The sequence below is a fragment of the Lepisosteus platostomus genome, chromosome 4 (genome assembly GCF_059453375.1).
Source record: "Lepisosteus platostomus isolate fLepPlt1 chromosome 4, fLepPlt1.hap1, whole genome shotgun sequence".
NCBI classification, from domain to species: Eukaryota; Metazoa; Chordata; class Actinopteri; order Semionotiformes; family Lepisosteidae; genus Lepisosteus; species Lepisosteus platostomus.
In genome coordinates this window covers 7,072,191-7,212,171 of record NC_142614.1, presented here as the reverse complement: position 1 = coordinate 7,212,171, position 139,981 = coordinate 7,072,191, and the positions used below count along the sequence as shown (strand labels likewise).

Sequence of the window (139,981 nt, the reverse complement as noted above, 5' to 3'; positions counted from 1 at the left end):
GCGGTAGTCTATGCTATCAGATCACTTACCTCTAAGTCCTCTATGCTGATTGACTGCTGGACATTGAATACTCTTCTCCTGAAAGACAGCAACAACAGCAGAGTGTTTGTTTGGGCTAGAAGAAAGCCTGATTTGATCTAATGCTGCATTCTTCAACCATTTTCTCAGGAGATCGTTTAAGAGATATTACAAACTTTCAGCTGCATTTTACTCTCATTCGCCTTATTTTCCATCCAGCTCTGTTGTGGCTTAAACAACTGTGCTTAGCTATACTGCGGCAATAGTAGGTTTTATTACAGTAAGAGCCTGTCAAGTTTGTCCAATAACATTTTTAGAAATTGTAGACTAATTTTAAAATAACGGTCAATGATTATAATTTTGTGCTAGGGTGCCTAATAACACTTTGAATGGTTTATTAGCTGAAAAGTTAAAAAAACACACAAACCCTATCAGCTAGGGTAATCATTTAATTAACCCTGTGGATATTAAAGCCTATTGTGATGGAAATTAAAACAGAAGTCAGAAAAACAGCAACATACCAGGACTGTGTATTAGGTTATGATGGAGGTAAAAGTGGTTTTAAATTGAAAGGATGAGGGCTAAGATACAGTTTGAAAGTTTTGGATTAGCATTAGAATTCTTTACTGTGCTTAAATGAACCTCAGTACATAGCAGTGACACTGGCAGGGACACCACTGGATCACCAATAGGACCCCAAAAGTTTTCTCCTCTGTGTGCACAGGGACCAACCTGGAGTTACAGCTTCTCCTGTAGGCGATGACAGTGATCATCAGTAACGCCACGCAGGGGACCGCGGCAATGCCGGCCAGCACCAGCCACCCTCCCGTCACGTTCTCTTCATCCCCCAGGCGAGCCTCAACTGGGTAGGGAGAGACAGTGCATGTCATCATCAGATCTCAGTACCCATACAGACAGATAGAGCATGTCAGATCTCACTACCCATACAGACAGATAGAGCATGCCATTGTCAGATCTCACTACCCATACAGATGGATAGAGCACGCCATCGTCAGATCTCACTACCCATACAGATGGATAGAGCACACCATCGTCAGATCTCACTACCCATACAGATGGATAGAGCAGGACATCGTCAGATCTCACTACCCATACAGATGGATAGAGCACGCCATCGTCAGATCTCACTACCCATTAAGATGGATAGAGCACGCCATCGTCAGATCTCACTACCCATACAGATGGATAGAGCACGTCAGATCTCACTACCCATACAGACGGATAGAGCACGCCATCGTCAGATCTCACTACCCATACAGACAGATAGAGCACGCCATCGTCAGATCTCACTACCCATACAGACAGATAGAGCACGCCGTCGTCAGATCTCAGTACCCATAGAGACGGATAGAGCACGCCGTCGTCAGATCTCAGTACCCATACAGACAGATAGAGCACGCCATCGTCAGATCTCACTACCCATACAGATGGATAGAGCACGTCAGATCTCACTACCCATACAGACGGATAGAGCACACCATCGTCAGATCTCACTACCCATACAGACAGATAGAGCACGCCATCGTCAGATCTCAGTACCCATACAGACAGATAGAGCACGCCATCGTCAGATCTCACTACCCATACAGACAGATAGAGCACGCCATCGTCAGATCTCACTACCCATACAGACAGATAGAGCACGCCGTCGTCAGATCTCAGTACCCATAGAGACGGATAGAGCACGCCGTCGTCAGATCTCAGTACCCATACAGACAGATAGAGCACGCCGTCGTCAGATCTCACTACCCATACAGACAGATAGAGCACGCCATCGTCAGATCTCAGTACTCTCAGTGCTCTGAGAGACCCGCACTGAAGGATGTGTGCCTGTGAAGCATGTTCACAGGCACACACAGGGCTCGGTATACCACTGGGATCATCAAAGCTGTTATATTGTGTTTTTGTTGGTGCTTAACCCAAAATTAGGACAGGTCTATGATGGGAAATTAATGCCATCCTGCACAGGGCTCTCTCACCGCCTCTGATCGCGGCCCCTCTTTCCCACAATAACTATCTTGTGGCAGAGAAAACAGCTGAGCAAGAGATTTCTAGAGCCGATTGCCAGGAAACAGTCTTAACTGCTGGTTGGCGGGGACCAGGAATGTGGCATTGTGTGGTATTACACCACAGCGTGTGACAAGAGCAGCGGACTGCGGCATGTGCTTGCCAGTCACCTGTGAAACCTGTGGCCAGCCAATCGTGGTGCCATATCCCAGGACAAAAGACAACACTGGGGCAACAGACAGGGACACCTTTGTACAGGATGTCATTTTACCATCTAGGTTTTGACTCCAGAGTTGCTCCTTAGCAAATCTACTCTCACAAACAGTAGTGTCTCTCGCTGTCACTGTTTCAGAGACTCCGGTAAGCACAATTTTATTTCAGCTCTTCCAAAGCTTACAAGCCCGTAAGGTAAGGAAATGAGCCATTTTTTTAACAACATTGCCATACCACGCATAATATTCACAATTCACTTGTCAATGCTGGCAGCGTCAATGCTAAGTTCATTGCAATGCTTTGTGTTTGACACAGAAATTCCCCCACTGCAGAGAATTTACATGGTGCTCCCACATGTTTTCCAGAATTTATGTCATGTGTTCATGTTACAGTTTAGTTTGCTTTACTTTGCCATAGCTCCCTTTTAACCACAATTGTGCTGCAAAGCCTTGTACTTTCATAGAGCTTGAAAAATATGTCTTAAGCCGTGAAATGGACCAGCGAAGGTGATGGAAAGCTCTGGAAACAGAGGTCAAGCCTGTAAAAGAGCATTAGCGCTTTTAACATTTTTAGGATTAGAAAGAATTTGATAGGCAGAAGACAAAAACCGAATTGAAAGTCACCACATGAAACAAATCTGCCTCCCACTCCTGCCTCTCTTTCCCCCTTTGATCAAAATGGAAACTCAGTTTGACGTTGTTGGGGTAAGTCTCCGTGTGACCTTTGACCCCTGGCCTTTTCGTTACCGTGGTTTCATAACGGGAAGTTATGATGGGACAACAGACGTCCTGCTTCAGGGAACCCAGAGTCTACGGGTGAGGGAATCTGGAAGACAGAGGAGCTGAGGACCTGGCTGAAGTGGTACCTGTGGGCGTGGTGACGTCCAGGCACTGCTGCAGGCTGCCGGAGGGGAAGGTGATGAAGGTGCAGCAGTAGGTGTCGTTGGCATCCAGACGCCCCCCCTTCAGGACAAGTACGGAGCGTGTGGACGAGGGGCTGAAGAGCTCCAGGCTCGCTTGGTGCTCAGTGGGGATGTGAGTGCCAAGATTGATGTGGTACACCGCCAACTTGCTGTGATTGGCGCCTTGTACCCTCTCCCAGTTAACCTGGGACACCTTCTCATCCCCAGACAGGGCGCAGGTCACCGTCAGGTCAACCCCAGAACCCCTCTCCTGCCACATCGTGATTCGAGTGTTGGATGTTCCTGGCGAGATAGAAAACGAACGTGGTTATTTTTTTTACTTTGTTACCTATTTAACAGATTTTACTTAGAACTTCTTCCAAACTAAAAGAAAAGTTCAGCGTGTCTTTCCAGCCGTGTCCGTTGACCATCGATTGCGTCAACCTTTTTCACAGCAGGTGACTGAAGCACCGCGGTATTGGCCACGATATCGCTGATAGCACCTGCAGAGTGAAAAAAGCCCCAAACAGAGGTTCCCATTGATGGTTCTGCGTTCCCTTTGGCTTAGCAGCTTCAATGTGTTTCATGTGTGACATGTTAATCGTCAATCCTATCGGTCCACATATCCAGTAAAACCATCCTGTGATCATCACCATCACCACCGCTGGTCTTGGACAGAGGTGATTGTGTTTTCTTGTTAATGAATTTGGTCACTTTAAGGCAGCAAAGTCTGGCCTTGAACGGCTCCAGGTGCGGGAGTCTCGGGGGCCTCAGGAGCCTGCGGTCGGATCTGCTTTGCCACCATGCTCCTCATACCTCCCTGCAGGGCTCGGGAGTTGCCTTTGTGTTGGCGCGTCGCTCGGAGAGCCTGTGTATCGGGAAGAGACACCCTGTCCCGTGCCTGGCCTGCAGGGCCTGGGCTGTGCATGTCCAGCTCAAAAGAACCAAGCTTAAATACAAACCGATGAATCGATGAGATGCTGAATTTTCTTTCTTGTCTCTGTCACAGAAGTGGAAATTCACTGCTGATACGACTTCCTTGCCTCTCCCTCCTTCTCCTCCTCCTCCTCATTTTTCATATTGTAAGTTACTTAGTTTGTAATGGTTGATAAATGTGACGTGCTTTGGAAACAATTTTAGTTTCACTGATAGGCCTTGAGAAACAGAGATTTCCCGTGCCGATCATTTTGATTGAGGAAGCTGGTCTTTCTGTGTTTATTAGGGTGAAGCCCTTATGCTGCTGCTGCGTTTTCACAGTGACTGCCGCGTGTTGTGACGAGCACCTGATTAGCACGACACACCACGCCAGCTGTTGTTTCTCAGTCAGGACCGCCGTGGTGTACGGATTACACTGGGAAAGGCTGTTAAAGCCAGAGGGAAGGAGAGCGGTGGTAAGCTGCTGTAGAAGTGCGAAGACACTTGGATAACCTGGCCCTGTCACCCGCCCGGAAGACGATGACGTCGCTTTCGAGAGGTGCACCCCTCACTGCCGAGACCGTTACGCTAGGGCAACTGGCTGAGCTCTCCCCCACCTCCAGCAGACGTTTCAGAACCACAAATCAAAGTCGGACGATTTCCGTTTCGCGTCCCGTGCCGTACTATCCATTCGTGGAGCTTCTACAATGTAGTTAGGAAAATCGGGAGCGTATTTCGCCAGGAGCCAAGAAGCTCTGGGATACCCCTTCTTTGTGCTCGGGATCATAACAAACCCGGGTTGGTGGCCAAGGGTTTCTGGGATCAAGGAGTGGGGTCTGGAGTTAGGGAAGGGTTGGGGATTCAATTTTCACATTGAACCGGGCTTCACCTCCTGGGAAACCTTTCTCTTGGTCTTTACTTCAACTTAGCCCTGCATCACCTTCATCGAAGCCTTAACTGAACTAACATTTAACTCAAGCAGATGTTTTCTGAAAAATCTTTACTCATTAAGAGGTGTCAAACGTCAAGGTGACACGGGAATTTGTGGCTGTAACTGGAAAATTGCAACTTTTTGTCCTCTGGGAAGCGGGGGGAATTGCCACTTTCTCGGTTTTTCAGGAAGGGGAGAGGTGAGGGTGGAGGGGAAAAGGATAACTGAAAAAAAAATCTATTTAACCAATTAATGAGTTCAGTTAAGAGTTTGAGTTACCGGACTCTGTTGGAGCAAAAACCAGGACACAGTCAGCAGTAGCAAAACCTAGTGGTTCAAATCTCACGTGATATAAAGCATGAAGAAACAGCATCTGGAGTATAAGGAGGGTTAAAACATGGAAAATCTTCCAAATCACCCCGACACTTGACATGGTAAACCTTCATTAGAGAGCAATGGATGTGTCACAGGCTCAGATTGGGGGGTGAGATGGAAATTGGTCCTCCGATCTCAATACGAAAAGAAGCACTACTAGGCCCAGATACAGCAGGTCACCTTCTCTTTCCAATCTGGATGCTAAAAGTAGCAGTAGATGTAGTAATGAAAAATGAGCATCGGGTTGCTACAGCATTTTGGACAAAAACTTAGACATATTTTTGCAAATGTCCTTCAGTCCAGTTTCCTTTTCTCTGGCTGAAGATGACAGTGCAATGCTTCATTCATTTGTTTAATTTCCCATAAGTTGTTTTATGTGCAGCCGATCTGTTTGTAAACAGACCAGTGATTGTGCCTTATCAGCCCAGCAGCTACCACCTGGTCCACTCCATGGTCTGATCACAGACAGATCGGGTGAACTGTCAGAAGCCGTATAGTGGTCAACCTATCCAGAGCCCCCCCGAGCGCCCTCTGTTCATATCGCTCGTCCCAGGGATATGTCTAGCCCAGCCTCGGCGTGTGTACGCTCTTACCTGTCTGCAGGCAGGCCAGGATGAGCAGGAGACAGGCCAACTGTGTCCGCATCTTTCCCCTGCCAGGATGGCTCTGCGCTAGACAGGTTGTTTCACAAGAATGTTTCAGTCTCGCTTTCTCTTTGCCCCTCCCACTCATGCTCTGCCTCCTTCCCTCTCACGGTCTCTCTTTCTCACTTTCTCTCACTCCCCACTCTCTCTAGCCTATCTTTGCACTATCAGCCCCCCTCAATGCCTCTTCACTCCCTCTGCCTCTGTGTCTCTTTCCCTCAGTCTCTGCTGCTGTCCTTCACTCTCTGCGGTCTGCGTTTGCATGTCTGTCTGCACATTTTCAACCTTGAGCTACTTTCAGTGACTTCCATTGGTCCAATTTACCATCCTGATTCCTCTGATCAAAGATTAATTTATAAATCAGACTGGTGGTGCATCATGCTCTCTGTGTGTCTACATCAAAGCATTGCTGTTCGTCTGTCTCAGTGCAGTGTTTTCTGTCTTTATGTGTCTCTCCGATTGTATTACTCTCCTCCTTTGCTTTCTCACTCTCTCTTAGGCCCTCCCCCCCCCATATACAGTATCTTATTGTGAAATAAAGCAGCTGCAGGTTCTGCAGGAAGGAAATGAGAACAAAAGAGGTGCTGGCCTTTTGCTTGCGGTCCGCTCTCTGTGTGTCAGAGACGATTGTTTCCATTGCGATTCCGATCTTATCGGAAAACCGCGCAGTCACAGGCGAGCCACCGCACTCCCCCTTGACAGCAAGGGAGCGCAAATCACACATTTTCCCCAGCTTTCTGGTTCCCTTCAACCTCTTTCCAGGTTGAGAGTTTAGCTCTTCAGAAAACAAACAACAGTGTTCAGAAACCCTATGTTTATTCCAAACATAAGAAAGGTCACAAACAAGCTGAGATTGTTTGGCCCCGTCTAGTTTGTCTGGCTGACGATCACCAATGAATCTGAAGATTTCGCCCAGCCGTGTTTCACCCACCCTCCTGTCTTCAGTCGTTTTCAGCTCAGTTTCGCTGTGGATTCCGAAGACCATTAAGGTGACTCTGTCATTTTGGGTGCTCAGTACTTGAACAAGCTGCCTTTGTACAGTAGTTGTTTCAGGTTCAAAACTAAATTATTTTATCCCGTAGTCTTTAACCCCACTATGTATCTGGTTGCTCTTCTATATATTGATTCCTGAACAGCAATATCATTTTTGTAACATGCTGACCAAAATAGTATACTGTATTTAGCAAATAATGAGGTCTTAAATTAGGTCTTATTTGTGCATTTTTAACAAAGCATCCTTATATAAATCCTAACATTTTTGTTTGCCTTTTAAGTGATTCCCCACTGTGTCTAGAAAATATAAAGGATGTGTCAGCATACAGTATGTGCCTAATTCTTTTTCATAGGCAGGTTCTTCTTATTAAATCTATACATTATGTTCTTGCTACCTGAATGGAATACTCTGCAGGTGTCTACATTAAATGTCATTAGCCAGCTGCTTGCCCATTCTCTAATTGTGTCTAAATCTTTTTGAATTTCTTTTTCAGTTTCTGTAGCATTTTTCCTATTTTGTATTGTTAACGAGCCTGATTAAGTGTACTATAATTAGGAAGAGTGGCACTCCACTAAGGACATCACCCTAGTCTGAGTGCCTGACTTGACTTCTATTAGACCAAAGGATGTATGTTTGGACGTTGCATTACAATGACAGATGCCACTGCACTGTTTAGTGAATCTAGGTGAGGTAGGTGAGGACCACTAAGTAGGCTCCGCACTCCAGGTCAGCTACATGAAATTCGTTTTGCCCCAGTTCATCATCTCACTCCCCATGTTCTCTCTCTCTGTCTTTGTGATTGGGATACAATACTGTAAAAAACATGCCGTCCTTCAGATGAGATGTAAAACCGAGGCCCTGCATGTCTGTGGTCATAAACATTCGAAGGGTGTCTCTCAAAAAGAGTTGGGGTGTTACCCCAGTGTTCTGCTTGTCTCCTGTCTCTCCAGCTCTCTTCCTCTTTGTGCATTTGATTTTTCCGATGTTTATTCGATGGGAGGTACTTGCTATGGTGATACAGCAGCTGTGTAAATATGGACCAGAGTGGACCAGCTTTCAAGTACTGAAAGAGCTGGAGGTTAAACAAGGATGGACAGATGGTGTACATAATGACTCTGTGGTGGCTATACTGAATGAGGGTTTTCAGTGAAGGTTGTTTCAGTACTGTAGAGTTGATGTACTTTCTGCTGTTTGCTTAAAATGGTTGAAATTGCATCACTCTCACCCCATGTACACACCCCTCTATAAATTCAGTGACCTGTTTCCCTTTTCTTCTCTTCTCTTCTTATTTCTGTAATCAAAGGTCCCGTTCTACAATTTCAAACACTGCAATCATTGGCCCATTAGTTAGAAGAGGGCACAAAGTGTTTCTTTTCCCTTTCGTCTCTAACTGGAGACCTGCATGACCAGGGTCAATACTATATGTGTTATCCAGAGTTCCTGCTAGATGACACCTGTTCACAGCCATTCTTTTTTGGCAAAGAATGTTTGGGCAATTTGCTCAGAACACATTACGGTGGCCTAGTTATTGTCATGATACAAACCCACAAGCAGTATAGTATATTTAGCTACATTTGAACAACTTTAAACACTTTTAAGTCAAATCCACTTCCCAGCAACTATGATGCAGTAGTGTTTACTGCTGGACACTCAAATGGGGCACTAATAGCATTATATAAACTGGCTGGACTGTAAACTCTGTTCTCTTTGTGCATCTAAACTTAGCCTACATTTTGCAATTTCCCTGCCTATTGCTCTTTCCCAGAGGCAGGGATGGGTTATCTCTTACTGTTCCCTTTTCTCCTTCTCCCTGTGCTTCACACCCCCCATCCTCTGTATCCCCTCTCTTTCTCTGTCTCCCCAACTCCCTGAACCCTCTTACTTCTTCAGCTTGCCTTCCCCCTCCTCCAGTGTTCAATATTGTTGAGAGTATTTTCCATGTCTGTGACCTTTGGGATTGGGACCTGGGGGGAGGGGGGCTCATTTAAATCAGAATATTGACTCCTACACCAGTCGCCACAGGCAGGAAATCCATTTCAATTAACAGCCTCCCATCTTTAATAAACAAATGTCCCTAAGCTGGAGATGTACCGACCTCTGTCTGTGACGGCAGGCCCAGTCCTAGCTGCATTAGCCCCATAGCTGGCATCTGATGAGTGTTGAACTTTTCCAATCAATTTCTATTCTTAGATGGGAGCTATGGGGTTTTTCCAGCTTTCTTTTGTACTCTTGCTGTCTTAGTCTTATTTATTTAACTGGAAGAGTGTAACTCCACTGTCCACGTCTGGATAAGTTCTATAGCTACTGCACCTTGAATCAAATGAGAGCTCAAAATATTAGATCTGTTATGGTTAATTGGCACTGTAAGTCAATGACACTAACCATGGCTTTGCCAAGTATTAATTATACTTTTCCATGGTTTAACACTTTAGTTTATAGTGCATTAACCCTGATTACACTCTACTTGGCACTCCTGTTTCCACAATGATAGGCCATGACAGCCGATAGCCAGGAGTACACAATGCACCTGTGCCATTCTTTGGAGCAGCACACACAGCGCAGCGACACAGTGGCCAGGCTCCCACTGCACTGCGCTGACTGGTCTCCCACTCACTCTTTCCACACTCACCCCCTTTCTTCCTACAAAACAAGAGAGAGCTATAGACCTCACTAATCTGTTCACGCTTGCATCACTCTCTGTCCCTCTCCACCTCCCTTCCTGGAGACACAGGTGGAGTAAAGGAAGGCACGCATTTATCAGTTCTTTTCAACACAAGATGCCCAGCAACTTTCTTCATGTTGAATCCCTAGGAAGACTCAGGGATCAGATCCCTGGGGAGAAAAAACGCTTAGTGAGGAAATGCAAAGACCCATGCTAGGTGGGCCAGATGGACCTCCCTCCATTGTGACCTTCCTCCTGTTCTCCTGCTCTAATTCAGGACATACTCTGGGCGTCTGCTGTGAGAGGGGGGGTAGAAACAGGTGTGTGCCATCTTCCCCTTCACTTTCTGCCCGTCCTGTGCTAGTTCTGAAAAAGCACACAGAGCTTTTACACCAGCGATGAGGGTACCATTGCCGTTGTGAACCATAGACGTGTGAAACCACCCTAAAGAAGCCCTTGTTGTGGTGGATCATGGAAAGACATTGTCTGATGTAGTTCAGCACAGAGAAGGCATGAAGAAGGAAATTCATATCCAGAGACTGAACAGGTGCAATTGTCAGCAGCTTTTTGAAAGTGTTCTAAGAGATCACACCATTTTCTCCTGCTCTCTAGTGATACTTTGGTAGCCTGTTATAAATTTCTTCTCCTCCATTCTTCCTTCTCCCTGACTCTCCCCTTCTCTCTCTCAGCTTTGGGGTCCTTCAGGTGTAACCTGTATATGGCTCTTTCTTTGTCTCGTCTCCCAAAGTGCCTCCTTTATCTCCCTCTCTCCCGTGTCTATACATTCCAACTTGTCTTCCCACCCTCTTCCTCTCTCTGTCCTTCTTTCTTCATCTATAATGTAAGATTTCCCTCGTGGGTCACTCTCAGCCTTTTGTGTGCTTGTGCCTGTCTGCCTCCTGTCTGTGGTTCTTATTCCAGTGCTTGTGAGCCCTGAGCCTCCAGTGCAAAGAGGTGGGGCTGTCTGGGTAACACACTGAGGGGAGGTGTGAGTGTGGGGTAAGGAAAGGTGGGGAAAGTTATGTAAGATGCCTGCTGTCAGGTGCCAGTTTCTTCTCTGACAATGGATCCTCCGACATCTCAAGGGCACAGATATTTAGGAAAAAGGACCCGACACGTGCTGCTCCGTATGTGTTAAGCCTTGTGGGCAATTCGCCTAGCAGTCAAGTCACCATGAATCTGATGAAGCCACAGAAAAATGCCTTTGTGCTTTAAGAACAAATAAGGTGGAACTTTAAATATCACAGCAAAAAAAAATAATCTTTCCTTACTGGGTGCCAACAAGATATCATTAAAACATTAAATTGTTACTTTCAGTGTATATTTAAATATCTATCGTTCTGCAATAATAGGCCTAGATCTGACAGTCATGCATATCCCCTCTGACAAGGAGATGCCCTGGTTATCATCAGTAAAAAAATGAGAGATGCACAAAAGAACTTACTGACTTTCACCCAGGCTGTGCTTTAAGGAAGTGCGAGGTGTGTGACTGTCAGTCATCTCTAACTAACTATAACTGTCATCTCTTTCAGTCATTGCCGATTGTCCTTCCTGCTTTGAGCATAAGCCGGCAGTGGCTAATGTGGCACTACACGCGAGGGGCGTGTTCAGTGTGGAGGCGGAGCCCTGGAGGAAGGGCGACGCCCCGCCTTTGGAGTCACAGCTGCACACACTAATCAAAGATGAGCTGCAGCTGTGAGGGCTCTTTAAAAGCACACTGAGCACCCCCCCCCAAAAGAAGACAAGCAGGGCACACCCCCGGAAGGGGAGGATCGTACACTGGCAGTCCCGGAGGGGGTTGTATCCCAGTGTGAGGCCATTTTTCTTCTTTTTCTTTTCTTTTTCTTTTATCCTGTCCCGTCCTGTGTCTATACCGGGACAGGCTTACCTTTTCCCACAAGTTCAGTTTTTATTTTGGCCTCGTGCTCTCTATCTCGCGGGGTCCAGTCTGGTCCCTGCCACCAAGTGGGGTCCTTTTCCCCCGGGCTGGACCCTGTTAGATAGGGCAAGTCCAGCCTGGGTGCCACTCCACACGACGGCACAGCGCCACTGTACTCAACAGCACATTTTTGTATTTTTCCTTTTTGTCTGTTTCGTTTTCTTTCGTTTTTACGCTTCGACTTATACGCTCGCCGCGGCTTCTCCCACTGCCACGTTGTTACACTCGCATTCCTCTTCTTGTTTGCTTTGTCGTGATTCGCCGTAGAAACACAACTAGAAAGGAAAGGCGCGTCTCTACGTGAGGAGGGGGATGGAATGGGGGTTAAAGAACAATCAGAATGAATCGGACTGATGGCATCAGGAGAGAGGGATGGGAAGATAGGCTGACCCGAAAACAAGCTGTACGTACGCTTAAAATCACATCAAGAAGATGATCCAGAATATGTAAGGACATCAGAGATGGACAAGCAGCTGGGTAGAGGGACAGATGAGGTTAATGTATTTGCGTCATTTTATTCTTAAAGAGCTAAGAGTGTCAAAAAAAGACCCCAAACACAATCAGGACCACTCCCGGTATGGAATATGAAAGAATACTTTTTTAGATTTTGTTGATGGCATTGTTTTTTTTTTGTTGTTGATTTTTTTTTTTTTTTAGATTTTTTGCTTATTATTTATTTGGGAGGTGCAATACAGGGCACATTGGAAATAGTATCACTGCTATAACTAATTAATTCACAACACAAGATCAGCGCCTTGCTGAGACATTTTGAAGGCAGGATAGCGGCACAGACTACAACACAAAAACACACAATAACACACATGCACACAAGCACTACATACTAGCTAGGCCAGCTATGACAACACCATACAGTGCATATCCCAATGAGAGAGACGTCCATGATCCTGAAAGAACTAGGCATGGTTTAAGAATTAAATATGACACAATTTTTAGTGTCTAAGCTGATTAAGTACAAGGAATGCCAAACAGCTTTGAGCTTAGAGAATTTAAAACTGCTGAGTTTGCCAACATCCTCCGACAGCAATGCTCCGAGGATACAATCTCTTTACCATTATAGTTCATTAACTAATAAACTAATGACCATAGCTGTTTTGGGAGGGAAATGGGCATCACAAGCTGTTTGCATATAGGGGGATGATCTACACAAACCTTGAGCTTCAACTATATTTATTTTTTTACTCAGCACAAAAAAGGGGTGATTTTCAAATCCCACTCTTGTCAGCACAGGGGAATTAGGTTCTCTTTATCCTGATTAGGACCAGCATATCAGTGCCTAGTACTTAGCAGCCAGTCATCCCATTGAGCTTACTGACTATAAGCAGGACTGCAATGATGCTCTTCACTCTAGGGAGTCTGATCAGCCAATCAGTACTGTAAATTAATTCCAACGAGAGTGGTCAGCCTGTTCACTATAACTTTGACTGCCATTCAGCAGCACCAATATAAGCTGTAGATGTAATGGAGGGGATAGGCACTGAGGGCTGGTATAACCAAAAACAAACATCCATCTGAGATATCCTGGACTGAATGTCAAGCCCAGCAGCTACCCATGACATCCTAGGACTCTGCCTCATTCCAACTTCCTGGTTACTTTTTTTTTTCCACGTACGCTAAAGTTCTGCTGGTGTGGACAATAAAACACTTTTCCTCAATGAGCTGCTTCACAACCTCTATAATTTTACCTTCTAATAAGGTATTTGTATTTTGATAAAACAATTCCTATCCTGTTGATAGAATCTACTGGCAATGCTAGGTTAGTGTCACAGCTTTGAGACACTCATCTCCAGGTTTCCTGTGTGTCAAAAGCTCCCTGTGGACAGGCACGCTTCTGCATCTGGGCAACAGGACGTTACCACAAAGTGTCAAATAGGTGATGTGGGAGAGGCAGCGAGTTCACAAGTGTATGGAGCTGACTTACTGATGGGACCACAGTTAGTGGTCAGACATGACGCTGTTATGGCATAGTTGTGAATTAGGTCCACTACTGAAGGAGCTATGATTTTGCTAGCAGGCGCAGACACCACTCCAGCAATGTTTGCAGGCCCGAATGGATTTTTACATCAATTCCATCACCGTAACTCTGAAAACGTCATTTGGACTGGTTTGTGTAATCTTTTTACATTTTCTCAAAAACCAACACGCAGCTCTCACAATGCTTTCCAGCTCTTTTAAATATGACACTATTTTATACTTAGGCAAAAGTAACTAGGCTCACGACCTATATCATTCTTGGGTGGTGATCAAGAGCGTTCTGGGAATTTCTGGGAATTGTGCGTTTCTGAGATTTCCATAAGAAGTGATTGCAATGCACTGGAATTATTGAAAAATGTCCTGTACCAACCTCTGCAGTCCTCACAAACTGTATCCACAACACAACCGTATGTCTATATACAGTATCTATACGTGTTAAGTATCTGTTATGCTTCCAAAACCTTTCAACATTGAGAATTCAAATCTTTTCTGATCCTGTTGTTTTGGAGGAGTGAGAGTGAAGAGAGGATTTCAGGTTCACTTGTTTACAAGCCTCATGGTGTATCAAGGAAAATAAATATTTTTAGTACTTTGGAACAAGCCACATTTAGGATAGACAAGGGTGGAGAAGGGGCAGTAAAGGCTTCAGTGTACAGAGTTCAGTTATGGTAAGGGTGAGGGCAGGGAACATGGTGGGTTTTAGGGCAAGAGTGAAATCCTGGAATTAATTTTGGCTTGTTTGAGTTAGGGTTTGGTTAAAGAATGTAGGTTTTGGGCCAGATTCAGGTTTAGCACCAGATATAGATTTAGTATTAGTTTTAGAACTTAGGGTTTTGTTGTAGAGCTGGACCTGACGTTTGGAATTGTGAATTTCAGGATGAGCTGGGCATAGAGTTTAGAAAAAACCTGGGGCAGCATCAGGGGAAAAAGTGAGATTCACAGCTGAGCAGGATTTCTAGTTCTCTTTAAATTTCAGATGTTGTACATCTACCCGAGACATTAACTCCTGAGGTGTGGAGTGTGTCATTACTGGCCTGACCGACCACCTTAATAAAATATGATTTGGAGTTTGAGAGACTTGACCATAAATAATTCTTGAAAGATCAGCTGGAGAGAGAACGGTGTCCAGTGGCACCATTGGAAAAACCCGACAATTTCAAGTATGCCTTCACTACTAGTCTAATTGAAAACACTCCAGAAGCAAGCAAGACCTGCCTTTTTTTCTCATTTTGTCAGTTCCACAATAAGAACACAGCTGTGTCGATTGTTCTTTCCTCTAAGGATAAAGACCAGTAAAATATGGTGTCAAACTGGGATCTGTTCATTTGGATGCTGGGAGGCGCTGTCGGAGGGGTTGCAGGATAAATAGGTCTAAGTGGATAAATCTGGAGAGCTTTTCCACAGTCACAATGGAAACATTTCTACGGCATTTATCCGTCGGAACATATGAGTTGACCCCTCCAATTCTGTTTAAGTTCTTGTAGTTTTCTCTTTTGCTTTTTACTGGCACCCAACCACAATGAACCTCTGCATGATGGCCTCAGCTCAAAAGGATCGCATGCATTTTATCGACAGATTTCTCTTTTAACGACACCGACAAAAAACACAAACAAGGGATACAACTCAAAAAGCAAAGCAAAAATAAAGGCCTGAAAAAGACAAGGCGACGCGAGTCCGCAGTGCTGTTTCGACTCTTTGACATTATTTTTTTCTTGTTCACTGCTTTCCTGTCTCAAGACTACTACAGCACACATTGAGCGGGGCTTGTCTTCGAAACACTGCAGCAGCACGATCACCGACTTCAACAAGCTCTACAGTTCACAAACATTGGCTTTTACAATGCAACAGCTTCAACCTTTGCTAACAATTAGGTTTATATTCTATTTATGAAAGAACTAAATATGTATATAGAGAGATTTACACTAAATTACTTATCATTTCTATAGAGTGGTTCTCCTGTTAAAGCACACAAGTACAGTATTGTTACTATTGTTATTACAATGTTATGAAAATGCAAGCAAACAACGAATACCGGTTACTAATAGCGCCAACCCAAAAATAACAAACTAAAAAGTTATTTTATACAAGCTTTAAAATATATATTCATTGAATGGCTAGGTTTACAACGAATGTTTTATATTACTATTATTATAATTAGTTATATTTTTCACTAGACTTTTCTCTAACGTTCTCGTCAGTATCCTGAAAATTAATGAACCAGTGCCCCCATCCCTGTCTCCCATTCTGATGCAGCGTCGAAAGACTGCCTCCCCACCAGAAAAAACGAGGAGAATTAGTACAAAATCAAACGTTAAACGGTTTTTACTCGTTATTGTTGTCACGAGGCTCGTTGTAAACCTATCCTCCTGACACCAACCCTAACATTCACACCCCATTACTGTCACACAGTGCAAAAACCAAGAAACTCCCATAGACCTCTCGCGGTTTGTCATTTAAAAATCTTGTATTTAAAATAGTAATGCATCTTTTTTTTAAACATTGAACATAAAATCGGCGAATTCAAAGGCCCGAAAGGCGCTCTCCATCATAAGCGTCGTCGGTTTGCCCAGAGATTGTAAACAAACATTGCAAGAACTGGAAAATACACATCAAGGAACATTTTGAACACCGAATCATCCTTTTTTTCCCCCCATTTTCAGAGAAAAGATCCTATCACCCGCCTCGGTCTCTGGTGTGTTGATACTTTTTAGACAAATCTTTATTTCCAAGCGTTTGAAACAATCTTTTTCAAAAACTCTAAATCCTAACTGTAGTTAATGTAGACAGGAACCGGAAGTTTAAATGGTACCCTGCCCGCCAAATAGACAATGGACTGTTCCACTATTTCATTATCTTAAGGGGAGAACTACATGGAGACTAGTTGAACGCGAGTCATGATACCATTTCTTGAAAATTTGTGATCGATTTATAATAAACTAAGTCAGTATATGGAATGTCTCGTACTTTTAACCACTGTTAATGTTATATACCACTCATTCTTAGAATATGAACAATTATACATATCCCCCTTTTTTTCAGAATGGGTTTTGTCCTTCCTTTTGTGCTGGCAGGGGTATGTTTTCTGTGCTCTCCGATTTTCCTCACAAAATTAGTTTAATGGAGGAGTAATGGTGTCTGCCTTCAAACATAGAACTTTTGGATTAAACAATTTTACCTCCTCTACATGTTTTGCTATGAGAGCAATAAATGTGACATGAAAGCCGCAGCCCTTCAAATGACTTTTGAACGACCTCTACAATGATGGTATTTATATTATCCAATGTGCCATACTTTTTGGCCACTAGGTGGGGCAAATGAGAAAATTGAAGACTGGATATAGACGTATTGATTTCAGAAATAAAGAGGTGAAGGGTATTTTAACATCTGGCAACTGTCTTGATTTGAATGAACTATCGTGAGTGAGAGGGTGAGGACAGGTGAGCTCAGTAATTAAGAGCAGGATTTGCTTTCAAAAAACAGACAGCTGACAGACCGGCTAGCAAGAGGAATGTCCTTTCACGGCAAATCCACTCTGTTGTTACTAGATTTTGTTGTTTTAAAATGTTATTTTTTCAGATAATCTCGTCTGGAGTTCAAATCATCATGCAGGATTATAAACCTGCCGGATTAATGAAAGCATTGCCTTTGGCTTTCCCATTCTCAGACCTTGTGTGCAAGAACAAGTGAGGGGATTAACTGAGACCTGGATTTTTGCTTTTTTTGAGTTTGCAGAATTTTCTCAGAAACTTCCTGAAGTACACTTAGTGCAAGGCTGGTCATAATAAAGACAGTTCATTGCCAGCAACTACTGCTGCACGCTGTATTGTTGTGCATTTGATAAATAAACTTTGATTTGATTTGAGAAAATGCATGCATTCCACAGTGGGGTTAAATACCAACTGTGTGCAGTACATGTGGTCATTTGTATTTATAAGAGTACTGCACTATTTCAACTGCAGTGCAAAGGGGTGAATGTTTTAAAATAAAGATGATTCGGTGTGTCTTACATCCAAAAACCAGGAATGGCCACAGGCTCCCAAGACTGAAATAACAGTGCCCTCTGTTGGGTGTTCTCTATGTAGTACCTCCGCACATGACTCCAGAACACCTTTCTCTGGGGTCATGCTCTAAAATGTCATAATGGCACACAGCCATACAGCGGAGAGCTATGTGGATGGATTTTCAACTATGGGTGTGACTTCAGCACGTGATGTAAAATGTCTTTACCTAACATTTTGTAAAGTGCAAGTCTGTGTGGCATCAAGCCTCTCTCTAAACGCATTGATTTATGTAACTGTATGAGAGGCCTACACAGACCAGCTGCACTATGTATTGTATGCCCCAAAGAAAACTACTGTTGGATCCCTACTTGCGACTCTAAGAAGAACACCCAACAAGTCTCTCTCAGTGTGCAAACAACACATACCCCCTCCCCCCCACCCCTCCATTAATATTCAAGTTCATTGCTTACAGTTCAAACAGTGTTTTGCATTATGCAATAAGACCAATGAAAAGAGGAAAGCAGAAGAAGAGGAAAAAAAGCAAATGTTCTGAGCTCAGATTGTTTCGCTGGATCAGTGCATTATTCAGTCCGCTGCCACACGGTCTCTTCACTGCGCCTGCTCTTAAATTTCGAGAACAAATTCCTAGGTTTTTCTCCTCACACATTCAGAGATATGCCAGCTGCTACGTGGAAGCCAGAAAAAAAGATTTTGCAGTCTGGCTTTTGCGTTACTGCATGGGCCTACAGATTGAGATTACTTATAAATATGCTGTGCACGCGTGTGTGGTTCTGTGATTGGTCAGCATGTGGCTGGCGACAGTGACAGAGGGAAGAGAAGGCTAGCGTACCCTCTGCAATATTGAGATGGTTTAGGAATGTGTAGAACTTGGGTGCACAGCCTCTTGCATACTCCAGTTCAAAGTCTCGCCATCTATCCCTAATGAAATGAAAGGAGATTTCCCTCTGCGTTGCAGACAGTATAGTGACAGCTCAGATCCTTGCCACCCTTCACACTGAAGAGGACAGTGGTCCACCTTGCTGTTTTTTGTACTCTTCTTTCTTTTCTTCTATTCATTTTCACAGATGTGAGCCAGTTAGAAAAATATATATTATATAAAAACATTTGTATTGATCAGAGAACATGGCGGCAAAAATAATAGAATGACAGGGAAGGAGAACAAAAAAAAAGATTTAAATCTAAAATGTGACATTGTGTTATTAAACAATTATTTTTCTTTTCTGCTGGGGAAAGAAAAATCCCCAGACACTGGGATTTCAATTTCTGTACTAGTTTTTAAACAATTAGAGGGTACGTATTTTGCTTTCCGAAATTCTAGAAAAATAAGACTCTTTTCATTTGTTGTTCAACAGTAAGTTGCAATTCATTAGCTAAATCACCCTTCGATATGAGACAATAATTTGAAGCAAGAAAGATCTATGTTCTGTTGCTGGAATTGTCATATCTGTCCTAGTCTGGGGTTTTTGTTGTAAAAGCTGACTGTAAAGTGGTAAACCAGAATGAAAGGAATATACTCCTTTTTCCATTTTTGGTTCACATACTTTTGTGAGGTGCTTTCCTAAGCCAGCTGTTGGGGCTGATTATGTAGGAGGAACATTGGAAAATAAGGAGCCGTTACCAATAGATCCTCTTTCCTGTGTCCCCCAGGTGCTGTCCTCCTGAATGAATTGGTAATTGAATTGAGGCAGACTTACACTGCCTCTCAGGTAACAGGTCTCCCTGTGCTGACCCTTTGCCTTTGTTTCCATTACTAGGAGCGAAAGTGGAAAACTCACTCCCCTACTACCCCCGACAGAGAATCTCAGTTTACATGTACAACCTATTCAGAATCTCCCCAGTTAAATCCATACCATTGCTCCAATCATAAATTGCACTACAGCTGTTTGTCAGGATGACATTCCAGCCTTTTATATTTGCTCCCCTTTTATGTCTGCATAATATCCAGTTAAAAATCCTAAACCTAGGTCTGAGTAAAAATAAAGGAAATGTGTTCACACCCTATTTTTTCTTCTTTTTTAAGCATGGAATAAACCTTTACTTGTTACTTTGCAGTCTACTCATGCTTATGCAGCTACAAACTTGGACCATAAAGAAAATATGATTTATTTTTCTTTTGCTTCTCTAATGCTCTTGCCACATGATTCTTCCCAAATGTATTTAAAAACTGGCTGTCAGAAAAATGCACCTTGGACCAAATAATCATGGAAGAACCATGCTTCCTTTTCTCTGGTTATGTAGCTGCCTATTTGGTCTTTTTTCAAGATTTGGATCAAAGTTACAGCTTCCTTTTCAATCATTTGTCTCTAGTTGCACAGTGACTATTTCACTTTATTGTTCTTGAAGAGTGGTCATATTGATAGGCTGTTCACACCAATTGGAGGAGCTTAACTGCTCTCAGTGATGTCACTGCAAGCCTGCAGGTGCATAGCAGGCCACAGGAGGTGCTGTTGAGCTGCCTTTTAAAATAACCTTGACTATGGCATGTCTAATAACCCAGCCTTTGTGGCACTGACCATGTGACTATGATCATTTCCACTGTATTTCTTCCCTGCTGTTAGTTAGGTGATTGTCCTTGTAAAATGATGTGTAGATCTCAGCCTCGTCACTGACTTCAATTCACAATTGCACAGGTATGTAACAGCTGTGAGCAAAAGTAACAGAAATAGAGTATGTATCACTCAGGAGGCAACCGTGACATACTAAACCTATCTGGTTAGTTCTAGTCAGAACAGGGAAGGAAGTAAATATTTCCTTTCAGCAACAGCTTTTACATTAGCTTTTCCAAATGCTTGTATTCAAAATACAGCAGTTCCCAACAGGGAAAGCTACAATGCCACGGTTTAAATCCCAGGCTGTGACCAATGGCAAATGTCCAATTTAACATTTTCTGATCTCTCCCTGCTCACCACCTGCTCCTCCACCTCACATCTCTAATCAGAAGAAATGAAAAAAGATCCATCCTTCTTCTAAACTGTGGGTGGGTTGCAGATAGCCTGATTTCAGGGAAAGCAAGCCTGTGGAAACGGAAACAATTCAACTGGAAACAGACTCCCTTTATAGTAGTCAGTTTTCCATTTTTTTGTTTGAATAGATTGAATAGGTTGCTCGAAAGCAGCTCTATCAGAAATGGGCGATTGGACTGAGATTTGAAAGATGTTGTATGGAGAAAATATAGATGAGAGGGGGGGTTGAAATGATCAGGAATTATTTTGCCAGAGAAAATCAGAAACAAACCAAGTTACTAAAACAGAAAGAAATTCTATATATAATGTAGAACAGAACCCAACAAAAAAAAAGGGGAATGAGCATTTTTAGGATTTCAGTGTTAACAGTTCTGACAATCCCAGCATGTGAATGCCATGGGGGAGTTAAATTCAGTAGGTGGGTCTACTGTACCTGCAAAGTCGCAGCCATGCGGCTCTGCAGAATAGGAGATACATAACTGTAATTGTGAAGGTCACCAAGTGAAGGTCACCAAGTAATTCATTTTGTTGTTCCTTCCCAAAATATCCAGAACTCATTCCACCTTTACCTATGCCAAAACAGTGCAGTATGACCTCTTTGCAGTTTCCTGTTTCTAGCTGTGACTCCCTACAGACTCTATCCCCAGCTGCACCTCTGGCAAAAGTGGGAAAAGGCTTCACTTGTCTAACAATCCTCCCACAGTTTTATAAAGTGCTGCAGAGATACTCAAATACTCTGGTGAATAAAAGGGCACAGTAAGTTCACACAGGGACCCATTATTTCATGTCAAACTAGTCTACCTAGCCTTTACTGCCCTTTAATATGATATTACCATGTTTCCATTGTACTTGACCGCACTAGACCAAGCAAATACCACACTTTTCCATGTTAAACATCCAATAATTAACTATACCAGCATTACAAGCTACTACTAGGAAACTAGGACTACATTATTACTACATCATAGTGCAGTCAAACATGGGAAGTAATGGTAAAACCTTTGAAGAACAGTGACAGCCAGGTAAATAGTGTACATCACAGAGGAAATGTATGGTAAATGCAGAAAATCACCTTTCAAGTCTTACAGCGGCACAACCAGAAGGCATGACGCCATTAGATTGCTTCAACATTCTGTCATACGGTTTCATAGTGCCCTCAAAATGCAATTAAATAGAAAAATAAAAACACAAAAGGAGATTATTGATAGCAGTCCCAGCACATGTATATGAAGGATATCCATGTACACACACTGCACATATGAAAAATGTTTAAAAATATAGGTTTGTAGTTTCCTGGTGTGCTGAAGGGTTTCTGTTAGTGCCCTCAGTGCAGTGTGTGTAACTGGGATCGTAGTCTAAAACGATCAGAGCGTCTCTAGCAAAGGTCAGCAAAGACAGAGGGAATGGGAGAGAAGGAGCTTTTTTGATGAAAACACTGCTTGTAAGCCCTGTCTTATTCTTTAGTTTTGAGATACACAAAATTCAAACTTTGAATAGAAAGAAGTTGCCTTGGAAAACCTAAAAGCTAAATAATGAATGAAGACCTTTCTGAACAGGGCTAATATATGCCTGTGCAGGACGTCACAGGCAGTGTGAGGACATCTCTCCCTTTCTCTCTGTCAGTTTGCCTGTCTTATCTAAATGCCCTTCAGTTTATTCCTATTTAGTAGGGCTGTGCAATCTGGGTATCAATTAATCTATTGTATGAATATCTCACAGCATTCACAGTGCTCATCCAGATTTTGATATATACTAAGAGGCATTAAAGTGCAACAAAGTATTGGTTCCAATACTCATTTGTTGAGTTGTGACATTTGGCACTGGGTTTGGTGTTGGTCAGGATGAGATGGTGGCTTTGATCATAATGCCCTTCCATTCTCCCAGAGCTTGTAGCAAGCCCAGAAGAGCAGATCAAAGATCAGAAATAGGACAGGGAAACTGCTGTGTAGTACCTCTTCCAAAATATTCAGGGTGAGGGTTACGGATTCCAGCACTGTTGATTTAAAAGTCTAAAATATGAACTTGTCCATTGGAGAGTAAAGATGCAGTTCCACTGCCCACCTTTGGGGGGCAGCAGCTGTTGGCCACATTTGCATGGGATCACAAAGGCCTAGGGTGGGAGAGGCCCAGCCCAGCATAGTATAATATCCCATAACAGAAAATACGGGGGGGGGGGGGGGGGGGGTGGTGCTGGATATCTAGCAATTATAATTTAAACACAATGCAAATGACCTCTTTTGTTATGTTGTCACTTCCAATTTACCTTCTGAAATGCAAACCATGCAGCTCAGGATGCCAAACTCACTGTGACCAACTTGTGGCCTCAAATCCTATATCAGATTTCTGGGACACATCCACAAACACTGGGCTGTGATGTAGAAACCAGCTAAGGCTGTGCCAGGGGACTTGTGTCCGAATCCCAGGTTGCACTGCTGCAATACAGGAGCTGATCGGCAGGGCAGTGCAGCGGTGAAATGCAGGGCACAGTCTGGGATCCTTGAAGACCACCCACTGAAGAGCACAACCAACTAAACAATTCACCCATTGTATCTGGATCCTTGTCAGCAGTTTAGCAACCCAATGCAAGTGTTAACCCACAGTGCAGAGCCCCATGACCTGTTACTTTTATGCCCTAGAGGAAACTCATCTACAGCAGTTACTGCCACAGAGCAAAAGCCCAGGTAAGCTTCTGCATCAAAGCCCTTGTCTGTGTGTCATCTGATAAAACTTGTCTTCACTCACATTAATTGCTTGCTTTGGAGTGATGGATTTTGCGTTCCTCTCTGTTGGTAAAATGTCAGACAGCAGGGGGTTCAGATCTTGTTGTTCTTCAGAGATCCCTTTGTGGTTTCAGCAACTTGCTCAAGATGCCAGTAAGAGACTAGGCTGTAACTGGAGCGCACTTGCAACTTTGACAATAGGTTGACCAAAATGAAATGTCCCCTCTCCCTTGAGGTCCTGGATTGGAAGGGGGATGGGGTGGATTGGGTTTGGGATTTCAAATGGGTGGGGTTCTGCGGAAGGGTTAAAGTGCATTCTCAGAGTAGTAGTCTTCTTCCTAGCCATCAGCAGCAGCAGGACTAGGTCAATCTGTCCAGAATATGGAATGAAACCATGCTCTCCAAGCTCTTCTCTGGATCAAGCTCTTAGCTGATGTGAAATGGTGGTCCGTGTGTCTGGATCATTAGTGACGATAAACCAAGTGGACATATTTCCTCAGATGAGTGCATAACTTTAAGAACTTCTCTTGTGAGGTGGAGAAAAACACCAATTTAATATGTACAGTAAGGTTTTTTCAAAAGCATTGGTTGCCAGTTTACTGTAGTAAGTCAGTCTTTGTGTCAAGTAATTCTTTGTGTTACTGGATATTATGAACAGATGGTGTAGAATCTGAAATCTTGTGATTCACTCTTTCAGTCATTGGAAATGTGCTGTGAATTGTCTTAAAGTCAAACATTGCCAAAGGAGATTATAGATTTGGACATTTTACAAGTTTCTTCTCTTCCAGTAATTTCCAAAATATATGCATAAATTTATATTGTTTTCCCAGTTTTTAGATGTCACCAGTCTTTGCAAATACAGAAAAGGGAGAAACTTTGAGATTGCAGTTCTCGATATCCTTCCTTTGACTTTCACTGGGGGAGAGGTGTAGGCAAAAACTTCGTTCATATCCATTCAATCTTGACAAAAACACATGTGTCAAATTAAAAAAAAAGCTACATATTAGTCCTTTTGAAACAAAAAAATCCCAAAGTAAATGCTGAGTTTTCCTTTTCCTGTTCACACTGGCTGTGGTTGTCTCTCCCTTTCTTCCCGTTCACAGTGCGAACAGAGTTTTTTTCTGTAGGCGCATTGACTGAGGGAGTGGATGTGTTTTTATGTGTTAACATGGAGGCTGACGAATTTTTCAAATCGAGGGAGAGGAATTTGCTCGTTGCGGTATGGTTCACCATTAAGGAATCCCCCCTCCTGCTCAGTCACTTTCCTCCAGGTTCAACGTTTTAAATGTTCCCTTCCTGTCAGGAAACCAAGCCTCCCTAAAGTGCGGACCTCCACTGATACCTTTTTCAAAGTAACACCTGTCCAAAGCGTGAGACAATCTAGCTGTTTGGTTAAGTAATACTGGTAGCAGAGTGCTCACTGTTAGGAAATTAAAACATCGGATTCTTCCTTTGCTTTTTGAAGATTTTAAAAAAAACTAATCTGGCTCAGAAGTATGCCAATCACGAGTACTAAACTAAGGTTAGAAGAATATCATAGCATCTTGTCTTCCATCTCTATATGAGAATTGACCTCATGAGTATCAAAATTAAAAAAGTATTAATTTTTCCTCATTATTTGCATTACCATCACGCGGTGACGAAATTTAGCTTTGTACACACACACACACGAAAAAAGGCAAATTTGCACAAAATCATGTACTGGGATGTACATTGACTTTTCTGTACAGTATTGCATGTCCGCAATGCCTTTCACTGCTCGTATGTTTGTCTTCTTCCTGTGTAACACGCATCCCTATGGGTGCTCTGACGTGATGTCTATTCGTTTTCCTGCCATGCATCAGAAACTCTGACCTCATCTGTGGTCCCTGTGTCCTGCTGCTGTTCCGCTGTCTCCTGATCATTTATTTATTCTTTCTGCTGGAAATGAGACTTGCCTATTTGCCTGTCAGAACTTGATATGTGCCGAGCAGGCTTGATAGGGGTGTTTGAAAAGTATCTCGCAAGGTGAGTTTTTTTTTAACAGCAGCAAAATGGTCTTCTGTGCATTGAAATTAACATATTTTCAATGTACAAGTCAGAACAGTAGTGTACCAATTTCTGATGCCATGCCAGTCTGCCAGATGGTCAACATGTGACAGCGTCCTGTTATTTCTGGCAGCGAGTCTCCCTGTCTAGTTTTATGGGCCTATACACCCCAGAAACAGTTTTTAAACAGGGACTATTTCAGGGTTTAGATTGTTGTCATCCTGACTGCAAATATCCGTTACTATGTCATCTTTTTAATACCTATTAACGAATGGTTTAGAATTTAGCTTGCGGCTGTTGGTTTAAAATGCTGTTTGCTGATCCCCCCCAGGAAAAGCAAACTGAATCTCTTCACATTGGAATGCCACATAAATAAGTTTTAAAAAATTGAAATATTGGGGACAATAGCAAGTACTATTTAATTCTAAATAATAAATAAATTACGAGAAGATAATATATCTACAATATTCCAGCGTAGGGCACCGCCATTTTCTTTCCACATCTAAAAAATGCCACTTATATATTCCATATATAAATATAATTCTTCTTTAGAGCATGGTTCACTCATATATAAATAAGACAAACTCTGTAGTGCTACATGAAAGGGGTTTTCATAAAAGTAAATGAATTTGTTTCAAATTTTGAGTCTCTAATTAGGAATTGAATGCAAAACTGTAAATCACAGTAAAATAAATGTCTGTGTGAGTGCCAGGATAAGATTTTAGCATCTAAATCAGGCTAAATTGCACTCACATGACATCATACATAAAACCTGAATACTTAAAAGTTTTTGTACTGAAGGGAACAAGCTACTGTTCCAGTATTTTACTCTAGTATTATCCTTCCTGGGTGAAATAGCAGCTAACCACAGCAAACAATTTCAAATAAAATTAAGAGACTAGGAATTAGTCAAATTTCTCATGCCAATATAACTGTCTTTGTGACCCTCTGTGAGACCGACACCACAAAGCCCCCGCGTAGTCGATTGCTTTGCTCGATGGAGAACGAGAGGAAATGGGGTTGATGCATTAATTATTACTGTTAATACTGTACTGTACAACCTCAGAACGATTCTTGGAATGAAGAGTTAACGTCATTTTTTTATCTGGGCAGACACAAATACCTTATCATCTCCTGGCAAACCTTTCAGGGATTTTGGACATGTGCTCTGCAGAAAAACAGTTTCCGTTTGCTTGAAAACATTGCTGGGTTTTATGTGACACTGGTGCTGTAACCATTGGTGCCTGTTCTCTTAAGTGTATTTTTTCTATGTTGGGCAAAACCTCCTTCACTCCAGGTCCAGATCACAGGCTAGTGCTACCACCACCACCACCACGATGTGGCTTCCAGAATGACCATGCTGGGGCTCTGCAGATGATTACTTCTTCGGAAGAAACAGAAAAGTGTTTGCTGCCAGTCTGAAATACCATGGGTCTGGTGCCCAGGTCCCTTGTTTTTCAAGGGTTTAAACACTGAATCGGATAAATACGTAATAAATATGCGTACATGTGCAGATCCATCATAAGATATTAGCAATGCAATATACGTTCAGCATGGGTTTTGTGCTCAAATTTGTTAGTATCTCAGCACACTGGAAGTTTAGCTTGTGGGAACAATTTTCTTCTTTCATTTTTGATTACGTTTTTTCCTTTACCATTGTTATCCAGTGTTCCTTTGCTTGTTTTTTTTCCCTAACCCCCCTTTCATTTTTAATCTCCTGAGGTGGAGAACAGGGGCGGAAGGTGAGCTTGGAATATCTGTGATGATTGTTTCATCTTCGCTGCTGTTATTAATTGCTGTTGCTTTTTTTTTGTTTGCAGTGTTTCTTTTGCATTCTGCTTTTCGTTTCTTCACAGAGTGGGAATCGTGCTGTACTGTTTTTCCTCCTCTTTCTGTGTTTTCCGGGGTGGTGGGGGGAAGGTTGGGGGGTTAGGGGCACTGAATGGGCATCTCAGGCGAGGTCGGACTCCACCACACACTGCTCGGTGTACCCCTTCACCAGCTCCACTCTCAGCGTGTTGCGGCAGAAGTCGGCCAGGGGCTGCCACAGCGGCGGGTCGAGGAAGAGCTGGCACATGACGTGGCCCTGGAGGCTCTCCGTGTGGCGCCGCAGGTGGGCAAGGAACTGGCGCCGCACGGGCTCCAGGTCCTTCCCAAAAACGTCGATGTTGAGGTAGTACCAGTCCTCGCCGATGGGCACGCGGAAGGGGAAGGTACACAGGCTGGCAACGCTGGGCGACTCCGCGTCGTCCACCATCCAGTCGATGTCCTTCTTCAGCAGGATGGTCATGTTGCTGGCCAGGGGCTTGAAGGGCTGCCAGTCCTGGACGATGGTGGCATTGGGCAAGACATCCCGCGCCAGCCCGGCGCTCAGGAAGAGGTGCCGGGCCGCCAGGGGGTCCAGGCGCACGGGGGCCGCCGGCTGGGGGGTGTCGGGGGTGGCTTCGGGGTTCAGCGCCTCCAGCCCCAGCTCCTGCAGACACAGCTTGAGGTCCTCAGCTCGGAAGCGGACGAGGAGGATCCCCTAGTGAGAGGACAGAGAGAATAAAGGTATTGTCCAGGAAGAAGAAACTCATTGAGCCTGCATGGCTACATGGTTACCGTGACGTGCTCACAGTACCCTAGAGAAACACTGCAATTGCACCCATGACTTCCAGTTTTTCACGTCCTAAAAGTCTGATAAAATGCAATAAGGGTGTAGACCATCAAAGATATGATGAAGTTACCTTCCACACTTTGCTGTCTGAATTGTTTTACTCATGAAAGTGGGCCTCTTAAATTGCCCGGCCTTGGCATTCCTTGCCAAGGCTCACAATGAATCACCCTACAGCAACACTGATGTTTAATGGCAACGCTTGTAGAAAGAAGTAAATTGATCTTTCCATTGCCGGTGTTGGTCTTATTGTGTCAGCGCAGGCATTACTCTCATTGCGTCTCATTGTGTATCGATAGTGGCATTAGTGTTAGTATGTCAGTGTCAGTATTAGTCTTATTGTTGGAGTTCTAGTTTGTCAGTTTTAGTCTGGTTGTGTTAGTGGATTAGTCCGTTACAATGGACCAGTACGTGACTGTGCGTCTATACCTGCTTGGTGATGAGTCGGTACTTCTGAAAGTCTTTGGGTCCCAGCCTGTCGTCCCGGGTGAGGCGGGTGACCTTCACTTCAGGGTATTTGGCCTTCATCAGCTGTGAGCAGAACTTGAGCAGCACCCCGGCCACACCTTTGCCCCGCTCTGAGGGGGCAACACGCAGCCCCTCCACCAGCACGGTCTCCCCATCATCAATCACGCAGACTGACTCCAGGGCAATCTGGCAGGAGAGAGAGAGTGAGGAGGTGTGGTACAGACACACACGGGGCACCATGGTACCACTGGAACCGGCCAAGAAAAGAGGTCAAAAGTGGATTCTGCTCCATCGCTAGTCACGCATATTGACTCCCTGGCACTTTGCAGAGAGCGGGAGGGTTCGATATTAAGTTTGAGAGGGAATCATTACTGTCCATCGATTATCTGACACGTGCTGTTTCTATGACATACTGTATATCTGGTGAGAGAGGAAAATGATGCCATAATCAATAGGGTTTAAAACAGTAGCATTGGACACGCCAGTGTACTGTAACTACACTTAACCTTGGCACTCTGGGCACAGCACTGTGTTAATACTGGATTGAGTTTCAAGCACGAGGAGGGAATGAAGTGACGCCAATACAGTCTGCATGCCAAGGAGGGCAGACAATGGCGCACTGTTCTGGCCTCCTCCAGTTTATTCTAGGTCCCCAAGTACCACTGTGTCTGGGCAGCAAGCTGTGGTGCTGGGACCTGTCACTGAAGGCCCACGCCGTGTTGTCTTTGTGGGGGTGAATTTGCGGTGCTTGATGTGAGTGAATTCCAGCCTGTTCAGTGTGACAATGCCCTGGCATTTTGATACGTGCGCAGCAGAAAGGCCTGCTTTCCGTATGAGTTTGTGGTCAACATCACCGTGTTCACCCCGGCCTGTCTCAGAGTCATATACAAAGGTAGTGCTTGCTTTGCAACCCAAGATTTCGGAATAGTTTGGAACTGACTGACTAGTGCTGTAAAAGCCCACCTGCATGCCTGCTGGCTCAATATGTAGGCACATTTGTAACTGTATTCACTCTAAATTTGGCAGCAAAAATAATAATCAAGAGTCTTTGCTTCTTTATCCACCTACTTGAAAACAATTAGGGCAACTATTTGCAAATATTTATTTCTTACAGTGAAGGTAGTATGTCTATCATTTCCCTATGGACTGTTCCTCGTTGTTATCTACTTGTATAAAGGAGAGCTGAGTTCGTTTTTGTGTGTGTTACAGTAGTCATCTAACCCAGCTTAAGGGGCTGAGCTTAAGACATTCAAACGTGACCTATTTTTCATGCTCAACAGTAGCACGGTGTACAGATGTGTGATTCTCAACGGAGGCATTTTAAGGATAATTCAAGGGTGCTCCTGCAAATGTCCACTGTGGTCTCCCATGGCAAAAACACACTAAAGTGTGTAAGGAGTCTTTCGCACCAATCTTCGGGCAGGTTTGGCAAGGCAAAAACCTGGGAAAAGCACTGTGCAAGTCCACCATGCAGAAGTACCATGTGGATTTATTGACGTAACCAGATCTGAGAGGGGGCCCGGGTACTGTCCTTTAATCTTGGGTGAGAAGTGCAGCAAGCAACGTCAATGTCCTCGCAAGAGGAGCCCGGTAGGCACTCATACCACTTTGCCTTGCTTCCGTGCCAAGATGACGGTGCGGTTGGACTCCTGCAACCAGGCCTTGTAGCGTGTTGGCAGGTAGTCCAGCCCTCCGTAGATGTCTTGGCTCATGGCCATGATCTCTTCAAAATCCTCCTCCGTTGCCACCGCGAACTCCAGCTCAGTCTGGGGGTCGACTTCTGGGGCAGGGGAACGTGACAGGCCAGTCTCAATCTTCATCCTGGAGCTGAGAGGTTCGAAGGGACAGCATGGTTAAACAGAGCTGTGCAACTAGTCAAGCTCTACTCATCTATATAGCCTGAGCTGACAGGAGAGAAAGGGAGAGAGGAAGATGCAGACAAGATGGGTCACGTACTGCACACTCTAGGGAGCCAGAAGAGCAAGAGGGAGACAGGTAACAGAGATGGATCTGAGACGGGCAAACTAGCGCTTGCATGGTTACGTGGTGACATGGTTGCTGGCCATATGCTCAAAATTCTGGACATGCACAACTCATAGGCACTCTCAGACAGTTCCAGGCTGTCTGTACTGGGAAGGTGGGCATGGGACCAGAGCAGGGTTTGATCTCCTCTTGATTCCTGGCTGGTTCAGAGCCCTGCTTTGCAATGCGTGACTGGACAATGTGGATCAGCCTGGCACAACTGGGCGCCTGGCAAACCCCCAATTCCAATGGCTGGCCTCAGAAATTCTACCCAGGGGCAGCTCCCACAGACAAGCAGCCCTTTTCTGGGTGAGAAACTGAGAGTGGATGGTGGGGGGGTCAGTTTGGATGCCCACAGTCAGGAGATGTTTCATCTCTTTTTCTGCAAAAACATTGTATCAACCAGACTCACAGGCAGAGGTGCTGGAAGAGGGAGAGGGCTGTACGTGGTGTCTTAAATACGTTCTTTCACTTGAAATCCCAACTCGCTCCTGGTAGGAGGACTCTATGTTGCAATAGAAGCAATATTATTATCAAAATTGAATAGTTTAAAATGCTTATTAGACGTCATCTCTGAAAACATCAATTACAGAAAGCATTATTTCATAAGACAGGAAAGAAAATGGTTGTTGATTCTTGCATCTCTATAAGTTTGTAAGTCGGCAAGAAATTCACAGTGGAACAAAAGTTACTACAGATAGAAAACCACAGATAATTATACACACATACTCTGGCACTGTCCATTTGGAAAGATCAATATCTATTAATCAGTGGGATTCTAGAATCGACAATCTGTCTTTTCGGATGTCTGAGCACCATCAGTCACACGTCCAGAGCCTGGATTATATACAGAAGTATTTACAGACAAGCATGGCAGAAACAGAGAATCAAAAACCTAACTCTGTGGTAGACAGATTTAGCTCTTCAACTCCATTGCAAGGCTTTGTTCCAGATAGTCCTTAATAATCAAAGTAATCATTAGTACCTAGGCAAATTGAGAGATTGAGGCTCTGTTCAGATGTTAATATATTGTAAGAATCGAAGCCCTGTTTTGGCATGGAATGGAAGGTGCCAAAGTTATCTAGTCCCAGCCTAGAGCATCACTGTTTGCAGGCAATCTACACACCATAGATATGCTGGAACAACAGGTAATCCACCACAGTAGGGAGTGACTTTGGAAACGTTCAAAACTACAGTACCTTCTGGTTCTGGACAAACTATCTGGTCAAAGAAGAATCAGGACCCAGGTGTGTATTTTAGTTGCTTGATGATGAAGTTGGACACATAATTATACTTTGTTTTGTGTCCTCAAATTCTGAAGTGGGGATATTCATTAATTGTCGGTAAAATGTAAAAAACGTTTAGTTTGCTGAAGCTCACATAGGCGTAAAACTTGAGAGATGATGGTTCTCTGCTTCACAGCTACTGTACAATATATGACCTTGTCCTATATCTGCTGCTGAAGTTTTCATGTGGCATATCTTATCTCCTGGCAGCTAGTGTAACACTCATCCCATCTCTTCTTTTCTTGATATGTTTCTCTGAAACTCCTTTAGGGCTCTTAAAACCCACGTGTTGCTAGCACTGATACAGAGACACACACACAAGTATGAGACGGCCACACTCCTATATTCAGTCAGACATGACTCTGACACAATCCTGGGTGTGCTGAAAGCCCCAACCTTGAATGCAATGTATTTTAAGGACAGATGGAGGGTTTAATCCAGGATGCACACAAACACAACCAAATTTAAGGTTAATCCTCCAGATGGAGTCATTGGTCGTGATGATGAAGATTGTTGTGGCTGTTGTTGTTAGTTTCATTGTGATTATTAGATCTATCCCTAGATGAGAAACTGTAGCTATACTGCATGCATTTCGGAGAAAAAGAGGTGAGGAGGCAAATATCGTTATATAATCAAGGATTGCATTGTGACAGATGTGCAATTGCCTCTCGTCTCTGAAGAACAGACTTAAAAAGCTTTTGAATGGTTTACACTTAAAACAAACGAAAACCAGTGACTGTTGCAGAGCAAGAAAAACACAGCAGGTCTCATCTTCTGGTGTGGTGATGGTCAGTATCACTTGTTTTCCTGAAACTGCGCAGTCTATGTTCACCGTAGTGTGGTCATACTGGCAGGGTTGTGCATATGGCTCCGATAGTTTACCAAGGTACAATCTCATAGTCTAGATGGTGAAATTGAAAATATTACAGAAAAGGTATGCAACACCCACCATGGTTTATTTTAGTATACTAGGGGGAAAACTCTAGTACGGGTGTCTTGAGCTCCCGGATAAGCTATTTTCTTCTGTTTTCTTTTGGTCCGACCTCCATACTAAATTAAATAACCCACTTACTTTGTTAGATATATAGCATTTTTCTTGAGGTCTTTCACAGTTTTTTGTTAACCAAGTGTGATTGTACGAGCATGTGTGGTTACACAGGCACATCTCTTTGTTCGTTTCTCTCTTGGCTCACCAGGGGCTCTGGAATAAAACCCTAGCGTTTGCCTCTTGTGGTTTAAGTGAGACCTTGACGGTCTGGAAGGTGCTCAAAAGAAGGTTGGGATACCTGTATGTCCCCGTCAGTTTTACCCTACATCATCCTGCCTCACTTGCCTCACCTGCCTCCCTGCTCCTGGGTTCCTCAGTGCAGTGGAACAGGAGTGTCCTCCCATTTCCTAGCATTCATTGGCCCTAACCCTGTCACAGCTTACAAGAGGGTGTGTGTAGCGGTCAGCGGATGTGTTCCTGACACTAGACTACTGCAGTCTCTCTCTCTCTCCCTTATCAGCACCTTTCTCCCACCCTCCCTCACCCCGCTCTCTTTCCCTCTCCTTGCTGTCAGCACGCGGTGAAGGGTTTCCTCCAGCCAGGAGAAGGGGCTGTGTTTACTTTAGATGTGCTGCGGCACAGGCTCCATCTGCCACTTGTTTTTAGAGGTGAACAAGGATGATATTGTCCTGGTTAATAAATGTTCCCATCCTTTCACAGGAACTGTGTCTCACAGAGCCCCCCTCTTTCCCTCCCTCTCAGCCATGTGTTTATATAACTCCTTTGCTGGTGAAATCCCATGATGGCAGTCTGAGCTTTTTAAGCTGAGCTTTTTTTATCCTAATTTATTCAGTTCATTTATGCCTTTCTTAGCCTTTCTTCAAAGCTTTAATGTGTCTTTTTCCCAGTTGAGCACACTCCTTTAACCACACTGTGGTTGGGTGGAAAGGAGGGTTTTTTTCCCTATAGTTTATGAAACGAAAGATGCATCTGAGCCCACGGAAAGGATCAGCTTCTGTTCACCCTCCCAGGCTGAATCTCAGCCTCCCGATTAAAGAACACGAGCACAAAACTGAAGCCAAAGGTAGCTTAGCTTGATGTTCAGGTTGTGTGTATTCGTTGTTCATCATCTGTTTCAAATCAGCTGCATGGACTGTACACTGCCAATGTAACAGATGAGCATCATCAACACTGCCTCCTCAGCCCCCTTTGGTGGATCTCAGGTGATGCGGGCTGCAAGTTGGGCGCAGCGCATAGAAATAACGTAGAATCCCCGTGGAAACATTTTCTAGGCATCGCTTCAACATGCTCCACCAGTGTTGAGCAAAATCATCACCCTATTAGAAAACGAGTTTAAAAGTTCCAAATGTCTTTGGGAATTCACCATAAAGTTTGTTGTGTAAATGCAGATTCCTCTAGAAGTAAAGATTGTGGCCGTAGGTCTGTGAATTTACAGATATGTATTTTAACATACAGTCATGCATAGTCATGCGCATCACAGTAAGAATGTGGAACCAGGGATCTTTTCAAATCATAAAATATTTAACCCCCAGTCTCTCATATTTACTTAAATATTTAAGTCCCTGGTTTCACGTTCTTACTGTGACATAACAAAAGCGCATTGGTGATATAATCACGTATTTACTAAATTCATAGTTTCCCATTTAAAGTGGATCCAAGCTTTGATCCCCGAGTCTGCATTGCCCACTAAAAAGTGAAGAACATGAAAGCTACATACCTTCAGTACTTCAGCACTGCACATATTTAATTGATTTAATTAGTTATTTAATTTGAAGTAAGTGCATTATCCATACAATGAAAAACGTATATCATTTACTAGTTTTTTCATTATGTAAAACTGCCACCCCCTGATCTAAGGGAAACCCATTCTCACTGCTGTAAATATTCCATTATTGCATTACTTCAGCCCATTATTGCTGTTACTTCTGTTACAGGCCACACCTCCATTCATACTGCATACAGTAACTTTCCTCTGCCCGACAATAGCAGCAGCCGACATAAACATGGTATTGAAGAACTTCACCAAACTGATAGAGCTGTATGACTGGAACTAGATTTGCTTTTATTTAAGGTTAGCCTAGCAACATAAGGAAGCTGAGAACAGAGCTGGTTGATTAAAGTGATTTTGCATCACTGTATTATACCCTATCGATTTCTTTCATTACGTAACATTTCAAAGATTCTCACTGAAGCTTCCCTCTTCCTGGTTTTCTAGTTTTCAGCTCTTTCTTTCTTATATGCTCTTTTCCTTCTCTCTATCTTTTGTCTTCCTTTCTTTGGGCCTCTCCAGCTGCTCCTTCCTCCTCTCCTTTGTCTTTCTCCATTTGTTGTCAGTCCTATCCCCTCCTCCTTCTGTTTCTTCTGCTATTAAAATGCCTGCCCTTCATCAGCAGCCTGTTTTCTCTTTCTCACAGAGTACCTGGGATGCCTGACCCAGTTTCATTGGAGACTTCTGCTGGTACACACACGCTCGTGCATAGGCACATGCCTGCAAACACACACACAGACACAAGGAAACACACAAGTTCACACTCATCATTATGTGTGAACATCAAGGCACTTTCTTGTTCTTAAAACTTCACGATCATACTCATCGTCTGTCAGATACATTTCTCCTCTCTTCTCTGTTCAATCCCTCACTGCTCCCTCCCTTTCCTCCCCTCCCTCTCTCTTGTTATGTTATGTAAGACAGTCATTAAAAAATGGATTACAGACATTAACCCTGACAGATTCCTAGCTCAATGAAGAGTTTGTCTGTGGGGCTGGAGGGGAGAGCTCTCAATTCTGTTTGCCATACAAACACACACTCCCACCCAACGTAGGTGATTTCTTATCAACGTCTGCCCCTTCCCTAAGCAATACCAGAGCAGTGGTTGCTGGTCCCAGTTAAAGCCCATCCTTGGTGTGGCTGGTGCTGGCTGGCAGTGGGAGGTTTTGCCCCTCTCATGGTTTGGACACACAGGTTGAGCAGTAGTCACGTTGCTTTTGTGCTCTGCCTGGGTTTCTTCTTTACTCCCTTCCTTGTTAATTTTAGGTCTCAGTAGGAATGACAACGACCAAGATGAAAGCGTCATGAAAGGATTATGGAGCGAAATTGTGGCTTAACCCGCTTGCCTGAGGGCCCACCTCCCAGCCAGAGGACAAGGAAGCCAGGACCCCCTTGCGGGGTGACAAGGGGTAGCTGCAGAGGTGGAGATGGGGTGTAGGTGGGATGCAAGAGACATGCAAGAGAGAGAGATAGGGATTCATGGCGTTTTGGGAGAAGAATGGATGTCAGGAGAAATTGCTAATTACTGACGGCTGAGGCTGATCGAACTTGGTTGTTATCATCCCTCCTGAACCTTCATTATAAACTCTATTAAATAGCTTCACTAGACTGAGGGGCTCATACTCTAGATCCTTTGTCTCCAGCTGGTGTCCTGGAGAGCCTCCATCCCAGAGCTTTTGTGGAGAATCCTTACTTCGTCACATTCCAAAGGCATGGAACCATTTAATTGTGATCAGTTTACAGTGACTGTTTTTTTACATCAAGTAATCTGGCAATCATTTGTAACAAATTGTCCGCGTTCAAAAACCACAGTTTCCTTTCAGATTGTTTGGAATCGGGTGACCCTACCTGGGCTATTGGACTGGGCAGATCCCTCCTCTGAAAGTTGACTCCGGGACAACTGACCACAGTACATTGCATGGCACATTGTCTCCCCATAAGTCATCTGCCTGCCACCTACTAATGCCCTATCTTTCTCCTGTGCCCATAATCCTTTCTCCTTCCTTTTCCCCATCTTTCTTTTTGTCCTCCATCTATCACTTCTCCTCCATCTTCTGACTCCACTTCCCCATATCCCTGTACCCTAATCTCTTCTTGCCCTTTCTGTCTCCCCCTGCACTCACATGCATGCGGGCAGTCTGTCATTATTTGCCCTGGTGCTTGCATGAATCGCCCCCTCAGTTGTGGCAGACGGTGAGCAGGCAAGCAGGTCACAGGGCTCATACCAGGTGCTTTTGCTGTGGTCAGAAGGGGGATGCTGTACAATGGCAGCACATGATAATAGCTATTAATTACAGCAGCTAGGAAGATAGACGTGTCTGTGATGGCGCAGTACATAAGGTTTGTTGATTAAGGGCAGCAGAGAATCCCAGAAGCACACATGTGCATAGACTTGGTTACAGGATGCACACACTCACACACAGACTGTCTCTCTTTCTCTTACACACATCCGTGTGTATGAGACAAAGCAGAGGCAGCTGTGTGCAGAAAAATACAAGTGCATCTCTCAAAGCAATCTGTCATTATTAATAATAATGAGGAACTGACTGATGTGCAAAATACATACGGATAACAACTTAAGGCAAATAGAACCCTCAGGTGAGACTCAAATTAAAAATCCCTCAGAGAGGGACAGATGATAGCACTCTGCAGTGATTTTTTTCATGGCACAGTAAAGCTGACTATATAGGTCATCACCACGTGCTTTTCTAGGACAGAGGTCTGTCACCCAGCAGCCAAACAGATCCCACTGCAACTCCGCACTGAACAGCTGATTCTTGTCTGGTTCTGGCTTCATCCAAACACAGTATGGATTGTGTTGTTTGCTGCTTTTTTCAAATAGACTCTTTCCCACCACAGGATACACAATTGTCTTTATTTTACTGAACTGTTCCTGCTTCTGTTTGAATTGTGAGTGCACCTGCCAGGTTACAAGATGTGTTTCATGTGGTGCTTTTTAAGCTGCGTTCTTGCACCATCTGAATGTCACGATCATAATCCCTCCCCATAAGGGCGCTCCGGCTCTTTCCCGTTTTAGTTGATTTTGTGCACCTGCCTCCTATCCAGCCTAAAAGCTGTTCTTCTGTTTCTACAGTACTATGGCGTATAATGCATTATATATATTCTTATGGCAATCTTCTGAAACATTAATAAGAAACTACGTATATTCTCATAGTCCAAAAGGATAAAGCTGACATAACCCAGAGAAGTGCTCTAGATTCTTATAGTCCATGTGTACAGCGACACAGGCCAGTCATAGGACAGTAGACTCTTACAGTCCATGTAATAATAATAGTAATAATTTATCACACTAATATAGTGCTATTCTGGGGAGTACAGTAGAGTCCAGTACACTGACACAGCCCAGTCACAGGGCTCTAGGCTCTTACAGTCCCTGTGGAGTCCAGCACACTGACACAGCCCAGTCACAGGGCTCTAGACTCTTACAGTCCCTGTGGAGTCCAGTACACTGACACAGCCCAGTCACAGGGCTCTAGACTCTTACAGTCCCTGTGGAGTCCAGCACACTGACACAGCCCAGTCACAGGGCTCTAGACTCTTACAGTCCCTGTGGAGTCCAGTACACTGACACAGCCCAGTCACAGGGCTCTAGACTCTTACAGTCCCTGTGGAGTCCAGCACACTGACACAGCCCAGTCACAGGGCTCTAGACTCTTACAGTCCCTGTGGAGTCCAGCACACTGACACAGCCCAGTCACAGGGCTCTAGGCTCTTACAGTCCCTGTGGAGTCCAGTACACTGACACAGCCCAGTCACAGGGCTCTAGACTCTTACAGTCCCTGTGGAGTCCAGCACACTGACACAGCCCAGTCACAGGGCTCTAGACTCTTACAGTCCCTGTGGAGTCCAGCACACTGACACAGCCCAGTCACAGGGCTCTAGACTCTTACAGTCCCTGTGGAGTCCAGTACACTGACACAGCCCAGTCACAGGGCTCTAGACTCTTACAGTCCCTGTGGAGTCCAGCACACTGACACAGCCCAGTCACAGGGCTCTAGACTCTTACAGTCCCTGTGGAGTCCAGTACACTGACACAGCCCAGTCACAAGGCTCTAGACTCTTACAGTCCCTGTGGAGTCCAGCACACTGACACAGCCCAGTCACAGGGCTCTAGACTCTTACAGTCCCTGTGGAGTCCAGCACACTGACACAGCCCAGTCACAGGGCTCTAGACTCTTACAGTCCCTTTGGAGTCCAGCACACTGACACAGCCCAGTCACAGGGCTCTAGACTCTTACAGTCCCTGTGGAGTCCAGCACACTGACACAGCCCAGTCACAGGGCTCTAGACTCTTACAGTCCCTGTGGAGTCCAGCACACTGACACAGCCCAGTCACAGGGCTCTAGACTCTTACAGTCCCTGTGGAGTCCAGCACACTGACACAGCCCAGTCACAGGGCTCTAGACTCTTACAGTCCCTGTGGAGTCCAGCACACTGACACAGCCCAGTCACAGGGCTCTAGACTCTTACAGTCCCTGTGGAGTCCACCACACTGACACAGCCCAGTCACAGGGCTCTAGACTCTTACAGTCCGTGTGGAGTTCAGTACACTCCCCCATATTCATTCAGCAATTGTTTTAGAGTGATTCATGTTGCCCTTGCCCAAACCTGCACCCACAGGACAGCCTTTATAACCACCCAGCTACAATATTGGAATGCATCTGCTGTAGCATTAACAGAACCACTCACACATTACCACCATACCATTGTTGGGGCAGACTCTTGTGCAGATAGTCCACTACTGGGCTAGAGATTAGTGTCATGAGAAGTGGATTCATTCCTTTTCACACTATCTCCTCACTTTCTGTGTGAGGCCTCTCCTGTCTCCTCACCTGTAAGCTGCAGTCTTCTTCTATTATTTGTGTCAGATCTCTGCTGTCTCCTCTACCAACAGAGCGGTGTTTTCTGCTCTGTTGCTGTTAGAACCCTACTGCCCCCTCACCTTGACATCTCACCTGTCTCCCTCGGGTCTGGTGTCTCTTTGCACCCTGTGTCTTCATCTCTCTGTTAGCATTGCACTACGTGAGCTGGTCATGTACTCCATTTGTATTGTCTTCAATGCTTTAAAACATTTTTTTTCTGCTGTGACAGGGCTGAAACCATTTTGTAAATTCATCAAACTGTAGTTAAATGGGTAAGTAGATAAAGGGTGGATTTAGGCTAGAATTTGTCTTTGCTGCTGAAAAATAATGTATATTGAAAGAGGAAAAGATGGAACTGCAAGAATGGCTATCTGACTTTTATGTCTCTCTTTTCTTTTAAATTGGCATGTGTTCCTTTCTCCCTAACATCCTCCTCAATGCTTTCAGTCATGTGTAAATAAAACAGTTCTACTTGCTTCCAGTCTGAAATTCCAAACTGCCACTGGGAATCAGATCACAGCCATCCTCACACACACTCGCACTTGAACACACGGACATGTGCTCTTGCACACAAACTTAAAAAAAGAACTCGATAGCATATCACACAAACGACACCTGCATAGCTCCCGATAGAACAGTGTCCGAACTGTAGCAAAACCTATCGTTTTAAACACGTTGCCACAGTGGGAACACTTGTGAAATGATAGTTAGGGCTGGTTGTTAAATCCGAGCGTTAAAGTGTTAATCTGGACTCCTATTACTGGTTCACCTGTTTCAGATTTTAGATTTAGAATAGACCTTGGATTGAGAAACTTGGATTAATTTTAAACAAGCATTAAATATAGACAGTGATTTAAACTTTGGTGATTAAAAAGAAACAATCTTTGATTTTAAACTGGTTTAATGGGTTGCCCGTATTGGAGGCTTGAGCGTCTATAGCGTATACGATTAGAGTATAACGAACCGAGTAATGTTTTGTAAGTGTGAGAAACAACTACGATAACCTGTCATTGTTTTTTTTTTATTAGAAAGTACAATATGTTGAGATTCTGAACACCAAACGGCATTTAAAACACTTTGTTATGCTTACAAAAAATTCGAATTGTAGGAATTTTTCCGATGTATTTAAGGGAAATATTCTTGAAATCCTGCAGTTTTTTTTATTTGATTTTAAGGGGGGGGAGGGGGATGATGCATCACTCCGTTTTGCCCGTTTTTTTCCGTTTTTTCTCTCTTCAAAAGGGAAGATAAATCTAACACGACGCGTTATCTTGCACCGTAGAAAGCTCCAGTGTGCATTAATCGTTGAACTTTGAAGATACAGTTGGGATTTTGATTTACTAGATCTCGCAATTACCTACAGCTGATCTGCTGAGCGCTCCCGAGCACAAGGTGTGAGGAAGCTCGTGACTCCGGCGCGCGGGCTGGCGCTTTGAATTGAGATGATCAGACAGGTCCGCTCCGTACAGTAACAGAAGGCACCACTGCGCAGTGCTTTTTGACAAAGTCTCTTTCAAGGTCTTTGCTTGTACTTTTTTTTTTTAATGAACTTGAAGTCTAACAGCTTCTTAACGTTGAAACTGGCATTATTAGTCTTGCTTTTCGACGGACGTTTCCAGATATTTGACGATCTTGCATGGTGTACGTACTGAACTGTAAACCATAAATGCACGACTGTAGTTTTTCGCAGTAGGTGCTGTTACGACATTGCCCCAATCCCCCACAGAGACAACCACACACACACATTCGTCCGCACACAACCACACACACACACATTCAGTCCTTGGAACCTACACACGCATCGATTTTTCATCAAGGGGACAGAATCAAAAGGATAAATATGACAAAACGCGTCAGGGAAAAATGAAACAAATAATAATAATTTGCCCTTTAGTCATAGAAGGTATTTTCTCTTCTGCCGTAACAATATTATCAAAAGCTTTCAGAAGCGCCACACATTTGTATTTATAAGCGTGTATGGTCCTGTTCCTAATTCATTTCTCTTTGAAATACAATAGAATTCTCTATGATTTTCGTATTCTTTTCATTGTAATGTATGAAGCCTGTGTAATATCCATACACATAAAGACTGTGGTTCACAGTCATTGCAAACATACAGTAACACGCATATACAGAATCCCGAACCCGTCTCTGGACAGCAGGACGGGCTCCGACGGAGGCCAACTGTCCGGCATCCATCGCTCGACCTCCGCTAAGAAGATGTGAGCAATAATTCCCGAAAGCGACGGCTTACATTCACAAAGCAGCTGGAGCACTAAAAAAAAAAAAAAAAAAGATAAACGTATCTGCACCTCCCTGTAATCAATTCTTTAATTCGGGCCAGACAAAATGGCCGATAGGCATAAAATAAAGGGGAACGGGGATAATGAGAAGAGGGAGAGCAGACGGATCCGGCGGGGGTAGCTGGACAGAGAAATATGCTAAATGCTCAGAAACCCTCGGCCGCCTGACACGTCTGAGCGGCGGCACAATGGCTTCAACCTGCACTTGCCCCCAGCATCACTCTGCCAAAATGGCTCAGCCGCAGTATAGCGGTATAACGCCGGATAAAATCATTTTCCCCGTTGCGAATTCGCTCGGCTAGTGAAGGAGGCAGGTGCGTTTACCGTTCGCGGCCGGTCGGCTCTGGCACTGCGTGGCGGAGGCGTGCGCGGGGCGTCTGGGATGCGGATGCGGGGATGCGGCGCTGTTTTTTCCCGAAGCCGGTGTATTCTGTCGCCGGGCGGACTCGCTTCTTCCCCATATAAAGGGCTACCGCGTGGCCCCTCCCCCAGCCTTGCAATGCGCCCCCCCTCCAACCCCCCTCGCCACTTCACAGGGCGAGCAGAGCCGCCGATCCGAGGGACAGTGCCGATACACCCTTTCAGCACGCCAGCCTGTTCCACCGCCGGTCTTCAGCGCCGAGCGCCTGACACCGGCGCGACGCGTTCTTCCATCAAAAGACATACATAAACGCGAACTGTTAAGTGTGAGAAGTGTTAAACCATTTGTGTTATGTAACAACGTAATTATACATGTACATTTTAGTGTTAGTTAAATGATGTACGGATATCAGGATTGGATATTAAACTGTACCACAAGGTCACCGTTCCCTGCTTAAAAATGGTTCAATAGGATGTGCCAAAATCACAATAACATTTCGCACAGCATGCGTACTGTGCTGGCGATTGTAGCTCTATTGATTCATCATGGAATTTGCCCAGTCCGATCAGATCGCCGATCAGATCGCCCTGTTACCCTCACTTGCCCTGCCTTCCAACCAAGAATGTGCGCTTAACCCGTCTCCTTCAGCACTGCGCTGCGTGCGCAGCTCCCGAGCCCGGAGCGCGGACCTGCGGGAGAAGGAACATGCACCAGTACCCCGCGTTGGACTCTGAAAGGGGAACCCATCGCGCGATGATTACAGGGTCCCCTCTGAGATGAGCAAGCCGGACGGGGGGGTCGGAGAGGAGAGAGAGGGAGGGGCGCCTACTAACCTCATACACTCGCATACTGCACTTTGCGTTACAGGACTGTCAATAATACCATGATTTACCACACCCACCGTTTATCAGAGTCCTACAAGGCCAAATCCCAGATTTACTGCGCAGCGATGACCGCCGAGAAGGCGTTGAATTAGTGGTAAGAAAGAGAGCCTTGCGGAGCTGAATCCTGAGACTCCGGACTGGCGATATACCTGCCGTGGTAAACGTGTCAGGGTGACGCCGGGTTCGGGCTGAATTCAACGCTCTAACATAAAACCAGCAGAGCTCTCGCTCGGCAGAAGGCATCTACCTGACCTGCTCAGATCATCACTTGAAAGTCATTATTCACGTTAATTGGTTATTCCTGCGTTTCCTTCATAGGAATAGCTTGTGAAGTGGCTTTGGCTCAGTAATGTCATCTACAGTACAAACTTTACTCTGCTTTGCCCGTTTTTCAACATGATTCTCCACACTTTACTGCGTTTTTACTATGCTCTCGTGGTACTTTACCGTACTTTACTGGGCCTATCCTCTGCTGCACATTACTGGGCTTTAAGGGCGAACCTTTTTAAGCTTTAACCGAAGATGCTGTCCAGAATACTAACTAAAACAAGCAAGTGCCCTTTTTAGAACAGTAACCTGAAAAACCCCTCACAGGTGTAATGCTTTCTCCAAGTCACAAAGCTAGCCAAAGCGAAGGCTGAAAGTGAAGATAGTACAGGCACCCTGTCACACTCCTTGATAAAATGTTGTGAGAAAATGTCAGTCAGGACGCCGTGGAGAAAGGCAGTGCAGTTATACAGTAGTTCCTCGTCAGTTTCTTATGTGAAGCAATTTACGTCCGCTCTCTACAACAGGATTCTCACTAGGATAAAACTCAGGTTTTATGGATTGTGCAAATAACACAGTATTAACATCCCGTACACAGCCGTGGTCCATTTCAGAAACCCAAATGCATTTATCTTTTGTAGTGTCCATGTGGTCAGGAGACGGTGGATTGCGCAATACAGAAGCTGCAAAGTTGTTGTCAATAAGACCGTGCGGGCGTAGTTAACATTGCTAGTGATAAACTCCAGCAGCATGACCAAGGGGAGTTCAGAAAGAAAGCAGAAGCTGTTACATGTCCGCAAAGGAAAAGCAGACGATGCTTGGTTGATTAGGATAAGAACCTTGCTAATACAATTCAGTGTTCAGCTCTAAAGTCTGCCAGGTTACTGCTACAGATAGATCATACACAGAGACAGAGATAGCTGATAGCAGGGTGGGAGAGGTGTGGTAGCCATTGAGATTTTTGATGTCATTGCTGATTTTTACTTGCTCTGAATTCTCTAGGTCTCTAGTTTGCATTTGAACTGAAGTTGCATTGGAACCGAAGAGGGAGGGAAAGGTGGGAGTGACGCAGAGGGCACTAAGGGAATGCAGAGATTTAGAAAGAGGGGGACAAGCAGGCGGGGCTGTGATTGGAGATGACGTGGAGACAGAGTAAGAACATTACCTGCACGGTCATTGATCCATCAAAGAGTCAAACGATTGATTTAAATTACGAGAGCAGGATTGTTCCAGTCCTGTACATCAATACCGAATCTATCAGGGTATGCTGTTTTTTATTTTAGTTTAAGATTAAAACTCCTTTAGTTTTATTACAAATTAGTTATATTAATTACTTTCAGTTTCGGGATTTGTTCCGTCTTGATCCTATTCTGTCATACTGAAGCCTGGGGAATAGACAGATCTGCTCCCTATACTATGGACGGGTGAAGTCACTTGCCTTTAGATGAACTCTTCTTAAGCGCTGTGGCAGCGAATCCCCGGTTCAGATCCCAAGTCGGGCAATCGAGTTATTTACTGGCGTTAGTCTTAAGGCTCATACAAGGCACAGTGTACTCATTTTGGAAGGTACAGTATGGGATCAGGTACCAGACCAGGAGAAGTGGACTGAAAGCAAACGCAAGGTTCACTGATAGATTTCCATTTCGAAGGTGATAATGTGACAATAATAACTGAGTTTCTTTTCTTTTCTTCTTATTCTGGATCTCAAGCGGATACGTCAACGTCTCTGTGGCGCAATCGGTTAGCGCGTTCGGCTGTTAACCGAAAGGTTGGTGGTTCGAGCCCACCCAGGGACGATGCATTCCTGTTTGCTCCTTTGTTTGTTTTCCATATTTGAAGAAAAAGAATCCCCCAATTTAAAAATAAGTGTCACAGACGCACGCAGCACTGCACTTAATGAAGATTAATAGAAATTAACGAGTACTATAATTAATACTTTTCCAAATATTCCACATAGGTGATTAATATTCGTCATTTCATAACGTTATTACTGTCCTTGAAGACACCCACAGAAGGCAAAACGTTCGTTATTTTTTCCTACATATTTATGAGCTAGCCGAAATGAATGCATAGAAGGTAACATTCGGTACCTGCAGTGTAGAGGGGATGAAAGGCGCCAGATGTATAGTTAACGGAACGAGCTTTTTAAAAGCAACGTTTGTAATCGATGTATGATAATTAGTCGTGATATATTTCAAATTTTCCACTCCGATGTAAAAAAGTCACTTTTTGCAGACATGTATTTCAATAATGAGATACAGAAGCAGAGCACAGGGAAGACCTTCAGTAGACAAAGAACAGAAACAAAATACATAAAACATGATATCACATTTCCAACACTAATGGTGTACTCTTGCCACCCACTTCGAACTGCCAAACACAGAAAAGACCGTCTCCTACCCTCTCATTCCCTCCCCCCATATAAAAGACCTAAAGAATGTTACACATCAGGCAAAAAGGGGAAATTGCAAAAATGTCTTGAAGAATGACACATTAAAATAGACGACGCACTGAATTACTATCCGCGGGTAAAAAAACACTCAAGCTGGCGCTAGTGGGCGGACAGGAACTCCGCTCGACTAAACCGGAGGGAGGCTGGCGTGAGGACGCCTACAGGAGGAGAGGCGTGTATCTCCGGTTGACGGTTGTTGTCATGAGATCGTAGAGAAGGTTTTGGGCGACATATGATTGTGGGTGTCGAGTTTACAAATTCGGCAAAGAGCTGCAGTTTGCGAGCTTTAAATAAAGTTATGAAATCTAGTGAGCAGGGGACTTGAGACATTACCTACTCGCTTAGAATATAACGCCTTACCACGAACACATCCAGTTTTTCTTATTTAGTGATGTTTTTCACCATCACTTAAACCAGGCACGGACGTCTGTACGTAATTTCACTCTCAGTAGCTCAAGATAAGGACGTAACACTGGTTGATTTGGCAGACATCTGTGGATAGACAATGTTGGGTCTGTGTTCCCAATGGGTCAATGGTCTGTTTGATTCGACACGGGAGCCTTTTTACTGACATTACTGGGAGGTGGAACTAACAACACAGCAGCGTGATTCTTTTCAGCATTTCTCAGGTCCAGACTCTTGCATACAAACCAGAAAAAAAAAAGTATGTTAGAGATTTCAGGCCTGGTAACTTAGGCGTGAGCACAGGCAGTCCTATACAGTCAATAAGATTGACCAACATGTTTCTGTGCTTTGAAATATTGAAAACGAGGACAGTTACACCATGAGAGGAATCACTTTGCTTTCTCTAGACCATTGGGTAGTCAGTAACTTGTCCAAGGACCTTGTTCTTGAAGGAAGCCTGGGGTATCAGCTTCAGCAAGACCACTGGGCCTGTAGTCCATTGTTCACACAACCTTGAGGTTAAAGAAATGCCTCCTGTTCTCAGTTTTAAATGTGCTTCCATGCAGTTTCCACTTGTGACCTTGGGTTTGTGTTTCACTGTTCATTCGGAACAAGTCTGCTGGGTTGATTTTGTCAGCACTTTTGCCAGTGTTGCGTACTTGTATCAGGTCCCCCTGGAATCCCTGTAAGGCCTAAAAAAGTTTGGTTTCATCAGCCTACCAATGTAGGACATTGCCTTAAGCACTAATGTGTATCTGGTTGCTTCATTCTGGACTTATTCCAGAGCAGCAATATGCTTTTTTTATGTAGAATATGTAAATGATGTTTTTCAAAGAACTCCATGAACCTAGTTAGGGAAGATGTACCTTTTCTGTGTTTCACATTTTTCATCTTACAGAGCTTGAAATGGATTTAACTTGTGGGCATTCAGGACTTTGCCAGATTCGCTGAAATAGCAAAAAGAAAATGTGAGAATAAACATTTCTTATTTTAGACTGCAAGAGTATGTTTTTCTCTGCTGAAGCCTATCACTGGAGTATCTCACGTAATACCTATTAGAATTCCAGAGAGACAGAAGAATCGTTTATCATGATCACTTGCATAACCAACCTGATTTCCTTTACTGAGCTAGCCTCATTGTTTGATCAACTGGGTAAATGTACTGATTTGCTGCTGGTCCACAGATCTTCAAATTTATTGTTATCTAATATTATTTGCATGTTTTAAGCAGTCATCTCAGGGGAGATGAACGAAAGGTAGACGTGTTTGTCAGAGTAATCATTTGAGAAAGTAGTTGAGATCTCGTGTTGCATGTTAAGCGACTTTTAAGGTAATGTGCCACACTGGCAGTGGAGTCTGAGAACGCTGATCTAGCCATACGGCACAGTGCTGGTCTGTACCCATGTGGTACTGCACAGTGAAGCCTAGGGTGTCTCTCAGAAGTACTGGTCCTGGCCCTGGCTAAATAATCAGCAGCTGTACTGAGGCCAAATTCACATTCTGTGTTGGACTGACTGGAGCATTTAAGCCCTGGCTAAATGATCAGCAGCTGTACTGAGGCCAAATTCACATTCTGTGTTGGACTGACTGGAGCGCTTTAGACAGAATAATAATAATAACAACATCACTTTATTAACCCTATACAATTACTTGCATTAGGAATTTGTCTTTTCACATACCCCAGCTTGCTCTCCATGAGACACACAGACAGAGAGAGAGAGCCTGGGGTCAGAGCACAGGGTCAGCCATTGTATAGCGCCCCTGGAGCAGTTGGGGTTAAAAGCCTTGCTCAGGGGCCCAACAGCATAGGATTCCTCTACCAGCTAGGGGATTTGAACCAGCAACCTTCCAGCTACAGGTGCAGATCCTTAGCCACAGAGCCACCACTCCACCCAATGACAGACATGCAGAATAAGTTTTGTCCACATCCACTCTGAGGGGTCCTGCGTCCTTTCCTGCCAGGGGAACGTGAGGGTGACCCTTTCTCTGGGCTTGCCACCTCTCTTGAGTCTTTCAAATTGAAAGAGCTTTATTAGAATGGGTGATGCATCAAAGTGTCACCAAAGCAATACCTTACTCTTCCATTCTTTGGATCTCCTCCTCCCTCTGACACCGTCCCCTTGTCCCTCTCCACGTCTCTCTGCTTTTCTCTCCTCTTCTGTCCCTGCGTTTGATTTTCTCTCCGGAAGACCTCTATGCTGCAAGGTAGCTGGGCTCCCTCTTGGAGAGCGAGAGATGGAGACAGGTAGAGAAAGTCATGAAAGGTCAGTAATAGATCTGTGGCGCCCTGGTCAGGAGAGCTCTGTGCTGATTGAATTACTGAAGGAGGGCAGCTTTTTCCTGGCAGCTCAGATGTATTAGAGAAACACAGTGGCATTTCTTTCCATGTGCCCGGTTTTCATTGCTAATTCATTATGTGTGTGGCTGCATGAGTTCTGTGAGTTCATCCTGCTGCCTGTTGCATAGTGTGGTGCACAGAGAACCTAGCATGCTGAAGTGAGCAGGAGACAGGAGCCTGTTGTGAGTGGTCGATTTCCTTCCAGGTTGGTGATTTCTGGATGAGGATTCGGATGACCCTGGCAGAGGTGATTGCATTTGTAATGGAAGAGCAATTGAACTTAGCCTGTCATTTCAGGATTTACAATATGGGTTTGCTGTGCTAACACACAGTAATCTTTTTCTCAGTGAAAACTCTCACACGCTCATACCTCCCCCCCCCCACCCAATCTGCAGAAGCTGCGAGTCGTGGTGATTGGCGCTATGGCAGCAGGGTGTCTGCTGGCACACACCAGGACACCTTCACACTCCCCAGTGATGTATGACTTGAAGGAGCATGTTAGCGGCATCTGGATCTATGAGGATCATGCCAGCATCTAGAACAAAGGGCTTGCCAGTGCACAGTAGCTTTTATAGACACTTTAACAGTGCAGTAACACTGGACTGACCAGAGAGAAAACTCATCTGTACACAGGTATACTGATAGGATGCAGACTTCACATGCTATCTGCATGCATCTGGGCATTGGTACAATAATAGAATTAATTCGCCTGTGCACAGGTGTTTTTGGTTGACTTACGGTATCTACACTTTGAGCCTCTATGCCACTGTACCACACATAAATGTACACTGAAAGAAAATGCCATGTATATCAAATAAAAGGAAAAAGACAGGTTAAAGCCCATCTGCAACAGCCTGACAATTATAGTCTGAGTGTCGTTTGTGTGTGTCCCTCTATGATCGCCCTCTCTCTGTCTGTAAGACCAACCTGCGAAGGAAGTGATGATGTTCTCTGACTTCCCCTTTGACCAACCTGCCCTTCGCTACATAGAGAGGTACATAAAGAGGTGCTGCAGTGTTAGAGAGTGAGCTACTGCAATACTCCACACATTGGGGTACACTGACCCTGCATGACCCTGATACTGTTACTCCAGCCAGCGCACAAGTGCTAACAAGATGGAAGAGCTTGTCTGTCACAGTTATGGAACAGGTTTTTTTATTCCAGGGTAAAGATTACAGAGTAAATTTGTCATACTTTGCACTGCTGAAGCAACAGACAGTTCTGTGTAACGAAACAGTTCTTTCCAGACCCTATGCGGACGACACAATCCAGGGTGGAGTGAGGAAACACTAGGGAAAAGTCAGGCAGGAATCGGGAATGAATACGGGGGGGGGGGGGCGTGTCCAAACTGCGCAGGTGTCCAGGAGGTCATCCAAACAGGGAATCCAAAAACAAGCATAAATCCATGGCCAGGCGATCCATCCAGGAGATTAAAATCGGGAACCGGGTCTGGACCGGTGGGGGGAACAGGAACAGAAAGTTAAAAACATAACGGAGCCAGGCGATTACAGGTCCCGGGCTCGCACGATATGGGAATCAGTGCAGAGCCCTGAACTGAGAGGGTGTCTGGCTTTTAAGGGGGACAGGAAGGAGGCTGGAACAAGGGGCAGGTGCACAAAATCAGGTCCGAAGTGAAAGAGCCCTTAAGGAGGAGGGACTACAATCATGACATTCTGGCTGGTGCAATGTATAAAGGACACTGGTTTTCTTGGTTTTCAACAATGAACTGTGCGCCAGCGAGGGTCAAGGGCTTGAATCTAAGACACATCTGAAACAACCTGGTCTCAGTTTCATTTTATGACAGGGGGTTCACGTGTACATTTTAAACCATGTGGCCCTGCTTTGTTCTGAAACGTCTAAGCTTTTTTTTCACTCTTCCTCACAAAGACGTCTGGTTTAATTTTAGACCGACTGGGGAGGGCAGTGGGGGGGGGCTTAGGTCTAAAAATAGCCGGTGGAGTGGTGTGCGGAATCTATTACATGTGCAGAAGCAGTGGAGTTTGATGGGCTTATCAGCACACAGACACCTTGCCCAGAGCTGACCTTGGGGAGGTCGGGGCACTGATGGCCCACACTGCCCACTCTAAAATCTCCAGCCCTGCTAGGCCTTTCCAGGACTCCAACAGAGGCTGCTTGAGCATGATTTCCCAATCATTCCGGCTGAATTTAAGATTATTTTTCACTGCTCACATTTCAACAGTTTTTGAAACTTAGGTCCCGGACTTCCACTGAACTCACTCTGCAGTCTTGGGACCAATCAGGCTCACAGGAGCGAGACAGGCAGGGTGCCTGACATCGGTCTAGAGAATCACCCTCAGACCTTGGTGCAACTGGAATGCCTTTTGTTTGCTGGACAGGCAGACAATGACATGATTGCATATAATGGTATACACTGGTACACACTGACTGACACAGACTGACAGAACTAGAGTAGCACACTGAATGACACTGACTGACACACTCCCCGACACACTGACTGGCAGATCTACTGACTGACACACTCCCCGACACACTGACTGGCAGATCTACTGACTGACACACTCCCTGACACACTGACTGGCAGAACTACTGACTGACACACTCCCCGACACACTGACTGGCAGATCTACTGACTGACACACTCACTGACACACTGACTGGCAGAACTACTGACTGACACACTCACTGACACACTGACTGGCAGAACTACTGACTGACATACTCCCTGACACACTGACTGGCAGAACTACTGACTGACACACTCCCTGACACACTGACTGGCAGATCTACTGACTGACACACTCCCTGACACACTGACTGGCAGAACTACTGACTGACACACTCCCCGACACACTGACTGGCAGATCTACTGACTGACACACTCACTGACACACTGACTGGCAGAACTACTGACTGACACACTCACTGACACACTGACTGGCAGAACTACTGACTGACATACTCCCTGACACACTGACTGGCAGAACTACTGACTGACACACTCCCTGACACACTGACTGACAGAACTACTGACTGACACACTCCCTGACACACTGACTGGCAGATCTACTGACTGACACACTCCCCGACACACTGACTGGCAGATCTACTGATTGACACACTCCCTGACACACTGACTGGCAGATCTACTGACTGACACACTCCCTGACACACTGACTGGCAGATCTACTGACTGACACACTCCCTGACACAAATCCACAGCTCATTCACTCTGGTTCACACCCCTGCCTCTGAGATCTGCTGCCCCCTCCTGGTCCATCTGTGACACTGCCCCTGGCTCCGTCTCCGTCTCCTCTCATCTTCTGTCAAACCCCAGCTTTGCGATTTTGAGCCATTGTTTTAAGTTCATTTGTTAAAAGGCAAATTTAGGAATTATAAAGTCTGCCCTAAACCTTTTTCATTTAAAATCGACCTTTCCTATTCTCTATTAATAACTGAAGTATGGCTTTTGCAGTTGATCAGTGATCTGGCTACATTACCCTCTCATCTTGTACAATTTGGCCTGCGTCACAAACCTGGTGAAGAAATTGCTCACTTCCAGCCCCGATTTTTATTGCAGTGGGCCTTGCAGTGTGTCACCCATGGGTGCGCTCCACGGCAGGGGTGAGTAACGACGAGTATTGCCGTAGGTAAATGTAAGCAGTTAACATATGTAATTATTACGATTTATCGAAAAAAAAATTTAAAAAAATTTCGCGTCCCTGGGTGGGCTCGAACCACCAACCTTTCGGTTAACAGCCGAACGCGCTAACCGATTGCGCCACAGAGACCGCCGTGCTCAGGGTGATAGAAATTACCGTTTTAAGGTGTTTAAATTAGATTTCAATTTACAGATTTAATTTAATTTTAATTAGATTTCCATTTCGATCTTTACACATACGGGGATGTTATCACTGTAAGAAAGTTAAGAAATTTTAAAACAAGCATTCAAATGTTTGACCTCTGGCTCCACACCGAAGAGAACAATAAAATCGATACCGGAAACTACAAGTTAGAATTTAGCTGGTTTGATAGAGGCTGTCTCTCTCAAAAGCATAACTGTACAATCAGAGTCTTTCTCCGATCTGTCGGCTCTCTCTGTCTCAATGCCAGAGTGAATCACGTCTCTCGCTGCTGTATGGGCACAGAGTTCAGCGCTGGTGCCATACGGCGGCGCCGTGGCTTAGTTGGTTAAAGCGCCTGTCTAGTAAACAGGAGATCCTGGGTTCGAATCCCAGCGGTGCCTTTTGTGTCGCGTGTTCTTGATTTTACTAGCTAGGTTGTTGAATTATATTTCTTATTATCCTCGCCATCGTGTCCTCAATGACGAGGGTGTTTAAATCGGCTGATATAACACGGCTGTTTGTCTGATATTATCTTGGAGCTAATTTGAATAAAGAGTGTTTTAAGCCTTACATTTTGCCTCGGTCAGGAGTTTTGGATGGGGTGGTAAGTGGCCTTTTTTGGGAAATGCATATGCTGTAGTTCGGAAACAACGAATTTAGACATTTCTCGAGGCTTATCGAACATGGAATTAGAGTTTCGCGCACAATGTTCTTTGATTCGGACGCCGAGTAGCCGCACTAATCGGAACCAACACTACAATGTCCTCGCAAAAAAACAGTTGTTCAGCGGTGTAATGAACAGTATTTCAAGTGAACGAACATGGCGCAAATGAGACCAGCTCAAAGCACGAAAAACGAGGCGATGACAATGAGATAGTGATATTTAGCGTCACAGGGAGAGCGAAACCCATTTGTAGTGCTATTTTGCTGTTCGTCCTTTGGATTAACCCAATTATTCGGTAAACTACAATAGACAATAAGGAAGCCTGGGTATATCGTGTGGTAGCGTGGCCGAGCGGTCTAAGGCGCTGGATTAAGGCTCCAGTCTCTTCGGAGGCGTGGGTTCGAATCCCACCGCTGCCAGGATATTCTTTTTTAACCTTGTAATGATAAATCATATTTTCTAAATCTAAGAATGCCTCTTGGTTTCTAAAATCAATCCTTTGTTTAACCTCTCTGATTCTGTATTGCTGCTACTCAGACTTCCAGGACGTCATGCGACGGCTGGATCTCATTAGCACACGAAAAGCGCGTTTGTTTCTGCGCCGTTCGTACGCAGTGTCTCCAAGTTTGGTCTCTATTACGACCCGTAGGGAGAGGGAAGTGTATCTTTCTAGTAGGTAGTTGGAGTTTTTCTGAGCAGTAGCGCTTGACGCTTTAAAGGTGAGTTGTTATTTTTGTCGTTTCAGCTCAGGAGTCGAGTTTGTTGTTGACTTTACACAAACACTGCAAAAAACAAACAAGAAAACAGCCGTGGTAAACCACCTAGCAAAGCAAAAGAGACTGCCAGTTGTCCTTACCGGCTGCAGTATTACCTAATTAGATGTGCTCGACTGCCGCATGAACGTTATATATCTTACCAGAAACGCATTTAATTAAAAAACTCAGAAAGGAGGAAAAAGGCGGGAATAAATAAGCGCATAGGCAGAAATACAGTCGGGAAAAAAAGCTGTATTGAGGTTTGATATTCTTACACAAATGCGTAAGATACCCTTATACGTTATCATGTTATATACAGTATATTGCTCATGGAGACGAGAAGTCCATTTCTTCACGATTTATCTTTGATTTACGTCGTGTAATTGTGATCGTGAAAGGGATTCTGGGAGCCATTTTAGGATATTGTGTGGAAACCGAGCAATTTGTCTCTTAAATCGTCCCGCTTCTTTATTCCACTTTTTTTCCAGGAATTCCTTGGTATTTGGTTTCGCTAGTCTGCAAAAAGGTTATTATATACACTAAATGCATGTATAAACTGAATTCGCTCACTTTGTCTGGATAATAAAAGCGTTGGCACTACTTTTGAATGTAATGGTGCCAGTAAAAGATTATTATAAAAGAAAGGAGATTTGACAACAGAGCTGCAGGACTTTCTATCCCTTTCCCTTGCAGAGCCAGAACAGATATGACATAACCATCAGGTTTTGGAAAAGCTGGTCACTGAACACGGGATTTTGAAGTCGCTCTGTGATTGAAATACCACAATAACCAGAAACTAAACATAATCACAGCCACAACCAATACCTGCTTTTAATGTTTGCACACCTCGTTTTTCTTTTCTGTCTGTTTATGTAAAAAAATTGCGGGAAAAGCAACCTAGCTATGTTGTTGAAGTCGATAGACTGGATTCATTAAGGAAACAGCAGGCACGGATACTCAGATCAGTTACCTGCTAACTGCCAGTAGGCTGAATGTGTTGATAGTCCTCCTGTTGTTTTTGTCCTCGGTGTTGTTATTAATACAATTACATCCAGTGCTCATATGTCACTGTTCTGTGCCAGAAGACATCAGAGCAGGATGATCTGATGTCGCTGACTTGTTAGGGAGTATTTAATCTGGAGATTCAGTACAACAGAGGGCTGTAAATTACTGTTTATCACATAACAGACAGCGTATAAACAGTTGCAGCTGAAGGCATATTATTTAACAATACTGTTTAGTTTTTGTTTAAATTTTGTAAAACGGAGAGTGTGATGACAATTGATTTACAATATTCTGTAAAACTGTTATGCTTAAGCAGGGAGCTGCGTCAGCGTGCTTAGGCTGCAAAGGAACAAGTAAAGGTTTATTCCAGGCCGAAAAGAGACACACGTTTTGGCTGTGGAGCCTTCTTCGGGTCTCTTTTCTTTCCAGCGAAATAAACCTTTACTTGATCCTTTGCCACTATAAGGTTTCTTTCACTAGTTGATCGTATTCAGCCTCAGAGCGAAATAGCAGAAATTCTAGTACCTTTATTCGCATACCTGAACACATTCATTGGCTGTGGTAGGGTTTTCCTCTCTCTCCTGCACCGGCACGGTTTGCCAGATGGAGCCGTCAGTCAGAGGGTGGGATAATAATAATAATAATAATAATAATAATAATAATAATAATAATTGCTTACACTTATATAGCGCTTTTCTGGACACTCCACTCAAAGCGCTTTACAGGTAATGGGGACTCCCCTCCACCACCACCAATGTGCAGCATCCACCTGGATGATGTGACAGCAGCCATAGTGCACCAGAACGCTCACCACACACCAGCTCTCAGTGGGGAGGAGAGCAGAGTGATGTAGCCAATTCAGAGAGGGGGATTATTAGGAGGCCATGATTGGTAAGGGCCAATGGGAAATTTGGCCAGGACACCAGGGTTACACCCCTACTCTTTTCGAGAGATCCTTGGCGCTTCTTGATGCTCTCTCTGTTCTCCGCCCTCCTCAGGGGAGCCATGAAGCCGCCATCCCGCCGCCGCGCTGCCCCCGTGCGCTACAGCACCAGCGAGGAACACAAGGCGCCGCCGCCGCGGGTGACCTGGGCGGCGTGGAGCATGCCAGAGCGGCGCCGCCTGCTGGCCGCGCTGAGGCAGCAGAGCCGCTGCCCGGCGATCGACCTCCCGGCTCTGCAGTCCAGGGTGCCCGGCCGCAGCGCGCAGGAGGTAAGGCCAGGGCGGGTCAGGGCTGACAGAAACGCCCAAGACGAAGAAGAACGGATCTGTGTTTTGGGTGATCGCTTTGGAAGGGTGGGCGTGGGTTTTGGTGGAATCAGGACTTCGGCTCAAACCGGATGCTCTCCCAGACGGGGGAGCTCGGTGGATTCAGACTGTGGAACTGTCTCCACCTACTCGGACCTCTGAGAAGAAGTCCTGTTTGTTTTATGTTTATGACTCTTTTGTTCAGTCAGTAGACAAAGGAACACTTTGGATGGTTCACTGATTTGCAGCTATATGACTTCATAATTATATTGATTGTTATTGTATCATAATAACAATAATAATAATTCCCTTATACTTATAGAGCGCTTTTCTGGACACTCCCCTCAAAGCACTTTACATGAAATGGGGGTCCCCTCCACCACCACCAGTGTGCAGCCCCACCAGGGTGATGCGACAGCAGCCATAGTGCACCAGTATGCTCACCACACACCAGCTCTCAGTGGGGAGGAGAGCAGAGTGAAGAAGCCAGTTCAGAGAGGGGGATTAGTAAGAGGCCATGATTGGTAAAGGCCAATGGGAAACTCTTTTCGAGAACCACCCTGGGATTTTTAATGACCACAGAGAGTCAGGACCTCGGATTTACCTTTCATTCGAAGGGCTGCATCTGTTTTACAGTATAGTGTCCCCGTCACTATACAGGGGCATTAGGACCCACACAGACCGCAGGGTGAGCGCCCCTTGCCGGCCCCACTAACACCTCTTCTAGCAGCAACCTTATCTTTCCCAGGAGGTCTCCCATCCAGGTACGGGCCAGGCTCAACCCTGTTGAGCTCCAGTGGGCTGCCAGCTGTGAGCTGTGAGCTGCAGGGTGATATGGCTGCTGTCTTTTAAACGATCTCGACTGCTTGTTAATACTGTAGAGGAAGCCAAAAAAAGTGTCTCATGCGCAAGGGTGTAAGGAAGGTGGCAAACGGGCAGAGTCATTTGCAATTACACAGCAGTGGATAAGAGTGTCTTGCACCCCTCCTCCCCACACAGATCCTGGACTTCCTGCAGTTCCTGAAGGGCCGTGTGAACACGCAGGTGACGCAGACGCTGACCCAGCAGCGGCAGGAGCAGCAGAAGAACAAGGTGCCCGTGGAGCTGTGGGCGGACCTGGCGCAGGACATGGCCGGGCAGCTGGAGGCGCCCATCACGGCCGCTTTCTCGCAGGTGCGCCGGCGCCGACCCTGACCCTCTGCGTCTCGCTAAGGGCTGTGTCCCACGCCCCCCCTGTGGTAGCTTGCAATAAGCACACGTTAATGAACTTCAACACACTTTACTGTCATTTAACGAACAGCTCGCAGCAGCTCCTCAAGCGGCAGCACAGTCTGTTTGCTTACACTCACTTCACTAGCACAGAAAGCGGACAACCAACAGATCCGGTTCCGAGGTCAAAGAGCCTTTGACCTTTGGGTTACGATAACCTTCAACAACTATAATGTGTATGTATACTTCAGTCTGTATTCATTTCTGTCCATATAAATACAATTGTGACAGGTTTTGTTTTTGCAGGCAATTACACATATGTAGGGTGACCATATAGCTCTGTGGTCACTGAGACAGATACAATATAACCCAAAGCAGCATGAATGTGGGTGGCTCGGATTTGTATATTAAACTGTGAAGTGTACAGATTACTGAGTCAATTATTGTGAAAGTATTCTGGTATTGCTGTTCCTGCCTATACCAGTGTGCCTTAGTGCTGGCAAACTGTTGTGCACCATGTTGTGTAATGAGGTATACAATAGTAACATACAACAACAGAAGCACACGTGTGCAGTATGGTCAGTTCCTCCCTTGTCATGTGGACTAGAAGAAACTGTCTCATTTCCTCGGTAACGTGTCTCTAACAGTCCTGTCTGAAAATGTCTGTGTTGTAGATGTTGGTGATTGCTGCCACAGAGCCTAGTAGTCTCTTCCATTCTTATCCTCCTCGATCTGTGCAACAAGTGGACCGAATCATCCAGGTACCCAAACGCCTACGGCACCAAGGCCCGTTCAAAGAGTTCCAGAACGTTGGGTCCTCCACCAGTCGGAATCCCAGTGTGCCAATTCGTCTGTCCGTTTCTGCTAATCGGAGCCCAGGAACCCCATCCTGCAGCAGTCAGAAGCCGACGCCCCCATTGTCTTCTCCAGTGAGAGCCAATCAGACCCAAGGACATCAAACGTCAGCCAACAGCAGCCCAGCTGCAAGCACATCGACCCCTCCCAGTCTGCCAACACCTTCCTCTGGCCCACAGTCCTCTAGTCAAATCTCCGCCAGGCCTGGCTGCCTGCTGGCCTCCTCCACCTCTGTTTCCAGCCGGAAAGAGGCCCCTGCCCCCACGCCACTGATCCCGTCCAGTGCTGACCAGTCCACCGTGCGCCACCCCACACAGACTCAAGGGTCTGGACTGCCGCTGTACGTGAATTTTGAAAAGCTGTACCGCTACTTCAACCCTTTGTCCCATAAAAAGAAGGAGCCCAAGCTCACCGCTCTGGGTGAGTGCTGGCAGATGCTGTTTCTTCCATTCAGAACCTCCTTTGGGATACAACCTTTGCATCTCCACACCTATTTTGGGAACCTGTCTCCATTTTCTGATTAGTTTTTGGATAGTCTTTAACAACTAAATGCTCAGTTTGTATCTCATTTGGTGACTAGATCCTCTGATTAAATTGCTTTTCTGTTGAGTTTCCAGAGTTCTGTAAGTGAATGTGATATCAACCAAAATGGTGCTTTTTGCCAGAGCAGATTGAGGCCTGTTGGCCAGGCATTATTGGGTAGAATTGTAAAATTCTGTCACTTTTACTCTTAACCCTCATTCTTTCTGTATTTTCCTCAACCTCTCCTTTCTCTGCAATTTTTCTCCTTTTCTACCCCATTGTCACCCTACCCCTGCCCCCACCTCTTGCACTCTGCTTTCTTTCCTCTCCCCGTCTCAGAGAGCGCAGTAATGCTGGACCTCCTGCTGTCTCTTCCGGAGGAGCTCCCCCTGCTGGATGGCCGCGAGCTGCAGCACCACCTGCGCCAGGTCCACAGCCGGCTCAGCTCTCCTGCCGAGCCCCGCCCCCTCGCAAGTCGCAAGCGCAATTCATCCCCCGGGGCCAGCGAGGCTGCGGGGGCCGACTGCAAGCTGCCGGACGAGGTGGGAGAACCCAGCTCCGCCGACAGTCGGGCTGGGGACATTCCCTGTCCTGGGAGTAATGATTCTGGAGCTGGGATGGGTGCCAGGTTGACCAGTGGCATAGAAAACAGACCCACGGCCTCCAGTGGCATGGCAAACGCTGATGGCTCTTCCGGCATGCCAGCCAACATGCCTGACAAGGAAAAGCCCGATGAAAGAGAGGTTATCAGGCTGTCCCTTATGAATGACAATAACAATGCAGACACAATGGAATCGGTCACCAGTCAAAGAGGGGTTTGCTCAGCAGCCATAGTGTCCACCAATCAAGAGAGAAGAACTGCAAGCTCATCCGGTCCAGAGGGAGGTACTTCATTACCCCTCAGTGAGCAGCCAGAACCAACGGCAATTCCATCTGATGAAGATCCCTCCCACTTGCGGAGCTCAGATGGAGCCAGACCCCAGCCAGGTGCCAACAGAGCCAAGCCGGACTTTGCAAAAGCAGGGTTGTGCCCGTTGAACCCTTTCATGATCCCGCTGAAGCTTCTTGTGAGGTCAGAATCAAGACAGAGAGTCGGGTGAAGTCTTACATTATGTCATGGTGCAAGTCCACTAGGAGTGACTCTACTGTGTGAATAAGTTATATTTTAAGTCCTGCATGTTACATGTACCGGGGCAGTGTTAATTTGCCAGAAATTAAAATGATTCCCAGTTTAAGGTCAATGGTGTAAAATCAGGATTACACTGTTAATAGTGCGCCAGAAAGTGTTATGGTATAACTAGTAGTCCTTCTGTTCTTAATTGACTTTTTTGTATATCACTCAGTTCAGTTGTTCATCTGCAGTTTTATTTTTTTAAATAATAAAATGTAAAGTTTATCTCTTTGTGCTGCTAGAACGGTGTTTCTGAGATTGGGGTTCTGGATCCCTGGTGGTCTTTGGAGAGGTCTGGTCATGGTTATGCAATCTGTATTCGAGGCTTAAAATCTAGATCCAGTCATTCAGATCCAAGGTTGATTAAAAACTACAGAGAAGGAGCTGTACACACACACAGTGTGTTTCACAAAGCAACGTGCTGTGAGTGAACTGCCCATCCCAAGAAGGGCACTATTAATCTAAAGTTTCTTTTAATTGTTTTATAAGCCTGTTGAAATTTCCAGTGGAACAGGTGACCACACATCATGATGCTAATTCATTTGAAGCTGTTGCTTAATTGTTGCCCCCACAGTAAAATGTCCCTATTTTTATAAACTCCAAATGTTAAAAAGGAGGAAGCCATAGACAGTCCTGGTCAACAGAGGCATTTATTGTTTTGTTGTTGCATTTAGTTCATAGCTTAGCCTTTTTAGCATGTCATCCTATGCTCACCTGGTTAGAACATCTATGTTCTTACCTGCACTCACTAGCTAAATATTAGGAGCCCCCAGTGAATAATGTGTTCATGCCTCTGCAAGCAGCAAGAACAGCGTTTGGGTTTTGAGATCTCTGCAGTCTGCTCCCAGTCTTCCAGCAGGATCATCTTCGTTTGCAGTTGTCATGAGGGGCGGTGGTTCATGAGAGAGTGACCTGCACGTTCCACTGATTTCCCAAAGGATTGGGAATGGTTCTGTTTGTAGAAGATGGGGAAAGTCCTGTGTCCTGCTATTGAAGCCAGCTCTCAGAGTTCTGCCACTGAGGGGGTTTGCCTGTTGGACTGGGAGAGGGGGTTCATTGCTCTGAACAGAAGCATACAGCACACCCTCTCCATACACGCACACACCTGTCACTGATCCAGCATCATTCAGCCTCCATCACAAATGACCAGCATTGTGTTTTCAAGATGCCTTTATTTCCTTTAAGAAAACAGAGCAAAATCGGGTTTGTACATTCAGTCCTAACTTGCTAATATTATAGCGAACCTCCAGTGTAGTCAAATGTTAACATTTTTACAAATTCCAGGTCAAGACATTGTCGGCTCTCTTAGAACAATAATAGAAAATACACAATATTAAAAATAGTATAGAAAACAGGACACAAGTATAAATTACTTGAAAATAAATTTAAATATTTCTTTACGCTTAGGAATGTGGGAGTATGGAGTATTAGCCCTTGGCTAATTTCAAGAAAGGAACGAATGAGTTCCTCCAATCAATTAGCTGCCAAGCAGGTTAGAGTGGCCAAATGACCTCCTCTCATTTGTATATTTCTTATGTTTTCTAATTAAATAATTGAATAATCTAGCTACCTAACTATAGTGATTTAAATGTCAATTTCAAGTCAATTCAGGCTGTTGATCTAACTATAGTGATTTCAATGTCAATTTCAAGTCAGTTCAGGAAGTCAATGATTAAAACTCAATGCCTACCAGACGGCAGCACATGAGTGTAAGGTGCTATGATGTACTGTGCAAAGAGGCAGGAGGAGTTGAAGACCTAAGCTTTAAAACACCAGCGACTGGACTATGACATCTGGCTAATAGGGCTCAAACTTTACTTTGAATATGTGCCCAATCCATGATGTATGGACATTGGCCACGTCAGGCTACGTCACTGCCCAGTTGTGACCACATTCACCCAGGTGTCACTTGCTGTACAGCTTCCACTGGGATTGAGTGGGCTTCAGTCAGCTGCTGCATCCACCAGACATCTCTGTAACCTTCCAGATGACAGTGAGACAAGCTCTGGGGCAAAAGTTCTGTCAATGAATTCCAGTCCCTTAGCAAGATTAGTGCCAAGAGCTGCAGTATGAGTCATACTTTGGATGAGACCTTTTTGCCAAGGTTCTGAGGACGTGGTCATTAGATTTGCCATGGCGATGTGTGCAGAAGTAATGCCTGGGCCATATTCCGCTCTGGGCTTTTAAACAATCTGATCAACCTCCTCCTTCAAAAATGTGCAAAGAAAAAAGTTTGTCATTTCCAACCATCGTGGATGTGTGGAATCCCAGTGATAATAATAATAATAATAATTGCTTACACTTATATAGCGCTTTTTCTGGACACTCCACTCAAAGCGCTTTACAGGTAATGGGGACTCCCCTCCACCACCACCAATGTGCAGCATCCACCTGGATGATGCGACGGCAGCCATAGTGCGCCAGAACGCTCACCACACATCAGCTATCAGTGGGGAGGAGAGCAGAGTAATGAAGCCAATTCACAGAGGGGGATTGTTAGGAGGCCATGATTGATAACAGCCGATGGGGAAATTTGGCCAGGATGCCGGGGTTACACCCCGGCATCCTGGGGTGTAACCGAAGTGATGGGGACTACACGAAGTGATGTCTTCGTGTAGTCTTGTGCCCACACTTTATTCCTCCTTTTCATCCGTGTGGCACTTCTTGCTTTATCCCAGATTTGTGCAGAGCGTGTGGAACCATTAGGTCTCTCCTGGAGCCTCAGAGGCCACAAAGAGGTCACTGGATCTCCGGATCTGGGGCCGGCTGATTCTCACCTGCAGAGACAGACAGATTAACAAGTAGTCACTAACCTGCTCACTTTCAAAGTATCCTTCAGATAACTGAGCAGAGAGAGAAAACCCTCTGCTGTAGGCACTGGGAGTTCACTAGGGAAAAAAACACCACCCAGGGATTGAATGCTTGGTATACTTGGTGTGGAAAGTGTAATTTAACCTGCTTGTCTAATGGGTAGCCTGCTGGCCACAGGATGAGGTGGTTTGAACCCCAGTCCGACTGAGTGAACCAGGAACAGCTACAAGGTGGAGATGGGGGAATAAAGCAGAGGAGGGATGCTCAAGACGAATGAGAAGGGAGGTGTTTGAGTTCAGTTCATGTAGCTGGTTTGGTGGTGATCATGATTAGGTGCAGCTGTGTTAAATAACTTGTCGTTGTTACCCCTCCCAAACTTCAGTCAATAACTTCCATTAAGTAAAGTACGATAAGAGCCACACCAACTCAGTGTGACCACCATTTGTTTCTGCCATAGTTGTGATCAGCACTTATTGTCCTTATCCATGTGTTCCCATTTGTATGTGGACAAAATTGAATGGCCTCGTGGTTTTCTTTTTCACCAGATTTTTTTGTCCAGGCCAGTTATTTTTTTCTAAGCACCACCTATATTCATATCATTTATCAGCCTGTGAAGCACAGAGTACTTGTTATCAGCGCTGGCTTACCGGGATCTGCTCGTTCTCCAGAGAGATGAAGTACTGGTTGAGCCAACCTGGGTGCCCGCTTTGGAGACCAGCTGGTGCCATCTGGTAAGGAGAGCTGCAGCCCGCACTGTTCGCAGAGCTCTGGTCACTGCCCAAGCTGGTACTTCTTTTTGCTCTGGTGTTACGGTGGGTGTTCTCCTCATACACGTCATCGTAGGGCACGCCGGCCACGTTGTCTTCAAAGAGTAGGTGAAATGTAAGCAAAGAAAAGAACATACGTACAGTAATATCCTCCAACCCCAACACTGCTTGAGTAAGGAGAAAAGCTTGTTTGGAAAAGGAGTTTTGAGTGGAGTGTCCAGAAAATGGCTTTATAAGTGTTAAGACATTTAAAGAGAAAGAAGGAGCTGCCACTTTCTGGAGATGGATTATTTCCTCATGAAAGAGAAAAGAAAAGACATAATACAGGGAAAAGGGAAAAAAATGGTGTCATTACTGCTGGAATGAACTGGTAGTTGTAGAGACAGAAGAGGGAGAGGAAGACACAAAAATTGAATTATAGAAGCCGAAAGTGAAAAGGAATGTACAGAACGGCAAGAGAAATAAGGTAGATAGAGGAGGGGCGCAGGGGAAGGCTACAGGAAGGAGGAGAGAAGGTTAGTGGGAGGCAGTTACCTGCACCAGCTCTTCTCTGACTGTCAGCTGACGGCCACTCAATCTCATCCTCCATCCACTGGTTCACCAGGTCATCCCTGATGTCTCTCTCCCTGGGAAAAGCAGCTCCGTCAGAGAGCAAGATCATGACAGGAGCCACGGCCCTTTCATTTTGTCATTCTTCACCGGATGACACAATTTGAAAACAGCAGCCTTTCACACACACAGACATGTGGCGAACCTCCAGGCTCAAAGTCCCAATCTCCCGCTGTGCCGGGCTTAAGTCCTTTCACCTCCCTCTCTTTCTCCCTTCTGTCTCCCCACCTCTCCCAGTTCCTTAACGTCAAAATACTACAGCATCCACCTTCCCTTTCTCTGTCTCCCCCACTTGTTCACTTTCTCACCCAACCTTTCCTCTTGCTCAGTTACTCCTCCTTTCTCTCCCAGTCTCCCCTGCTCCCCTGGGACGTCTTTCTCCCAGTCTGTCCTCTCTCCCAGTCCATCTCTTTTCATTCCAGATGCTGGAAAACTAACCTCTTCATCTGCTTTCTCTTCCACACCAGGTAGGTGGCCAGACCCACAGTAATCCCCAGTAAGGCCACAGCTAGGACACCGATGGCACCAAACACACCGTCTTTGCTGATGGGCCCAGAGCAGTCGCTGCCCAGGTACCACAGAGAGTCTGTGTGATGGCAGCTGTGAACACGGGCATAGAAGAGAGGAGTCAAAGCAATATTTTGATACTGTGACAGTGCAGGAGGGGGCGGAGCCGCGGTGAACACTGGTAGAACATGGAGGAAAGTCGGCAAAGGAGGTAGAAGTCAGGCCCCGTCTGAGGGGGCGGTGGCACCGTTGTGAGGTTAGCAAAAACCCCCAAAAACACAAAAAGGGAAAAAGAAAAATGCTGGACTGTCCCTATTTAGCAGGGTCCAACCTGGGGAAAATGAACTGCTTGGGACTGCGGTATCCAGACTGGACCTTCACTCTTTAATGGGGTCCAGTCTGGGAGAAAGGGAGCATGACCAAAACAATAAAAAAAGAACTCATCCTGCCCGGTGGGAGATACACAGCAGGACAGGAGAAAAGACAAAGAAAAAACAACAAAGGAAAAAAATGGCGGCCTTATGCTCGTTTGTCAGAGTCAGGGAGTGTGATGTCACAGTCAGGGACTGCGGGACTGTCAGTGGAATGGTCTCCCCTTGCGGGGGTTTGCTCGTCCCTCTTGGGAAGTGCTCAGTGTGTTCCTAGGCTTGTCCTAATTAGCCAGGACAGCCGTGGTTGTGGCTTCCTCAAATCCCTTTAGGAAGTGTCACTCTTATTCCGGACTGGCGAGCTAAGGGCTATACAAGGTGTAGCACTCCAAATCCATTAGTGTCGTTAGTAATGGTGTTTGGAGTGGTCGCTAGGACAATGAATGAAAGCCCGGTATTTGCTTAGATACGAGAATATATTTTTAGCAACTGAGATTCTCAGCTGTCCGTTTTGTGATTAAGAACTAGTAATCAAAGAACTAGTTCCTGTTGTTCACCAACAGCCTATGGAGTGCTCACTCTCAAAGTGAAAGTGCTATAGAAAATACGGCGGATGACTCATCATCCTTTTGTGCCCTATTTCAAAAAGAACTGCCTGTTGGCTTTAGTATTGATCCGAGATCTCTGTCAGAAAAGACCATTTTACTGATTATACAGTATCAGCAGTGATACAGGAGCATCTTACAAGCAGGTGGGTCCAGCTCTGGTGACCTGACAAATGCCCAGGTTGCAGGTTTTCCTTTCTTTGTGTCTAGCGTCACACTGGGAAATGCAGGATATTCCCGAGTTATTTGTGTAAGCAGTGAAGTACTGCCTGAAATCTTCTGGGATTAGTGTGTTGCACACAGCTGTGGAAGGAACACAAAGTTACACAGTGCACAATGAGAGAGATAGTCTTGTATCCCCAAGGAGCAATTTGTTTTACAGTAGCAGACAATATGAAGAAAACACATCCAAACATACAGCACACATATAACATGACATCATATGTTATATGTGCATGCAGAAGAGGATCATCTGCCGAGCAGGGTTATGACCATAAGTATAAATGAGACTTTAAACCTGTTTGATTTTAGATGGGGAAATCTATATCTGCATTCTGAGAGGAGTAATTGGAATTCATGAAACAAAGAGTGTGAAGGGGTGAAATATCCTTTACGCAAGACTTACAACTGATAGATGTGGGTTAGGGCTGAAAGATCAGCACCAATGACTTTTTGACATGCTGTAGTTTGACAATACTTCCCAGTACGTTCTTACTCTCCAGATTCAGATTCCCCTTGCAAATCATTGCAAAAGATAAGGCAGATTCAACAAAAGACATGATATAAAACATGATCTGCAACAAACTACCAACCTTAAAATTTTTAATCTTCCTTACTGTAGGAAAAACAGGCTCTGTTGCCCTTTTTTGAAAATATGCTTGACATTGGCCTCAAACTTTTACTTGCAGTCGAGAACAGTGTGCAGATATATTTAGCTACTGTACCATTTCGACTGATTACATGAAACTATATGGTAACCCAACTCTATCTCCAAGTCCGACCTCTCCCACTCTCTTCTCCAGGCCCTCACTCCTAGCCTCAGTACTCACCACTTTCGTTAAATGTGTTAGTGTCGTTGCTGACTGTGACATTCGTGATTGCAAAATTTGGGCAATTTTCTTGATCTGAAAGAAGGAAACAGAATCGCTGTTACAGTCAGGGTCTTTGATTTTTTTATTTCATTGCCAGGTTAATAATAAAGGCTTATTATCTAAGAAGAAAACAGTAATAAATAAGTCATTAAAAATTAAATTAGCAGAGTGCCATTAAAATGCTCTGTGAGGAACAGTAACCAGAGTGTCTGTAGTGTTGTGACATCACATAGTACACTCGTAGTAACCACAGTGTTAGCATAGTGCTGCAGTGTTACCTAGTGCTGGTACCATGACCACATGATCAGGGAACCGGTGTAATCCCACCATGTACAGGTGTAGTAACCCCAGTACAAAACTGGTGAATTTATTTATACACCAGACACAAGCTATGTCTTAGTTCAGGGTTCAATATTTCCCAGTACTGGTGACATATATTACCTGTTGTCTCAGTGTCACACTTAATTGCATTGTCCAGAGCCTTTTCCACTTGGTTGAGCGCTTCCTCATACTCCACTGCTGGCGTCTTCTCATTCTTTATGTTCAGAATTACCTCATGGTCTACAATGATGCTGCCCTTTCTGTGGGAGCAAACAGGGAGAACTGAGCTAGTGGGTTAGTCCCTTCTCATGTCTTCCTTGAAACCTCCTGGGGGTACTCTTTCATGTGTTCTTGAGCAATTTCCTGTTTCCTTCTAAAAACAAGTAGAGGGGCTGGTTTTCCTAAGTTAAATCACACAAAAACAAGTGAACTTCAGTTTTGACTCTCCTGTCAAGTCACAGCTCTGACAGCATGCCCACGCAAACCTTATGAAAGCCTTAAGAAATAATGCATGAACTTTAAGGTCCCAACATACAGAATCCTGGATCTCGTCTCCTGTATATTGAAGAAGTGCAATGAGAGATGTGCAAAAAACGTATCCCATTATTGGTTTCTCAATCTTTAAAATACAAATTCATTTTAATTCAATTTTTGAATAAATCATAAAACATCATCACTGAGACCATAAATGTGTCTGACAGGGTACTCTGAAAGAGTTGAGAAAAAATCAATTTGAGAGAACTCATCACAGGCTGCCATCAGAGCACAACTGATTGTGCCTTGAGCAAAAACCCATTCCGTTGTCTTAAGTTACTCTAACGTAAGTAGATTCATTTCCTCTGGAGCCTCTTGCTACCTTTCTTGTGTTCTGGAGGGTGTGGGACTTTTTTACCAGTTAGCAGAGTATGGGAACACAGTACCTGATTTTCAGTATCTTCACTCCTTTGTAACTGGGAATATTCCTATACACTTTCGCCATCTGCAGGAGAAACAATAATGTTGACAAGCATGAAACAGAAGTACAAAAAACATCGCCAATCCTGGGGTTGGTTTTGGAATCAAGGTATAGTGGTGGGTTAGGCTCACTGACTCACCTGGTTTTTGCTAACCAAACAACTTGGGCTTCATTCACATTTATTGTTCACAAGCAGAACAAAATTAAAGAAATTAGTTGATGAATATAAAGAGATAGTGAATTTAATACTTTGGCGTTAACTCGCCTGGCTGAGTAATTGACAGCGCTGCCCCCACCCCTCTCTAATGAGGAATGAACCAGGGAGGCAGCTGTAAGTGGATGTGTAAGATTAGAATTTGACCGACTCCTGAACTTGTTGCATAACATCATTTTGTTTCACCTGATCCATGAAGTTCTTTGCAAATTCTTTGTATGCTGGTGACGATGTGTTGCTCAGGTCCTCTGTGTAACTTTTTTCGATCTTCACTGTGATGTTTGCTGTCCTTTCATAGGTATCTGTAACAAATGTGTGAAAAGAAGCCTTCTTACTCAGTCTTCACAATACGCAGCTACACGGGACTAATATTCCACAGTCAGGAATAGCTCTACATACAAGTACAGGACTCCCACTTCTAATTTAAGTCAAAATCTGCAAAATTGATCAGCGTTTTTCTAGATATGAAAGGTCATCTTTAATAGCGTTTATCTTCGAGAAAGGATGTTATTTAAGGACATCTTAATGTAAAAAGCTGAAACAATGGGAAGATTAACTCAGAATGTTTTTTTACTCATAGGGAAACATTCTTACAAACTTCAAAATATCAGGCCTGTCGTGTTCTTGCGTAAGCATTTTCAATTTCATATGCAAAATATCCCTAACTGAAACTTATGATGCAGGAATGTTTTACCTGTGGACCATTTTTACAGTCCACACTGCTTTACACCAGCCAAAAGAGTTGTGCCATTCCTGTACAATGCTGTACTGTACACTATATGCCAAAACACTACAGTGCTTTTCTAGTGCCTTAGTTCTGAGTCCATATTGAAATATGGCTCAATTTAAGTAATTTTAGTACAAAACACCAGGAATAAGTGATAGTGTTATGCATCATATAATAGTTGTCCCAGGTGTTTGAGTATAATTGCTATAGTCAGTGTATAGTAAAAACGTGTAGTTCTTGCCAGTCACAATGAGCAGTATTGCCAGCTTTCCAAATGTAACAGTCTCTAGATCAACCTCAGTCTGTTGCTTCTCTAATGCAAAGGACACCAGAGTAAATAAATAGTTCTGAATTATGGCACTGGTTATCTTTTGCATATGCAGCAATGCAAGGCCTGCAAGCCTAATCAATACTGAATGATGGCAATGCAGTGTCATATCACCCATCATAATTATTACTATTTTTAATTTATTTGACTTGCAGTTTTATTCAGAATTTACTGATTCAAATAACTGAGCATTTCTCTGACACAGGCAAACTACTTGCTCAAAGTAAGGCTGAATAATTCAGTGAAGCTGAATTTCATAGTGGCCAAATTCAGGATTAAAACCCACCACCTTCCAGGTCTGAGCCTAAATCTCTAACCCCTACTCCTTAATTAAATTGAGCTACTGCTTTTTCCTCCTTCATGTCCCTTCCAGGTTTGTGGAGCCCAACCATCACATCTGTTGTCACATGTATTACATGTGAATTAATTCTTGTTCCATTAAATATTGAAAATTGGTAATAACAGTTTCAGGATGAAAAGGTGTGATGGTGGAAATAATGACAATAATATTATCTGTAATTGCATTACATTAAATATGATTGTATCCAGTGTATCTACATCTCTCCTGACTATCATTCAAATCGTTAGATTTGTAGCTGGTTGTTTTTTCATGAAGTTGTTGCTAAATGTCTCTTCAACTCTTTGGATTGAGCAACAAATTGGATAAGCCGGCAACACTGACAAAAGGGAAACATACCACAATAGGGTGTGCAATCGTGTGATGGCCTTGCACATGAAACACTATTTCACTTTAAGCGAAAATATCCAACTTGTGCTCACTCTCGGAGCATGTTGAAGTATACAGAGCCGTAATACTGACATCCTTTTAAATGAGGATTGAAGAAATCAACCACAATGGAGCTAATCAATGTGGAAGTAAAGAGCATCATTAACTCACCAACTGGAATAGATCCCAACAAAATGTCACAGAAAGTGCCGTCGAAATTGGGAGGACAGCTGCATACACCATTCTCATATGTGCCTCCATTTTTACAGATGTTGGCAGTTGTGCTTTCTTCAGGCTTTCCAGTGGTGGGTGATTTCTCTGTCGTAGGTGTGACAGTAATGGATATGACAGGAGTAGTGGTGTCACCAGGGGAAGAGACACTAGGGGATATGACAGGAGTTGTTGTGTCACCAGGGGAAGAGACACTAGGGGATATGACAGGAGTAGTGGTGTTACCAGGGGAAGAGACACTAGTGGATATGACAGGAGTAGTTTTGTCACCAGGGGAAGAGACACTAGGGGATATGACAGGAGTAGTGGTGTTACCAGGGGAAGAGACACTAGGGGATATGACAGGAGTAGTGGTGTTACCAGGGGAAGAGACACTAGGGGATATAACAGGAGTTGTTGTGTCACCAGGGGAAGAGACACTAGGGGATATGACAGGAGTTGTTGGGTCACCAGGGGAAGAGACACTAGGGGATATGACAGGAGTAGTGGTGTTACCAGGGGAAGAGACACTAGGGGATATGACAGGAGTAGTGGTGTTACCAGGGGAAGAGACACTAGTGGATATAACAGGAGTTGTTGTGTCACCAGGGGAAGAGACACTAGGGGATATGACAGGAGTAGTGGTGTCACCAGGGGAAGAGACACTAGTGAATATAACAGGAGTAGTTTTGTCACCAGGGGAAGAGACACTAGGGGATATGACAGGAGTAGTGGTGTCACCAGGGGAAGAGACACTAGTGGATATAACAGGAGTAGTTTTGTCACCAGGGGAAGAGACACTAGGGGATTTGACAGGAGTAGTGGTGTCACCAGGGGAAGAGACACTAGGGGATATGACAGGAGTAGTGGTGTTACCAGGGGAAGAGACACTAGTGGATATAACAGGAGTTGTTGTGTCACCAGGGGAAGAGACACTAGGGGATATGACAGGAGAAGTGGTGTCACCAGGGGAAGAGACACTAGTGAATATAACAGGAGTAGTTTTGTCACCAGGGGAAGAGACACTAGGGGATATGACAGGAGTAGTGGTGTCACCAGGGGAAGAGACACTAGTGGATATAACAGGAGTAGTTTTGTCACCAGGGGAAGAGACACTAGGGGATATGACAGGAGTAGTGGTGTTACCAGGGGAAGAGACACTAGGGGATATGACAGGAGTAGTGGTGTTACCAGGGGAAGAGACACTAGGGGATATGACAGGGGTAGTGGTGTTACCAGGGGAAGAGACACTAGTGGATATAACAGGAGTAGTTTTGTCACCAGGGGAAGAGACACTAGGGGATATGACAGGAGTAGTGGTGTTACCAGGGGAAGAGACACTAGGGGATATGACAGGAGTAGTGGTGTTACCAGGGGAAGAGACACTAGTGGATATAACAGGAGTTGTTGTGTCACCAGGGGAAGAGACACTAGGGGATATGACAGGAGTTGTTGTGTCACCAGGGGAAGAGACACTAGGGGATATGACAGGAGTAGTGGTGTTACCAGGGGAAGAGACACTAGTGGATATAACAGGAGTTGTTGTGTCACCAGGGGAAGAGACATTAGAGGATATGACAGGAGTAGTGGTGTCACCAGGGGAAGAGACACTAGTGGATATAACAGGAGTAGTTTTGTCACCAGGGGAAGAGACACTAGGGGATATGACAGGAGTAGTGGTGTTACCAGGGGAAGAGACACTAGGGGATATGACAGGGGTAGTGGTGTTACCAGGGGAAGAGACACTAGTGGATATAACAGGAGTTGTTGTGTCACCAGGGGAAGAGACACTAGGGGATATGACAGGAGTTGTTGTGTCACCAGGGGAAGAGACACTAGGGGATATGACAGGAGTAGTGGTGTTACCAGGGGAAGAGACACTAGTGGATATAACAGCAGTTGTTGTGTCACCAGGGGAAGAGACACTAGAGGATATGACAGGAGTAGTGGTGTCACCAGGGGCAGAGACACTAGTGGATATAACAGGAGTAGTTTTGTCACCAGGGGAAGAGACACTAGGGGATATGACAGGAGTAGTGGTGTTACCAGGGGAAGAGACACTAGGGGATATGACAGGGGTAGTGGTGTTACCAGGGGAAGAGACACTAGTGGATATAACAGGAGTTGTTGTGTCACCAGGGGAAGAGACACTAGGGGATATGACAGGAGTAGTGGTGTTACCAGGGGAAGAGACACTAGTGGATATAACAGGAGTAGTGGTGTTACCAGGGGAAGAGACACTAGGGGATATGACAGGAGTAGTGGTGTTACCAGGGGAAGAGACACTAGTGGATATAACAGGAGTTGTTGTGTCACCAGGGGACGAGACACTAGGGGATATGACAGGAGTAGTGGTGTTACCAGGGGAAGAGACACTAGTGGATATAACAGGAGTTGTTGTGTCACCAGGGGAAGAGACACTAGGGGATATGACAGGAGTTGTTGTGTCACCAGGGGAAGAGACACTAGGGGATATGACAGGAGTAGTGGTGTTACCAGGGGAAGAGACACTAGTGGATATAACAGGAGTTGTTGTGTCACCAGGGGAAGAGACACTAGGGGATATGACAGGAGTAGTGGTGTCACCAGGGGAAGAGACACTAGTGGATATAACAGGAGTAGTTTTGTCACCAGGGGAAGAGACACTAGGGGATATGACAGGAGTAGTGGTGTTACCAGGGGAAGAGACACTAGGGGATATGACAGGAGTAGTGGTGTTACCAGGGGAAGAGACACTAGTGGATATAACAGGAGTTGTTGTGTCACCAGGGGAAGAGACACTAGGGGATATGACAGGAGTAGTGGTGTTACCAGGGGAAGAGACACTAGGGGATATGACAGGAGTAGTGGTGTCACCAGGGGAAGAGACACTAGTGAATATAACAGGAGAAGTTTTGTCACCAGGGGAAGAGACACTAGGGGATATGACAGGAGTAGTGGTGTCACCAGGGGAAGAGACACTAGGGGATATGACAGGAGTAGTGGTGGTACCAGGGGAAGAGACACCAGAGGATATAACAGGAGTAGTTTTGTCACCAGGGGAAGAGACACTAGGGGATATAACAGGAGTAGTTTTGTCACCAGGGGAAGAGACACTAGTGGATATAACAGGAGTTGTTGTGTCACCAGGGGAAGAGACACTAGGGGATATGACAGGAGAAGTGGTGTTACCAGGGGAAGAGACACTAGGGGATATGACAGGAGTAGTGGTGTTACCAGGGGAAGAGACACTAGTGGATATAACAGGAGTTGTTGTGTCACCAGGGGACGAGACACTAGGGGATATGACAGGAGTAGTGGTGTTACCAGGGGAAGAGACACTAGGGGATATGACAGGAGTAGTGGTCTTACCAGGGGAAGAGACACTAGGGGATATGACAGGAGTAGTGGTGTTACCAGGGGAAGAGACACTAGTGGATATAACAGGAGTTGTTGTGTCACCAGGGGAAGAGACACTAGGGGATATGACAGGAGTTGTTGTGTCACCAGGGGAAGAGACACTAGGGGATATGACAGGAGTAGTGGTGTTACCAGGGGAAGAGACACTAGTGGATATAACAGGAGTTGTTGTGTCACCAGGGGAAGAGACACTAGGGGATATGACAGGAGTAGTGGTGTCACCAGGGGAAGAGACACTAGTGGATATAACAGGAGTAGTTTTGTCACCAGGGGAAGAGACACTAGGGGATATGACAGGAGTAGTGGTGTTACCAGGGGAAGAGACACTAGGGGATATGACAGGAGTAGTGGTGTTACCAGGGGAAGAGACACTAGTGGATATAACAGGAGTTGTTGTGTCACCAGGGGAAGAGACACTAGGGGATATGACAGGAGTAGTGGTGTCACCAGGGGAAGAGACAATAGTGGATATAACAGGAGTAGTTTTGTCACCAGGGGAAGAGACACTAGGGAATATAACAGGAGTAGTTTTGTCACCAGGGGAAGAGACACTAGTGGATATAACAGGAGTTGTTGTGTCACCAGGGGAAGAGACACTAGGGGATATGACAGGAGTAGTGGTGTCACCAGGGGAAGAGACACTAGTGAATATAACAGGAGTAGTTTTGTCACCAGGGGAAGAGACACTAGGGGATATGACAGGAGTAGTGGTGTCACCAGGGGAAGAGACACTAGTGAATATAACAGGAGTAGTTTTGTCACCAGGGGAAGAGACACTAGGGGATATGACAGGAGTAGTGGTGTTACCAGGGGAAGAGACACTAGTGGATATAACAGGAGTTGTTGTGTCACCAGGGGAAGAGACACTAGGGGATATGACAGGAGTAGTGGTGTTACCAGGGGAAGAGACACTAGTGGATATAACAGGAGTTGTTGTGTCACCAGGGGATGAAATACTGGTGGGTTTAAATGGAGTATATGTGCTTGAAATTGTAGTGACAGTAACATTACTGGGAGTATTAGAAAAGGAAGTGAAAGTGACTGTAGTGCTTGAGAGATCAGCTGATGTTACAATTTCTGAAGTTCTTGGTAGCTGAGATGTAGTTGTTATTTGAGGGACTGTAGTTCTTGACATTTCACCTGAACTTGATGGAATATCAGATGTAGCTGTTGCATTTTCAGTGACTGAAGTTATTTCAGTCAATGCACTAATTGTCATCATGTCACCCAATGTGGTTGTGGATGGCTCAGCTGAAGTTCTCGTCATGTCAGCTGCTGTAGTAGTCGGTGGCACAACTGTACTGGTCGTCATGTTAACCACAGTAGTTGAGGGTAGCTCAACTGGAATTGTCGTTATGTCACCCATTGGAGATGTTGAAGACTCAGATGTAGTTGTTTTCATTTCACCTGAAGTAGATGTTGTTGGCTCAGAATGAGATGTCATTATGACACCCTTGGAAGTTGACGGTGACTCAGCTGCAGTTGTTGTAATGTCACCCACAGGAGCTGACTCTGGCCAAGCAGCAGTTGTGGTCGTGTCAGACACTGTGCTGGTTGTCAGTACAGCCACAGATATCGTTGTGTCAGCCGCCGAGCTGGTTGTCAGTGTAGCCACAGGTGTGGTCGTATCAGCCGCTGTGCTGGATGTCAGTGCTGACGCAGGTGTGGTCGTGTCAGCCGCCGTGCTGGTTGTCGGTCCGTTCGTAGTTGTGGTCATGTCAGCCACCATGCTGGTTGTCAGTGTAGCTGCAGGTGTGGTCGTGTCAGCCGCCGTGCTGGATGTCAGTACTGACGCAGGTGTGGTCGTGTCAGCCGCCGTGTTGGATGTCAATGCAACCGAATTTGTGGTCGTGTCAGCCACCGTGTTGGTTGTTGGTCCGTTCGCAGTAGTGGTCGTGTCAGCCACCGTGCTGGTTGTCGGTCCGTTTGCAGTTGTCGTCGTGTAAGCTGCCGTGCTGGGTGTGAGACCTGGCGGAGTTCTGGTCGTGTCAGCCACCATACTGGTTGTCACTGCGGCCGCAGTTGTGATCATGTCTACTGTCAAACTGGTTGTCCGTCCATCTGCAGTTGTCGTCGTGACAGCCGGCGTACTGGTTGTCAGTGTACCTGCAGTTTTGGCCGTGTCAGTGGCCGTGCTGGTTATCGGTCCGTTCATAGTTGTGGTCGTGTCAGCCGCCGTAATGGATGTCAGTGCAGCTGCAGTTGTGGTCGTGTCAGACGCCGTGCTGGATGTCAGTGCTGACGCAGGTGTGGTTGTGTCAGCCGCCGTGCTGGTTCTTGGTCCGTTCGCAGTTGTGGTCGTGTCAGCCACCGTGCTGGTTGTCAGTGTAGCCGCAGGTGTGGTCGTGTCAGCCGCCGTGCTGGATGTCAGTGCGGCCGAAGTTGTGTTCGTGTCAGCCACCGTGCTGGTTGACGGTCCGTTCGTAGTTGTGGTCGTGTCAGCCACCGTGCTGGTTGTCAGTGTAGCTGCAGGTGTAGTCGTGTCAGCCGCCGTGCTGGTTATCAGTGTAGCCGATGTTGTGATTGTGTCAGCAACCGTGCTGGTTGTCGGTCCGTTCGTAGTTGTGATCGTGTCAGCCACCCTGCTAGTTGTCAGTGTAGCCGATGTTGTGGTCGTGTCAGCCACCGTGGTGGATGTCAGTGCGGCTGCAGTTGTGGTTGTGTCAGGTGCCGTGCTGGTTGTCAGTGTAGCCGATGTTGTGATTGTGTCAGCAACCGTGCTGGTTGACGGTCCGTTCGTTGTTGTGGTCTTGTCAGCCACCGTGCTGGTTGTCAGTGTAGCTGCAGGTGTGGTCGTGTCAGCCACCGTGCTGGTTGTCGGTCTGTTCGTAGTTCTGGTCGTGTCAGCCGCCGTGTTGGTTGTTGGTCCGTTCGTGGTTGTGGTCGTGTCAGCCACCGTGCTGGTTGTCGGTCCGTTCATAGCTGTGGTTGTGTCAGCCACCGTGCTGGTTGTCAGTGTAGCTGCAGTTGTGGTCGTGTCAGCCACCGTACTGGTTGTCGGTCCGTTCGTAGTTGTGGTCGTGTCAGCCACCGTGCTGGATATCAGTGCGGCCGAAGTTGTGGTCGTGTCAGCCACCGTGCTGGTTGTCAGTGTAGCCGATGTTGTAATTGTGTCAGCAACCGTGCTGGTTGTCGGTCCGTTCGTAGTTGTCGTCGTGTCAGCCGCCGTGCTGGTTGTCGGTCCGTTCGTAGTTGTGGTCGTGTCAGCCACCGTGCTGGTTGTCAGTGTAGCTGCAGTTGTGGTCGTGTCAGCCGCCGTGCTGGATGTCAGTGTAGCAGCAGGTGTGGTCGTGTCAGCCGCCGTGCTGGATATCAGTGCGGCCGAAGTTGTGGTCGTGGCAGCCACCGTGCTGGTTGTCGGTCCGTTCGTAGTTGTGATTGTGTCAGCCACAGTGATAGTTGTCAGTGTAGCCGATGTTGTGGTCGTGTCAGCCACCGTGGTGGATGTCAGTGCGGCTGCAGTTGTGGTTGTGTGAGGTGCCGTGCTGGTTGTCAGTGTAGCCGATGTTGTGATTGTGTCAGCAACCGTGCTGGTTGACGGTCCGTTCGTTGTTGTGGTCTTGTCAGCCGCCGTGCTGGTTGTCGGTCCGTTCGAAGTTGTGGTCGTGTCAGCCACCGTGGTGGATGTCAGTGCGGCTGCAGATGTGGTTGTGTGAGGTGCCGTGCTGGTTGTCAGTGTAGCCGATGTTGTGATTGTGTCAGCAACCGTGCTGGTTGACGGTCCGTTCGTTGTTGTGGTCTTGTCAGCCACCGTGCTGGTTGTCAGTGTAGCCGCAGGTGTGGTCGTGTCAGCCGCTGTGCTGGATGTCAGTGCAGCTGCAGTTGTGGTCGTGTCAGCCGCCGTGCTGGTTGTCAGTGTAGCCGATGTTGTGATTGTGTCAGCAACCGTGCTGGTTGACGGTCCGTTCGTTGTTGTGGTCTTGTCAGCCACCGTGCTGGTTGTCAGTGTAGCTGCAGGTGTGGTTGTGTCAGCCGCCGTGCTGGTTGTCAGTGCAGCTGCAGTTGTGGTTGTGTCAGCCGCCGTGTTGGTTGTTGGTCCGTTCGTAGTTGTGGTCGTGTCAACCGCCGTGCTGGTTGTCGGTCCGTTCGTAGTTGTGGTCGTGTGAGCCACCGTGCTGGTTGTCAGTGTAGCCGCAGGTGTGGTTGTGTCAGCCGCCGTACTGGATGTCAGTAGGGCTGCAGTTGTGGTCGTGTCAGCCACCGTGCTGGTTGTCAGTGTAGCCGCAGGTGTGGTTGTGTCAGCCTCCGTACTGGATGTTAGTAGGGCTGCTGTTGTGGTCGTGTCAGCCGCCGTGCTGGTTGTCGGTCCGTTCGTAGTTGTGGTCGTGTCAGCCGCCGTACTGGATGTCAGTGCAGCTGCAGTTGTGGTTGTGTCAGCCGCCGTGTTGGTTGTTGGTCCGTTCGTGGTTGTGGTCGTGTCAGCCACCGTGCTGGTTGTCGGTCCGTTCATAGTTGTGGTCGTGTCAGCCACCGTGCTGGTAGTCAGTGTTGCTGCAGTTGTGGTCGTGTCAGCCACCGTACTGGTTGTCGGTCCGTTCGTAGTTGTGGTCGTGTCAGCCACCGTGCTGGAAGTCAGTGCGGCCGAAGTTGTGGTCGTGTCAGCCACCGTGCTGGTTGTCAGTGTAGCTGCAGGTGTAGTCGTGTCAGGCGCCGTGCTGGTTGTCAGTGTAGCCGATGTTGTGATTGTGTCAGCAACCGTGCTGGTTGTCGGTCCGTTCGTAGTTGTGGTCGTGTCAGCCACCGTGCTGGTTGTCAGTGTAGCTGCAGTTGTGGTCGTGTCAGCCGCCGTGCTGGTTGTCGGTCCGTTCGTAGTTGTGGTCGTGTCAGCCGCCGTGCTGGATGTCAATGCTGACGCAGGTGTGGTCGTGTCAGCCGCCGTACTGGATGTCAGTGCAGCTGCAGTTGTGGTCGTGTCAGACGCCGTGCTGGATGTCAGTGCTGACGCAGGTGTGGTTGTGTCAGCCGCCGTGTTGGTTGTTGATCCGTTCGTGGTTGTGGTCGTGTCAGCCACCTTGCTGGTTGTCGGTCCGTTCATAGTTGTGGTCGTGTCAGCCACCGTGCTGGTTGTCAGTGTTGCTGCAATTGTGGTCGTGTCAGCCACCGTACTGGTTGTCGGTCCGTTCGTAGTTGTGGTCGTGTCAGCCACCGTGCTGGATGTCAGTGCGGCCGAAGTTGTGGTCGTGTCAGCCACCGTGCTGGTTGTCAGTGTTTCTGCAGGTGTAGTCGTGTCAGCCGCCGTGCTGGTTGTCAGTGTAGCCGATGTTGTGATTGTGTCAGCAACCGTGCTGGTTGTCGGTCCGTTCGTAGTTGTCGTCGTGTCAGCCGCCGTGCTGGTTGTCGGTCCGTTCGTAGTTGTGGTCGTGTCAGCCACCGTGCTGGTTGTCAGTGTAGCTGCAGTTGTGGTCGTGTCAGCCACCGTGCTGGTTGTCAGTGTAGCCGCAGGTGTGGTCATGTCAGCCGCCGTGCTGGATGTCAGTGCAGCTGCAGTTGTGGTCGTGTCAGCCACCGTGCTGTTTGTCGGTCCGTTCGTAGTTGTGGTCGTGTCAGCCACCGTGCTGGTTGTCGGTCCGTTCGTAGTTGTGGTCGTATCAGCCACCGTGCTGGTTGTAAGTGTAGCTGCAGTTGTGGTCGTGTCAGCCGCAGTGCTGGATGTCAGTGCAGCTGCAGTTGTGGTCGTGTCAGCCGCCGTGCTGGTTGTCGGTCCGTTTGTAGTTGTGGTCGTGTCAGCCGCCGTGCTGGTTGTCGGTCCGTTTGTAGTTGTGGTCGTGTCAGCCGCCGTGCTGGTTGTCGGTCCGTTCGTAGTTGTGGTTGTGTCAGCCGCCGTGCTGGATGTCAGTGCAGCTGCAGTTGTGGTCGTGTCAGCCGCCGTGCTGGTTGTCGGTCCGTTCGTAGTTGTGGTCGTGTCAGCCGCCGTACTGGATGTCAGTGCGGCCGAAGTTGTGGTCGTGGCAGCCACCGTGCTGGTTGTCGGTCCGTTCGTAGTTGTGGTCATGTAAGCCGCCGTGCTGGATGTCAGTGTAGCAGCAGGTGTGGTCGTGTCAGCCGCCGTGCTGGATATCAGTGCGGCCGAAGTTGTGGTCGTGTCAGCCACCGTGCTGGTTGTCAGTGTAGCCGCAGGTGTGGTCGTGTCAGCCGCCGTGCTGGATGTCAGTGCAGCTGCAGTTGTGGTCGTGTCAGCCACCGTGCTGGTTGTCGGTCCGTTCGTAGTTGTCGTCGTGTCAGCCACCGTGCTGGTTGACGGTCCGTTCGTAGTTGTGGTCGTGTCAGCCACCGTGCTGGTTGTCGGTCCGTTCGTAGTTGTGGTCGTGTCAGCCACCGTGCTGTTTGTCAGTGTAGCTGCAGTTGTGGTCGTGTCAGCCGCCGTGCTCGATGTCAGTGCAGCTGCAGGTGTAGTCGTGTCAGCCGCCGTGCTGGTTGTCAGTGTAGCCGATGTTGTGATTGTGTCAGCAACCGTGCTGGTTCTCGGTCCGTTCGTAGTTGTGGTCGTGTCAGCCACCGTGCTGGTTGTCGGTCCGTTCGTAGTTGTGGTCGTGTCAGCCACCGTGCTGGTTGTCGGTCCGTTCGTAGTTGTGGTCGTCTCAGCCACCATGCTGGTTGTCAGTGTAGCTGCAGTTGTGGTTGTGTCAGCCGCCGTGTTGGTTGTTGGTCCGTTCGAAGTTGTGGTCGTGTCAGCCGTCGTGCTGATTGTCGGTCCGTTCGTAGTTGTGGTCGTGTCAGCCGCTGTGCTGGTTGTCGGTCCGTTCGTAGTTGTGGTCGTGTCAGCCACCGTGCTGGTTGTCAGTGTAGCCGCAGGTGTGGTTGTGTCAGCCGCCGTGCTGGATGTCAGTGCAGCTGCAGTTGTGGTCGTGTCAGCCACCATGCTGGTTGTCGGTCCGTTTGTAGTTATGGTCGTGTCAGCCACCGTGCTGGTTGTCGGTCCGCTCGTAGTTGTGGTCGTGTCAGCCACCGTGCTGGATGTCAGTGCAGCTGCAGTTGTGGTCGTGTCAGCCGCCGTGCTGGATGTCAGTGCAGCTGCAGTTGTGGTCGTGTCAGCCGCCGTGCTGGTTGTCGGTCCGTTCGTAGTTGTGGTCGTGTCAGCCGCCGTGCTGGTTGTCGGTCCGTTCGTAGTTGTGGTCGTGTCAGCCGCTGTGCTGGTTGTCGGTCCGTTCGTAGTTGTGGTCGTGTCAGCCACCGTGCTGGTTGTCAGTGTAGCCGCAGGTGTGGTTGTGTCAGCCGCCGTACTGGATGTCAGTAGGGTTGCAGTTGTGGTCGTGTCAGCCGCCGTGCTGGTTGTCGGTCCGTTCGTAGTTGTGGTCGTGTCAGCCGCCGTGCTGGATGTCAGTGCAGCTGCAGTTGTGGTTGTGTCAGCCGCCGTGCTGGATGTCAGTGCTGACGCAGGTGTAGTTGTGTCAGCCGCCGTGTTGGTTGTTGGTCCGTTCGTGGTTATGGTCGTGTCAGCCACCGTGCTGGTTGTCAGTGTAGCTGCAGGTGTGGTTGTGTCAGCCGCCGTGCTGGTTGTCGGTCCGTTCGAAGTTGTGGTCGTGTCAGCCACAGTGCTGGTTGTCAGTGTAGCTGCAGGTGTGGTCGTGTCAGCCGCCGTGCTGGTTGTCAGTGTAGCCGATGTTGTGATTGTGTCAGCAACCGTGCTGGTTGTCGGTCCATTCGTAGTTGTGGTCGTGTCAGCCGCCGTGCTGGATGTCAGTGCAGCTGCAGTTGTGGTCGTGTCAGCCGCCGTGCTGGTTGTCGGTCCGTTCGTAGTTGTGGTCGTGTCAGCCGCCGTGCTGGATGTCAATGCTGACGCAGGTGTAGTTGTGTCAGCCGCCGTGTTGGTTGTTGGTCCGTTCGTGGTTATGGTCGTGTCAGCCACCGTGCTGGTTGTCGGTCCGTTCATAGTTGTGGTCGTGTCAGCCACCGTGCTGGTTGTCAGTGTTGCTGCAGTTGTGGTCGTGTCAGCCACCGTACTGGTTGTCGGTCCGTTCGTAGTTGTGGTCGTGTCAGCCACCTTGCTTGTTGTCGGTCCGTTCGTAGTTGTGGTCGTGTCAGCCACCGTGCTGGTTGTCAGTGTAGCTGCAGGTGTGGTCCTGTCAGCCGTCGTGCTGGTTGTCGGTCCGTTCGTAGTTGTGGTCGTGTCAGCCGCTGTGCTGGTTGTCGGTCCGTTCGTATTTGTGGTCGTGTCAGCCACCGTGCTGGTTGTCAGTGTAGCCGCAGGTGTGGTTGTGTCAGCCGCCGTACTGGATGTCAGTAGGGCTGCAGTTGTGGTCGTGTCAGCCGCCGTGCTGGTTGTCGGTCCGTTCGTAGTTGTGGTCGTGTCAGCCGCCGTGCTGGATGTCAATGCTGACGCAGGTGTGGTCGTGTCAGCCGCCGTACTGGATGTCAGTGCAGCTGCAGTTGTGGTCGTGTCAGACGCCGTGCTGGATGTCAGTGCTGACGCAGGTGTGGTTGTGTCAGCCGCCGTGTTGGTTGTTGATCCGTTCGTGGTTGTGGTCGTGTCAGCCACCTTGCTGGTTGTCGGTCCGTTCATAGTTGTGGTCGTGTCAGCCACCGTGCTGGTTGTCAGTGTTGCTGCAATTGTGGTCGTGTCAGCCACCGTACTGGTTGTCGGTCCGTTCGTAGTTGTGGTCGTGTCAGCCACCGTGCTGGATGTCAGTGCGGCCGAAGTTGTGGTCGTGTCAGCCACCGTGCTGGTTGTCAGTGTTTCTGCAGGTGTAGTCGTGTCAGCCGCCGTGCTGGTTGTCAGTGTAGCCGATGTTGTGATTGTGTCAGCAACCGTGCTGGTTGTCGGTCCGTTCGTAGTTGTCGTCGTGTCAGCCGCCGTGCTGGTTGTCGGTCCGTTCGTAGTTGTGGTCGTGTCAGCCACCGTGCTGGTTGTCAGTGTAGCTGCAGTTGTGGTCGTGTCAGCCACCGTGCTGGTTGTCAGTGTAGCCGCAGGTGTGGTCATGTCAGCCGCCGTGCTGGATGTCAGTGCAGCTGCAGTTGTGGTCGTGTCAGCCACCGTGCTGTTTGTCGGTCCGTTCGTAGTTGTGGTCGTGTCAGCCACCGTGCTGGTTGTCGGTCCGTTCGTAGTTGTGGTCGTATCAGCCACCGTGCTGGTTGTAAGTGTAGCTGCAGTTGTGGTCGTGTCAGCCGCAGTGCTGGATGTCAGTGCAGCTGCAGTTGTGGTCGTGTCAGCCGCCGTGCTGGTTGTCGGTCCGTTTGTAGTTGTGGTCGTGTCAGCCGCCGTGCTGGTTGTCGGTCCGTTTGTAGTTGTGGTCGTGTCAGCCGCCGTGCTGGTTGTCGGTCCGTTCGTAGTTGTGGTTGTGTCAGCCGCCGTGCTGGATGTCAGTGCAGCTGCAGTTGTGGTCGTGTCAGCCGCCGTGCTGGTTGTCGGTCCGTTCGTAGTTGTGGTCGTGTCAGCCGCCGTACTGGATGTCAGTGCGGCCGAAGTTGTGGTCGTGGCAGCCACCGTGCTGGTTGTCGGTCCGTTCGTAGTTGTGGTCATGTAAGCCGCCGTGCTGGATGTCAGTGTAGCAGCAGGTGTGGTCGTGTCAGCCGCCGTGCTGGATATCAGTGCGGCCGAAGTTGTGGTCGTGTCAGCCACCGTGCTGGTTGTCAGTGTAGCCGCAGGTGTGGTCGTGTCAGCCGCCGTGCTGGATGTCAGTGCAGCTGCAGTTGTGGTCGTGTCAGCCACCGTGCTGGTTGTCGGTCCGTTCGTAGTTGTCGTCGTGTCAGCCACCGTGCTGGTTGTCGGTCCGTTCGTAGTTGTGGTCGTATCAGCCACCGTGCTGGTTGTAAGTGTAGCTGCAGGTGTGGTCGTGTCAGCCGCAGTGCTGGATGTCAGTGCAGCTGCAGTTGTGGTCGTGTCAGCCGCCGTGCTGGTTGTCGGTCCGTTTGTAGTTGTGGTCGTGTCAGCCGCCGTGCTGGTTGTCGGTCCGTTCGTAGTTGTGGTCGTGTCAGCCGCCGTGCTGGATGTCAGTGCAGCTGCAGTTGTGGTCGTGTCAGCCGCCGTGCTGGTTGTCGGTCCGTTCGTAGTTGTGGTCGTGTCAGCCGCCGTGCTGGATGTCAGTGCGGCCGAAGTTGTGGTCGTGGCAGCCACCGTGCTGGTTGTCGGTCCGTTCGTAGTTGTGGTCATGTCAGCCGCCGTGCTGGATGTCAGTGCGGCCGAAGTTATGGTTGTGTCAGCCACCGTGCTGGTTGTCGGTCCGTTTGTAGTTGTGGTCTTGTCAGCCACCGTGCTGGTTGTCAGTGTAGCCGCAGGTGTGGTCATGTCAGCCGCCGTGCTGGTTGTCAGTACTGACGCATGTGTGGTTGTGTCAGCCGCAGTGTTGGTTGTTGGTCCGTTCGTAGTTGTGGTCGTGTCAGCCGTCGTGCTGGTTGTCGGTCCGTTCGTAGTTGTGGTCGTGTCAGCCACCGTGCTGGTTGTCAGTGTAGCCGCAGGTGTGGTTGTGTCAGCCGCCGTACTGGATGTCAGTAGGGCTACAGTTGTGGTCGTGTCAGCCGCCGTGCTGGTTGTCGGTCCGTTCGTAGTTGTGGTCGTGTCAGCCGCCGTGCTGGATGTCAATACTGACGCAGGTGTGGTTGTGTCAGCCGCCGTGTTGGTTGTTGGTCCGTTCGTGGTTGTGGTCGTGTCAGCCACCGTGCTGGTTGTCGGTCCGTTCATAGTTGTGGTCGTGTCAGCCACCGTGCTGGTTGTCAGTGTTGCTGCAGTTGTGGTCGTGTCAGCCACCGTACTGGTTGTCGGTCCGTTCGTAGTTGTGGTCGTGTCAGCCACCGTGCTGGATGTCAGTGCGGCCGAAGTTGTGGTCGTGTCAGCCACCGTGCTGGTTGTCAGTGTAGCTGCAGGCGTAGTCGTGTCAGCCGCCGTGCTGGTTGTTAGTGTAGCCGATGTTGTGATTGTGTCAGCAACCGTGCTGGTTGTCGGTCCATTCGTAGTTGTCGTCGTGTCAGCCGCCGTGCTGGTTGTTGGTCCGTTCGTAGTTGTGGTTGTCTCAGCCACCATGCTGGTTGTCAGTGTAGCTGCAGGTGTGGTCGTGTCAGCCACCGTGCTGGTTGTCGGTCCGTTCGTAGTTGTGGTCGTGTCAGCCACCGTGCTGGTTGTCAGTGTAGCTGCAGTTGTGGTCGTGTCAGCCGCCGTGCTGGATGTCAGTGTAGCAGCAGGTGTGTTCGTGTCAGCCGCCGTGCTGGATATCAGTGCGGCCGAAGTTGTGGTCGTGTCAGCCACCGTGCTGGTTGTCGGTCCGTTCGTAGTTGTGGTCGTATCAGCCACCGTGCTGGTTGTAAGTGTAGCTGCAGTTGTGGTCGTGTCAGCCGCCGTGCTGGTTGTCGGTCCGTTTGTAGTTGTGGTCGTGTCAGCCGCCGTGCTGGTTGTCGGTCCGTTCGTAGTTGTGGTCGTGTCAGCCGCCGTGCTGGATGTCAGTGCGGCCGAAGTTGTGGTCGTGTCAGCCGCCGTGCTGGTTGTCGGTCCGTTCATAGTTGTGGTCGTGTCAGCCGCCGTGCTGGATGTCAGTGCAGCTGCAGTTGTGGTTGTGTCAGCCACCGTGCTGGTTGTAAGTGTAGCTGCAGTTGTGGTCGTGTCAGCCGCCGTGCTGGTTGTCGGTCCGTTTGTAGTTGTGGTCGTGTCAGCCGCCGTGCTGGTTGTCGGTCCGTTTGTAGTTGTGGTCGTGTCAGCCGCCGTGCTGGTTGTCGGTCCGTTCGTAGTTGTTGTCGTGTCAGCCACCGTGCTGGATGTCAGTGCGGCCGAAGTTGTGGTCGTGTCAGCCACCGTGCTGGTTGTCAGTGTAGCCGCAGGTGTGGTCGTGTCAGCCGCCGTGCTGGATGTCAGTGCAGCTGCAGTTGTGGTCGTGTCAGCCGCAGTGCTGGATGTCAGTGCAGCTGCAGTTGTGGTCGTGTCAGCCGCCGTGCTGGTTGTCGGTCCGTTTGTAGTTGTGGTCGTGTCAGCCGCCGTGCTAGTTGTCGGTCCGTTCGTAGTTGTGGTCGTGTCAGCCACCGTGCTAGTTGTCGGTCCGTTCGTAGTTGTGGTCGTATCAGCCACCGTGCTGGTTGTAAGTGTAGCTGCAGGTGTGGTCGTGTCAGCCGCAGTGCTGGATGTCAGTGCAGCTGCAGTTGTGGTCGTGTCAGCCGCCGTGCTGGTTGTCGGTCCGTTTGTAGTTGTGGTCGTGTCAGCCGCCGTGCTGGTTGTCGGTCCGTTCGTAGTTGTGGTCGTGTCAGCCGCCGTGCTGGATGTCAGTGCAGCTGCAGTTGTGGTCGTGGCAGCCACCGTGCTGGTTGTCGGTCCGTTCGTAGTTGTGGTCATGTCAGCCGCCGTGCTGGATGTCAGTGCGGCCGAAGTTATGGTTGTGTCAGCCACCGTGCTGGTTGTCGGTCCGTTTGTAGTTGTGGTCTTGTCAGCCACCGTGCTGGTTGTCAGTGTAGCCGCAGGTGTGGTCATGTCAGCCGCCGTGCTGGTTGTAAGTGTAGCTGCAGTTGTGGTCGTGTCAGCCGCCGTGCTGGTTGTCGGTCCGTTTGTAGTTGTGGTCGTGTCAGCCGCCGTGCTGGTTGTCGGTCCGTTTGTAGTTGTGGTCGTGTCAGCCGCCGTGCTGGTTGTCGTTCCGTTCGTAGTTGTGGTCGTGTCAGCCACCGTGCTGGATGTCAGTGCAGCTGCAGTTGTGGTCGTGTCAGCCGCCGTGCTGGTTGTCGGTCCGTTTGTAGTTGTGGTCGTGTCAGCCGCCGTGCTAGTTGTCGGTCCGTTCGTAGTTGTGGTCGTGTCAGCCACCGTGCTGGTTGTCGGTCCGTTCGTAGTTGTGGTCGTATCAGCCACCATGCTGGTTGTAAGTGTAGCTGCAGGTGTGGTCGTGTCAGCCGCAGTGCTGGATGTCAGTGCAGCTGCAGTTGTGGTCGTGTCAGCCGCCGTGCTGGTTGTCGGTCCGTTTGTAGTTGTGGTCGTGTCAGCCGCCGTGCTGGTTGTCGGTCCGTTCGTAGTTGTGGTCGTGTCAGCCGCCGTGCTGGATGTCAGTGCAGCTGCAGTTGTGGTCGTGGCAGCCACCGTGCTGGTTGTCGGTCCGTTCGTAATTGTGGTCATGTCAGCCGCCGTGCTGGATGTCACTGCGGCCGAAGTTATGGTTGTGTCAGCCACCGTGCTGGTTGTCGGTCCGTTTGTAGTTGTGGTCGTGTCAGCCGCCGTGCTGGTTGTCGGTCCGTTCGTAGTTGTGGTCGTGTCAGCCACCGTGCTGGTTGTCAGTGTAGCCGCAGGTGTGGTCGTGTCAGCCGCCGTGCTGGATGTCAGTGCGGCCGAAGTTGTGGTCGTGTCAGCCACCGTGCTGGTTGTCAGTGTTTCTGCAGGTGTAGTCGTGTCGGCCGCCGTGCTGGTTGTCAGTGTAGCCGATGTTGTGATTGTGTCAGCAACCGTGCTGGTTGTCGGTCCGTTCGTAGTTGTGGTCGTGTCAGCCATCGTGCTTGTTGTCGGTCCGTTCGTAGTTGTGGTCGTGTCAGCCACCGTGCTGGTTGTCAGTGTAGCTGCAGTTGTGGTCATGTCAGCCACCGTGCTGGTTGTCAGTGTAGCTGCAGTTGTGGTCATGTCAGCCACCGTGCTGGTTGTCAGTGTAGCTGCAGGTGTGGTTGTGTCAGCCGCCGTGCTGGTTGTCGGTCCGTTCGAAGTTGTGGTCGTGTCAGCCACAGTGCTGGATGTCAGTGTAGCTGCAGGTGTGGTCGTGTCAGCCGCCGTGCTGGTTGTCAGTGTAGCCGATGTTGTGATTGTGTCAGCAACCGTGCTGGTTGTCGGTCCATTCGTAGTTGTGGTCGTGTCAGCCAACGTGCTGGATGTCAGTGCGGCCGAAGTTGTGGTCGTGTCAGCCCCTGTGCTGGTTGTCAGTGTAGCTGCAGTTGTGGTTGCGTCAGCCGCCGTGTTGGTTGTTGGTCCGTTCGTAGTTGTGGTCGTGTCAGCCGCTGTGCTGGTTGTCGGTCCGTTCGTAGTTGTGGTCGTGTCAGCCACCGTGCTGGATGTCAGTGCGGCCGAAGTTGTGGTCGTGTCAGCCACCGTGCTGGTTGTCAGTGTTTCTGCAGGTGTAGTCGTGTCAGCCGCCGTGCTGGTTGTCAGTGTAGCCGATGTTGTGATTGTGTCAGCCGCCGTGCTGGTTGTCGGTCCGTTCGTAGTTGTGGTCGTGTCAGCCACCGTGCTGGTTGTCAGTGTAGCTGCAGGTGTGGTCGTGTCAGCCGCCGTGCTGGATGTCAGTGCGGCCGAAGTTGTGGTCGTGGCAGCCACCGTGCTGGTTGTCGGTCCGTTTGTAGTTGTGGTCTTGTCAGCCACCGTGCTGGTTGTCAGTGTAGCCGCAGGTGTGGTCATGTCAGCCGCCGTGCTGGTTGTCAGTACTGACGCATGTGTGGTTGTGTCAGCCGCAGTGTTGGTTGTTGGTCCGTTCGTAGTTGTGGTCTTCTCAGCCACCATGCTGGTTGTCAGTGTAGCTGCAGTTGTGGTTGTGTCAGCCGCCGTGTTGGTTGTTGGTCCGTTCGTAGTTGTGGTCGTGTCAGCCGTCGTGCTGGTTGTCGGTCCGTTCGTAGTTGTGGTCGTGTCAGCCACCGTGCTGGTTGTCAGTGTAGCCGCAGGTGTGGTTGTGTCAGCCGCCGTACTGGATGTCAGTAGGGCTACAGTTGTGGTCGTGTCAGCCGCCGTGCTGGTTGTCGGTCCGTTCGTGGTTGTGGTCGTTGTTGCCACCGTGCTGGTTGTCGGTCCGTTCATAGTTGTGGTCGTGTCAGCCACCGTGCTGGTTGTCAGTGTTGCTGCAGTTGTGGTCGTGTCAGCCACCGTACTGGTTGTCGGTCCGTTCGTAGTTGTGGTCGTGTCAGCCACCGTGCTGGATGTCAGTGCGGCCGAAGTTGTGGTCGTGTCAGCCACCGTGCTGGTTGTCAGTGTAGCTGCAGGCGTAGTCGTGTCAGCCGCCGTGCTGGTTGTTAGTGTAGCCGATGTTGTGATTGTGTCAGCAACCGTGCTGGTTGTCGGTCCGTTCGTATTTGTGGTCGTGTCAGCCACCGTGCTGGTTGTTGGTCTGTTCGTAGTTGTGGTCGTGTCAGCCACCGTGCTGGTTGTCAGTGTAGCTGCAGGTGTGGTCGTGTCAGCCGCCGTGCTGGATGTCAGTGCAGCTGCAGTTGTGGTTGTGTCAGCCACCGTGCTGGTTGTCGGTCCGTTTGTAGTTGTGGTCGTGTCAGCCGCCGTGCTGGTTGTCGGTCCGTTCGTAGTTGTTGTCGTGTCAGCCACCGTGCTGGTTGTCGGTCCATTTGTAGTTGTGGTCTTGTCAGCCACCGTGCTGGTTGTCAGTGTAGCTGCAGGTGTGGTCATGTCAGCCGCCGTGCTGGTTGTCAGTACTGACGCATGTGTGGTTGTGTCAGCCGCCGTGTTGGTTGTTGGTCCGTTCGTAGTTGTGGTCGTCTCAGCCACCATGCTGGTTGTCAGTGTAGCTGCAGGTGTGGTCGTGTCAGCCACCATGCTGGTTGTCGGTGTAGCCGCAGGTGTGGTCGTTTCAGCCGCCGTGCTGGTTGTCGGTCCGTTCGTAGTTGTGGTCGTGTCAGCCGCCGTGCTGGTTGTCAGTGTAGCTGCAGTTGTGGTCGTGTCAGCCGCCGTGCTGGTTGTCGGTCCGTTCGTAGTTGTGGTCGTGTCAGCCGCCGTGCTGGATGTCAGTGCGGCCGAAGTTGTGGTCATGTCAGCCGCCGTGCTGGTTGTCAGTACTGACGCATGTGTGGTTGTGTCAGCCGCCGTGTTGGTTGTTGGTCCGTTCGTAGTTGTGGTCGTATCAGCCGCCGTGCTGGTTGTCGGTCCGTTCGTAGTTGTGGTCGTGTCAGCCACCGTGCTGGTTGTCGGTCCGTTCGTAGTTGTGGTCGTGTCAGCCACCGTGCTGGTTGTCAGTGTAGCCGCAGGTGTGGTCGTGTCAGCCGCCGTGCTGGATGTCAGTGCAGCTGCAGTTGTGGTCGTGTCAGCCGCCGTGCTGGTTGTCGGTCCGTTTGTAGTTGTGGTCGTGTCAGCCGCCGTGCTGGTTGTCGGTCCGTTCGTAGTTGTGGTCGTGTCAGCCACCGTGCTGGTTGTCAGTGTAGCTGCAGTTGTGGTCGTGTCAGCCGCCGTGCTGGTTGTCAGTGTAGCTGCAGTTGTGGTCGTGTCAGCCGCTGTGCTGGATGTCAGTGCGGCCGAAGTTGTGGTCGTGTCAGCCACCGTGCTGGTTGTCAGTGTAGCTGCAGGTGTGGTCGTCTCAGCCACCATGCTGGTTGTCAGTGTAGCTGCAGGTGTGGTCTTGTCAGCCGCCGTGCTGGTTGTCGGTCCGTTCGAAGTTGTGGTCGTGTCAGCCACCGTGCTGGTTGTCGGTCCGTTCGTAGTTGTGGTCGTGTCATCCGCCGTGCTGGTTGTCGGTCCGTTCGTAGTTGTGGTCGTGTCAGCCACCGTGCTGGTTGTCAGTGTAGCTGCAGGTGTGGTCTTGTCAGCCGCCGTGCTGGTTGTCGGTCCGTTCGTAGTTGTGGTCGTGTCAGCCACCGTGCTGGTTGTCGGTCCGTTCGTAGTTGTGGTCGTGTCAGCCACCGTGCTGGTTGTCGGTCCGTTCGTAGTTGTGGTCGTGTCAGCCACCGTGCTGGTTGTCAGTGTAGCTGCAGGTGTGGTCTTGTCAGCCGCCGTGCTGGTTGTCGGTCCGTTCGAAGTTGTGGTCGTGTCAGCCACCGTGCTGGTTGTTGGTCCGTTCGTAGTTGTGGTCGTGTCAGCCACCGTGCTGGTTGTCGGTCCGTTCGTAGTTGTGGTCGTGTCAGCCACCGTGCTGGTTGTCGGTCCGTTCGTAGTTGTGGTCGTGTCAGCCACCGTGCTGGTTGTCGGTCCGTTCGTAGTTGTGGTCGTGTCAGCCACCGTGCTGGATGTCAGTGCGGCCGAAGTTGTGGTCGTGTCAGCCACCGTGCTGGTTGTCGGTCCGTTCGTAGTTGTGGTCGTGTCAGCCGCCGTGCTGGTTGTCAGTGTCGCCGATGTTGTGGTCGTGTCAGCCGCCGTGCTGGTTGTCGGTCCGTTCGTAGTTGTGGTTGTGTCAGCCGCCGTGCTGGTTGTCAGTGTAGCCGCAGGTGTGGTCGTGTCAGCTGCCGTGCTGGATGTCTGTCCGTTCGTAGTTGTGGTCGTGTCAGCCACCGTGCTGGTTGTCGGTCCGTTCGTAGTTGTGGTCGTGTCATCCACCGTGCTGGTTGTCGGTCCGTTCGTAGTTGTGGTCGTGTCAGCCGCCGTGCTGGTTGTCGGTCCGTTCGTAGTTGTGGTTGTGTCAGCCGCCGTGCTGGTTGTCAGTGTAGCCGCAGGTGTGGTCGTGTCAGCCGCCGTGCTGGATGTCAGTGCAGCTGCAGTTGTGGTCGTGTCAGCCACTGTGCTTGATGTGGGTCCGTTCGTAGTTGTGGTCGTGTCAGCCACCGTGCTGGTTATCAGTGCAGCTGCAGTTGTGGTCGTGTCAGCCGCCGTGCTGGTTGTCAGTGTAGCCGCAGGTGTGGTTGTGTCAGCCGCCGTACTGGATGTCAGTAGGGTTGCAGTTGTGGTCGTGTCAGCCGCCGTGCTGGTTGTCGGTCCGTTCGTAGTTGTGGTCGTGTCAGCCACCGTGCTGGTTGTCAGTGTAGCTGCAGGTGTGGTCGTGTCAGCCGCCGTGCTGGTTGTCAGTGTAGCTGCAGGTGTGGTCGTGTCAGCCACCGTGCTGGATGTCAGTGCGGCCGAAGTTGTGGTCGTGTCAGCCACCGTGCTGGTTGTCGGTCCGTTCGTAGTTGTGGTCGTGTCAGCCACCGTGCTGGTTGTCGGTCCGTTTGTAGTTGTGGTCGTGTCAGCCACCGTGCTGGTTGTCGGTCCGTTTGTAGTTGTGGTCGTGTCAGCCGCCGTGCTGGTTGTCGGTCCGTTCGTAGTTGTGGTCGTGTCAGCCACCGTGCTGGATGTCAGTGCGGCCGAAGTTGTGGTCGTGTCAGCCGCCGTGCTGGTTGTCAGTGTAGCTGCAGTTGTGGTCGTGTCAGCCGCTGTGCTGGATGTCAGTGCGGCCGAAGTTGTGGTCGTGTCAGCCACCGTGCTGGTTGTTGGTCCGTTCGTAGTTGTGGTTGTCTCAGCCACCATGCTGGTTGTCAGTGTAGCTGCAGGTGTGGTCGTGTCAGCCACCGTGCTGGTTGTCGGTCCGTTCGTAGTTGTGGTCGTGTCAGCCACCGTGCTGGTTGTCAGTGTAGCTGCAGGTGTGGTCGTGTCAGCCGCCGTGCTGGATGTCAGTGCGGCCGAAGTTGTGGTCGTGTCAGCCACCGTGCTGGTTGTCGGTCCGTTCGTAGTTGTGGTCGTGTCAGCCACCGTGCTGGTTGTCGGTCCGTTCGTAGTTGTGGTCGTGTCAGCCACCGTGCTGGTTGTCAGTGTAGCTGCAGGTGTGGTCTTGTCAGCCGCCGTGCTGGTTGTCGGTCCGTTCGAAGTTGTGGTCGTGTCAGCCACCGTGCTGGTTGTCGGTCCGTTCGTAGTTGTGGTCGTGTCAGCCACCGTGCTGGTTGTCGGTCCGTTCGTAGTTGTGGTCGTGTCAGCCACCGTGCTGGTTGTCGGTCCGTTCGTAGTTGTGGTCGTGTCAGCCACCGTGCTGGTTGTCGGTCCGTTCGTAGTTGTGGTCGTGTCAGCCACCGTGCTGGTTGTCGGTCCGTTCGTAGTTGTGGTCGTGTCAGCCACCGTGCTGGTTGTCGGTCCGTTCGTAGTTGTGGTCGTGTCAGCCGCCGTGCTGGTTGTCAGTGTAGCCGCAGGTGTGGTCGTGTCAGCCGCCGTGCTGGATGTCGGTCCGTTCGTAGTTGTGGTCGTGTCAGCCGCTGTGCTGGATGTCAGTGCGGCCGAAGTTGTGGTCGTGTCAGCCACCGTGCTGGTTGTCAGTGTAGCTGCAGGTGTGGTTGTCTCAGCCACCATGCTGGTTGTCAGTGTAGCTGCAGGTGTGGTCTTGTCAGCCGCCGTGCTGGTTGTCGGTCCGTTCGAAGTTGTGGTCGTGTCAGCCACCGTGCTGGTTGTCGGTCCGTTCGTAGTTGTGGTCGTGTCAGCCACCGTGCTGGTTGTCGGTCCGTTCGTAGTTGTGGTCGTGTCAGCCACCGTGCTGGTTGTCGGTCCGTTCGTAGTTGTGGTCGTGTCAGCCACCGTGCTGGTTGTCAGTGTAGCTGCAGGTGTGGTCTTGTCAGCCGCCGTGCTGGTTGTCGGTCCGTTCGAAGTTGTGGTCGTGTCAGCCACCGTGCTGGTTGTCCGTCCGTTCGTAGTTGTGGTCGTGTCAGCCGCCGTGCTGGTTGTCAGTGTAGCCGCAGGTGTGGTCGTGTCAGCCGCCGTGCTGGATGTCGGTCTGTTCGTAGTTGTGGTCGTGTCAGCCGCTGTGCTGGATGTCAGTGCGGCCGAAGTTGTGGTCGTGTCAGCCACCGTGCTGGTTGTCAGTGTAGCTGCAGGTGTGGTCGTCTCAGCCACCATGCTGGTTGTCAGTGTAGCTGCAGGTGTGGTCTTGTCAGCAGCCGTGCTGGTTGTCGGTCCGTTCGAAGTTGTGGTCGTGTCAGCCACCGTGCTGGTTGTCGGTCCGTTCGTAGTTGTGGTCGTGTCAGCCACCGTGCTGGTTGTCGGTCCGTTCGTAGTTGTGGTCGTGTCAGCCACCGTGCTGGTTGTCGGTCCGTTCGTAGTTGTGGTCGTGTCAGCCACCGTGCTGGTTGTCAGTGTAGCTGCAGGTGTGGTCTTGTCAGCCGCCGTGCTGGTTGTCGGTCCGTTCGAAGTTGTGGTCGTGTCAGCCACCGTGCTGGTTGTTGGTCCGTTCGTAGTTGTGGTCGTGTCAGCCACCGTGCTGGTTGTCGGTCCGTTCGTAGTTGTGGTCGTGTCAGCCACCGTGCTGGTTGTCGGTCCGTTCGTAGTTGTGGTCGTGTCAGCCACCGTGCTGGTTGTCGGTCCGTTCGTAGTTGTGGTCGTGTCAGCCGCCGTGCTGGTTGTCAGTGTCGCCGATGTTGTGGTCGTGTCAGCCGCCGTGCTGGTTGTCGGTCCGTTCGTAGTTGTGGTTGTGTCAGCCGCCGTGCTGGTTGTCAGTGTAGCCGCAGGTGTGGTCGTGTCAGCCGCCGTGCTGGATGTCGGTCCGTTCGTAGTTGTGGTCGTGTCAGCCACCGTGCTGGTTGTCGGTCCGTTCGTAGTTGTGGTCGTGTCATCCACCGTGCTGGTTGTCGGTCCGTTCGTAGTTGTGGTCGTGTCAGCCGCCGTGCTGGTTGTCGGTCCGTTCGTAGTTGTGGTTGTGTCAGCCGCCGTGCTGGTTGTCAGTGTAGCCGCAGGTGTGGTCGTGTCAGCCGCCGTGCTGGATGTCAGTGCAGCTGCAGTTGTGGTCGTGTCAGCCACTGTGCTTGATGTGGGTCCGTTCGTAGTTGTGGTCGTGTCAGCCACCGTGCTGGTTATCAGTGCAGCTGCAGTTGTGGTCGTGTCAGCCGCCGTGCTGGTTGTCAGTGTAGCCGTAGGTGTGGTTGTGTCAGCCGCCGTACTGGATGTCAGTAGGGCTGCAGTTGTGGTCGTTTCAGCCACCGTGCTGGTTGTCGGTCCGTTCGTAGTTGTGGTCGTGTCAGCCACCGTGCTGGTTGTCAGTGTAGCCGTAGGTGTGGTTGTGTCAGCCGCCGTACTGGATGTCAGTAGGGTTGCAGTTGTGGTCGTGTCAGCCGCCGTGCTGGTTGTCGGTCCGTTCGTAGTTGTGGTCGTGTCAGCCACCGTGCTGGTTGTCAGTGTAGCTGCAGGTGTGGTCGTGTCAGCCGCCGTGCTGGTTGTCGGTCCATTCGAAGTTGTGGTCGTGTCAGCCACCGTGCTGGATGTCAGTGCGGCCGAAGTTGTGGTCGTGTCAGCCACCGTGCTGGTTGTCGGTCCGTTCGTAGTTGTGGTCGTGTCAGCCACCGTGCTGGTTGTCGGTCCGTTTGTAGTTGTGGTCGTGTCAGCCACCGTGCTGGTTGTCGGTCCGTTTGTAGTTGTGGTCGTGTCAGCCGCCGTGCTGGTTGTCGGTCCGTTCGTAGTTGTGGTCGTGTCAGCCACCGTGCTGGATGTCAGTGCGGCCGAAGTTGTGGTCGTGTCAGCCGCCGTGCTGGTTGTCAGTGTAGCTGCAGTTGTGGTCGTGTCAGCCGCTGTGCTGGATGTCAGTGCGGCCGAAGTTGTGGTCGTGTCAGCCACCGTGCTGGTTGTTGGTCCGTTCGTAGTTGTGGTTGTCTCAGCCACCATGCTGGTTGTCAGTGTAGCTGCAGGTGTGGTCGTGTCAGCCACCGTGCTGGTTGTCGGTCCGTTCGTAGTTGTGGTCGTGTCAGCCACCGTGCTGGTTGTCGGTCCGTTCGTAGTTGTGGTCGTGTCAGCCACCGTGCTGGTTGTCAGTGTAGCTGCAGGTGTGGTCTTGTCAGCCGCCGTGCTGGTTGTCGGTCCGTTCGAAGTTGTGGTCGTGTCAGCCACCGTGCTGGTTGTCGGTCCGTTCGTAGTTGTGGTCGTGTCAGCCACCGTGCTGGTTGTCGGTCCGTTCGTAGTTGTGGTCGTGTCAGCCACCGTGCTGGTTGTCGGTCCGTTCGTAGTTGTGGTCGTGTCAGCCACCGTGCTGGTTGTCGGTCCGTTCGTAGTTGTGGTCGTGTCAGCCACCGTGCTGGTTGTCGGTCCGTTCGTAGTTGTGGTCGTGTCAGCCACCGTGCTGGTTGTTGGTCCGTTCGTAGTTGTGGTCGTGTCAGCCGCCGTGCTGGTTGTCAGTGTAGCCGCAGGTGTGGTCGTGTCAGCCGCCGTGCTGGATGTCGGTCCGTTCGTAGTTGTGGTCGTGTCAGCCACCGTGCTGGTTGTCGGTCCGTTCGTAGTTGTGGTCGTGTCATCCACCGTGCTGGTTGTCGGTCCGTTCGTAGTTGTGGTCGTGTCAGCCGCCGTGCTGGTTGTCTGTGTAGCCGATGTTGTGGTCGTGTCAGCCGCCGTGCTGGTTGTCGGTCCGTTCGTAGTTGTGGTTGTGTCAGCCGCCGTGCTGGTTGTCAGTGTAGCCGCAGGTGTGGTCGTGTCAGCCGCCGTGCTGGATGTCAGTGCAGCTGCAGTTGTGGTCGTGTCAGCCACTGTGCTTGATGTGGGTCCGTTCGTAGTTGTGGTCGTGTCAGCCACCGTGCTGGTTGTCAGTGCAGCTGCAGTTGTGGTCGTGTCAGCCGCCGTGCTGGTTGTCAGTGTAGCCGTAGGTGTGGTTGTGTCAGCCGCCGTACTGGATGTCAGTGCAGCTGCAGTTGTGGTCGTGTCAGCCACTGTGCTTGATGTGGGTCCGTTCGTAGTTGTGGTCGTGTCAGCCACCGTGCTGGTTGTCAGTGCAGCTGCAGTTGTGGTCGTGTCAGCCGCCGTGCTGGTTGTCAGTGTAGCCGTAGGTGTGGTTGTGTCAGCCGCCGTACTGGATGTCAGTAGGGCTGCAGTTGTGGTCGTGTCAGCCGCCGTGCTGGTTGTCGGTCCGTTCGAAGTTGTGGTCGTGTCAGCCACCGTGCTGGTTGTCGGTCCGTTCGTAGTTGTGGTCGTGTCAGCCGCCGTGCTGGATGTCAGTGTGGCCGAAGTTGTGGTCGTGTCAGCCACCGTGCTGGTTGTTGGTCCGTTCGTAGTTGTGGTTGTCTCAGCCACCATGCTGGTTGTCAGTGTAGCTGCAGGTGTGGTCGTGTCAGCCACCGTGCTGGTTGTCGGTCCGTTCGTAGTTGTGGTCGTGTCAGCCACCGTGCTGGTTGTCAGTGTAGCTGCAGGTGTGGTCGTGTCAGCCGCCGTGCTGGATGTCAGTGCGGCCGAAGTTGTGGTCGTGTCAGCCACCGTGCTGGTTGTCGGTCCGTTCGTAGTTGTGGTCGTGTCAGCCACCGTGCTGGTTGTCGGTCCGTTCGTAGTTGTGGTCGTGTCAGCCACCGTGCTGGTTGTCAGTGTAGCTGCAGGTGTGGTCTTGTCAGCCGCCGTGCTGGTTGTCGGTCCGTTCGAAGTTGTGGTCGTGTCAGCCACCGTGCTGGTTGTCGGTCCGTTCGTAGTTGTGGTCGTGTCAGCCACCGTGCTGGTTGTCGGTCCGTTCGTAGTTGTGGTCGTGTCAGCCACCGTGCTGGTTGTCGGTCCGTTCGTAGTTGTGGTCGTGTCAGCCACCGTGCTGGTTGTCGGTCCGTTCGTAGTTGTGGTCGTGTCAGCCACCGTGCTGGTTGTCGGTCCGTTCGTAGTTGTGGTCGTGTCAGCCACCGTGCTGGTTGTCGGTCCGTTCGTAGTTGTGGTCGTGTCAGCCGCCGTGCTGGTTGTCAGTGTAGCCGCAGGTGTGGTCGTGTCAGCCGCCGTGCTGGATGTCGGTCCGTTCGTAGTTGTGGTCGTGTCAGCCGCTGTGCTGGATGTCAGTGCGGCCGAAGTTGTGGTCGTGTCAGCCACCGTGCTGGTTGTCAGTGTAGCTGCAGGTGTGGTCGTCTCAGCCACCATGCTGGTTGTCAGTGTAGCTGCAGGTGTGGTCTTGTCAGCCGCCGTGCTGGTTGTCGGTCCGTTCGAAGTTGTGGTCGTGTCAGCCACCGTGCTGGTTGTCGGTCCGTTCGTAGTTGTGGTCGTGTCAGCCACCGTGCTGGTTGTCGGTCCGTTCGTAGTTGTGGTCGTGTCAGCCACCGTGCTGGTTGTCGGTCCGTTCGTAGTTGTGGTCGTGTCAGCCACCGTGCTGGTTGTCAGTGTAGCTGCAGGTGTGGTCTTGTCAGCCGCCGTGCTGGTTGTCGGTCCGTTCGAAGTTGTGGTCGTGTCAGCCACCGTGCTGGTTGTTGGTCCGTTCGTAGTTGTGGTCGTGTCAGCCACCGTGCTGGTTGTCGGTCCGTTCGTAGTTGTGGTCGTGTCAGCCACCGTGCTGGTTGTCGGTCCGTTCGTAGTTGTGGTCGTGTCAGCCACCGTGCTGGTTGTCGGTCCGTTCGTAGTTGTGGTCGTGTCAGCCACCGTGCTGGATGTCAGTGCGGCCGAAGTTGTGGTCGTGTCAGCCACCGTGCTGGTTGTCGGTCCGTTCGTAGTTGTGGTCGTGTCAGCCGCCGTGCTGGTTGTCAGTGTCGCCGATGTTGTGGTCGTGTCAGCCGCCGTGCTGGTTGTCGGTCCGTTCGTAGTTGTGGTTGTGTCAGCCGCCGTGCTGGTTGTCAGTGTAGCCGCAGGTGTGGTCGTGTCAGCCGCCGTGCTGGATGTCGGTCCGTTCGTAGTTGTGGTCGTGTCAGCCACCGTGCTGGTTGTCGGTCCGTTCGTAGTTGTGGTCGTGTCATCCACCGTGCTGGTTGTCGGTCCGTTCGTAGTTGTGGTCGTGTCAGCCGCCGTGCTGGTTGTCGGTCCGTTCGTAGTTGTGGTTGTGTCAGCCGCCGTGCTGGTTGTCAGTGTAGCCGCAGGTGTGGTCGTGTCAGCCGCCGTGCTGGATGTCAGTGCAGCTGCAGTTGTGGTCGTGTCAGCCACTGTGCTTGATGTGGGTCCGTTCGTAGTTGTGGTCGTGTCAGCCACCGTGCTGGTTATCAGTGCAGCTGCAGTTGTGGTCGTGTCAGCCGCCGTGCTGGTTGTCAGTGTAGCCGTAGGTGTGGTTGTGTCAGCCGCCGTACTGGATGTCAGTAGGGCTGCAGTTGTGGTAGTTTCAGCCACCGTGCTGGTTGTCGGTCCGTTCGTAGTTGTGGTCGTGTCAGCCGCCGTGCTGGTTGTCGGTCCGTTTGTAGTTGTGGTCGTGTCAGCCACCGTGCTGGATGTCAGTGCGGCCGAAGTTGTGGTCGTGTCAGCCACCGTGCTGGTTGTCGGTCCGTTCGTAGTTGTGGTCGTGTCAGCCACCGTGCTGGTTGTCGGTCCGTTTGTAGTTGTGGTCGTGTCAGCCACCGTGCTGGTTGTCGGTCCGTTTGTAGTTGTGGTCGTGTCAGCCGCCGTGCTGGTTGTCGGTCCGTTCGTAGTTGTGGTCGTGTCAGCCACCGTGCTGGTTGTCGGTCCGTTTGTAGTTGTGGTCGTGTCAGCCACCGTGCTGGTTGTCGGTCCGTTCGTAGTTGTGGTCGTGTCAGCCGCTGTGCTGGATGTCAGTGCGGCCGAAGTTGTGGTCGTGTCAGCCACCGTGCTGGTTGTTGGTCCGTTCGTAGTTGTGGTTGTCTCAGCCACCATGCTGGTTGTCAGTGTAGCTGCAGGTGTGGTCGTGTCAGCCACCGTGCTGGTTGTCGGTCCGTTCGTAGTTGTGGTCGTGTCAGCCACCGTGCTGGTTGTCAGTGTAGCTGCAGGTGTGGTCGTGTCAGCCGCCGTGCTGGATGTCAGTGCGGCCGAAGTTGTGGTCGTGTCAGCCACCGTGCTGGTTGTCGGTCCGTTCGTAGTTGTGGTCGTGTCAGCCACCGTGCTGGTTGTCGGTCCGTTCGTAGTTGTGGTCGTGTCAGCCACCGTGCTGGTTGTCAGTGTAGCTGCAGGTGTGGTCTTGTCAGCCGCCGTGCTGGTTGTCGGTCCGTTCGAAGTTGTGGTCGTGTCAGCCACCGTGCTGGTTGTCGGTCCGTTCGTAGTTGTGGTCGTGTCAGCCACCGTGCTGGTTGTCGGTCCGTTCGTAGTTGTGGTCGTGTCAGCCACCGTGCTGGTTGTCGGTCCGTTCGTAGTTGTGGTCGTGTCAGCCACCGTGCTGGTTGTCGGTCCGTTCGTAGTTGTGGTCGTGTCAGCCACCGTGCTGGTTGTCGGTCCGTTCGTAGTTGTGGTCGTGTCAGCCACCATGCTGGTTGTCGGTCCGTTCGTAGTTGTGGTCGTGTCAGCCGCCGTGCTGGTTGTCAGTGTAGCCGCAGGTGTGGTCGTGTCAGCCGCCGTGCTGGATGTCGGTCCGTTCGTAGTTGTGGTCGTGTCAGCCACCGTGCTGGTTGTCGGTCCGTTCGTAGTTGTGGTCGTGTCATCCACCGTGCTGGTTGTCGGTCCGTTCGTAGTTGTGGTCGTGTCAGCCGCCGTGCTGGTTGTCTGTGTAGCCGATGTTGTGGTCGTGTCAGCCGCCGTGCTGGTTGTCGGTCCGTTCGTAGTTGTGGTTGTGTCAGCCGCCGTGCTGGTTGTCAGTGTAGCCGCAGGTGTGGTCGTGTCAGCCGCCGTACTGGATGTCAGTGCAGCTGCAGTTGTGGTCGTGTCAGCCACTGTGCTTGATGTGGGTCCGTTCGTAGTTGTGGTCGTGTCAGCCACCGTGCTGGTTGTCAGTGCAGCTGCAGTTGTGGTCGTGTCAGCCGCCGTGCTGGTTGTCAGTGTAGCCGTAGGTGTGGTTGTGTCAGCCGCCGTACTGGATGTCAGTGCAGCTGCAGTTGTGGTCGTGTCAGCCACTGTGCTTGATGTGGGTCCGTTCGTAGTTGTGGTCGTGTCAGCCACCGTGCTGGTTGTCAGTGCAGCTGCAGTTGTGGTCGTGTCAGCCGCCGTGCTGGTTGTCAGTGTAGCCGTAGGTGTGGTTGTGTCAGCCGCCGTACTGGATGTCAGTGCAGCTGCAGTTGTGGTCGTGTCAGCCGCCGTGCTGGTTGTCGGTCCGTTCGAAGTTGTGGTCATGTCAGCCACCGTGCTGGTTGTCGGTCCGTTCGTAGTTGTGGTCGTGTCAGCCGCCGTGCTGGTTGTCGGTCCGTTCGTAGTTGTGGTTGTGTCTGCCGCCGTGCTGGTTGTCAGTGTAGCCGCAGGTGTGGTCGTGTCAGCCACCGTGCTGGATGTCGGTCCGTTCGTAGTTGTGGTCGTGTCAGCCACCGTGCTGGTTGTCGGTCCGTTCGTAGTTGTGGTCGTGTCAGCCACCGTGCTGGTTGTCGGTCCGTTCGTAGTTGTGGTCGTGTCAGCCACCGTGCTGGTTGTCCGTCCATCCACAGTTGTCGTTGTGTCAGCCACTGTGCTTGTTGTCAGTGTGGCCGAACTTGTAGTCGTGTCAGCCGCCGTGCTGGTTGTCGGTCTGTTTGCAGATGTGGTCGTGTCAGCTGCCTTGCTGGTTGTCGGTCCATTCGCAGTTGTGGTTGTGTCAGACACCGTGCTGGTTGTCGGTCCGGCCGCAGTTGTCGTCGTGTTAGCCGCCGTGCTGGTTGTCTTTGCAGCTGCTGTTGTGGTTGTTTTAGCTGCCGTGCTGGTTGTGGGACCGTCATAAGTTGTTGTCTTGTCAGCCGCCGTGCTGGTTGTTAGTGTGGCCGCAGGTGTGGTTGTGGCAGCTCCTGAAATATTTAGGATCTTTACCAGACTTAATCCCACACTCCTTTCCAACTAAGTTAAATGATCAATCATGCTCTAAATGATTTCTAACTCAGTTACCACTAGATCCATGCAAGCTGTTTTTATGCCCAAAAACATTAATTATACCCATTTGAGAATTTGCATTTCAAATTCTTCAGTTTTTATTGTACAATTATCTATTTTCAGCTGTAGACATTTGCAAATGTTAGATGCTTATGTTGGCCTCTAGTTGTCTTTGCTGTGTTTGCATAATAATAGGTCAATGCACTATCTCTCCATTGTATATAAGCAAAGAAATGTATCTTTTAAGATAATAATAGATCATAGTTAGGCTAAGATCTGTAACTTTGGAAACAAGAAAAAGACATCAGCGATATTATTGAAATGACCCAGGATGTGAGCTGCCATCCAGGGCAAGGTCTTGGCCTTCTTTAACCACTGACGGTAGCCTCCCAGGCAAATGGACGGGCCAGAACAGAGCGGTTGGCTCAGAGCAGAGGCTGAGGCACGTAAACCTCTTGGCATGTGAACTATTGGTATTGCACGAAGAGTTAAGTATAAGGAACTAACTGTTGGGTTTCTGACAGCCTCTGAAATAGGAGTGAATTAATTATTGACCATTCACAGTGCCCACGTGGACATACTGGAGAGGAAAACAAAAACTCCCATCAGGAGAAAATAAACCTCTGGGGGTCCCAGCCAAACGGGTGCACTCCAGGCAGCAAGCCATTTTATTGAGTATGGACTCCAGCTGCAATGCTGTAACTGAGAAGATGCTGCATTGACCCAGAAGCAGACATGGCTTTGAACTTATCTGTATGTCTACTAAGTGAAGCGAAAGAGAAACTGGGACTGAGAAGATGGCATGAAAGGAATGAACCTGGGGCCAACCTGGATGCTGTGGATAGAGACACAAACAAGACAAAGATAAAGACAAAGGACAGCTGCTGACTGAGCCAGAAGTAGGATGCTGGACAGACTCTGGGCTGTGGAGATGGTATCTGTAGCAGCAGAGGACCAAAAGGACAAACCTAAGGCCAAATTGGACGCTGGGGATAGGGACACAAACAAGACAGGGAAATGAGTCATAGGACAGCTGCCCACTGAGCCGGAGATAGGACCTGGGGCCGAGGAAATGGCAGTAGTAGCAGCAGAGGATGAGAGGAATGAATGGACCGGGGCCAAATCTGACGCCCGGGATAGAGACATGAAAAAGACAAGGGATGCAAGTTATAGGACAATTGCTGACCGAGCCAGAGGTAGGAACCCCAGACAGACCCACTCCCGAAGAGATGGCATCAGTGGCTGCAGGGACAGCGAGGGAGGAGCTTTGGGATGAACTGGATGGCGGGGAATGAAAGCAGAAGAGAGCACAGGAGAAAAGGCAGGAGTAAAGAAAATGAAGGAAAGAATGCAGCACGGGGCTTGAGATTCGGAGGAGTGAGTTTAGACATGATAATAAAGAGAAGAGGAGGAAGCAGAATCAAGGAAAACAGATACGGACTGAGAAAGAATGCCGAAAGAAGAAACAAACAGGAAAAATGCAGAACAGATGATCCCTGGAGTTTGCAGTGACGGTGCTTCTGTCACCATATGCAAAAGTATGCTGAATAGCCACAGATGATGAACTTCGGAGAGAGTAAAAGTTTCTTAGGTGTGTTTCGATTAAACAGGTTAGTTAGAAGGCGGAAAAGTTGGATTTCTCTTTTCCCTGCTTGTCTGAAGCACAGTCCTAAATAAATGTGGGAGGTGAATGCAAAACAAGCAGCATTTTTTCCCCCATTTTAACTTTCTTGCATGTTATTCGGAGCGCGAATGAAGTCCGATAAACACAAGGAGAGGCTCAACAGCTCAGCGGGCTCAGGGCTCAGGAGATGTGGAAGTTTAGTGGAAGCCCAGGACTTGTTTATTGTATACTGAAAGGATATTAGTAGAGTGTGATCATTACAGGTTGTCCTACTGCACAGATGATGAGGTACATGAATATGGAAATATTATATAGAGAGTAGAGATTGAGGGGCAGTTGGTTAGGCAGTTACAGAGTTAGTGTTGTAAGAGTCGTAGAGTACTGTGTTAATAAAGTGTACGTTCATCATTAAAAAGCTGTGTGGTTAATGACCGCCGATAAGAACATAACATATACCTTTGATAGGTAAAGTTCAGTAAAGAGTTTTGGTGACGTGGTGCTACTGTCCAGATCGTAATCGGAGGAAAGGTTTCTAATGGACGGGGCACAATCTGTGAACATGACGAGTTTGCGCTTGTCCAGAGCAGCCCAGTTGTTTTTTTACAGAAGAAATAACAGGATGGTCGTGACCACTGTTACTTCTAAACCGCGCGGCCACGCACCAAACTCAGGGAATTTTTTTGCGCAGAAAAAACAAATTGACTGTGGATGTTGGCATTTTCCCGTTAATGTTGACCTTCACGTGTATCTACGGTTGTGGCTCTAGTCTAACTTATTTACTGTCTTTGACATAAGTTAGCGCACTATTTTATGCTTTCCTCATTACTGTTTATAATGTGTAGCCTCATTGTGAGGCGTTACGTAGAGAGACAATAGTATAAATGTTTGAACCGCCACCGTACTTGCATCAAGCGCAGATTGCGAACGCGGATTCAATCTGATGAATGGAGTTTTTAATGAAAGTTCGGGAGGAATGAAGGCAGCCGCGCTCATTCGACACAGCTGCTGCAATTCTCACTAATCCTGACGTAAGCAACTGGTCTCCATAAATATCTGTAGCGGCGAGGCTTATTAATAAGAAAGAATTAAGTGTTCTGAGCTTTCCCAAATGAGGCCCCATTTCTCTGTTCATCTCTGTGGTGCAGCCACAGAGAAACTATTCATGCAGGCTGATTTAAGGTTTCCTAGGACAGCTCCCAAAGGGGGATGCACTTAGCTAAGCCTGGCTATCATGATCCATGGTCATCCATTGGCGCCTATCTGTCTAGGGAGTGCCAGATGGACATCTGGACTGCATTCCTAAGTGTCAGGAGTAAGTGACTCATATCTCACCTTGATCAACCAATCAGGGACTGGTAGGGCTGAGTAACCCACGTGGGACTCTGATGCCCATGGAACTTTCAGCCAATCAACGAGCTGAAGTTCCTCCAGGTAAAAACAGGCAACACAGAGAGCCTGAGAGATTCAGAAGGGATTCAGGAGAATTCTGTGGACTTTTCTAAAGGGAATTCAAAGGAGAATTCCAGGGCAGGACGGCCCAGGAGCAGAAGGCTCCCAAGGGCAGGACATTCTCGCAGCGCGCCTCCTGACCATCCTGAGACTCAGCCCGGACAACCACGGAACGGCCAGTGTGTCTGAGTGCCAGAACTTTCCTTTGTTCTAAGAGTCTAGAGCGGAGGTTGCCAGAGAGTAACCAGAGGATCCACCCGAGGTTAGCATCAGCAGCAGGCCTCGTGAACAGGTCGGAACTGTGGACAGCTGAATCACTATTCAGAACTAGCTCTTAGTCAGGAACGAACCGGTCCTCTTCCTGACTTTCTGGGACCCACAGTCATCTTTTCTCCTGTGCACAAACTTTGCTAGTTAAAGCCAACACTAACTAGCCTGTCAGTGAGCATCTGCAGCGCACCGTCGCAAGCCGCACAGCACAGCCTGGCACACAGCCAGAGAGCGCGGATTGGACAGCAACAGCCTGCAACTGTTTCTTTGAGCCCGCAGGAGATCTGAATCCCCAGAGATTGGATGAGTATTCAACTTCAATGCATTACAGCTGTGTGTGTGCGTTGTTTGAGTTATATCGCATGGTTGGATTCTAAAGCCATCAAAAGAATCAATTTTGTGATTTACTGCTACAATTAATAATTGTTCCAGTAAATGCCCAAACCCTACAGAACTGGTGCCTTCAGAGAGCTACATTACATTTAATTTGGCTATGGCAACGTTACATATTTGGCGTCCCTGGGCCGGCTATGATTACATATTTGACGTCCCTGGCTGGACGTGGCAAGACTGAAATGAATCAACCAAGCGGAATAATTCAATATAAAACGCCGCGGGTTTCATACACGACAATACAGTGTGCTGAAAGCCGAAAGGAAAAAAGTTCCCCTTGCTCTTTCAGCAGTGCTTGATTGTTTTGTGATCTTTTGCAATCTACCAGGTTGATTGCATACTTGATCTTGTGGTTTTCTGTGGTAAAACTGTGATTTCGTACTTAAAAGTAATACTCTTTAAGTTTAACGATGGTTGCTAAAAGGTCTGAATTTGAGTCGCTATTAAGCACTCTCTCTAGCAGCGACAGGTCTGACCACGATCTCTTCCATATCTCCGTCAGCGGAGAAGCTAGAATAAATCTCCATTCTCTGAGAGAGCTAGCGAAGGACATAGAGAGATTTGACCCCGCAGTGTCAGAGAATAATATCGAGAGTTATATTCAGGACCTCAGGTATAACCTGCAGTACCTGCCAAACGCCACAGAACAGGAGAAAGTGTTTCTGGTCAGGAAAACTACCAGCAGAGCTGTACATGAGTGGATGGCTAGGCAGATGAAAAAAGTCTGTAATGATTTTGAGGAGCTGTGTCAAGCACTTATCGAGGAATACAGTACGTTTATTGACCCAACTGCCGCGATAGCCGCCGCCCTTAACATTAAGCACGAGAGAGCAGAGTCCCCTCGCGAATATTACGAGAGACTTAGTCGAACTTATTTTGCAGGGCGAAATGATGAGGGTTGCGAAGAGAACACACATTTCAAGGGTTTATTCATTGCGAATCTCCACCCGTCAGTCAGAAAGATGATCTTAACGCATACAGATGCACAGACCATGAAAATGACTGATATTAAGAGATTCGTGCAGAAAGCCTGGGAGTATGATGTCCAAAGTCGCTCTGAGCAAAAAAGCTGTTAAAGTGACTGTGTTCGCCATCAGAGCCAGCAGGGTTAACTCCCTCCTGCTCGAAGGAGCACAGGCTCCTGAGCTGGCTAAGCCCCGTTCCAAAGCAGGCACACAGGACCGCACCCAGCGTCCTAAGTGCCATGAGAACACCGGGGGAGGGAAAGGGCTAGAAAAGGCTGAACAAAAGGATTCAGTAGCCGCCCGCCTTGCCAGGCTTGAACAAGCTTTATTAGGACAGGGACAACCACTCCCCAAGGCTGCAAGAAGCGTGAATGAGCTGATACTCTCCACTGGAGGAGGCGGAGACCCGCCCCCTCTCCCTCCCTCAGTCTATCTGATTGAGCGGAAGGGTTCCTGCCTGGATGAGGTCAGCCACTCCCAAGTGAGTGCTGACTCCACCCCTGAAGTCACAGAGCAGGCAGTAAAACACAGAGGAAAAGCAGGAAGCTTTTACCTCAAGGCTGCCATGGGAGATGTCTTACACAGTGAGACACTGATTGACACTGAGGTTGAGAGGTGTTTGATGTCACACGGCAAGCTCAAACGGGTAGAAAAAGAAAAGGGCATGCGACTCAGAGAGGAACCTTTGGTGGATCACCAGAAAGGCAAAGTGTGGAAACAGGTCAAGGCTCCTAAGCCTTCTGTACAGAAGGAAAGGGGGGCCAAGAGGCAGACTGTGTTCACACAGTGCCCACCGAACACAGAAGCCTATGTGGAGATTCCTTCTGTTCCCTCTGGACAAGAAATACAAATATTTTCTTGTTCCCCGAATATACAGGGAAGTCGTGTCCCGGCCGAGGTCCCAACAGCCTCCCTGCCACAGGAGCGGTGCTCCAAGCAGCCGCCTGATCCACCAGGTAAAGCACACCCCTTTTACATCCCTAAAGAGGAGCAGATCTCCCCACCTGGCGATGAAAAGGAGCTTTCCCTGTGTACCCTGGCACCCAAGAGGGGTCAGGACCACCACCCTGCAGTGGTGGAAGGGATCCAGATGGTAGGAGAGCAGGTTGGTGATGTAGCCCTCACCCTTAGCCCTGAGAGGTCCTCTATTAGTGAGGATCTGCTTGAGCAGCTGTCACAGGGCCACCGCCAAGTGCCCCTGGTGCAACATTCACAGGTTAGACAGGAGGTCCAGCTGGACGCTGAGACTACTGCACTGTGGACATACCCGATTCCCTCTGCTGTGACCCAGGGAACCTGCAGTCAGGTACAGTAACATTATTTCTCACAACTACCAGGTAGTGAGTGAGACTGACCTGATTGTTCCTGCCTCAACGGCAGGGTTGCCAACACACCCAGTCCCCCAGAAGGGACAGGGAATGAAAGCTGAGCCGGTTTTCTTACAGCCACCAGCTCAGTCTGTCAGTCTGAGTCTGACCAACAGTGGTTCAGCCAGACTGGAGCTGGATGGTCAAGCCACCCGCCTGCCAGTGCAGGGCATCGCAAAGAGGGGTGTCAAAATCCCCGCCTGCACTGACATGGGCCTGGTGAGTGATAGTGAGTTCAAAGACAGTGAACTAGCTATCCCACTGCTGGGGCAACTCCCTGAACCCCTTGCGAGGGAAGGGGGGAGCGAGCAGGTGTCCTACACCCACGCCCAGCGAACGATTGTAAACATGCCGATAGAGGGATTCCTCAATCAGGAAGTGTGCAGGGTGGACCTGAACAGTGAGAATGGGATAACAATCCCAGATCAATCAGGTGCTCCAGATGACCACTCAGCCGAGGGTCAGGCATGCTCCACCGCTGCACCACCCCCTGCAGGGTTCCTAGAGCACAGGCATGAACAAATCGAAAAAGCAGATGCCCTGGAAAAGGAGGAGCGGCATCAGCAGCTGCGTCAGATTTCCCCAGATTTCCAGGATGTTGGTGCCCAAGATGCCACATGGCATACTGAGAAAGACACCATGTACACACTGCACCAGCTTAGAAAGGCAGCAGTCACTCAGAAGGAGATGACTGGGATCAGCCACCCAAAAAGACTTTTGGGAGGACTGATTGCTGCCACCACTGTTGTGCGTTTGCTATTTCTGGTAGGTTTGTGTGCTACTGGCACTCTCACCCTGACTGCCCCAAGAAGGCAGGTGTCAGAAATGCCAAAGGGTAGTGACAGACTGTATTAACAACAGCAAAAGTTGGAAAGCTTAGGGAAAACCCTACAGGCAACTTCCTATGCAACAGGGTTAAACCTTATTCCCCAAACAGTGGACATGATTGTCGGTGTTATACAGTAGGTTTATGCTTGTGTGCAACAGGCCAGAATGTTGACACAAGACCTGTTAAGGGAGTTTAGTGCCACTGTAGCCAGTCTAGCCATGGCACAATTCCCAACCCACTTGATTCCACTCTTCTCAGTAGAGGAGTATGTGACATTAACCCCATCGCTCATAGCTCACCCAGAAGGCAATCCAAGATTGAATTTGGTTCCAAATCTTGAGATGGGTATGGCTACCAAAGCTATCCATTGGCTGTGTCTAAACGATTCACCAATGAAGGGTGTAAAGCTACTAACGAGCAGAGGGAGGTTAATGAACCCCATGAAGAGCAGGTGGGAAGTAAATGGCTGGTCTACACACCACATATCAAACATCACCCTCTCCTCTATCTATTCTTCTGCCAAATTTTGCACAAAGAGGGAACTTCTCTCTCCGCCCGGCCACCTCAATTACGCCATGCATATCATTCCCCAAGGACGGTCTACCTTCTCGACCTTGCCTCTTCCGTGCCCTCTCTTTACCACCACATAAGCCCTTCAGCCAACTGTAAATCCGAGCTCAGGCTTTGGCAGCTTCTCTTGGCCAACTGGAATGGCATATCTCTCTTCTACGATTACCTCCTCTCTGACACTGAGGATATCCAGCTTTTCACAGACGCAGCCCCCTCGGTTTCGGAGGCTATTACAAAGGCCAATGGTTTGCGGCCCCTTGGCCTCCTGATTTCTCTCCAATCCCTCTCACCAACCAGTCATCGGCCTTGTTAGAACTATTTCCAATTGTCGTTGCTGCTTCTCTTTGTGGCCACAATAGGAAACAAAAACCATCCTCATCCATTTTGCCATCCATGCAGTAGTTCATATAATCAACAAAGGAAGGTCTTCATCCCAATCCATCATGAAATTCCTCTGCCGCCTTAAATGGATTTCTCTCACATCAATTCATCCGCGCAGTTGCTCACATTCCAGGCCACCTTAATGAGATAGCTGACTCTCTCTCTCGCTTTCAATTCAGGAACTCGGCACCAGATGCAAGACCGAACCCCTGCACAGTACCTCCCTATTCGGAACTCACGTTCCTCCGAATCATCCTTTCCATCGCTATCTCCAGCTGGCCCAGCAAACTATCCTCTTAGGGATCACCCCTCGAACTCTCAATTCTTACTGCACTGCCTGGCAGGGCTTCCAATCCTTCCACCTCTCCGCGAACATAAAATTCAGTTCTTTCGATATTCTCACCGTATCATCCTTCGTTTGCTATCGTAGAAACTCACTCAAGGTACGAGCATCCACCACCAAAGTATACCTGTGCGGCATCCACTCCTTTTCGGCACGATCTGTCCATGCCTTATCTACCCTCAAATTACTCTCCTTAAAGGCTTTCGGTGGCTTGAAAAACCACTTCCGAACCTACGCGCACCACTTACCTCAGACATCCTTGAATCCTGCATCTACGTTGTCAGGTCAGGTTACCACTCACCCTGGGTCGACCGCCCTCTTGAATCTTTATTCTTGTTAGCCTTCTTTATCTCCCTAAGGTGCTCCGAAATTACCGCTAATTCCACATCCTTCGATCCTTCTTCTCAACCCTGCTTATCAAACATCTCCATCTTATCTTCCGAGACACTGACCTTCTATCTCAAGAAAAGCAAAACCAACCAACTCGGATCCGCCACTCTCATCTATTATTTCAAACTCTGTTCCTACATAAGCCCTTACGAGCCTCTATCCCATTATGCACATCTTCGCACCTCTGCCGGAGCTTCGCCTACTGTCCCTCTGTTCGCAAATGAGAAGGGCCATATCATGATACCCTCCTAAACAATTCTCCGGGCACTCCTAGATCAGGGGCCGCATCCTCCGGATGCGCTCGCCAAGGCATATCCCAGTATCTCATCAAGCAACTCGGCCATTGATCCTCCGAGGCTTACCATGCATACATTAAAACTAACCCCGGTATCCTCAAGCAGGCACTTTCTCTCCTCAGCTGAATTGGCCCAATAATCTTTTGTTTTTGTTTTGCTGCACTGGTGACTGGGGGTCCCGCTTGGTTCTTTTGGGGGTCCTATCCTCCCCGTCCAAAGGCCGGGAGGTCGGCCCTCAGCCAAGCGGGTTACGCCAAATCTCCACATCACAATAAACAATTCTAATTTCTCCCAAGCTTTCGGCTGCTGTCATTCCTCGTGAAACATTATAAAAACAAAGTCTCGAAACCGCCTGGTAGTGTTACATTTAGACATGCTTGTGAGAATAAAATCGTACCAAAACAATGGACCGATTAATCTCGACAAGGTGTACATGCGATGGTTGTCATTGAAAAACAGACACCAGAAATGATAACAATATGGTTGTCGTGCACAGAACGAGTTAGATATCAACTTCAGTGGGTAGGATAGAAGTGAAGACTATCATTTTCAGTGACATACTGACTTGCCTTTTTTTATAGTAAAAGAACAAGTAATAGGTTTATTCCATGCTGAAAAAAAAGAAAAAAGAAAACACAACGTTTCTTTCATGGAGCCTTCTTCAGGTGTCTGAGAAGGTGCCTTCTTCACACCTGAAGAAGGCTCCACAGCCGAAACGTTGTGTTTTCTTCCTTCTTTTTTTTCAGCATGGAATAAACCTACTGTATAACTTGTTCCTTTGCAGCCTACGCATGCTGACGCAGCTACCCACCTGAACTTTTTTTTATAGTGATTAGTGAACTCTTAAACTTGATTTTCGAAGTTAAAGATAAGCAGTGCGTGATTTGCATTATAGCAGCAATGTTGTGAATTTAAAAAGTCTATGGTAAAACTGTTTGCATTAGCGTGCACGATACTAAGTATGCAAGTAAAGGGTTTATTGCAATTCACATCATCAACTGTTGGAACAAACATCAAACGAAATGTCAGAAAGTAAACATTTGCACGTTGCAAATGGAATCTTCAAGGTCCTCATAAAGGTTTTTTTATCATTCGGGAGGGGCGGTTCACACATAATTAACGAAATCAAAAATTCAGATCATGTGGCAAAACAAATAGGTCTTCATGGGAGTCGTTAAATAACACAATTTTGCAATAAATTATCCGTCAACCCAGTCGGTAATGCTTGAAAACGTCTCTTAAAACTACATGTTGTACGGTAGGTACTTCCTTTAGTTTAGCTGGCAAACTATTGCAAACTTTCACAAACTCAGCAACAGCAGTACATGTGATTATGCCCCTCAGGCCTTGCCTGGGGGTCTTTCCGGTCGATCACGGAGCTCTCACATGGGACCGTGTGAAGCCCCGTGCATCCTGCACTACAGCTGTTTTACGCCACTCAGGTCATTAAGTCATCCGCTTAGCGGGAAAAAAAAAATGAGAGGGAACACAGGTCGTGATGCTGGCTGTTTCGACTAAGAAGGGATGAGAACTGCAGATCTCAGTCTTCAAAAAGGCATGGAATCTGGTAGATGAGGATGCTGAGGTTGAAAAGCAAGTAAGTGAGATGGCAGAACAGCAGATGAAACACGTGCCGGTACACGGAGAGCACGAGGAACCGCGATTCCTGGCGGGTCGGACCAGGAGTCGGAGCAGCAAACAAAGTGTAGGCAGCGAGGCAGTACGGTATATGCAAAGGACATCCGTGATGGGGAGAAGGGGATCGTGTATGGTATTGTAACGCATATGGCCATCATTGAGAGTGAAAGCCGGCTTACCAGAGCGGTGACGTCACTGCCCTTCCCTGTAATAGCAGGACCACAGCCGCTGGGCTGGAGGGAGATCTCTCTTTAGCTCAACAGGCTGGGTCCCTGTTGAGTGATGCCGGAGGCCTGGGTTCGAGTCCCCGACGGTGGGGGGCCGATCTGATGCGGAAGCAGGCGAGGGAGCCCATGTGAACCCCGTAGCGTTACAGTATTTATAGTGTTTTAGGAGAGGAAATGACAATGGGAGTGATTGCTAATTACTGACAGCGTGTCAGTCTGATTGAACTTGGTGGTTGTCATCCCTCCCGCAGTCTCATTACAAACTCCATTAGGTTACTAAAGATAAGGGAAAGGTAACACTTAATTATGGCACTGGCTTTAATCTAAAACCGAGCAGTTTTGTTTGCTATTCTCTGTAGAGTCCCCATTACCTGTAAAGCGTTTTGAATGGAGTGTCCGGAAAAGCACTATATACGTGTGAGGAGTTACAATACCATAGTAAAACTATAAAACCAAGGAGATGTCATTAAATATGGTTAAGTATCTTAGTCAAGCACTTATGTTTCGTTTTCTTGTGAAAGTGATTCACACTGATTGCCAAGAGATCGCAGCCAAGGTGCTTGTTCCAGAAAACAGCAATTAAACTTTAGACTGGAACTGGCGGCTAGCTCTTGGGATACTGCCCATGGAGTGAACAGGGCGTTCCACCTTGAGCACAAGGAGATGAAAACGGACTCCTCTGTAACTCAGAAACAAAACAAAGGAATTGCGAGTCTGGGCAGGTCACAACATTGGCCTTTACAGCCCTCATCTAACTAATCAACAGCGATTCACCTTATAAATCATGGACATAAAAGCCTATTATCCTGGTTAAAACGAGTCTTCTCTTCTAGCAAATCTCTTATCTGTGGCTGCTAACCTTGACATAATACTGTAAACCCAAAGAGGAATTAATACTTTTTGTAGACAACTTCGTTTTCCAAAATTCCAACGATCCGTCTGTTCAGATGACAGAGAGATGTCAGAACTATTCCTAAATCACCAAACAAAATACTGCCAATATAGAACAAAAAGAATCGCATGGACCCCAGTAATCACAGGGCAGTTAGCTTACCATACAGATCATGAAAAATAACACAGTCCAGAAATTAGATTCAAATCTGTACAGTAATGACTTTGTTGAGGACAACTGATTTGGGTTTCATGAGGAATGAGAGCAGACAAAAATTGTGTGACAGTAAAATCGCTGAATGTTGAATTTTGTGAAAACTTTGGCTTAACCCCCTTTGCTGAGGGTCAACCTCCCGGCCACAGGTCTGGGAGACCAGGACCCCCCTGCCTGGTCCAAAGGTGACCAAGGGGTGGCTGCAAAGGTGGAAATAGGGTGGAGGAGGGATGTAACAATGAGCGAGGACAGGGTGACATGTGGTATAAATGTGAACTAAGACGATTACATCAGCATTAGTTGAGAGTTAAGGCAGTTGATCTTAATTAGTTCCGCTGTCCTCATCCCTCCCGAACTTTCTTTACAATTCCGTTATGTGATGGGGAACTTTGCTCAATGGGTCTTTTTTATTTTGAACATCATAACACAAAAGACTTGTGTCACGTATGCCGAGGACAAAGGTAGGGAAACAGACCCTGTGCAGAGTCAGGGAGAGAGCGAAAACAACTGAATTCCTAAGGCGAACTTAATCCAAATTGTCAGGCGAGAGCGAGGTCAGAGATCCGGAGCAAAGGGTCAGAAATCCAGAGGCTCAGGGGAAAAACGAGAGGTGGGACTAAGTTGCGAACTGGATGCCTAGCTCTGGCTGCGGATATCTCTATAGCAGTGGTTCTCAAACTGTGGTACGCGTACCGGCAGTGGTACGTGGAGTGCCACCAGGTGGTACGCCAAATGACCCTGGAACTGTGTTGTGTGCGCTGAAAAAATTGGGACGGTTTTCATATTTTGTATTTTTATACGTGTCGAATACGCAGCCTACGTACTACGATACAGTGCGCGCTAATACTTCAGTGGACACAAGAGATACTCTGTAATTCTATACCACTCTATAGGAATGCGTGCTACGGATGCAAGTGACCAATTGCATTTTAAAAAAGCTACCGTATCTCCAGCAAATAGGGAGAAAGGAGAATGTGCGTGATTTTGGAACAATGCCAACGTTGTAAACACAGGAATACATAGAAATACGTGCTACGAATGCAGGTAATCTTGTGAGCACACGAAAGCGTGATAACAGAAAAATATTTAAGAACTGGTCTAATTTGAGAAAAATACACCGAGCGTCTCTGTGTTTCACATGAAATAAAAACTTTAAATAAATACGGAAATAACTGAAACGCGTAAAAATGCAAGCTTGCAGATTGCTAAAGCAGGTAAGCTACACTATTTTTGAAGAACCTTATTTACCGTTGGCAAAAGAGCTGACACATATTATGTGTAGAGAAAAGGCTGCTAAACAGCTCGACCTGCTGCCCCCCTCCCCCTGAAAGACACAGTCATTCATAGAATTATTGTAATGAAGGATCATATCAAAAGTACACTGATAGAGCGCGTTAAGATGAGCAGATGTTTTTCACTGCAATTAGTAGTCGTCTACTAATAGTAGTCTGTAGTCGATTTGGCCAATTTGCTTGTTTACGTTAGATACGAGTTTGAGGGTACGTCCCATGAGGACTTTCTGTTATGTAACCCACTACCAACAGGAACTACAGGACAGCACATATTTCACTGGATGAATTAATTTTTTGAAGAGAATGGCATCGACTGGATAAAATGTGTCGGAGTTGCTCTAGAAATTAATGGACGCATTACAACATTCACGGCGAGAGCTTTGCCATCAAGAAAATGCCTGATGATTTAAAATCTGTTAGACTCTGTTGTGAATTGTATCAAGGCTTGAAAAATTAATTCACATCTGCTTTGCTCAACTAAACAGGTTCACCCCTCTCGCTGAAATGGTGCTTTTTTATTAGTTGTTGTTAATGTTGTTTTTCTGTAAAACACTTTGAGAAGCCACCTTTAAAGGCGCTATATCTAATAAAGTTTATTATTATAATATTTATTATATGTATGTGTGAGTGTGTGTGCATGCGCTCATGTTGGTCATTGAGAATTTTTGGGGTTCCTATGAGATGATGACTTGCAGGTGGTACTTGGATGCTTTGGTTGGATTAGGGGTGGTACTTGGTCCAAAAAGTTTGAGAACCACTGCTCTATAGTGAGCGAGGACAAGTTGCAAAACAGAAGTTTAACTAGACAAGGCGGGTGAAGTTTGCGCCTTGCCTAGCCACATACAATTTCTTGCATTAGGAATTTGTCTTTTCACAGACCCCAGCTTGCTCTCCATGAGACACACAGACAGGGAGAGAAGCTTGGGGTCAGAGCGCAGGGTCAGCCATTGTACGGCACCCCTGGAGCAGTTGGGGTTAAGGGCCTTGCTCAGGGGCCCAACGGAGTAGGATTCCTCTGCTGGCCGCGGGATTTTAACTGGCAACCTTCCAGCAACAGGTGCAGATCCTTAGCCACAGAGCCATTGCTCTGCCCCATATACATGCTCTTTAGCTTCTAATATAATATCAAGAGACCCATAGTGTGTCTCTTGGTGGAACCATGTTTTTTTTCTCATCTATATTTATAGATACTATTACCCTGTAAATGGTAGCAAAGTATATCATGTTTATGATAGTTCAAAACTTTGAGAATAGACAACATGCAATTTAGATAAAATTCATAACCCACAACTGGTCACATAGCGGTAAATGAAATTCAAGGTGGGACTAAGTTGCGAACTGGATGCATAGCTCTGGCTAAGGATATCTCTATAGTGACCGATGACAAGTTGCAAAACAGAAGTTTAATTAGACAAGGTGCGTGAAGTTTGACAACATGCAATTTAGATAAAATTCATAACCCATAACTGGTCACATAGCAGTAAATGATATTCAAGCTAAGTCATAAACATGAGGTTTTGCATATAGGTAAGAATGTAGAATTGATCAATGTAAAATATTACGACACAAAAGTTCACAACAGAAAACAAGATTTAAGATTTGTAGCAGACCTGTCTCTCTGAGTATCTATGCAATGCAAAAGTGGAATGCTTGAATACACAAACAGGAGGGTAGACTACAAATCAAAAAAGAGCTTATTCCTAGGACTTTAAAATGTCCTGGGCTTCACACAGTGGTCTGTACCAGATTCTGGTCAGAATTTAAAAGACGAATAAAGCATCTGAGAAAGTTCAGAAAACAACGATAAGACAAAATCCAAATGTTCATCTCCTCAGGCTCAATAAATTTCATCTAAGAGGATATTTGATTTAGGTTGTCCAAATTCAAACGTTCAAAATGAGTTCGAAGCTTTTGTGCTGTTCAGCAAAAATGAAATTTTGTTTGTTATATTATATTGTGACTTTTTAAAATTAGTTTTTGCTGGATCAAAAGTCAAGGTTAGCAGGAACACAAATTTCCATGGAGAAAAGTCCCCAATTTCAGGGCGAAAAAAAGTAGAATTTGGAGAATTAGTAGAAAACACATAATTTTTTCAGCTGGATGTAAGGCAAATGTTCTGCAGAAGCACAAAAACTAAGAAACCTTATCCTGTAGTTCTAGGACATGCCCGAGAAAGGTTTAACAAAGAACCAACATTGACACCTTCCCCGTAGGGGGATCATGCTCTCAGCATTCAGTGCCGAAATCTGTACGTTTGCTATGCGTTATTTTCCAGCAACATGGATATTGATGTGTTCAGCCAGTCTTACCTGCAGTTGTCCACAGGAGAAGGTAGGAGAGCACCAGGTTTGAGAAGAGAGCACCAGATTGTGCCATGTTAAGCCGGACAGGAATAAATGACTCCTGATGGCTAATGCAGTTCTGGGCACGATAGCAGATACAGAGGCAGATCTAGCAGATGACGTTAAACATTAACAATGTTCAAATCGGCGATTCGATGATGGCACAATTTATTGCTGTAATCAAAACTTACAGTACATGATCATTGATTTGTCAAACCTTTCTAGGAGGTCCCATTTTCATAAGACGTACAAATCAAGATCTCTTACTATTCTTAGCACTGTTTTCTCTGGATAGCTAGCTTTTCCTGGTCATGTCTTACTGGAGGGCACCCCTGTGTGGATAACAGTGCAATGGAGGTATGCAGGTGTTTGAAGGTCAGTCAGCTTTCCTTTGGGGGAGAATTGAAAAGGGGTTCTGGACTTGTAAAAGGAAATTTGCAGGTTCAGATCCCAGCAAGGCTCTGCTGTTGTGCTTTACTTTTTGCTCCAGTAAACCACACAGCCGTATAACAGGGTACAAACTGTAAGCCACTTTGGACAAAGGAACAAGTAAAGGTTTATTCCATGCTGAAAAGAAAAGAGACACAACGTTTCGGTTTGGGGGATCTTCTTCAGGTGCCTTCTTCTTCACACGTCTTCAGTGTTGTCTGTTCTTTTCCTTTCGGCAAGTAATAAAACTTTATTTGATCCTTTGCAGCCTATGCACGCTGACGCAGCTGCCTACTTGAACTTCTTCATCCGTCTTTGAACAAATACGACAGCCAAATAAATTACAGATGAAATAGAAGATTTTATTTTTCTTTGGAAAGATCCAGGAGATATAGTGTCATTTTTTAATTTTAAATAATTTCAGTGTTTTTGACTGGGTCCTGAGGAAAGTGAAGAAGAACATTGTAAAACCTTTAATGTATACTGATTAAGGCATACCTGGGGGCAGAGAGACTGTCAACAGGATCTTAAAATAGGCAGGTCTCAGGGAAAACAGACAGAAGCAGCTGTAAAGTGAAAATGTTGCACCTCTATTTACACAGTACAAGGAAGGAAAAATTCAAACCTCAGCTGTATAGTTTCTCTATATAAATACCTGAGCGGGTAGGTTGCTTACCAGTTGCAAAACATCTCTCTAGTGACCAAACGATCTCAGAACTCAAGTCTTTCTCGGAAACTCTCCTCAAATGCACACGTATTCAAAAAGAAACCTCACTCTTCCAAAAAGACTCCCCGAACCCGTGTTTCACAGTCTCCTTCATGTTCTCCCTTTCTTCTCAGACAGCCAATCAGACCAACAGCTGGATACCTCTTCTTACCTTTTAGAAGCCTGCTGCCCCTTAAATAATCATACTGAAAAAAGCAATGAATATATTCCAAGAGCCATATTTACATTTAACATCTGAAAACTAGACATAGTTTATTATGCAAATACACATAGATTTTTCTTAGAAAATCCAGTGCTTTTAAAAAACACGCATGTTCTCTTGTCAAAGTCACTAGGTTGGTAAAAACGAACAAATGTTATTGCCCTCATAAAGGCAAGTATTTGTTTTAAACAAGAACCTTGGCGTTAAAAGAAGGTTTTTATGTTTTTACACTGTGTAAACAGTTTTAAAAGAGAATCATCTTTAATGGAGTTCGGGATGGATGACAACAGCCAAGTTCAATCAGCCTCAGGTGTCAGTAACCTGTATATCAATCCTGATGTAATTTTTCTCTCCTAAACATTATAAATGTTTAAAGATATAATCCCCTTCTCTTCCTCGCATGTCTTTTGCATCCCTCCTCCACCTCTACAGCTGCCCCTTGGTCACCCCTCAGTCCACATGGTTCACCCCAGCTTCCTCGTCCTCTGGCCAGGAGTCAAACCAAATTTATCAGGACTTAAACACTCGAACCTTTTACTTCGCTTCCTTCTTGCCTGCTGTTCTTCCTAGCCAATCAGATATTATGCTCAATGAGGCTCAATAAGTCAATTAGATTAATTAGGATGGGCTGTTCCTTGAAGAAGGCTTCACAGCCGAAACGTTGTGTTTTCTCACTTCTCTTTTCAGCATGGAATACACCTATTACATGTTCCTTTGCAGCCTATGCATGCTGATGCAGCTACCCACCTGAACTACTTCGACCTCTGATGTTATTTGCATTTGTCATTTATTTGTTCTCCTTTTATGTAATTTTGTTTCCTATTATTTTATCTCACTGTTGGCCACATTTTGTGCCAAACCCAACTCATAATCTGTTGTTATCAAAAATACTGGCCTGTTTAACCTTTGGCACAGAAAACAGAACACTCTTATCTAGAAACGTGGCTGATGATGGTTCCTTGGCTTTTAACACCATCATTCCAGAGAAACTAGTCAAGAAACTCCCACACCCTCGACACCAGCCTCTCCAACTGGATTCGGGACTTTCTGACAGGCAGACCCCAGGCTGGAAACCACACCTCTGGCACATTAACTCTGAACACTGGGGTCCCCCAGGGGTGTGTGCTTAGTCCATTGCTCTACTCCCTCTACACCCATGACTGTAAGGCCAAACATAACACCAACTCCATCATCAAGTTTGCTGATGACACCACAGTTGCAGGTCTGATCACAGACAATGATGAGAGGGCCTAGAGGGAGGAGGTCAATCTCCTTACAACGTGGTGTGAAGACAACAACCTCACCCTCAATGTCAGCATTGATTTCAGGAAACTGCAAAATGGTTCTGCCCCTATCCACATCAACAGGACTGAAGTGGAAAGGGTCAGTAACTTCAAATTCCTTGGCGTTCATATCACTGAGGACCTCACATGGTCTCTCAACACCACCTGTCTGATTAAGAAAAACAGCGCCTGTACTTCCTAAGATGGTTGAAGAAGGCTAAGATATATCCCCAGAGCCTCTCTAACTTTTACAGATGCACTACAGAAAGCACACTGACAGGTTGTATCACAGTGTGGTATAGCAACTGCAGTGTTACTGACCACAAAGCCCTACAGCGGGTGGTGAAACTGCCCAGTCCATCACTGGGGTTGCCCTCCCATCCATCCAGGACATTTATGACAGACGGTGCTTGAGGAAAGCTCTAAGCATAATCAAAGACCCCACACACCCCAGCTACAGACTGTTTGACCCTCTACCATCTGGAAAACAGTACCGGAGCATTCGGGCCCGGAGTACCAGACTCAGAGACAGTTTTTACCCCCGCACTATAAAGCCATTAAACTCCCAGCCTCTCTCACCTACTATCTGAACCCTCACAATGCCTTCTCTCTTCATCAAAACTCAAACACACATTGAAATCTACCTCTACCTCACATGTCAAAAGGTTCACTCCCAATAATTTTCTTTTCTTTATTTTATTCTGTTTATGTATGATATTGCACATCTGATGTTGTTTTTGCACATTACCTGTTACCTCTTGTTGTTTTGCACATTGCCTGTTGTTGTTTTTGCACACTGCCTATTGTCTCTGTCTTTCTTTTCTTATACAATTGTATTGTTGTTTTTTTGTACTGCTTATCGTCTGAGAGCTAGCTAAATAGTATTTGGTTATACCATATACCTGTATATGAGTATAATGGCGATAAACGTGAACACTAGTTACACTAGTAATCCTAGTCAGAATTCCCCTAACAGGTACTCATTCACTGTACTGAGTAGTAGATTTCATACTCACACACTGTACTACACTTAGTCTTCTGCAAGTACCAAAACATCTTTATACGCACCTGTGCTGCTGCAGTTGTAATAGTAATAATCTTGTTACCTCATACAACCTGCCGGGATATAAATCCACATGTCAGGAAAGTAAAAACGGCACATTGCAACCCCCCTCACCAGGAAAAGTGAACAGAAAGTGAACAGAAAACAAACATAGCAGCTTGAAAAAAATTGTTTATTGCACATCGTAAATACATAAATTATTACAGGTTATATATCTTAGCATCAATGTTCTATTGTAAAGCGTATAAATACATTGGAGAGATTCTTTTAAATGCACTCTTAAAATGAGGCCTGAGGGGTAACGCAGTCTGGTGCAGTAAAGTAGGGTCTCGTACACCCTTTGCCAAGGACAGTAACCTTCATTATTCACTGTCCTGTGTTGCAGAGCTGCCAGAGCTGAACTGCCACGTTGGCCAACCATGAGTACCATGGGTTCATTGGGGGTTAGTATGCATGTTCTTCCCGGTCTTGTGCTAGATGTGTGTGCAGCCTGTGTCCCTCAGCTCAGACAGGGAGCCTCACAGGGGAAAGGGGGAGAAACGACTAGCTCTCGAAAGAGGTCCGGATGTGGGGCCAACCGATTCTCACCTGCAAAGAAAGACAGGGGATTAGCAAAACAGCATCCCCAATACTTAAGTTCACCTCCACTCTGCACCACTGGCATCTTGCCCCAGTGGCTTCTGTAACATTTCAAACAGCAGTTATTTTAAAAGAATGAGCTAAGGTTACCAATTTAGAATATTGCACCAAAATGTGCATTGTGGTGTAAAAATAACCGTTCAGAACAGTTGAATATGAATGGCTGGAGTAGTTGAAATAGAACCTAATCATATTTTTTTTTCTGCTGCTTTTGATGGTCTCCGAAATGTTTTATTATGCTTGATGGAGTTGGGAATGAATAATGTTTCAAACTTGTGGCTGCATTATCGATCTTCTTATGTAGTTACAGTATGTATCATATGTTTTTACTGTATCTACATTCTCCAGATCAATCTGTGTTGTCTATGTACTTGTCCTCCAACTGCAATATTTATTTTATACCTCTGATGGTGAAGTATGGGGCTGCAAGCTTGTCACTGAAAACAGTGACTCTGGAAAAAAAAGTGAATTGGGAAATGTGGTCTTTCCTTTTGTGCCGCAATGATAAAGATCGCTCACCGAGACGGGGGGACTGAGGTTGTTGAGCTGGATGTTCTGTTGCATAGGGCGTCTTTCCTCTCTGCTGTAGGGTGGGCAGGGGTATCTTGGTACGCTAGAATCCGCGAAGTAAGAACTGGGGTTTCTGAACATTGTGGAACTCTGGGCATTGTAGGGCAGGTCCTGGGACTTTCCGTACAGTGCACTGTAGCTTTCAGCTGGAACCCAGAGAGTGAGCAGGTGAGCATCCAACAAGAAGAATCATCAGCTTGTCTTACGTTCCTAGTGCCAGTGAAAAGCTCAATCACATCTGCCAGAACAAACAGACAGGCAGCGGACGAAACACAGAGAGGCAAGAGAGTCAGAGGAAGACACCTGAAAAGAAAACAGAAAGTACAAGAGAAGAGAAAACCCTAAAAAAAGGATGAGGGAGGAGTACAACAATAAGAAGTAAAGAGAAAGAACAGAAGGGAGAATGAGAGCCAAAGAGACGGAAGAAAAGGTCACCTGAGAACAAGGTATACAGTAGTAACTGTGATCTTGCTCCGTATGAGTGGAAACGCAGGTTTAGACATTTGGCGCCCGTGCTTGGCTGAGGAGGCAAGGGAGAACATTGGGGCAGTACCTGCTGGTGTGTCTGTCCTGTTAAGCGGCGGCCACTCAAAGTCATCATCCAGCCACTGGTTCACCAGACTGTTCTTCCTGTCCTGGTTCCTAAGAGGTGGCAAGAGGGATGAGTCAAGGCCAGCTTCCTCTCGTCTCATTTCTGCATTCTGTAACAAGGCTTCCCTGGTGCTAGGCTCACCTCACCTGTCTATCTCTCACTTAGCAGAGATGTCAAGACTCTGCTGAAAAAAAGAAGCTCTTATATTGTCAAACCTGATTTCTTTCTTCTTGCCCAGGACGAGGAATGTGGACAAGGTGATGACAGTGACCACTATGACCACAGCCAGGATGCCCACTCCCGTGTAGAATCCAGCCTTGCTGACAGGAAGGCTACAGTCACTGCCCATGTACCACTCTGAGCTCGTGTGCAAACAGCTGCGGAGAGAGGGGTGAGTGGCAGATGAGGAAAGGACGCGCAAAACCTGATGAGTAAAAAACTCTTCGTTTCTATTCAAGGGGAAATCATTCCAAAGAATTCCAAGAAATATATGCTGATCGAGAGGTGATATCTGTCTATCCATCCATCCCATCCATCTGCACCCCCCACCCTGGTGTCCCATGGGTTTAACGAAGAGCTGGGACGTGTCTGTATAATTCATGACTGCGTAGCTGGAGATGATCAGTAAAGCCTTTAGCTGCCCTGTGTTCAGACTCCAGAGCTGGAGACGGATGAACAAAGGTCATTCCTGACTAAACTGCATTCTCCCCAGTCTGGTCGGCTTCCCTGATAGCAATACAAATTTTGCTTATAATGCCAGCAGCGGTGGCTGAGAAGAAGCAAGGGCTTACAAGCAGGTGGGTCCGGCTCTGGTGACCTGACAAGTGCCCAGGTTGCAGGATTTTCTCTCGTTGTGTCTGGAGTCACACTGGGAAATGCAGACTATTTTCGAATCTATTGTGTAAGCAGTGTAGTAGGTGTTGAAACCCTCAGGAATCACCTTGTCACACAGAGCTGTGGAGGGAACACACTGGGGTTAAATACCACATATTCACAGCTGTAGGTGCTTCACTCAGACTCCCTCCCTTTCTGTCTTTCAGTCTCCCAGTTCTGACCACTAGCATACACAGCCTTTCCCTCTCTCCCAGTTCCTCATCTCTACCGGACACCTTTACTGTCTCCTTCTCTGTCTCCCAACATACTCACCATTTTTGTTCAACGTGCTGTTGCTGATTGTATAATCCTTGATAGTAAAAGTAAGGCAGTTATCTTGTCCTGAAATGGAAATACAGAATCACAGTGATGCTGTATCGCACAACCTAGCGCTAAGTGAAAAACAGAAAAATTAGCAGGAGATCCCAAACTGATTATCAGGTAAATTAGTGTCTGTGTGGTGCTTTAATATTCCCTGGTGTAGGAACAATAACCACAGTAATATCATCAGGTACATTACAGTCCTGACCCCTAGTTTAAGTACAGTAACAACAGCACCAGTACAGAATTGTGGTGGATGTGATTATACACCAGAGACTTGTATAGTTTATGTAGAGTTGCTACCTGCTACTGGTGCTGTATGTTACCTGTGCAATTCTTCGCCTTTTCCAGAGCGTTTTCCACCTCAGCGAGCGCTTCCTGGTACACCTCGTCTGCATCGTTTCCATTCTTTATCTCTAGGATGACTTCGTAGTCCACAACAATGCTGCCCTTGCTGTGTGCGTGAACAGAAGAAGGTGAACATGAATGTTATGGCGTCATGAGGCTCCAGTTCTACCTGCACCTCGTGTTGTTGTTGTTTTTTTATATTTTTATTTTAGAGAACAAAACAATACCATTTTACATATAACCCACCGTTATTCAGCCTTACATCACAGGCAAAAATGGTCTATTCCTGTTTGTTCCCCTAGTATTTTACAATTATATAACTTTTAAACAAAACTACATTCAGTTACGAACTACATTCATATACAGTATACATTCAAAAGAAGGAAGATACATACATTTATGAATATGAAATGGGAGGAGATCAGTTATTTTGTATCTCAACAAAATCCAACCTTAAAGGTTTCATGTACTGAACCCATCTAGACCAATATTTGACCATTTGTTTCATTTGTAATTTTAGTGAAAATGCAATTTTTTCCATGATATATATTTCCTTTATTAATTCAATCGGATCATTCATGGTTGGGAAATCTGGGAGAAGCCACTTTCTTGTTACAGCTTTCTTCCCTGCTGATATAAGGATTCCAAACCAATATTCATCAGTTCCCCTCCAATCAAAATCCAGTTTGCCAAAATATAAAGCCTCAAATGTAAAGGGTGCATTCCTTTCAAATATCTCGTGTTGTTTCAGGATTGCAGTGTATTTCCTTCCCCCGACAGGATATTCAGAAAACGTGGAGTGAAGGAAGAGGAAACGTCCGGGTGACAGAACTCATCACAGTCTGCGATTACAGCAAAGCTGCACACACAAACCTGAACACAAACCCCGTTGCTTCACTTTACATCTCACACTTAAGTAGTTTCGTGCCCACTGGATCCCTTCTTGTGTTCTGGAAGCTGTGGGGCTTTTTCTCTAAGATAGCAGAGCACGAGGACACAGTACCTGATTTTCAGAATCTCCACCCCTTTGTAATTCCTAATATTCTTGTAAACTTTCTCCATCTGCAGGAGATAAGAAAGAGTTTGTCAATGGCATGAACCAGAGAGAAATCTATCTTCACTCTTGAGTGTTAGGTCCATCATAACTGATCGGGCCTTTTGGCAAAAAAACAAAACACAGTTTGGTCTTCATTCACACCTGTTATTCACGTGTGAATATGAAATCTAAATTCCCTCCAGCTTTGTTGACATTCAGAGATCCCAGCCCCGTCATTTGGTTCCTCACCTGCTTCGTGAAGTTGTTTACAAATGTACTGTATTCTAATGACGATGGGTTGCTCAGTTCCTGTGTGTAGTTTTGGTCTATCTTCACTGTCACGTTTGCTGTCCTTTCATAGGTATCTGTAACAAATGTGTGGAAAGAAGTTTGCTTAATTGGTTTTCATACTGTACCACACAGCTAAACAGGACTAATATTCCACAGTTAGGAACAGCTCTACATACAGTTCAGGACACCAGATTCTTAATTTTAGACCAAAGCTGTAAAATCAACCAGCATTTACAATAGGAAAAGTGTTAAAACAGCAGGTATTTTCCAGCATGGACTATGTTAGAAAAAAGGTGTCATATAAATACAGGTTATCGTAGTGTGGGAAGCTGAAATAAAGGGAATGTTGACTCAGATCTGCTTTTACTCATGTGATAGTTTTATGTTCATCTGGCTTTGGAAATTGGTGCTGTTGTGTTTTTAAAAGCTTTCTTAATGTTATTGTCTAAAACATGTAGGTGAAACTTGTCAGATTGTAGCAATATGGCCATGTGGAGAGTTTGACCTATGCCACTCTTGTACAGTGCTTGTACAGTGCATCAAAACCCACAGAGGGTCCCGAAATATATTTTTCAGTGAGTCTCACAGAGACTCATATATCTGTGAGTCTCTCTCAGCAGATGTCCAATGCTGCATAGTACACTAGAAATAATTGTTGTGATCAAGTTTAGACATTAGTGATAATAGCATCAAGGACAGAGGGCTTAATGGTGAAAAGAACTACAAAGTGCACTGGTTGCATTACATGATGTGACATTGTAACTTGCATTGCATCTGAAATCTTTTGATAATTGTACAATCATAAAAATTAAATGATTGCCACTAGTTGCTTATGGTAGAAAGCTGTCTGCCAAGTAGCTCTGTAGACTTGTTGATACATTTTCCAAGTTAGCAAAACTGGGGGATCAAAGAGGAGGGAGCTGAAATACCTAACAATATTAAATAAAATAAAGTTGTAACACATGATACATTAACTTTTGCATTTTAGGGGCAAATTCAAATCATTCCTCACACATGTGCCTTGAAGATAAGGGACCTGACTGCCTTCTTCATAGTGAAAATTAAGGAAGGCGCAGACAGGTTTTTCATCTGTAAGGTCAGAAGATCATTTACTCACCGACAGAAACAGTTCCTGCTAGAACATCACAGAACTTGCCCTCGAAATTCGGATGACAGACGCACATATTGTTTACATATGTGCCACCATTGTTACAGACATTTGGAGTTGTATGTTCTTCAGGCTTTCCTGGGGTAGTTGGCTCCTCTGTAGTTGGTCTGACAGTACTGAATGTGACATGAGTAGTGGTGTGACTGGGGTACGGGGTTGTGTGAGGAGAAGCACTGAGGGTAGTCTGTGTGTCAGGAGAGGAAGTAACATCACTGGTTGTGCCAGGAGAAAGAGTGACTGTAGTCTGTGTTTCAGTAGAGGAAGATACATCACTGGTTGTTCCAGGAAAGGGAGTGACTGTAGTCTGTGTTTCAGTAGAGGAAGATACATCAGTTGTTGTTCCAGGAAAAGGTGTGACTGTAGTCTGTGTTTCAGTAGAGGAAGATACATCAGTTGTTGTTCCAGGAAAGGGAGTGACTGTAGTCTGGGTTTCAGTAGAGAAAGATACATCACTGGTTGTTCCAGGAAAGGGAGTGACTGTAGTCTGTGTTTCAGTAGAGGAAGATACATCAGTTGTTGTTCCAGGAGAAAGAGTGACTGTAGTCTGTGTTTCAGTAGAGGAAGATACATCAGTTGTTGTTCCAGGAAAGGGAGTGACTGTAGTCTGTGTTTCAGTAGAGGAAGATACATCAGTTGTTGTTCCAGGAAAGGGAGTGACTGTAGTCTGGGTTTCAGTAGAGGAAGATACATCAGTTGTTGTTCCAGGAGAAGGAGTGACTGTAGTCTGTGTTTCAGTAGAGGAAGACACATCACTGGTTGTTCCAGGAGAAAGAGTGACTGTAGTCTGTGTTTCAGTAGAGGAAGATACATCAGTTGTTGTTCCAGGAGAAAGAGTGACTGTAGTCTGTGTTTCAGTAGAGGAAGGTACATCAGTTGTTGTTCCAGGAGAAAGAGTGACTGTAGTCTGTGTTTCAGTAGAGGAAGGTACATCAGTTGTTGTTCCAGGAGAAGGAGTGACTGTAGTCTGTGTTTCAGTAGAGGAAGATACATCAGTTGTTGTTCCAGGAGAAAGAGTGACTGTAGTCTGGGTTTCAGTAGAGGAAGATACATCAGTTGTTGTTCCAGGAAAGGGAGTGACTGTAGTCTGTGTTTCAGTAGAGGAAGATACATCAGTTGTTGTTCCAGGAAAAGGTGTGACTGTTGTCTGTGTTTCAGTAGAGGAAGATACATCACTGGTTGTTCCAGGAAAGGGAGTGACTATAGTCTGTGTTTCAGTAGAGGAAGATACATCAGTTGTTGTTCCAGGAAAAGGTGTGACTGTTGTCTGTGTTTCAGTAGAGGAAGATACATCACTGGTTGTTCCAGGAGAAAGAGTGGCTGTAGTCTGTGTTTCAGTAGAGGAAGATACATCAGTTGTTGTTCCAGGAAAGGGAGTGACTGTAGTCTGGGTTTCAGTAGAGGAAGATACATCACTGGTTGTTCCAGGAGAAAGAGTGACTGTAGTCTGTGTTTCAGTAGAGGAAGATACATCACTGGTTGTTCCAGGAGAAAGAGTGACTGTAGTCTGTGTTTCAGTAGAGGAAGATACATCAGTTGTTGTTCCAGGAGAAAGAGTGACTGTAGTCTGGGTTTCAGTAGAGGAAGATACATCAGTTGTTGTTCCAGGAAAGGGAGTGACTGTAGTCTGTGTTTCAGTAGAGGAAGATACATCAGTTGTTGTTCCAGGAAAAGGTGTGACTGTTGTCTGTGTTTCAGTAGAGGAAGATACATCACTGGTTGTTCCAGGAAAGGGAGTGACTGTAGTCTGTGTTTCAGTAGAGGAAGATACATCAGTTGTTGGACCAGGAAAAGGTGTGACTGTTGTCTGTGTTTCAGTAGAGGAAGATACATCACTGGTTGTTCCAGGAGAAAGAGTGGCTGTAGTCTGTGTTTCAGTAGAGGAAGATACATCAGTTGTTGTTCCAGGAAAGGGAGTGACTGTAGTCTGTGTTTCAGTAGAGGAAGATACATCACTGGTTGTTCCAGGAGAAAGAGTGGCTGTAGTCTGTGTTTCAGTAGAGGAAAACACATCACTGGTTGTTCCAGGAGAAAGAGTGACTGTAGTCTGTGTTTCAGTAGAGGAAGATACATCAGTTGTTGTTCCAGGAAAGGGAGTGACTGTAGTCTGTGTTTCAGTAGAGGAAGATACATCAGTTGTTGTTCCAGGAAAAGGTGTGACTGTTGTCTGGGTTTCAGTAGAGGAAGATACATCAGTTGTTGTTCCAGGAGAAAGAGTGGCTGTAGTCTGTGTTTCAGTAGAGGAAGATACATCAGTTGTTGTTCCAGGAAAGGGAGTGACTATAGTCTGTGTTTCAGTAGAGGAAGATACATCAGTTGTTGTTCCAGGAAAAGGTGTGACTGTTGTCTGTGTTTCAGTAGAGGAAGATACATCACTGGTTGTTCCAGGAGAAAGAGTGGCTGTAGTCTGGGTTTCAGTAGAGGAAGATACATCAGTTGTTGTTCCAGGAAAGGGAGTGACTGTAGTCTGGGTTTCAGTAGAGGAAGATACATCACTGGTTGTTCCAGGAGAAAGAGTGACTGTAGTCTGTGTTTCAGTAGAGGAAGATACATCACTGGTTGTTCCAGGAGAAAGAGTGACTGTAGTCTGTGTTTCAGTAGAGGAAGATACATCAGTTGTTGTTCCAGGAGAAAGAGTGACTGTAGTCTGGGTTTCAGTAGAGGAAGATACATCAGTTGTTGTTCCAGGAAAGGGAGTGACTGTAGTCTGTGTTTCAGTAGAGGAAGATACATCAGTTGTTGTTCCAGGAAAAGGTGTGACTGTTGTCTGTGTTTCAGTAGAGGAAGATACATCACTGGTTGTTCCAGGAAAGGGAGTGACTGTAGTCTGTGTTTCAGTAGAGGAAGATACATCAGTTGTTGTTCCAGGAAAAGGTGTGACTGTTGTCTGTGTTTCAGTAGAGGAAGATACATCACTGGTTGTTCCAGGAGAAAGAGTGGCTGTAGTCTGTGTTTCAGTAGAGGAAGATACATCAGTTGTTGTTCCAGGAAAGGGAGTGACTGTAGTCTGGGTTTCAGTAGAGGAAGATACATCAGTTGTTGTTCCAGGAGAAAGAGTGACTGTAGTCTGGGTTTCAGTAGAGGAAGATACATCAGTTGTTGTTCCAGGAGAAAGAGTGGCTGTAGTCTGTGTTTCAGTAGAGGAAGATACATCAGTTGTTGTTCCAGGAAAGGGAGTGACTGTAGTCTTTGTTTCAGTAGAGGAAGATACATCAGTTGTTGTTTCAGGAAGGGGAGTGACTGTTGTCTGTGTTTCAGTAGAGGAAGTAACATCACTGGTTGTTCCAGGAGAAAGAGTGACTGTAGTCTGTGTTTCAGTAGAGGAAGATACATCAGTTGTTGTTCCAGGAGAAGGAGTGACTGTAGTCTGTGTTTCAGTAGAGGAAGATACATCAGTTGTTGTTCCAGGAAAAGGAGTGACTGTAGTCTGTGTTTCAGTAGAGGAAGATACATCACTGGTTGTTCCAGGAGAAAGAGTGGCTGTAGTCTGTGTTTCAGTAGAGGAAAACACATCACTGGTTGTTCCAGGAGAAAGAGTGACTGTAGTCTGTGTTTCAGTAGAGGAAGATACATCAGTTGTTGTTCCAGGAAAGGGAGTGACTGTAGTCTGGGTTTCAGTAGAGGAAGATACATCAGTTGTTGTTCCAGGAGAAAGAGTGACTGTAGTCTGGGTTTCAGTAGAGGAAGATACATCAGTTGTTGTTCCAGGAAAAGGAGTGACTGTAGTCTGTGTTTCAGTAGAGGAAGATACATCAGTTGTTGTTCCAGGAAAGGGAGTGACTGTAGTCTTTGTTTCAGTAGAGGAAGATACATCAGTTGTTGTTTCAGGAAGGGGAGTGACTGTTGTCTGTGTTTCAGTAGAGGAAGATACATCAGTTGTTGTTCCAGGAGAAAGAGTGACTGTAGTCTGTGTTTCAGTAGAGGAAGATACATCAGTTGTTGTTCCAGGAAAAGGTGTGACTGTTGTCTGTGTTTCAGTAGAGGAAGATACATCACTGGTTGTTCCAGGAAAGGGAGTGACTGTAGTCTGTGTTTCAGTAGAGGAAGATACATCAGTTGTTGTTCCAGGAGAAAGAGTGACTGTAGTCTGTGTTTCAGTAGAGGAAGATACATCAGTTGTTGTTCCAGGAGAAAGAGTGACTGTAGTCTGTGTTTCAGTAGAGGAAGATACATCAGTTGTTGTTCCAGGAAAGGGAGTGACTGTAGTCTTTGTTTCAGTAGAGGAAGATACATCAGTTGTTGTTTCAGGAAGGGGAGTGACTGTTGTCTGTGTTTCAGTAGAGGAAGTAACATCACTGGTTGTTCCAGGAGAAAGAGTGACTGTAGTCTGTGTTTCAGTAGAGGAAGATACATCAGTTGTTGTTCCAGGAGAAGGAGTGACTGTTGTCTGTGTTTCAGGAGAGGAAGTAACATCACTGGTTGTTCCAGGAAAAGGAGTGACTGTTGTCTGTGTTTCAGGAGAGGAAGTAACATCACTTGTTGTTCCAGGAGAAGGAGTGACTGTAGTCTGTGTTTCAGTAGAGGAAGATACATCAGTTGTTGTTCCAGGAAAGGGAGTGACTGTAGGCTGTGTGTCAGTAGAGGAAGTAGCATCACTGGTATAAAGGATAGAAGTTGCTACGTGTGTAGAATCAGCAGTCTTTGGGAATATCTCTGCAGAGGAAATGAAAGGTGTATTTTTGTCAGTATATTCAATTAAATTAGTTGTTGACTTTACTTCTACAGTTGCTGCCCCATGACCTATAATATAATGTAAGCAAATTATTATATATTAGTATACTCTGAAGATGTATTTTATATCCAGTCAGGTTAACGTCCTGCTAAGCAGTGTACTTAAGGAGTAGTCACTATGCTTAAGGTGTAATTTCTCCACAGTATTTTTCTCACTTTATCACTTACCTATTAAATCACAAATAGTATTTATCATCTGTCAAAGAAAATAACATTTTTGTGATGTCAACATGGTTTGATTTGCTAAAATAATTTGTAATAGAGATGTCTTGATGAGATTTGGACTGATGTCCTTCTTCGATTCTCCACTACCTTCACCCAAAGTGGAAGAGTACTTTTGTTGAAGTTGCCGTTTCTGTAAGAAGTAGAAATGACACATCTTTCCAAACATGTTCTTCGTGATGTGAAGCTGACTGTCAAGTCATCGTTAATGTGTTCTGTTCAATGTTTAAAGAGTAGGCAAAAACCTATGTACAGGACACGTTTCTGCAGCTTCACATTAAGAGCACCACACATTTGGAAAGCCATGTCATTTCTACTGGGTCACAGAAACGGCAAAACAATACATGTTTAACCTGGGAATGTCTACTGACACGGTGTTGTACTTCATGTACTGTATATAAAAGACAGAACATGTGCTCCTTTAGATTTTTTTTCCAATAAGAAAAGTGTGATGATATTCTATTGTTGTTAAAGTCAATGGTTCATTGCATGGGATAGTATAATTACATATAAAGTACAATCCAATATACAGTATTAATATAGTAGGCAACAGGCAACATTGTTCACAAATTAACTATTGCATTTAAACGCAATAATCTTCTTGTATAAATGAGATACTTTTCTCATATGAATGCTATAATTTTCTCATACGAATGCTATAATTTTCTTATATAAATGAGATATTTTTCTCATATAAAGGAAATACTATCTTGTATAAATGAGATATTTTTTTCCTCTGTGGCTCTCATAAGCTTCCGTACTAAATATTAATAAACGGTAGGTAGGTTAGGTCCCCTTTTCAGGCCATAAAGGCCCATGGGGGAATGGGGGCGAGGGCCACTATTTTTCTCAACCATCTGACACCAGAGGTGATGTGGTCAGCATCACACTCCAGCAGGTCTATTACCCCCAGAAATATTAACCCCCAGTACTCATTTGGAAAGCAGGCTGAGTGGACCTGGGAACCATCTGAAAGGAATTAGAGCAAGCTCCATCATTGAACCCAGGTCTTTCCAGTCAAGAGCTAGATGCCCCTGCCATCTGAGCTACCACAGCTCTTTTAATCAATGGTAGTTCTCTACATGTGTTCACCCAACAGCTAAGAAAGGGTAAATTATGAAATATGTACATTTCTGCTTCACTAAAAATCAAGTTAGGCAAAGACATGTGGAAGGGAACCCTGATGTAAGTCCAGTGTTTCCCAGGATATTTTCATGCCTCTTTTTATTTTGTGCCTGTGCCCTGTACTGGTTTCCGTGAATCGTTTGCAAAAGGTAAGTTTGAATCTCTTTTTGCCACACCATGGGAGCTATTGTATATTCACATTGTGTGGCCTTCTCTTTGTCACGATTGCTACCTCTCCTCTTAAGGGCTCTCCAGCCCTTCCTCGTTCTGCCTCATTCCCCGCATCTGTTCCTTATTCCAGCCCCTTTTCAGTTCCCCCTTAAAAGCCAGACGCAGATGATAATCGGGGCTCTACATTGACTCCCGGTTCATGTGAGCTCGGGTCCTGATGAGTCTGGCTCCGTTATGGTTTTTCTGTTCCATTTTACCCCCACCGGTCCCGACCCGGTTCCCGTTTTTAATCTCCTGGATGGATCGCCTGGCCATGGACTTATGCCTGTGTTTTGGATTCCCCATTTGGATTTCTTCCTGGATTGCTCGCCCCGGACTCACTCCCCCTGGACACCTGCGCACCAAGGACACGCCCCCTGTCTCCATTCCCGTCTCCTGCATGACTTTTCCCCCAGTGTTTCCTCACTACTCCGGATTGTGTCATCTGCATAGGGCCCAGAAAGAACTGCCCCTGACACTCTTGGGTGTCATAGCAGACGATTCTGAGCTTTCTCTCCTGAGTCTCCCTGACCCCTCTCTCTGCCCCCGAGGCCCCTGGCCAACCACATTCCCAGCTGCCTTGAGCTTGTTTGTGTGTGGGAGGAGCTAATTTATTTTGCTGAAGCTTTTGTCCAAGGCGATTTACATATCGTACCCATTTATACAACTGCGTATTTTACTGGAACTCAGGTGAACTGCTGTGCTCAAGGGGACAACAGCAGTCTCTTACCTGGGTTATCAATCCACAGCTTTCCGCTACGATTCCTATGATGTGTTTTTGGTGGTGCACTGTTCTATAAACTTCCTGTTAAAGCCAGTGAATGTTTCTCTCTTCTGTACTGGTGTCATGAGCTCTGATTCCCTCTCTCTCTCTGAGCTACATAGTGCCAGAACTGAAATGTTTGGAAATTTATTTTCCAGCGTTAGTTCCTTTCTGTGTTATTAATTCTCATCGCTGACATGCTTGGGTTCCAGACTAATCTGGCAGAAATGAATCCTTGATCAAAAACTAACTTTGAAATCGAAAGCTGAAAGAGCTACTGTACTGTCCAAAACTGAGCACAAAGAAAAAGTAATAAATGTCCTTGGACACATGGACTCTTGCTCTCTTGAAAACATAATTTAATAATTTATGTAAAAAGTAGTGGAAATACAGGATATGTAGATGAATATGCCCCCATGACGAATGTTTATTAACTTATTACAATGATAATTAATAATAATTGCTTACACTTATATAGCGCTTTCCTGGACACTCCACTGAAAGCTCTTTACAGGTAATGGGGATCCCCTCCACCCCCACCAGTGTGCAGCCCCACCTGGATGATGCGACAGCAGCCATAGTGCACCAGTACTCTCCCCCCACACCAGCTCTCAGTGGGGAGGAGAACAGAGTAATGAAGCCAGTTCAAAGATGGGGATTATAAGGAGGCCATGATTGGTAAAGGCCAATGGGAAATTTGGCCAGGACACGGGGGTTACACCCCTCCTCTTTTCGAGAAACTACAATCTGCTCACTATCCATATCTGTGTGAATATCTGTTCTTAAGTGTATTTCACTATCTTTTCTAACGTTTTTACATATATATGTTTTGTTAAATTGACTGTACTTTTTACCACATAGTATTTCCAGATAAACTACTTTGGATAAATGTTAGTCGTTTTGTTATGGCCGTTTTCTAATAAACTTGCTGCTGACAGATCGAGGCCCAGCTGTATTTAATAACGATGTTGTTGTAATAGTACAAAAGACTAATGGGGTTTGAGTAAGTTGTAGGTACACATAGTATTCTTATTTTGTAACTCGCCATTCTGTCCGAAATGTCGAACATGTCGTTCTCACAAGGGTGCTTATAGCCACACTTCCAGCATTTCTCTATATTTCATCATTCCACAGTCAGTCCCCAATTTTACCATACTGTTCTTCCAGCTCCCACAATTCCCAGACTCTCACATGTGAACTGTTTCTTTGCCCGTTTCATAGCAGGAAAGACAATCGTCTCCCGTCCCCACTTCAAGCACTGATATTTTTATGGGCAGGAGGCTTATACAATAGAGAAAGTATCCCAGCCCTTCAAAATGTCCACTCATCCCGGTGTTTCTGAAGGCTTTAAAAGCCCACTCAATCCTCCACCCCTCTCTCTGCAATGCCCAGGCAAGAAGGCATCGAGACAGATGGTCTTACCTACAACCCACAGGAGCAGGTAGAAGAATATCTGGGCCCTGTGGGATCGGGGTGCCATGTTTCCTGGGAGATGCAGGTCTGTGCCGGTGTCCACCCTTGAGGCTGGAGCTATTCTGCCTGCGTGACAGGTTAACCGTGAGCTTTAGCACCTCTGATTAAACATTACCCCACAGTGTGAAGGTGAGGTACCCAGCCAGGGCTGGGCCCAGGTTTATTGCAAGTGTGCAGTGAGCTTGCCAGGAGGACTAAGACAGAGATAAGGAGCTACTAAATGAAGTCACATGACTTATACAATCCAGCTGGGGTCTGGACACACCAGCTGCAGCTGACTGACTGAGTATGAGGCAAGTGTATCAGACCTTTCAACAATACAGAACGTTAACGGTCTTAAATTCAAGCCCTTGGTTCAGTCCCTTCTGCTTGGTTTGGTAGCTAGAAACTAGTCGATCTGAGGATCTCATTCAGGCATATCTTGAAAGAATCTTCCCTTGGCTTCAGCCTTCGGGCACCCAGTCCACTAACGCCACCACTACAGGCAGACCGATAGGAGCCCGACCTCCAGACACGCCAGGGTATCGAAGAGGAGGCACCTCCGTCCAGTTGCACGTGATGGGACGGGGACAGAGAGAGAGCTGGGGAGGGATGTGGCTGGGCCGGGCCAGGCCAGGCCGGCTTCAGTCCTAATACGCCTGGATGTGTGTCGTTTGTGTTTCCCTTTTTTCAGCTTAGTTAGAGGAAATTAGGCTAAAACCCAATGGGAGCAGAAGGAAGCAGAGAGCTCCCTAGGGCTCATTGCCGTAAGTTGCCTCATACTTCACAACAGCAACACCTCCGCTTCACTGTGCTGTGCTAAGCTGTGCCATGCTGTGCCGTGCCAGCTTACACCAGAGAACCCCGTTTTTACCAGGGCACATCCCACCAAGTCTCTGCAACTCACCAAGCTGACCTTTGTACCCTGTGCTGTAAGAGAGGGCGTCTGTAAACTGGTCATGTGCTCCGTATTTCAAACGCCAGCTCTCTGGCACTTTACTGCGGCTCAACTCAAAGACACAGGGTTTCTGAGAGCTGCAATTCATTAACCCGGCTGATCTGCTCCTTCTGACTCCATGCGCCTCCTGACACCCAGCACACATGCCTCCTTGCTCTGTTTCTGAGGTTCTGAGGTCCACTTGTGGGTTTTTTTAGATGTGTGGCACACGGTATACTGCACTTGATTGAGGTTATTAGGACTTGGCCTTTCTCACTATGTAACATTCCTTAGCATGTTATCACTATGTTCTATTAATAATTATATCTCTAGTATATTTGATTGGCTTAAACAGCAGAAGCAAAGTGTAGATTTTACAGTTTAATATACTTCAATATAAACTTGTTTGTTTGACTTAAAAAAAAATTACGGGGGCAGAGCTACCTTTGCATTCCTTTGCTCTCATCTTTGTTTCCTGTATTTTTGCTGCAGCTTTCACATGACAGCACCGGGCTGCGTGCAAAAAAGACTTTCGTCAAGGAGAAGCTTGCAAGGGAAAACCAGCCTTAAGCACGCCGAGGCAAGCCAAGTGACACACCAAAAAACTCGCAAGAAGAAGAAGGCCGTTGAGTCTGACACTCTGCAGGTTCACAGCACTTGTGTGAAAGCATGTTTCAAAACCGAGGAGCCAGAAGCTAAGGCCTAACAGAATCACAAGCTTATACACGGCTGGGTATTTTACTGGGTGAAGCAGCCTGCTCAAGGGTATAACAGCCATGTCTCACCTGGGGTCTGAACCCACAACCCTCCAGTTATGAGTCCCAAACTCTAACCACTTGCAATCTTGGCATTTGCTTAAGCATTGCTTCCTTGCTCATCAAACTCCGGTTCTTCCTCCTGCTCGGCGAGCTATGCTGCCCCCTCTCACCAGTGTGCACTCCTCCGATACTTTCGCCAGGCCAACCTCCGCCTCCCCCTGTCCAGCTGCAGCAGCTGAATTCCTCCCCAAGCCCCTCCGAGCAGGCCCGTCCTGCCTGGCCTCAGACAGACCTCCACTGCGACCCCAGGGCTGCCCTCCGCCATGCCACCTGCGCCCACCCTTCCTCACTCTCCACTCTCCCTGCCAGGAATGAGAAAGGAGACCTCTCATGCCGGTTCTAACTCTTTTCAAAAGTCGTCCCTCTGTACAGTGCTTCACCTTCCCAGGTACCTTGCTGAGAGCATTGTAGCCCCAACTTTCCACCCATCCATTATTTCCACCCATCCACTAATGGGGTTTGAGTAAGTTGTAGGTACACATAGTATTCTTATTTTGTAACTCGCCATTCTGTCCGAAATGTCGAACATGTCGTTCTCACAAGGGTGCTTATAGCCACACTTCCAGCATTTCTCTATATTTCATCATTCCACAGTCAGTCCCCAATTTTACCATACTGTTCTTCCAGCTCCCACAATTCCCAGACTCTCACATGTGAACTGTTTCTTTGCCCGTTTCATAGCAGGAAAGACAATCGTCTCCCGTCCCCACTTCAAGCACTGATATTTTTATGGGCAGGAGGCTTATACAATAAAAATCACTCTCTGGAGGCAGAGTCCTTCCACACCTCCTAATTCCTACTCCTGATTGTACCCTCTCGGAAGGCCTTCCCCTCTAACCCTCGTTGATAAAATCGGCAGCTAGCAACTTGCCTCTTGTTCATACACTACCTCAACGAGACACTATCTATGTCAGCTTCGGCACCAGGCGCTTTCCAGCTGGTCCTTCATACTGGTGCGCTGTCCTACGCTTCTAATCACTAGATCACTGTCACTGTGCTTTATCCCCTAGAGCAGTGGTTCTCAAACTATGGTACACGTACCATGCCAGGTGGTACGCCAGATGACCCTGAAATGTTGTTGTATGCACTGAAAAATCAAGACAGGTTTTCATATTTTCTGTTTTAATACGTGTCGAATACGCAGCCTACATACTACGATATAGTGCGCGCTAATACTTGAGTGGACACAAGAGCTACTGGTTTCAAAGCACCAAAAGCAGTCCTGCTCAGTTCTGAAATAGCACCTATCTCAAGGCCATTAAACACCTCAATATGTTGCACTGACTGAATATTATGTTCGATGTAAGTGTTATAGTTGTTCTTCCTTATCTGCTATGTGAACATACTGTACATAGATAACTACCTTGCATGATTTTTCTAAACCATTTTTGCTTAATAAAAAAAATAATAAAGCCCCCCCACTTTGAGCAATCAAAAGACTAAACACAGCATGTGCTTAAAACATACATGACATACAGTAAGTATAGAATAAACATTGGCAGAGAGGCAACATAAGCTTTTAATGAAATTATAAATACTGTACTTTAAATTTCATTAGCCTACACTGTACTGCTGGAAAATGAAACACAAAATAAAAAACGCAGTGAATAACAATATCAATGCCATCACTCGTGGGCATGCCTGACATGATCTCAGTAGGGGTACTATCACTGAGTGGCTGTGGGTGGTGACCTCTCTGCACTGTTCCTCTGCAGTCGGAGCTGGGCATGCTGCTTTCCCTTTACATAGCTAATGGAAACCTTTCATGTCCCAAAAACAGAATCATGGAGCTTGTGGGAGGTCTTCATGTCAAGTCGAATTGGCGGATGTCTTCTGGAATCCAGGGAGAGCGTTCCTCGCTTACTCACTTGTGTGTTTAACAGATCTTCCTCTCCCTGAAGGGGGCGGTCCAACAGCTCCATTCATACAGACAGGTTCCTGTTCTCGGCCAGGCTAATAAAGCCAGTTAAAGCTCTCCATTTCCCGGGTGAAATTGGAAATTCAGCAGAATTGCTCCACCTACTACAGAAGCCTTGTGTTTTGTTACAGTATACTGTGCACTAAATCTGAAGCTTAGGGATTTGCCAGCAGCCACATCACCCAGCACCTCACAAGCAGCAGCCCACTGAAGCTCAGCAGATGTGAGCCTGACCAGTGCCTGGGTGAGGTAAACTAAGGTTGCTGCTGGACGAGGTGTTAGTGGGACCAGTAGGGGGCTCTCACCCTGTGGTCTGTGTGGGTTCTAATGCCCCAGTACAGTGATGGGAACAGTATAGTCCTGATTCTCTGTGGTCGTTAAAAATCCCAGGGCGTTTTTCAAAAAGAGTGGGAGTGTTAACCCAGGGTCCTGGCCAAATGTCCTCCTGGCCTTTACCAACCAGGGCCTCCTAATAATCCTCATCTCTGAACGGGCTTCATCACTCTGCTCTCCTCCCCACTGAGAGCTGGTGTGTGGGGAGCATTCTTGCACACTATGGCTGCCATCGTGTCATCCAGGTGGGGCTGCACACTGGTGGTGGTGGAGAGGATACCCATTACTGTAAAGCACTGGAGTGGAGTGTCCAGAAAAGTGCTATATAAGGAATTATTATTATTATTATTATTATTATTATTATTATTATTATTATTATTATTATTATTACTGTATTATTATTATTATTATTATTATTATTATTATTATTATTATTATTATTATCATTATTCAGCTTAACTATGGAATTAAAACAAATAAAATGCTAGAGCTGAGAGAGATGTCCTGTGCAGGTATGCCGGTCTCTAACCTGGGATGCTATTTACCCTACAAAATCGACAAAATTAATGATCAACTAGCCCAGCCCAGATTACAGCTAAAGATCTTATATCTAACCGGCTATCTCAGTGTGTAAACTTTTTTTATGACGTTTCACAATTGTCCTTTTCAAACATCAACCAGCAAATGCAGATATGAGACAGAAGAAAAAAGAGTGAAACGAAACTGATATTTGGGCCGATTTATTTTTCAAGGTTTGCAGGTGTGTCCATGTGTGGGAATGAATAAAATATTGAAGTAATTACCAACCAGGACAAATAGGCCGAATTACCTTGTCTCTTTTGCAACCATTCTTATGTTTTTCTTTTCCCATTTGAATCCACAAATTTATTTTTTCTTGATTCTTTTAGCATCAGGGAGAGAACTGTGTCGTTATAAACGAGGAAGTTTTGGATCAATGCATTATGACCCATTCATTTTCTAACTGCTTCATCCAGTACAGGGTCATGGGGAGCCAGAGCCTAGCCTCACTCAAGACAGAGAGTGCATTATGAGGGATGCCAGTCCTGCCAGGCCCTGTACACCTAGAGGGTGTGTCTTTCCGGTGTGTCTTGCTGTGTAGCCTATTTACTTCCTGTGTCTGCTCTGCTCCTGGCTCTGCCTTGAGGGTACGGATGTCCTGCGACCCGCCGAGCACCAGGTCGGCCTACGTCCTTGGCCTGAGGGCAAAGGTTTCTATACCGACATCATCTGACCCCCTGAGCCTGGGCTAACCCCTGTGTTGCCCCCTTTTACCGCTACGCATAGGGTCTTTATTGCTCTCCTGGCCATTCCACAGCATGCCCTTCTGCCATCCGTAACAAGTCCATTGCAGGACACACACAGACTGTCAGGAACAGTTCTCTTCGAACCCTATGCAGACGACGCGATCCGGGGTTAAGTGAGAAAACACTGCGGAAAAAGGAGTCCAGGATACAGGAATAAAAACAGGGGGGTGTCCCCAAGGAGTACTGGTGATCAGGGGAGGTGTAAACAATCCAGGGACGAGTCCAAAGAGAAATCCAAAAACAGAGCATAAGTCCAAGGCCAGACGATCCATCCGAGACAGAAGATTAAAAACCAGAGCCGGGTCGGAACCGGCAGGGGGAACAGGAACAGGAACAGAAACTTAAAACCATAACAGAGCCAGGCGCATCCAGGTCCCGGGCTCGCATGATGCCAGAACCAATGCAGAGCCCTGATTAGCGTCAGCGTCTGGCTTTTAAGGGGGAACTGAAAAGGGCCTGGAACAGGGAACAGGTGCGGGGAATGAGGCAAACAGGGAAGGCCTGGAGAGCCCTTAAGAGCAGGGGTTTGCGATCGTGACACAGTCAGGGCCCATGAACCTACAGGTACAGTAGGTCTTTCAACTGGGGCAGGAAACCAGAGCACCCAGAGGAAACCCACATGAACACAGGGCGAACAGACAAACTCCAGGCAGGTATAGCGACACCCCAGGTCTAGATTTGAACCCTCCCCCAC

At 47.4% G+C, this 139,981-nt stretch overlaps 6 protein-coding genes and 4 non-coding genes across 11 annotated transcripts in view; 4 read left to right on the top strand and 6 right to left on the bottom strand.

Annotated features, from left to right (window-relative positions):
* LOC148672321 (uncharacterized) overlaps positions 1-12,107 on the bottom strand; it is a 16,947-nt gene extending 4,840 nt beyond the window's left edge. Inside the window, exons 1-4 of the mRNA XM_088627999.1 lie at positions 5,975-12,107; positions 3,125-3,463; positions 751-880; positions 30-78 (exon numbers count right to left, since the gene is read on the bottom strand). Of these exons, the coding sequence (XP_088484125.1) occupies positions 30-78; positions 751-880; positions 3,125-3,463; positions 5,975-6,113 (657 nt within the window). The 5' untranslated portion in view covers positions 6,114-12,107. The remainder of the gene's footprint in view (positions 1-29; positions 79-750; positions 881-3,124; positions 3,464-5,974) is intronic.
* A 3,809-nt stretch (positions 12,108-15,916) lies between these two features.
* Positions 15,917-42,221, bottom strand: nat16 (N-acetyltransferase 16). Of its 2 annotated transcripts, XM_088627998.1 has the most exons (5): positions 42,062-42,153; positions 30,901-30,993; positions 30,071-30,293; positions 28,428-28,652; positions 15,917-27,869 (listed from the first exon to the last, which is right to left on the bottom strand). In XM_088627998.1, the coding sequence occupies exons 3-5, from the start codon at positions 30,284-30,286 to the stop codon at positions 27,297-27,299; spliced, it is 1,014 nt and encodes a 337-aa protein (XP_088484124.1). In that variant the 5' UTR covers positions 30,287-30,293; positions 30,901-30,993; positions 42,062-42,153; the 3' UTR covers positions 15,917-27,296. The 2 variants fall into 2 exon arrangements, with proteins under 2 accessions (XP_088484124.1, XP_088484122.1); XM_088627996.1 differs by lacking the exon at positions 30,901-30,993 and having other exon boundaries at positions 42,062-42,221.
* Positions 42,222-44,971: 2,750 nt separating this feature from the next.
* On the top strand, positions 44,972-45,045 carry trnan-guu (transfer RNA asparagine (anticodon GUU)). The gene has a single exon. It is a non-coding gene; the product is annotated as a tRNA-Asn (tRNA).
* Positions 45,046-52,140: 7,095 nt separating this feature from the next.
* trnan-guu (transfer RNA asparagine (anticodon GUU)) lies at positions 52,141-52,214 on the bottom strand. The gene has a single exon. It is a non-coding gene; the product is annotated as a tRNA-Asn (tRNA).
* Positions 52,215-52,595: 381 nt separating this feature from the next.
* Positions 52,596-52,669, top strand: trnat-agu (transfer RNA threonine (anticodon AGU)). Its single transcript has one exon. It is a non-coding gene; the product is annotated as a tRNA-Thr (tRNA).
* A 600-nt stretch (positions 52,670-53,269) lies between these two features.
* Positions 53,270-53,351, top strand: trnal-aag (transfer RNA leucine (anticodon AAG)). The gene has a single exon. It is a non-coding gene; the product is annotated as a tRNA-Leu (tRNA).
* Positions 53,352-53,529: 178 nt separating this feature from the next.
* Positions 53,530-59,922, top strand: snapc2 (small nuclear RNA activating complex, polypeptide 2). Its single transcript, XM_088627969.1, has 5 exons — positions 53,530-53,651; positions 55,691-55,904; positions 56,940-57,113; positions 57,824-58,424; positions 58,866-59,922. Exons 2-5 carry the CDS (start codon positions 55,698-55,700, stop codon positions 59,624-59,626), a joined length of 1,743 nt encoding a protein of 580 aa, XP_088484095.1. The 5' UTR covers positions 53,530-53,651; positions 55,691-55,697; the 3' UTR covers positions 59,627-59,922.
* A 927-nt stretch (positions 59,923-60,849) lies between these two features.
* On the bottom strand, positions 60,850-70,178 carry LOC148672314 (mucin-17-like). Its single transcript, XM_088627968.1, has 10 exons — positions 69,899-70,178; positions 68,132-68,247; positions 67,697-67,755; positions 66,897-67,036; positions 66,414-66,488; positions 65,505-65,667; positions 64,323-64,484; positions 63,810-63,901; positions 63,156-63,370; positions 60,850-62,474 (listed from the first exon to the last, which is right to left on the bottom strand). Exons 2-10 carry the CDS (start codon positions 68,138-68,140, stop codon positions 62,400-62,402), a joined length of 990 nt encoding a protein of 329 aa, XP_088484094.1. The 5' UTR covers positions 68,141-68,247; positions 69,899-70,178; the 3' UTR covers positions 60,850-62,399.
* A 12,526-nt stretch (positions 70,179-82,704) lies between these two features.
* LOC148672313 (uncharacterized) lies at positions 82,705-108,692 on the bottom strand. Its single transcript, XM_088627247.1, has 5 exons — positions 108,685-108,692; positions 91,464-92,436; positions 89,349-91,304; positions 85,167-86,186; positions 82,705-82,806 (listed from the first exon to the last, which is right to left on the bottom strand). Exons 1-5 carry the CDS (start codon positions 108,690-108,692, stop codon positions 82,705-82,707), a joined length of 4,059 nt encoding a protein of 1,352 aa, XP_088483373.1.
* An 11,079-nt stretch (positions 108,693-119,771) lies between these two features.
* On the bottom strand, positions 119,772-126,231 carry LOC148672312 (mucin-17-like). The gene is made up of 10 exons (XM_088627966.1): positions 125,406-126,231; positions 124,247-124,362; positions 123,965-124,023; positions 122,940-123,067; positions 122,566-122,634; positions 122,211-122,373; positions 121,635-121,796; positions 121,381-121,469; positions 120,777-120,973; positions 119,772-120,206 (listed from the first exon to the last, which is right to left on the bottom strand). The coding sequence occupies exons 1-10, from the start codon at positions 125,470-125,472 to the stop codon at positions 120,162-120,164; spliced, it is 1,095 nt and encodes a 364-aa protein (XP_088484092.1). The 5' UTR covers positions 125,473-126,231; the 3' UTR covers positions 119,772-120,161.
* Positions 126,232-139,981: the final 13,750 nt, after the last annotated feature.

Coding starts and splice junctions, on each gene's coding strand:
- nat16 (XM_088627996.1), bottom strand. CDS start 42,198: ATGGGGAAGAAGCGAGTCCGCCCGGCGACAGAATACACCGGCTTCGGG. Junction 28,653..30,070: donor CACGGAAGCAAGGCAAAGTG/GTATGAGTGCCT, acceptor CTCTCCTGCCAG/ATTGCCCTGGAGTCAGTCTG. Junction 27,870..28,427: donor ACCGACTCATCACCAAGCAG/GTATAGACGCAC, acceptor TCCTCTCACTAG/GGGATCCTCCTCGTCCGCTT.
- snapc2 (XM_088627969.1), top strand. CDS start 55,698: ATGAAGCCGCCATCCCGCCGCCGCGCTGCCCCCGTGCGCTACAGCACC. Junction 55,905..56,939: donor CCGGCCGCAGCGCGCAGGAG/GTAAGGCCAGGG, acceptor CTCCCCACACAG/ATCCTGGACTTCCTGCAGTT. Junction 57,114..57,823: donor TCACGGCCGCTTTCTCGCAG/GTGCGCCGGCGC, acceptor TCTGTGTTGTAG/ATGTTGGTGATTGCTGCCAC.
- LOC148672314 (XM_088627968.1), bottom strand. Junction 63,902..64,322: donor AAGAGAAAGCAGATGAAGAG/GTTAGTTTTCCA, acceptor TGCTTTTCCCAG/GGAGAGAGACATCAGGGATG. Junction 63,371..63,809: donor TCAGAGAAGAGCTGGTGCAG/GTAACTGCCTCC, acceptor TACTCTTTGAAG/ACAACGTGGCCGGCGTGCCC.
- LOC148672313 (XM_088627247.1), bottom strand. Junction 91,305..91,463: donor CTGACACGACCACACCTGCA/GCTACACTGACA, acceptor ACCAGCACGGTG/GCTGACACGACCACAACTTC. Junction 82,807..85,166: donor CGGCTGACACGACCACAACT/GCAGCTGCACTG, acceptor ACTGACATCCAG/CACGGCGGCTTACATGACCA.
- LOC148672312 (XM_088627966.1), bottom strand. CDS start 125,472: ATGTGCGTCTGTCATCCGAATTTCGAGGGCAAGTTCTGTGATGTTCTA. Junction 124,363..125,405: donor AGCAGGAACTGTTTCTGTCG/GTGAGTAAATGA, acceptor CATTTGTTACAG/ATACCTATGAAAGGACAGCA. Junction 122,635..122,939: donor AAAGGCGAAGAATTGCACAG/GTAACATACAGC, acceptor TTTCCATTTCAG/GACAAGATAACTGCCTTACT.